Source organism: Salvelinus namaycush, chromosome 12 (genome assembly GCF_016432855.1).
Source record: "Salvelinus namaycush isolate Seneca chromosome 12, SaNama_1.0, whole genome shotgun sequence".
Taxonomy (NCBI): domain Eukaryota; kingdom Metazoa; phylum Chordata; class Actinopteri; order Salmoniformes; family Salmonidae; genus Salvelinus; species Salvelinus namaycush.
Window position 1 is genome coordinate 26705017 of NC_052318.1, and position 131218 is coordinate 26836234.

The window sequence follows — 131218 nt, forward strand, 5'->3', positions numbered from 1 at the left end:
TAATCAACACTGTTAGGCTTATATTAGTTTGTTAGCCTTAACTTTATGCTATATTGAATTGTGTTTGGTTGACAAAGCTAACTAAATATCACAATTTAAAGGATATCGAATGCTTAGATAGTTTTATCTGACTCACTGGCTTTATTCACTTTTATTTTTGTTAAAACAAAACACTTATCACAGCAACTGGTTTGATACATTCACCTCTGAAGGTAAATAATGTACTTATATTCAGTAATCTTGCTCTGATTTGTCATCCTGAGGGTCCCAGTGATAAAATGTAGCATAGTTTTGTTTGATAAAATCCATTTTTATATTCAAATGTATGAACTGGGTTCTACAGTTGAACTCCTGCTGTCTCTGGCTCCACACCCACCCCGCCCGGGCATCTAGATGTGTGAAAGTTAGTGTATAAGTTAATGATCCATCATGTATGACATTCCTGGGAGTGTGTAAACTTACATTTGTATTACCATATCATTTTTGTATGTTCTCTATAGTTATGTACTTGAAAATGTATCAATTGACCAATTCGGCACATTTGGGCAGACTTGATACAAAATATTGTCCAGTGTTGCAATGCTTCACTGGATCAATCTGAAACTTTGCACACACCCTGCTGCCATCTAGTGGCCAAAATCTAAATTGCGCCTGAACTGCAATATTATAGTATAGCCTTTCTCTTGCGTTTCAAAGATGATGGAACAAAAAAATAGAAAACGCATGTTTTTTTGTTTGTATTATCTTTTACCAGATCTAATGTGTTATATTCTCCTACATTAATTTTACATTTCCACAAACTTCAAATTGTTTCCTTTCAAATGGTATCAAGAATATGTATATCCTTGCTTCAGGTCCTGAGCTACAGGCAGTTAGATTTGGGTATGTCATTTTACAAGAAAATTGAAAAAAAGGCTTTTAACTGTAATGCAAAAGTGATATTGATTTGTGATTGGCTGTCAACGCAACCAAATATCAACATTTGAAGGATATGTACATTTTGAGCTTTGTGATGGAACTATCAAATCTCCTTCAAATGCTGATATTTGGTTGCATTGACAACAAAACACAATTCAAATTACAAATGAATGATGTATATGTTGGATCAGCCCATTATTAGCCTGAAAATATCATCCTGGCATGTTTTTGCAAAAAGATAAAAGCTGACGTTTTTCTCAATACATTGCAGTCAATGGGAAAAGACGAGTGGCACAGGGTTGACTTTTTTTCTCAGTACATTGCAGTCAATGGGAAAAGATGAGTATCACAGGGTTGACGTTTATGCCAATGCATTGCACTAAATGGGAAAAGATAAGCTTCAACCAATTCAATCTCATGTCAATAAATTGCAGTCAATGTGAAAAGATGAGTGCCACAGGTTAATGCTTATGTCAATACATTGCATTCAATGGGGGAAGATTAGCATCACAATATGGACACAGAGAAAGGCATCACAGATATGGCACCCTCCTCTCTCTTCTTTCTCTTTCCCCCTCTTCTCTCTCTCTCTCTCTCTCTCTCTCTCTCTCTTAACTCTTCACAATGAAAACTTGGTCCGACAGAGAACAAGGCCTTTCTTCCATTACCCTCACATAACAATGACGCCCCCATTGACTGCAATTGAGCTAGGTAACCATCCTTGCACACAACCAAATCGTGACCTTAATGGGATGCCCTGTGTTGAGGTTAAGCTTCCTGTAGCAACAGGAAGTGTCTTAATTAATCCTCAACATGGTCCTTCATTCTCTCCTGCAGTTACACAAAAACGGTCTTCCATCCTTTGTAGAACAATAAATTCTTAACGTAAAGCCTTGAGACTCAGGGCAACATTAAAGAGTGTCCCCCGGAGGCCATAGGTTGAATTTCATTGGGGTTCATAGGGGAGGTTTGAAAGGGTTAAAAAAAAAAATCTTCCCAAATTGTACCTATTTGTGAACAAGGGACGGTCATGATCCGGCATATGGAATTCGAAGTCAATTGACCCAAAAGCATTTTATACCTCCATTGGACACATTAATTCTTGAATGAATTCTGAAGAGGATATTGGTAAAAATATATATACACTGCTCAAAAAAATAAAGGGAACACTTAAACAACACAATGTAACTCCAAGTCAATCACACTTCTGTGAAATCAAACTGTCCACTTAGGAAGCGACACTGGTTGACAATAAATTTCACATGCTGTTGTGCAAATGGAATAGACAAAAGGTGGAAATTATAGGCAATTAGCAAGACACCCCCAATAAAGGAGTGGTTCTGCAGGTGGTGACCACAGACCACTTCTCAGTTCCTATGCTTCCTGGCTGATGTTTTGGTCACTTTTGAATGCTGGCGGTGCTTTCACTCTAGTGGTAGCATGAGCCGGAGTCTACAACCCAACAAGTGGCTCAGGTAGTGCAGCTCATCCAGGATGGCACATCAATGCGAGCTGTGGCAAGAAGGTTTGCTGTGTCTGTCAGCGTAGTGTCCAGAGCATGGAGGCGCTACCAGGAGACAGGCCAGTACATCAGGAGACGTGGAGGAGGCCGTAGGAGGGCAACAACCCAGCAGCAGGACCGCTACCTCCGCCTTTGTGCAAGGAGGAGCACTGCCAGAGCCCTGCAAAATGACCTCCAGCAGGCCACAAATGTGCATGTGTCTGCTCAAACGGTCAGAAACAGACTGCATGAGGGTGGTATGAGGGCCCGACGTCCACAGGTGGGTCGATAAGATTACGGGGATTGACAGAGTCGAAAGCCTTGGCCAGGTCGATGAAGACGGCTGCACAGTACTGTCTTTTATCGATGGCGGTTATGAGGTGCTCCCCATCCAGTAGGAGGTGCTCCCCATTCTGTTGTTTTTGTTGTTGTCTTTTTCTGATAGCATATGTAATGATAAGCATTTTCAAAGGTACAAAGTCCCCAAAAATTTATACAATATTTGTCTATGTTGAAAATTGGTTACAACGATGACAATCCTGTGGTTGAAATTTCACCCTCAAAACAACAGTTTTAAATACCTTTCTCAAATCCAATGTATTTTCCACGTAGATTCCACGTCACAATACGTTGACAAATGATTTTCAACACAACATTGATTCAACCAGTTTGTGCATAGTTGGATATATCTGGCACTGCTTCCATTATGGCCAATATGAACGTGGGATAACTTGGATACAGGCTCTCCAGTGAAAGAGGATTTATTCCGTCCATTCACTCTCCTCCGGGTAGTCTGACTTTAATGAGAGCTTTGTCTCAATGGGCTTAACCAGCCTTTGTTTTTATGCTTTTAGACCCAGACACACACACTGACACCTTGCATTATTGTCCTTTCTCAGCCCTGTAAATGACCAGTGTGCAATGATTAATGTTGCTGTCATTTTGCTTTAGAGCTGATGCCCGGGCAGAAGAGAATCAATGCTAAATCATTTGAGAAATATTATAATTTTTTCATTCATTGCGGAATAGCCACATTAAGCAATGCCAAGAGGGAACTGGTTGAAATTCAAAATCTATGATATGGGCTAATTATTTTGTTTCTGTTTACAATCAAAATCAGTATGTATTTGTTTAAGCCAATTGATCATTGTCGCAGTAATATAGGCTACTTATTTAAACATTACATTTGTTGTAATCAAAGTTTCTGAAATCCTTCACTGACCAAAGTTCTGCTAACAAGACCCTGGAGGAGACTCAGCAGAGGAGTCTAAGGTTTCTGGCCATTCAAGAAACTTTGAAACCAAAACAACAACTTCATTTAAACCCATCTCTATAGGGATCACGTGACCCCTGAACGGGATGGCCGCATGAACTAGGAGCTCCGCACAAGTAGTTTCCAATTCCTAATCTTACCTCCACTTCAAGTTTAAACTCATTTAGCTTTAGTCAAAAAGTCATGGCGGCTTCAAAAGGCGACACTACAGGTGACATTTTTACCCGGACTCGAGTACTAGCGACGGAAAAAGCCTCCAAGAAGCGGCTAGCTTCAGAAAAAGCTAGCGCCATTAGCCAGGAGAAAGAGGACCCGTTCCCCCCCGAGGCCCAACGAATGCCAACCTCGCACTCTGTCGAAGACATCTTTTCTGAGCTGAGATCCCAACGTACAGAACTCAACACTAAACTAGATGCCATTAACGCTCAGCTCAGTGCGATAGGGGGCAAGGTGACAATCCTGGAAAATGCTTTGCCTGACATAAACAACAAGATAACCATAAACGCGGGGCGCCTGGACGAGGCAGAGGGGCGAATCCTATCCACGGAAAACTTATTGACAGACGCCATGGAAACAATAGCATATGCTAAAAAAAAAATTGAGCAGCTGGAAGAGAAAACAGAGGACCTGGAAAACAGGGGGCGAAGGAATAATTGTGTTCTATTAAATCTGGGCGAAAAAGAAGAGGGAAACATGGCACTGATCCGCTACCTGCAAGACAAACTTCCCGAGTGGCTCCACCTGTCCACCGACAGGCCCATAGAACTCGAGAGAGCTCACCGAGCACTGAGGCCCCCACCAGCAGCCAGACAACCACCGCGCCCAATCACCATACGTTTCCTGAGATTCACCGACAAGGAACGAGTCCTACAGGCGGCGAAAACCAACACCATTACAGTGGGAAACGCCAAACTCACCTTACTCCAGGACCTGTCAGCTGGAATACGCCGAAAGCGCCGAGAGTTTGACGAGGTGAAGAAATGCTCCATTGACCGAGGCATCTTTAGGGGATTCAAATACCCAAACGAGCTCAGGATTCTTCACCAAGGAGCCCTGCGACACTTCAAAACTCCCGAAGAGGCAAAACGTTTTTTGAAAGACAACCCCGGTCAATGAGAAATGGACCATTGACTAAATGCGATTACTGTTATTACTAAAGGAGGTAAGACAACATATAGCCGATATCCAAAGACCCACCCGCCCTGCTAAATGTCATTATAGCCGTCCAATCTATATTTATGTTCCTTTAGCTGAGAGGGATAGGCCCCATATTATAACCTAGGCCTACTATATGTAGGCTGGGCTATTGATTTTATTTTCTCCCTTTTTTAATGTGGTCTGGACGGGGGCTACGTTGTCATTTACTCAATGCGGGGCGGAGAGGATGAGGCATTTCTTTGGTGGGGAGGGGGAGACGTTGTGCGTTGCTAACTGTTCCCGTTTTTTTTTTGTTGGAACACAGAATTGTGACTGAGCGGGGAGGTAATAGATCCAACGGGATATGTCGAGTTGTTTGGGAACTCGGCTGGGGTGTTCAGAGATTGTTATTTTATGTAAACCATTTATTTTCCTTTTATGTGAACGCAGCTGTAACTACTATCCACCTTTACCCAGAGATGACTTGCACTAAATTTCGATTACTGTTCGATGACGATGACTAGTACCTTAAATCTATTGACATGGAACTGCCACGGTCTAGGCCATGCAATAAAACGGAAAAAGATACTATGTGCTCTAAAAAAGGAAAAAGCAGACATCGCGCTATTGCAAGAGACACACCTCTGTGATGCTGAACATGCCAAACTCCGCAGAGCTTGGGTGGGACAGGTGTATTTCTCATCTTTCAAATCCAACAGTAGAGGTACAGCAATACTTATCCATAAGAATGTTCCATTCATAATTGACAAAAACATATCTGATCCGGAGGGGAGATTTATTTTGATAACTGGGTCACTGTATGGGCAACCAATTACTATCTTAAACATATACGCCCCTAACACAGATACTCCTGCTTTTATGTCGAAAATGATAACCCTGTTCAATGAGCATTGTGTTTCCTTTGGAGTGTTGGCCGGAGATTTTAATTGTACCCTGAACCCAACCCTAGACAAACCATCTCAAGTCCCCACCACAAATCCTAGATCTGCAAAGATGTTGAACTCTCTTACTAAAGAGATGGGACTGATAGATATCTGGAGAGAGACTAATAGCTCAGCTATGGACTATACATACTACTCTAATGTCCATAACACCTACTCCCGTATAGATTACATTTTTATCCCAAAGAGTTTCATAAATTCAGCCACGTGTACAATCGGACCCATAGCGCTTTCGGATCACGCCTTTGTCCACCTCCGCTTTGACCTCTGCAAAAACATCCCGAGGTCAAAGAGCTGGAAATTCAACACCTCCATGCTATCAAACGAAGCATTCCATACATTGGTAACTACATGGATAGACAACTACACACAAGACAACAAAGATTCTCCTGTTTCTCCAGCCACAATGTGGGACGCTGCTAAAGCCACACTAAGAGGTCATCTAATTGCATATGCTTCCTCTAAGAAAAAAGCAATGGAAGCACACAGGCTAGATCTGGAGAGGGAGCTGGAACGCTGTGAAAAAGTACATAAACAATCCCCAGACAGCACCTCCTGGAGTCAACTTAAAGCAGCCAAAGCCAAACTGAATTTGGACTATACTCGGGAGATTTAAAAAAAAAGTTTTCTTTACTAAACAGAAATACCATGAGTATAGCAATAGGCCTAGTAGATTGCTTGCTTATCAATTAAAAAAAGAGCAGTCAGAGCGTACAATTATGGCTATCCGAACAGCAGAGGATGAGGTCACATATGACCCAAAAAAGATCAATTTAACTTTTCATGATTTTTACTGCAAACTATATACCTCTGAGAGAAAACACACGGAGGCAGAACTCCACTCCTTCCTAGAGGGAATCTCGCTACCTAAACTATCAGAGACCGACCAAGAAGATCTCAACTCCCCCTTCACTCCTGAGGAGATCCTGGAGGCAATTACCTCCATGCCACCTAACAAGTCCCCAGGACCAGATGGATTCCCCAGAGAGTTCTACAAAGCTTTTTGGCCCCAGCTTAGCCCTATTTTCATGCCAATGCTGGAGGATTTTTGCAAAAACGGAGTTCTCCCAGACTCAATGCACACAGCTCGCATTACAGTGTTGCTCAAAAAAGACAAGGACCCCCTATCCTGCTCCTCCTTCCGGCCCATAAGCTTGTTGGATTTCGACTACAAAATAATTACCAAATTGCTCGCCAAAAGACTAAACACTCTTCTTCCCAAAATAATAAAAGCGGACCAAACGGGATTTATTAGAGACAGATACTCTTCTGATAACATTCGCCGTCTTTTTGATATTATTGATCAAGTAAACGCACAGAAGACCCCTGTCCTGCTGGCTTCACTGGATGCTGAGAAGGCGTTCGACAGGATGGAGTGGAGCTTTCTGTTCTCAGTCTTAGAAAAGTTCAATATGGGCCCAAACTTTATTAAATGGATCAAATCACTATACTCTCATCCAAATGCCATGGTGACTACTAACGGACTGAACTCTGACAGATTCCCTTTGGGACGGGGCACAAGACAAGGGTGCTCGCTGTCCCCCCTGCTCTACTTGTTGGGGGCGGAGCCTCTGGCAGAGTTGATAAGGAGCAATCCAAGTATTATGGGTGTTCCTGCAGGCGGCCTGCAGCACAAGATTTCGCTTTACGCGGATGATGTCTTGCTCTACATATCCAACCCTGAGAAATCCCTTCCTCCCATTTTAGACACAATTGCTCAGTATGGCACGTTTTCAGGTTATAAGATTAATTTTAACAAATCCACTGTCTGCCCTCTCAATATTACACTCACCAGTTCTATGAAGACACTATGCCCATTCCAATGGAAGACACAGGGGTTTCAATACCTTGGGATATTCATAACACCAGATCTGAATAGGCTTTTCAAGGAGAATTATCTTCCACTCCTGGATCGAATCAAGAACAACCTCCAAACCTGGATCTCCCTCCCAATTAGCTTAGTAGGAAGAATTAATGTAATCCGTATGAACATCCTCCCTAGACTGAACTATTTATTTCAGATGCTCCCATGCTATCTCCCAGCTTCCTTTTTCAAAACAACTAACCAAAGCATCACCAAATTTATATGGGGCAATAAAAAACCTAGGATCAAGCTCTCCACTCTATCGAAACCTGAATCTAAGGGTGGTCTTGCCCTTCCCTCCCTTCAATTGTACTACTGGTCTGCCCAAATCCGCAACATGCTAACATGGATCACAAACAGACAAGAGTCAACGTGGATCCAGATAGAAGCCCAATCCTGTGGTTCATTGTCACTAAGCTCAACTATATTCATTAATAACTTTAGTGAAGTGGGCAACATAGCCAAAACATTTGTGATTTACAGCACCCTACGAGCGTGGAGGGACTGTAAGAAATACCTGGGCATCTCCTCCCAAATATGTTCTCACTCGCCTATAGTAGGCAACCCAGACTTGCCAAAAGCCCTGAGGGATGCCAACTTTAATCTTTGGCATACTCTAGGAATCAGGACCTTTTCAGACCTATTTCATCAGAAGACCACTACACTGAAATCCTTTCAAGAGCTCTGCAATGAATTCAATGTGCCAAGATCCCATTTTTTAAAATATCTTCAAATTAGACATGTCATCTCCTCATTTACTTCCAAGAGGAGGTTTAGAACTCAGTTGAATGAAGTTGAAACCCTTCTTGTCACAGCACAATCCATTAAAGGCAAAATATCCTATATTTTATATTATATATTATAGACTCCTTTCTGAGAAAGGAGGATCCTCCTTTACTCCTTTGAAAATAATATGGGAAAAGGACCTTGGTCTGACTATCAGTGATGAGTTATGGGCGGAGGTTTGCGACAGGGTATACTGCTCCTCTACTAATGTAAAAATGAAAGAATCTAATTACAAATTTTTGTACAAATTTTATTACACTCCCCTGAGACTCCATAAAATGAAAACAGACATTTCTCCTAACTGTAAAAGATGTACCTCTGAAAGTGGAACCTATATGCATGTATTTTGGAGCTGTAGAGAGATTGCCAGATTTTGGCAATCTATACATACTGCTGCACAGAAAATACTAGATGTACAGTTTGATATGACCCCGTGTCTCTATCTTCTTAATGCCCAGCAGGACTTTGTTCTTGATCCTGACAGAGAAAATTTGCTCATGACCATTACATACTTTGCTAAGAAATGTATTCTTCTATTGTGGGCCTCTAATACTTCTCCTACATTTAAAATGTGGATTGACCAGATTGTTGACTTTCTCCCTCTTGAAAAGCTCACTTATGACCTCCACAAGAGACAGCCCAAGTTTGATAGACTCTGGTCTCCACTACTCAACTATATTTCAAATTGGACAGAGTGAATGGGGGAATCAGGGAGATGAGCAGATGCGTGTTGTGTAAGGTGCTGTAAAATCTAAAAACTAATTATTGGCTCGTCATCTCAGCTAAGGCTGGAAATAGCTAATAAGAACCTTGATAGTGCTGCTGCAAGTTCTATAATTTAAATTTTGTTATAATTATTATTTGTGTGTATGTGTGTGTATATGTATATATGTATGTATGTGTATGTGTATATATATATATATATATATATATATATATATATATATATATATATATATATATATATATATATATATATATATATAAAACAATTTTGTATTTATTATTATTATTTTTATTTTTATTTTTTTTAAGTCACATCTGTGAATGTGGAATGTGTTTGGTTGGTTGATTGAAAACTTAATAAAACTTTAAATTGAAAAAAAAAAAACATCTCTATTGTTTGGTTTACTGTTGTTGTTTATTGCCTTTTAGGATCTCATGCACAGATTGTTTGACTCACTCTTGTGTAACAGCCTTTAGTGCCCAAAGGTCAGTTGGCATCTTGCGTATAATACAGTGGATTACTAATGTTGACCTTCACTAGGGCTCCTAAATGTTCCCAATTACAACAACACCCAGCTCACTAGAGTCTTGTTGCCTGTGGCCTTATATTCAGCCGGCAACACTGTATGGATTCCCTTTTGCCATACCTTTTGTGCACTTGTCACACTGCCACCGATAGCCTACACACACTGGCAGACAAAAGTTAGTCATATTGATATGCACTCCTTTACCTGGTTTAATTAAATTCTGAGAGGGGGGGGGGGGTGAGAGGAAGTGCGAGCGAAGGAGGGCAAGATGTTTGGATTGCCATTCCCCTCTAAAATGATGCTGAGCTCGATAAGGAATCTCAATGGCCAACTTAAATGGAACATGCTGGGAATTGAATAGGCTGCTCTTTCTCTGAGGTATGGCTAAAGAGTCGAAGAGAATATTGATTGTGTGCGAATTAATTGCACATAGAACGGGACAGAAAATATATTTTTCTACAGCGCAAGAATTGCTGCAGGAGAAATCAATGTCTTAGCCTGCAACCAGCTCAAAGGAAAAACAAGTTTGAAGATGAAAAGGAATGCCAATAAAAATCTAACTTGTTGGTCCTTTGAATACTAAAACATTAATGGTGTTTGACTTTTGCATTTGTGGGTTTGAATCGACTGGGAAATATGCCAAAGATCTAATAACGTTTCCTATAATGTACCCCTCTATGTTTTACCATACTTTTCTGTTATGTTTCCCTATGTGTTGGTGTGATATGTCGAACAGTGAGAATGACATTTCATGAGCATTCTGGAAATGGGCTGAGGTGAAATGCAATATAATTTTGGCTATAAATAAATAACTGATTGCTAAAAGCCAGCTGAGTCTGCAAGGTGCCCAGGGAAACCCAGGGATTCATGTTTTGGGATAGTGTATTAAAGCAATTTAAAAAAACACAACAAGGAGTGATAAGGGAAGGAAATTAGAAAGTTCAGGGCGGCGGACATTCCCACAGAGCTTATTTATAAGAGGCACTCAATCCTTCTGACTGCTACTGATGTAAGACAGAGAGAGAGAGAGATACACAGAGAGAAAGAGAGATTGATCATGATGTCAATGACAACAACAAAAAACTGTTCAATTTGAATATGGATCCTCACACTGCAATGCAATCAGGTTAGTTTGTTGACAAATCTGTCAAACCAAATATTATTTCACTGGTCAATATCACTTTCAACTTCTCATAGGTTTCATCATCGCTCATGTGTTTCTGGCATCTCAGGACACGACCCCTTCCAAAGTCATTACCATCTCCTACAGCATATTTATACTGTATGTTTGGCTCCTCAATAGCTAGTGTGCAGTTATTTAGATATATTTCAAGTATAAAACCGAGACGAATGATGAAATACAAACAAAAGTGAAAATACGTAGAGCATATTTTCCAATGCACTGCGTTTCCAAATGGAATTCTTATCCTTTAGAAATGTCCTTTTCACTGCATGCTCTATCTCCTGATGTCTTTAGATTGCTCCCGGATGTGTGAGCATTGAATGCACATCACGCCATGGCAAGACACAGGCTTTCAAATTGGAGACAGATTGTTATTGACAACCAATTATCCACCCTGTCACACAATAGAATGGAATATTTCCACCCTAGTCATGTTTCTGACACCCTGCGAAATGTGCATGGACAAATCAACATCCCGTGTGCAGCTAGGCTCATTCCAGAGCGTGATCTGATAAGCTGGCTGTGGCTTGCCATGCTGCTTCATAACAGGGTGAGACATGGGCAGCATATAGGCAGCAACCACAACACCTCAGCTGTGAGAAGTAGAGAGGAAAAACAGGGACTTTACACTTGAGGACACACACTGCTCGCTAGCTGCTGACGGTGCTGTCAACGTCACATATTTGCCATTAATTTACACTTTAGTTCCTGACATGCACGGGATATGTCACCCCTCGCTCCTATTTATAGGGGTGTTAAGTGAATATAGCCGCGTGTGTGTGTGTGTGTGTGTGTGTGTGTGTGTGTGTGTGTGTGTGTGTGTGTGTGTGTGTGTGTGTGTGTGTGTGTGTGTGTGTGTGTGTGTGTGTGTGTGTGTGTGTGTGTGTGTGTGTGTGTGTGTGTGTGTGTGTGCATGAGCGTGTGCGTGTGTTTATCTGAGCCACAGCCACAAGTCTGAACACTCAGTAATTCTCAATCAGCCCATATTGGGGATGTTTGACATATATTTTCTAAGGCTCTAATACTTGTGGTACAGTATATTGACATGGCAAATCTCCTTATCATTAACTGTCACAAAAGAAAGAAACAGAGAACAATGAAACATGGAACTTGATGGGCTCTTCTTATGCTCTTGTAAAACTCAAAGTATGTATTTCCACAGAGCTATTGTACAAACATATAAAGGAGCATTGATTATCCTTTGAGAATGCATTCACCAAGCTCATGACAGAGCTATTATCAATACAAGAATAAGCAACGTAATTGGAGGATTACAATAAAATATTTTAATGACGAGCAATATTACACTGGTACTGAGATGTTGAAGGAATATGCTTCTCAAATTGTCTCTGTTCAGCTGAGGGAAAATTATTCTGAATGGAATTGATAGGCTTTTGTAAACTCTGCTACAGTTAATCTATATGTAATAAATGGCCATACACTTACTATAGACCAGTGGTTCCCAAACTTATTTTTTTTAGGAACTCAGTCTGGCTTTCAACTTACTCCTGAAAATTGTAGTAGTAGAATGCACAAGGTGCTATTTGAAATATATGTAGTGCATCAGCAGTTTTACTTTTGTCATGTCAGTCATTGAGAGCTATTTATAACTTATATGGCGCCCCCCCTTGGTTTGTGCTGTGGTGGAGATCTTTGTGGGCTATACTCGGCCTTGTCTCAGGATTGTAAGTTGGTGGTTGAAGATATCCCTCTAGTGGTGCGGGGGCTGTGCTTTAGCAAAGTGGGTGGGGTTATATCCTTCCTATTTGGCCGTGTCCGGGGGTATCATCGGATGGGGCCACAGTGTCTCCTGACCCCTCCTGTCTCAGCCTCCAGTATTTATGCTGCAGTAGTTTATGTGTCGGGGGCTAGGGTCAGTTGGTTATATCTGGAGTACTTCTCCTGTCTTATCCGGTGTCCTGTGTGAATTTAAGTATGCTCTCTCTAATTCTCTCCTTCTCTCTTTCTTTCTCTCTCTCGGAGGACCTGAGCCCTAGGACCATGCGTCAGGACTACCGGGCATGATGACTCCTTGCTGTCCCCAGTCCACAACTGCTGCTCCAGTTTCAACTGTTCTGCCCGCGGCTATGGAACCCTGACCTGTCCACCGGACGTGCTACCTGTCCCAGACCTGCTGTTTTCAACTCTCTAGAGACCGCAGGAGCGGTAGAGATACTCTTAATGATCGGCTATGAAAAGCCAACTGACATTTACTCCTGATTATTATTTGACCATGCTGGTCATTTATGAACATTTGAACATCTTGGCCATGTTCTGTTATAATCTCCACCCGGCACAGCCAGAAGAGGACTGGCCACCCCTCATAGCCTGGTTCCTCTCTAGGTTTCTTCCTAGGTTTTGGCCTTTCTAGGGAGTTTTTCCTAGCCACCGTGCTTCTACACCTGCATTGCTTGCTATTTGGGCTTTTAGGCTGGGTTTCTGTATAGCACTTTGAGATATTAGCTGATGTACGAAGGGCTATATAAAATAAACTTTATTTGATTTGATTTGAATAACATAAATGTCCAGATCAACTAGCCCATGTCGGCTAACGTTTTTTAGCTAGGTTTTTAGCCAATTGATTTTGTTGTAATGTTTGAGTCACTCAAATACCACATGAACACACATAAGACATGGCAAATGTAGGGGGCGCAGGATGTTCCCCAATGCTGGATGGGGGGCCTGAGTTAAAAAGTTTGGCAAACCCTGCTATAGACCGAAGTGTAATGATGCTAGGAGGTCTGGAGATAGGTGGACCACAATGGATGGTGAAACATAGTAACATACTGTAGGACAAACAAGATGAGAGCAAAGCAACATTTGTGAAAAATACCAATTGTAACTCCCTGCGGGTCCTATTTCATTACCTCAAGCCAACAATAATGACATTGAATATTTTCACTAAGATAGGAAGCAGCAATAAGTCTTATCCAAGTATTTATCCAAATAATTGATATGTTGGGATTCATGTCTCCATCTCAAACATCTAAGTTAACATCTATGTAAAATCTAAGTTAAAGAATAGGACTAAATTAAATCAAACTTTATTTAGCGTTAAAATTTTAAGTTTGATTTGATTTAGTCCTATTCTTTAACTTTGAGATGAAGACGTGAATCCAACATATCAATTATTAATTTGTAGACAAACTGGAATTAAAACCACAGTCAGTGGCTCAGATGGAACAATCAAAGCAGAAGATATATCTCTTTCAAATGTTGATAACTGGTTAGGTTGACAACCAAACACAATTCAATATAACTTTTGAATACAGTAAATAGCCTAAAGTTAAGGCTATCTTACAAACCAATGTAACATTCAACCTTAAAATGAGTAACACATCCATGGCCACATTGAGGTTACTGCTATCTTCTCATGTAATCATATAAAGCATGCATGTTCAAGATATGATGCATAGAATGTGTTTTTCATTGGAAATTAGTTGTGCTTTTAGATGGTTGAAAGCATAGTGATAACACATTGGAAATTCAACTAACTTTTGTCTGTCTTTTTGAGTGGGTGAATATACTGTAGGCTGTAATCTCATTGATCAACGTCTCAACCAAATATTACCCAATTATCCACATTAAAACGACGTCACTAATAAGTTATGCATGAGAACACCAGGAGAATACATAACGAATGTTTTATTTTTCACACTACATGAGGTACTTGGGTGATAACTCCATTCATAAAAATCTCACAAGAGCCTTTTAGTCTTTCCTGCACTGCTGGTAAGAGAATAAGAACCAAATAGTAGTGCTCTAAAACGAAGCTTTCGCACACAAAAGCATACGTAATACATCAGTCTGCATGGCCAAGTTCATCGCTTCCATTTGATCAGCCATTTCACTGTTGATAATGACTCCATTACAATACTCTCAGAGTATAAGGACAGCTTGAGGCCTTGTATGGACATTTAACTGTAGGATCTTAATTTGAGTGTTTGCTACAGAAGGAAAATAATCCTGCAGCAACAGGAAGTGTGAATTATTTTGTGGATTATAATTAATGGACATTTTTTTGTAGCTTGAATAGACTACAAGTTTGCATTTCCTGCTATGCAGGAAAACTGTCAGCAACAAAAGAGTGATCAAATTAAGATCCTACAGTGCATTCGGAAAGTATTCAGACCCCTATCCCTTTTCCACATTTTGATAAGTTACAGCCTTATCCTTAAATGTGTTCCTCATCAATCTACACACAATACCCCATAATGACAAAGCGAAAACATGTTTTTAGGAATTTCAGCAAATGTATTAAAAAGAAAAAAGAAAAATACCTTATTTTTTATTTTATTTTTTTTATTTTTTATTTATCCGTTATTTTACCAGGTAAGTTGACTGAGAACACGTTCTCATTTGCAGCAACGACCTGGGGAATAGGTACAGGGGAGAGGAGGGGGATGAATGAGCCAATTGTAAACTGGATGGATTTACATAAGTATTCAGACCCTTTGCTATGAGACTCCAAATTGAGATCAGGTGCATCCTGTTTCCATTGATCATCCTTGAGATGTTTCTACAACTTGATTGGAGTCCATCTGTGGTAAATTCAATTGATTGGACATGATTTGGAAAGGCACTCATCTGTCGATATAACGTCCCACAGTTGACAGTGCATGTCAGAGCAAAACCTAAGCCACGAGGTCGAAGGAATTGTCCGTAGAGCTCCAAGACAGGATTGTGTCGAGGCACAGATCTGTGGAAAAGAACCAAAAAAATTCTGCAGCATTGAAGGTCCCCAAGAACACAGTGGCCTCCATCATTCTTAAATGGAAGAAATTTGGAACCATCAAGACTCTTCATAGAGCTGGCTGCCCTGCCAAACTGAGCAATTGGAGAAGAGGGCCTTGGTCGGGGAGGTGACCAAAAGCCCAATGGTCACTCTGACAAAGCTGCAGAGTTCCTCTGTGGAGATGGGAAAACCTTCCAGAAGGACAACCATCTCTGCAGCACTCCACCAATCAGGCCTTTACGGTAGAGTGACCAGACGGAAGCCACTCCTCAGTAAAATGCACATGACAGCCCGCTTGGAGTTTGCCAAAAGGCACCCAGAGGACTCTTAGACCATGAGAAACAAGATTCTCTGGTTTGATGAAACCAAGATTGAACTCTTTGGGCTGAATGCCAAGTGTCACATCTGGAAAAAACCTGGCACCATCCCTATGAAGCATGGTGGTGGCAGAATTTATGCTTTGGGGATGTTTTTTAGCGGCAGGGACAGGGAGACTAGTCAGGATCGAGGAAAAGCTGAATGGAGCAAAGTACAGAGAGATCCTTGATGTAAACCTGCTCCAGAGCGCTCGGGACCTCAGACTGAGGCGAAGGTTCACCTTATAATAGGATAACAACTCTAAGCACACAGCCAAGACAACACAGGAGTGGCTTCGGGACAAGTGTCTGAATGACCTTGAGTGGCCCAGCCAGAGCAGAATGGGAGAAACTCCCCAAATACAGGTGTGCCAATACCCAAGAAGACTCAAGGCTGTAATTGCTGCCAAAGATGCTTTAACAAAGTACTGAGTGAAGGGTCTGTATATGTGATATTTCCGTTTTCTTTCATATACGTTTGCAAAAATGTTTTAAAAAATGGTCTATGCTTTGTCATTATGGGTTATTGTGTGTTGATTGATGAAGGAGAACAAAAAAGATTTAATCCATTTCAGAATATGGCTGTAACGTAACAAAATGTGGAAAAAGTCAAGGGGTCTGAATATTTTCCGAATGCGCTGTACATCTGTACCACATTAGAGAGTTTAGTAGACTAATGCTAGTGCTTATCCGTCTACCAACAACAAGGCATTGCAGTGAGGCTACAGGATGCAATTATGGCCCCTCCCCTCCTGGGATGCCTCACTCAAGTAGAACATGACATCATATTTATTTTCACATACAAACAAAACAATGAGCATCAATATTTGTGAATGCCTGTAAATAAGAGGGAGAGTGTGGTAAATTGAGCCATTTCTTACATTCAGGAAAATATATACTGAACAGAAATATAAATGCAAGATGTAAAGTGTTAGTCCCATGTTTCATTAGCTGAAATAGATCCCAGAAATGTTCCACACGCACAAAAAAGCTTATTTCTCTAAACTTTTGTGAAAAAAATTGTTTACATCCCTGTTAGTGAGCATTTCTCCTTTGCCAAGATAATCCAACCACTTGACTGACAGTTGGGCATATCAAGAAGCTGATTAAACAACATGATCATTACACAGGTGCACCTTGTGCTGGGGACAATACAAGGCCAGTCTAAAATGTGCCGTTTTGTCACACAACACAATGCCACAGATATCTCAAATTTTGAGGGAGCATGCAATTGGCATGCTGACTGCAGAAATGTCACCAGAGCTGTTGCCAGAGGATTTAATGTTTGTTTAACCGTCGTTTTAGAGAATTTGGCAGTATGTCCAATCGGCCTCACAACCGCAGACCACATGTATGGCCTCGTGGGAACGAGTGGTTTGCTGATGTCAACGTTGTGGACAGAGTGCCCCATGGTGGCGATTGGGTTATGTTATAGGCAGGCATAAGCTTCGGACAACAAACACAATTGCATTTTATCGTTGGCAATTTGAATACACAGAGATACGAGATCCTGAGGCCCATTGTTTTTTTGTGGGTTTTATTTACCCCTTTTTCTCCCAAATTTCGTGGTATCCAATTGGTAGTTATAGTCTTGTCTCATCGCTGCAACTCTCGTATGGACTCGGGAGATGCTAAGGTCGGGAGCCGTGCGTCCTCCAAAACACAACACAACCAAACACAACACACTGCTTCTTGACACAATGCCCACTTAACCCAGAAGCCAGTCACACCAACATGTCGAAGGAAACACTGTACACCTGGCGACCGTGTCAGCGTGCACTGCGACCGGCCCGCTACAGGAGTCACTAATGCGTGATGGGACAAGGACATCCCTGCCGGCCAAACCCTCCCCTAACCCAGACGACGCTGGGCCAATTGTGCGCCGCCCCATGGGTCTCCCGGTCGCGGCCGGCTGCGACAGAGCCTGGACTCGAACCCAGAATCTCTAGTGGCACAGCTAGCACTGTGATGCAGTGCCTTAGACCACTGCGCCACTCGGGAGGCCCTGAGGCCCATTGTTGTGCCATTCATCCGCCGCAATCACTTCATGTTTCAGCATGATAACGCACGGCCCCATGTCGCAAGGATCTGTACACAATTCCTGGAAGCTGAAAATGTCCCAGTTCTTCCATGGCCTGCATACTCACCAGACATGTCACCCATTGAGAATGTTTGGGATGGTCTCGATCGACGTGTGCAACAGCGTGTTCCAGATCCTGCCAATATCCAGCAACTTCGCACATCCATTGAAGAGGAGTGGGACAAGATTCCACAGGCCACAATCAACTGCCTGATCAACTCTATGAGAAGCAAATGTGTGCATAAGACAAATGATCGTCACACCATATACTGACTGGTTTTCAATTCCACGCCCCTAACATTTTTTAAAGGTATCTGTGACCAACACATGACTGTATTCCCAGTCATGTTAAATCCATAGATTAGGGCCTAATTTATTTGAAATCTTTGAAATCTTTGAATCTTTGAAATAATCTGAATTCATGTAAACATTACAGCTTTGAAAACATAGCTTGTCCCAAAAAAGTCCCACAACTTTTCCCGGGTATGGGGTAAGTTGAGCCACGGGACAGGGTAAGTTAAACTAACTACAAATTTCTGTACTGAATTAAATATTACAATGAAATAAAACTATGTCTATCTTTATTTCCCAAACACAATTCAACACAATCACAATCGCTTTTTTGACTTTTAATAATTTGAAGCATATTTTAAAACAGGCTTAATTAACACCTAACAAACACTTTTAACATAGGCCTGGCCATGTTTTTATCTCATATCTCAGCATAATGCCTTGCATTACGCCTGGGACGAAAATCTGCTTAATTTGCCATTAGCTCAACCATTGGCTCAATTTACCCCATGGTCATTGGCTCAACTTACCCCAAGGCAAACATTTTGATTACATTAGCTCACACAGCTACAAGGATGCACTTTCATGCTAGGATTAGGGCCTTACATTGATATTTATTGTTACCCCAACTGATGTAGAGAACAATCTTAAAATTAGCTACTTTGATTTAGATACAAGCATCATGAAACCTCTAACCTCTAGTCATTTGACTTTGTGAAAATCAATTTTTTGGACCTAGCTTGCTTATTACTTTTTCCATGTGGTTTCCTCCTTCACAGACTCCATGAAATTATGACCCCTTGCTAAATATTTGTTAAAATGATACATTTTGTATATGGTTTCCTAGAAACAAGGGTGGCTCAACTTTTCTCCCCTACTGTCGACCCATTGCGGTTTAAAATGCTATAAGTTTAAATGTCAGGCTAGCTAGCTTACAGTTTGCTTTTCAAAGCAAAAACTCTTTGGAAAACAGAATGTTTATGTTTTATTTTACATGTGTCACGTAATGTCATAAACTATAGACAGTTGGTTGTTTAGCAACAAAACCGCCGGGTGCACAGTTTTGGGGTAGGCTTAGACTGTTGATAACTTGTAAAATATATTTTGTCTCCAAATGTTTAATGAAAACATAAATACATTGGCACAATGAGCACATCTCTCAAATATACAGTTAGAGTTGTTGGTTAGCAAACTAGTACATTTTTGCCATATTAACACCTCATAACAAGACATGGTATCAATAATGATTCCCCAAATAGCAGCTTCTTGTCAATGGTGGAGTTCGTTTTGCATGGCCAGGTGCCCCAGGTGGGCGGAGTTTGGTCATTTTAGATCATTCCATTCAGTGATAACAACTTAGCAATTTTGTTGCTAGATTTAGCAACTTTTCAGACTACCCTGGCAACTTTGTTTTCAAACAGCACCTAGCAACAAATGTAGCTATTTTTTTAAATGTATTTTGAACTTTTAGCAACTTTTGAAAAGTGACTCAAACGCTAAAATGCATGCATTTCCCTCTAAATTACACAAAAACTATTTTCTCTGTCACACACTCAGTCACAACACACGTGACTGGTTGCAAAAGTGCATTGTGAGTGACGTCAGCAGCAGGCGCTCAGCTCGTGCACAGGCAGCAGTAGGCCAGCAGCAATTTCAGCAAATTGCAAATCATTGTTGGCTGACTGCAGCAGCAGTAGCACGGGTTTGACGAGCCAAACCCAATGAATATAGTTGGTCACGAATGTTTGATCTTGAATAGAACTTACAACATCAATCAACATGTCTCAATCAAAATTGTACAGCCAGAAGTATAGAAAAGAGTGGGAGTCTGTACCTGAACAAATGTCAAATCAGATTTTTTGCCGAGATGGCCAGTCAATTTGAGTAACGTTATAATGTATTCTATGTAATGACGTAGTTTTACGTTATCACGCAATGACATCACAACGTCATTTAGCAACTTTTAGCAACAAATCAACCTGCCTCTAGCAACTTACCCTGAAAATTAGTTGGCAACACTGATTCCATTGGTCCTTAAGTGGAACTTCACCCACCCAGGGCACCGGGCCATGCAAAACAAACTCCACCATTGTTCTATCTGATCGTTCAGAATCACAATAACACATGGCCTTCTGCCAGCTTCTGCCTAATGATGGAAATACACATTGAATAAATCCTCAAATCAATCCAAAACCAGCCAAGTGTGGCCCTCTACGCACACTACATAGCACTTGCACTTGACTGGCAGACATGTTTTGGGGGTGAGTACAGGTTAAACAAAGATTATTCACTATTTTCAAGCCATAGCATGTTTAATGTTTTCCCCGGTTTTCTATTTCTGTCAGGAAAAACATTCCACTCACATCCACCACCGCACAAGTCAGAGTTGTGACAACTCAATCTGTGTTATGTCTTATTACATGAATTATAGATGAACTCTTGAACTACGGAATATGGGGGATTTACATGGATACAGCAGCCCTCCCCCTTCCGCCCGTGTCACAAGCTCACAGTGGATTTGAGCAATGCTCTGAGAATCAAGGTAATTTGCTGAACATCAAAGCAGGGGAAATGTTAGCATCATTATCCCCAAGTGGTGGGCCATTTACATCTGATTGACTCGCGTACGCTAAAATCCATTACCAGTGTTAATTCTGTGAGGGCTAGGCATTGAGCCGCCTCTGATAACCAATTAGTCAGAACTATTCCTATCTCATAGGATAGTCCTGTGAGAGTGACCAGGGGTCATGTAAACAAACCAATGCTTTGTTGGAGACATATTCATTTGATTAACGCCCGAACACAGTCAAGGTAAATTGAACCAGCATTAGCTAAACTGACGTTGAGCGGATAAATGTGGATGTGGATGCGGATGTGGCAGGGCTTGCAAACTCTTACAGACTACAAAGAGAAGCACAGCCAAGAGCTGCCCAGTGACACGAGCCTACCAGACGAGCTAAATAACTTCTATGCTCGCTTCGAGGCAAGTAACACTGAAACATGCATGAGAGCATCAGCTGTTCCGGACGACTCACACTCTCCGCAGCTGATGTGAGTAAGACCTTCAAACAGGTCAACATTCACAAGGCCGCTGGGCCAGATGGATTACCAGTACGTGTACTCCGAGAATGCGTAAACCAACTGGCAAGTGTCTTCACTGACATTTTCAGCTTCTCCCTGTCTGAGTCTGTAATACCAACATGTTTCAAGCAGACCACCATAGTCCCTGTGCCCAAGAACACTAAGGTAACCTGTCTAAATTACTACCGACCCGTAGCACTCACGTCTGTAGCCATGACATGCTTTGAAAGGCGATTATGGCTCACATCAACACCATTATCCCAGAAACACTAGACCCACTCCAATTTGCATACCGCACCAACAGATCAACAGATGACGCAATCTCTATTGCACTCCACACTGCCCTTTCACACCTGGACAAAAGGAACACCTACGTGAGAATGCTATTCATTGACTACAGCTCAGCGTTCAACACCATAGAGCCCTCAAACCTCATCACCAAGCTAAGGACCCTGGGACTAAACACCTCCCTCTGCAACTGGATCCTGGACTTCCTGACGGGCCTCCCCAGGTGGTAAGGGTGGGTAACAACACATCCGCCACGCTGATCCTCAACACGGGGCCCCCTCAGGGGTGCGTGCTCAGTCCACTCCTGTACTCCCTGTTCCCTCATGGCCAGGCACGACTCCAACACCATCATTAAGTTTGTTGATGACACAACAGTGGTAGGCCTGATCACCGACAATGATGAGACAGCCTATAGGGAGGAGGTCAGAGACCTGACCGTGTGGTGCCAGGACACAACAACCTCTCCCTCAACTGTAGTGGAGCAGGTTGAGAGCTTCAAGCCCCCCCCCCCCCCCCCCCCCCCCCCGCGCTGCTGCTACTCTCTGTTATTATCTATGCATAGGCACTTTAATAACTCTACTTACATGTATATAATTACCTCAATTACCTCGACACTGGTGCCCCCCGCACATTGACTCTGTACCGGTACCCACTGTATATATATATATATAGCCCCACTATTGTTATTTACTGCTGCTCTTTAATTATTTGTTATTCTTATCTCTTACTTTTTGGGAGATTTTCTTAATACTGCATTGTTGGTTAAGGGCTTTTAAGTAAGCATTTCACTGTAAGGTCTACCTGTTTTATTCGGCACATGTGACAAATACAATATGATTTGATCTGATAATGTGATGCTTGGCATGGGACTGGCGTTACTGGCTCTCCTAGAGATCTCCAGATGTCTAAACAAATCACAACCCAGACGTCACGCCCTGATCTGTTTCACCTGTCCTTGTGCTTGTCTCCACCCCCCTCCAGGTGTCGCCCATCTTCCCAATTATCTTCGGTGTATTTATACCTGTGTTCCCTGTCTGTTTGTTGCCAGGTCGCCTTGTTCGTTCAAGCTTACCAGCATTTTTCCTGTCAGCTCCTATCGTTTCCCAGCCTCTCTTTTGCTAATCCTCCCGGTTTTGACCTTTGCCTGTCCTGACCCTGTACCCGCCTGCCTGACATCTCTGCCTGACCCTGAGCCTGCCTGCCTGCCACCCTGTACCTTTGCTCCACCTCTGGATTACAGAACCCTGCCTTGCCCTGACCCTGAGTCCGCCTGTCGTCCTGTACCTTTGCCTTAAAACTTCTTTGGGCTGCAAGCCCGAAGCCGGGCACAATATGACAACAGCCACTTCAAGTGCAGGGTGCGAAATTCAAAAGATATTTTTTAGAAATATTTAACTTTCACACATTAACAAGTCCAATACAGCAAATGAAAGATAAACATCTTGTGAATCCAGCCAACATGTCCGATTTTTAAAATGTTTTACAGCGAAAACACCACGTATATTTATGTTAGCTCACCACCAAATACAAAAAAGGACAGACATTTTTCACAGCACAGGTAGCATGCACAAAACCAACCTAACTAACCAAGAACCAACCAAACTAACCAAGAAACAACTTCATCAGATGACAGTCTTATAACATGTTATACAATAAATCTATGTTTTGTTCGAAAAATTTGCATATTTGAGGTATAAATCAGTTTTACATTGCAGCTACCATCACAGCTACCGTCACAAATAGCACCGAAGCAGCCAGAGTAATTACAGACACCAACGTGAAATACCTAAATACTCATCATAAAACATTTCTGAAAAATACATGGTGTACAGCAAATGAAAGACAAGCATCTTGTGAATCCAGCCAATATTTCCGATTTCTTAAGTGTTTTACAGCGAAAACACAATATAGCATTATATTAGCTTACCACAATAGCCAGAAACACAAGCCATTTACCAGCAGCAAAAGTTAGCGATCGTAACAAACCAGCAAAAGATATATAATTTTTGACTAACCTTGATAAGCTTCATCAGATGACAGTCCTATAACATCAGGTTATACATACACTTATGTTTTGTGCATATTTAGAGCTGAAATCAGTGGTTATACATTGTGCTAACGTAGCATCTTTTTCCCAGAATGTCCGGATATTTTTATGACACTCACCTATTCTGACCAAATAACTATACATAAACGTTACTAAAAAATACATGTTGTATAGGAAATGATAGATACACTAGTTCTTAATGCAATCGCCGTGTTAGAATTCTAAAAATAACTTCATTACGACATCCAGCTTACGTTATAGCGATAGAGTGCCCAAAATCTGGGCGCAAACTAATAGTACACATGTTCGACAGATATATGAAATAGCATCATAAAATGGGTCCTACTTTTGATGATCTTCCATCAGAATGTTGTACAAGGGGTCCTTTGTCGGGAACAATCGTTGTTTGGTTTTAGAATGTCCTCTTCTCCAGTCAATTAGCACGGAAAGCTAGCAAAGTGGCGCGAAGCTCTCCTTCGTGAACAAACGCAGACAACGCAACACGCCTAACGTCCCGAAAAAATTTCAATAATCTAATAAAACTATATTGAAAAAACATACTTTACGATGATATTGTCACATTTATCAAATAAAATCAAAGCCGGAGATATTAGTCATCTATAACGACAGCTTTTCAGAAGGCAATACCAGGTCCCTTCTCGCGCGTTCCAGAAAACAGGAAATTGGTGTCACGTCCTGCCAAGAGCTTTTATTCGACCTCAGATCAAGTTATACACTCCATTTCTTCTCTCACTGCCTGTTGACATCTAGTGGAAGGCGTATGAAGTGCATGTATACTAATACATATCAAGCACATTTATAGGCAGGCCCTAGAACAGAGCATCGATTTCAGATTTTCCACTTCCTGTCAGGAAGTTTGCTGCGAAATGAGTTCTGTTTTACTCACAGATATAATTCAAACGGTTTTAGAAACTAGAGAGTGTTTTCTATCCAATAGTAATAATAATATGCATATTGTACGAGCAAGAATTGAGTACGAGGCCGTTTGAAATGGGCACCTTTTATCCAGGCTACTCAATACTGCCCCTGCAGCCCAAAGAGGTTTTAACCTGGCTTTTCGACCACTGCCTGCCTTGACCTGTCTTTGCCTACCCCTGTTGCTACAAAAAACAGTGTTACTTCGACAGTCTGCATCTGGGTCTTACCTTGATTCCTTATAAATACATGACAGTCTGGTCTGTGCAGTGTACAGGGTGTTCTTGAGGTGTCCTCTAATCACTGAACCTGTCATATAATGGGTAGGATCAGGAGAAAAACATGTATTCTTTTTATTCAGGAGAGAACAAATAATCAAAAGGTGAGGGACTTACATGTTTCAGTTAGATCTTGAAGCATTACAATCACCATCTTTTGGAGAGACCATATTCTGTGTGGACAGGAAGGATGACTAATAATAATAGGTTACACTAAGCATTTTCAAATCATAGCTTGATGAAATACGCAATAGCACAACAATGATGTAATTACATGTCCTTCTCTATTCATGCTTCACATTTCATGGTTTCCATGCATGTTGCATGTTTGAGTACCATAAATTTGTAAACAAGTATGTATAAATAACCAAACAATATTGCACACTCGTGTGTCTCTTTGTCACGCCCTGACCGTAGAGATCCTTTTTATGTCTCTATTTTGGTTGGTCAGGGCGTGAGTTTGGGTGGGCATTCTATGTCTGGTGTTCTATGTTGTCTACTTCTTTGTGTTTGGCCGTGTGTGGTTCTCAATCAGAGGCAGCTGTCTATCGTTGTCTCTGATTGAGAACCATAATTAGGTAGCCTGTTTTCCCACTTTGAGTTGTGGGTGATTATTTTCTGTTTAGTTTTTTTCGTCACCTTACAGAGCTGTTCGTTTGTCGTGTTGTTAGAGTGTTCATATTTATTAAAATAACGTATTATGAATATTTACCACGCTGCACCTTGGTCCTCTTCTCCTTCTCCCGACGACGTTCGTTACAGAATCACCCACCACCAAAGGACCAAGCAGCGTGGGAAAATGGACTCCTGGACATGGGAGGAAATTTTGGATGGCAAGGGACCCTGGGCACAGCCGGGGGAGTATCGCCTCCCGAACGAGGAGCTGGAGGCAGCTAGAGCGGAGCGGCGACACTACGAGGAATTGGCTCGAGGTAACGGGCACGGGAGGCAGCCCCAGAATTTGGGGGGGGGGGGCACACGGGGGGATTGGCGGACTCAGGTAGGAGACCTGAGCCAACTCCCCATGCTTACCGTGGCGAGAGAGTGACTGGGCAGGCACCGTGTTATGCAGTGAAGCGCACGGTGTCCCCAGTGCGCACACATAGCCCGGTGCGCTACATCGCAGCTCCTCGAATCGGCCAGGCTAGAGTGGGCATCGAGCCAGGAGGGATGATGCCGGTTCAGCGCATCTGGTCTCCAGTGCGTCTCCTCGGCCCGGGGTATACTGCACCAGCCATATGCACGGTGTCCCCGTTTCACCAGCACAGCCCAGTGCGGCCTGTTCCAACTCCCTGCACTTGCCGGGCTACAGAGGGGATCCAGCCAGGACGAGTTGTGCTAGCTTTGCGCTCGAGACCGCCAGTGCACCTCCACGGTCCAGTGCATCCGGTGCCTCGGCCAAGGACAAGGCCTCCTGCATGTCTCCCCAGCCTGGTGAGTTCTGTGCCTGTGCTAAGCCCTAACCCTCCTGCATGTCTCCCCAGCCTGGTGAGTCCTGTGCCTGCTCCCAGAGCCAGGCCTCCTGTGTGTCTCTCCATTCCAGTGATGATCCATGGCACGAAGCCTCCAGTGATGATCCATGGCAAGAAGCCTCCAGTGGTGATCTATGGCACGAAGCCTCCAGTGATGATCCATGGCAAGAAGCCTCCAGTGATGATCCATGGCAAGAAGCCTCCAGTGATGATCCATGGCACAAAGCCTCCTGTGATGATCCATGGCACTAGCCTCCAGTGATGATCCATGGCAAGAAGCCTCCAGTGATGATCCATGGCACGAAGCCTCCTGTGATGATCCATGGCACGAAGCCTCCTGTGATGATCCATGGCACGAAGCCTCCTGTGAGGACCCATGGCACGAAGCCTCCAGTGAGGATCCATGGCACAAAGCCTCCAGTGATGATCCATGGCACGAAGCCTCCAGTGAGGATCCATGGCACGAAACCTCCAGTGAGGAGTTATGGCACGAGGCCTCCAACGAAGGACGCTAGTCCGGAGCCTCCAGCGTCGCCCTCCAGTCCGGAGCCTCCAGCGACGCCCTCTAGTCCGGAGCCTCCAGCGACACCCTCTAGTCCGGAGCCTCCAGCATCGCCCTCTAGTCCGGAGCCTCCAGCGACTCCCTCTAGTCCGGAGCCTCCAGCGACGGGCTTCAGTCAGGAGCAGCCAGAGTCTCCCTCCTGTCCGAAGCAGCCAGAGTCTCCCTCCTGTCCGGAGCAGCCAGAGTCTCCCTCCTGTACGGAGCAGCCAGAGTCGCCCTCCTGTCCGGGGCCCGCTGTGAGGGTCCCCGGTCCGGGGTCGGCGGTAAGGGTCCACGTCCCGCACCAGAGCCGCCACCGTGGTGAAATGCCCATCCAGACCCTCCCCTATAGGTTCAGGTTTTGCGGCCGGAGTCCGCACCTTTGGGGGGGGGGGGGTACTGTTACGCCCTGACCGTAGAGATCCTTTTTATGTCTCTATTTTGGTTGGTCAGGACGTGAGTTTGGGTGGGCATTCTATGTCTGGTGTTCTATGTTGTCTATTTCTTTGTGTTTGGCCATGTGTGGTTCTCAATCAGAGGCAGCTGTCTATCGTTGTCTCTGATTGAGAACCATATTTAGGTAGCCTGTTTTCCCACTTTGAGTTGTGGGTGATTATTTTCTGTTTAGTGTTTTTCGTCACCTTACAGAGCTGTTCATTTGTCGTGTTGTTGTTTTGTTAGAGTGTTCATATTTATTAAAATAACGTATTATGAATACTTATCACGCTGCACCTTGGTCCTCTTCTCCTTCTCCCGACGACGTTCGTTACACTCTTCCTCAATGTTTGAAGACATGTAATCAATATATGCAATCTCTTTGAACCAGCAATTGAAAATCCCCTTGAACCAACACAGGAATCTGATTACTACCCATTGGGAGCTGTCATTTCCATAATACACAATAATTTGGTGCTGCTGAAATGCTCCTAACCCGGTGAACCCATTCTATAAAAGACACAGGGCTGCATGATTCCAAAGGAAATACAAAAACAGCACAGAGCAACATATGTGCTCTTTTGTCTTCTATACTTGGGTAGTTGCCATTAAAAAATATATTTCTTCAAAAATTAAAGTAAAAAAACATATAGTTGTAATCAACTATGTCTAAACAACTCAAAATGTTATATGGCCTCCATAAATGTTGAGTTAATATCCAATTTAATGAGGCATGTCATGCATTAGTGCCTTTAATTTTCCTCTGGTGTGACATCATTATTGTTCATATAATGCAGGGATGTCAAACTCATTCCATGGTGGGCGTAGTGTCAGCAGGTTTTTGGATTTTCCTTTCAATTAAGACCTAGACAACCAGGTGTGGGGAGTTCCAATGTGGGGAGTTCCAAAGTTACAATTTTGTGACCTTAATTCATCAATCAAGTACAAAGGAGAAGCGAAAACCTGCAGCTACTCAGCCACTGTGACACCTGTGATATAAAGGTTTAATGACAAGACAATTATTTTTAACTCATTATTTAGTTACTTATGTCTTCAAATAAGTAATCATATTCTGGCATTTCAAATGAAAAACACCGAATTTCCTTGTATAATCATGATACCCAAAATGTAATAGTAAGACACTTGGTTAAGATTAACAGCAATTTCACTAAACCTAGATAAAAAGCAATTATCTTATATGTGTATTATTATTATGTTACCTACCTCATGCTTAAGACAACACTTTTTTACCTTTAATTTATTGGTGTCACCCCATGGGACGTTATGTCACCCCATGGCACATTATGTCACACTGATGGACAATACATCACAGGCAGTAAAATCTGACTTTTAAAACATAATTAATGACACTTTCAGAAGTTTCTGACCACTGTAAAAATGCTTCTAAACATCAGTTCTGAACATCAGTGATGGATCTTCATTAAAAGATTTGAAGTGTACTCATTCCAATTACAGGGCTTTGAAAGAGTCCTGTATTGTTATTTTACGTCACTACCTCCCCAACTCAAGAGTGGATTTGTGTGCCTGCTGCCTTTCTTAGATGTGCTACCCATTTCTCAGGCTCCCTCTCCAGAATTGAACCCTAATTCCCTGTTATCCGTGGTCACCATGGTTGGTATAGAAACTACCATTGAAAGTTGATAGGGCAGACAGTGCCACGAAGGGTCACTAAAAGCGTCTGGGGCACCTGAAAGCACCCCATATGGGTTTTGGGTCTGATAAATGCACGTGTCCCTGAAGGTCAGCACTTGTTGGCATATCTTAGCTCTAGCATTTCCACAGTTATCTAAGTAACATTGGAGCGATCAATGGAACCAAAACTGATTTAATGAGCCATTCACAGTTACACTGTACCGACCGTGTGTACTAAGACATGCATGGCTTAATCTTTGGGACAAGAGTATGCTACTGGCAGGATCTAGCAGGTAGCCCATCACAAAATGGAGGTTTACCTGGGCGCACAGCGAGGCGCAGGGGCACAGTCCTCCATTGATAGGGGAGACCCAAGAACAAGTGTGCGCACCTAGTGGTAGGCCCCGACCTGCCCATAGCCAAGCTGCTCGAGAAGTGTTCTCTTGGTGGATTTTTTGAGCATACAGCACGACAGAGCCAACAACAGGGTTTGAGAAACGAAGTGTGTCTCTGATGTCAGAGTGTAGTAGGATGGTGCCCGCCCCAGGCATCGTTGCCTAGGCATGCCATGCCCTCCCCCGGAACGCTATCAGAGGACCACTGAGACAGAGGGGTCGAATGGGTCTTGCTCGGAGTGAGGCCGGCCGGGCATATTGGAGAGCAGGGGGGTAACAGGCTCCAAAAGAGGCACAGCTGATGGGGGCCCTCCCAGGGTGTATCACGTATGATAGTCAGGAGGAGTGAAACTGGTAGGACAGAGAGAGAGAGGAACCAAGGGGATGGATTGTCTAATGCAGGGAGTGAGAACCAGGAATGGGAGCACCACAGACAGCCCCCATTTTCTGCCTGCACCATCTCTAGGGCCAGGTAAAAAAAAATTGACCCTCCACAGAGGGCAGAGACAGATTCAGAGGTCACCGTGGGAATGGTCACCTGCCAAGTGTGAGAAACAAGACTTGGGAGAATGAAAACATAAATATTGCACTCAGAAACACATAAAAGAATCACAATTGCAACAGGATGCAATTAGGTCTAATGCAAGTAAGTGTTATTTGATTTTTTTTTTTAACTAGTCTAAAAGGGTCAGTATAGAAGTTTATTAATGGGTTATGTCCCTCGGAGTGACATCTATTTTCTCTGGTGTGACACCATCTTCATGTCACACCAAGGGATAAAAGCTGTCAAACCGTTGGAAATCTCAGGCTGTATGGTCGATGTTGGGCCTTATTGTTAACAATAAGCCTTCCATATGATTTCACCACAACATGTTTTGATTGCTTTCTATTATTTTCATATATACTATACATTCAAAAGATGTACCCAAGGACTAAGAAATGTACCCCTTTTATGGCAATAGCAGAGAAGTGTAATATTTTGATAAATATTTCTAATAAAGCTTACAATCTGTTCAGGCCATGTACTCCTGCCATGTAGTTTGTAATTCCTTTTTGCAAGAGAACCCTCCCCAGCGCAATAGTCCCCTAGTCTACTCATGATAATACCAAATAGTTCTGATTGATTACATTTTGTCCACTTGGTGTGACACAATTCTATAAGTTAACAATAAGACCGCAGTTGGGCACCATTGTTTCTTGAAATACATTTTTGTGTTATAACTACAAAAGTATTTTTTTCTGACTGGGCATTGGACACTGCACTGCGGTCATATGAAATTGCCTGTTGTTTGGACCCTGGATTGTAATTTCACAACAGCACATTAGATCAAACTGCAGCTTTCCTTTATCAGTTGATGGCATGATGCCAAATGTGTAGAATTGTATATCATTATTACCTTTCAATAATTAATACCGTACAACAATGCATGTTGATTTGGTGATATGAGAAATATCTTAAAAATGCTGAGTAGACAAAAAGCTTTCTGACATTTACAAAGAGAAAGATAATTCTATCTCAATGGCTTGCCAGTCTAATAAATGCAGGTCAGCGCAAATTATGTAAAAAAAAAATTTCAATGTTGAATTTATATCCCTCTTTTGATTCGGCGACATCTTGTGGTCATCTTAAGGTCTTCTGCCATTCAAGACACATATGAAAGGGATGAGAGGATCATTTTAGGCTTCTCATTACAACATTTCCAGGTGTGTAAAAGGCCCACTGCAGATGTTATCTCAATATTTAATCATTTCTGGGTAACAATTAAGTACCTTACTGTGATTGTTTTCAATCAAAATTGTCAAAAAGATACAACAATAGCTTTTTTAGCAAAATACATTTCTCAAGCAAGAATTTGGCTATGACTGTCTAGGAGTGGTTTGAGTGTGGTCTGAGTGGGGAGGGGAAAACTGAAAACTAGCTGTTATTGGCAGAGAGGTTTGGAATTCTCTTTCTTGGTATCACCTCAGTGTTGCTGACTGCCCGATCACGTTGGTAATGGACCTAGCTAGCATGTAAAATATCTGCAATTGTGTGATGTACCTGACTAGGTACCTTAACAAGTGAGGCTGTTTGGCAGCAGTTCTTCCATTGTCAATTTGCTACCTAACAAGATTCTACATTACTTTTTCATGTGTTATTGCGTGTCTCACTGCTTGTCACCTCCTTTCCAATGACATCAGTCACCAGGCATGCCAAAACTCCATCCCACCAAAACAGGCTGTCAGAACTAGAAGGACAAGCATTTCGCTACACTCGCATTAACATCTGCTAACCATGTGTATGTGACCAATACATTTGATTTGATTGCTGGCGGTCTTTTAACACTAAAAGGGCAATATCATCAATGTCGCTGTATTGCATTAGTAGATAGGCCTACTCACACTGCTATCAGGTCAGGTCTGCCGGTTTTGACTAGCAGAAGTCACTTTTCATGGCAGGTTAGGAGAATTAACTTGGCAGGTTAGGAAAAAGGTTAGGGTTAGGTAAAATTGTCCCCAACGCAACTCAAACATATCTAGCTACAACCAGGCCTGCCCTAAGAACAATCTTGGTTTACACTAATGCGATGCAGCACCAATTTCACAATTTTACAGTTTTATTCCAACCTCCTAATGTGGAAATATATATAACACATGAAAACACGTTATTGACTGCACTGGGCCTTTAACACACTTTGGTTATGATACATTTGCCTAGGAAAAAACAACCACACGATTCAATACATTATTTACAATTACCAATAGAAATGCTTGAATTACAATGTTACATCTAATTTTGGAGAGTATATTTTACATTATCATTAGCCCTCTAATGTTGCCACGAATAAATTTAATTGAAGTGGCTACATAAATGCAAATGTACATTTTGTTGGTCAATCTAGCCCTCTAATGTTGCCACGAATAAATTTAATTGAAGTGGCTACATAAATGCAAATGTACATTTTGTTGGTCAATCTGAGTGACTTCCACTTTATTGTCACCAAGGGACCATGATAGTAACTTTCAACTGTTCTATAGGTATGTAGGTGATCTAATATAACATATTGTGTTGTTGCAATATAATTAGGTAAACTGGTTGGAATTCAAATATTTATTATCATTACTCACTACAAAGAATGCAAAAGTCTGTCCTTGTGCTCCCAACTACGATATTGGTTCACTCCCCCTAGCGGAAGTGCCCGCAGCTTCAACATTATATCGTTGGTTTGTTCAGATTGAAAGTTGTCCGCCTGGAAGCAGTTGGGAGTACATTGTAGACCGTTTTTCTCACATTTATTCTGGAGAGATGAGGCGAAAAGAAAAACGACTACTGCAGTTCGCAGGGTTGCTTATAGCGGCTCTTCTTTTCCTGCCGAATGTTGGTCTGTGGTCATTATACCGAGACCGAGTTTTTGAGAACTCGCCAGAAATAGTGGAGGGACCGGGTGGCATCCCTCAGATACAGGTAAGGTTGGTTCGTGCACCGTTTGCCTGGTTTGCGCTGCAACTGAACAACCTATTGGTATCATCTCGGTGTTGCTGACTGCCTGATCACGTTGGTAATGGACCTAGCTAGCACGCATGTAAAATATCTGCAATTGTGTGATGTACCTGACTAGCTAGCTTAACATTTCGCTAGCTCGACCATGTGAGGCTTTTGGCAGCAGTTATTCCGTTGTCAATTTGCTGCCTAGCAAGTTTCTACATCACCTTTTCATGCATTATTGCGTGGCTCACTGCTTGTCATCTCCTTTGCAATGACATTAGTTTGTTAGTTAGTTACGCTACATTCATTTTTTGGGGGGGAATGGGGCATGTTGTCTCTAATGTCGAACTTTCAGAAGAATGTGAGGGGGATAATGCCAGCTAGATACTGTACGCTGGTGGATGTTGAAAAGGCCACGTAGCAAAGTCTGGAACAATGCGTTATAACTTGTAACACAGCTAGACTTCAGGAAGTCTATGTGAACGACTAGGTTGTTGACCTAGCGCAAATATGCTGCGGTCTTAAAAAATGTATTTCTGCTTGGTCGGGTGTTAGAACACGCGCTAGCCTGTTGGCTATTCTTGCACTGTTATTCGGAGTTTTGTGGTGTGAAACAACAGTTTGTTTTCACCATCCAACTTGCACTTTATTGAACCGGTAGCTATAGTCAGAGCAAAACGAATTAAATGCTACACTGTCCAACTTTTCCCTGTAAACGTACAGCTTTAGGCCTATACTTACACCAGAGTTTCCAGCTTAATACTGTAATTTTGCTTTACAGCAGAGATGCTGTAATATATTTTACACTACTATGTTCCTTACTGTAAAACATATTACAGCTCTACTGCTATAAATGTACAGGGATGCTGTAATGTGTTACAGTAAGGAACATAGTACTGTGAAATATATTACAGCATATTGTGCAAAAGTGAAAGTTGTATTAATATTGTAAAACAAATGTATGGTATTTTACTGTGCATTCTACAGTGTTTTATTGTTGAAATTACAAATGTCTTAGTGTATGTTGGGAAACGAAATATTGCAACTTCCTATTTGGAAGTGATACTGTTTTGATTTGGATACTATCATCAACGATGGGACCAGACTGTACAATGCCACTTGGGTAGTTTTTACAGTCAATATTGTGTGGGGAGTGTTAAAGTCCCAATGCAGTCAATAACGTGATTTTTCTGTTTATATATATTTCTACACTGAGGTAATGCTGTGAAAATGCTGATATGATCATGCCCATTTAGTGTAAGAGCTGTTTGAAAAGACCGTCTGAAATTGTAGCCTGTTTTGGTGGGATGGAGTTTTGGCCCACCTGAATTAGTTAATAGACCAGTAAGAAAGATGAGTTCCAAACCTCTCTGCCGATTTAACAGCTAGTTTTCAGTTTTCCCCTCCCAACTCAGACCACTCCCAGACAGTTCTAGCTAAATTCTTGCTTGAGAAATTGCTCTTTGCTAAGAAGCTATTTTTGTTTATTTTGACCATTTTAATTTAAAACAATCACAGAAGGTACTGAATTATTACACAGAAATTATTTGATAATGAGATAAAAACAACTGAATTTTGCCTTTAACATTACAGGGGAAAAAATGAATATTCAAAGTCAATTACAACTAGAGGTCGACCGATTAATCGGAATGGCCGATTTAATTAGGGCCGATTTCAAGTTTTCATAACAATCAGTAATCAGCATTTTTGGACACTGATTATGGCCGATTACATTGAATTCCACGAGGAAACTGCGTGGCAGGCTGACCACCTGTTACGCGATTGCAGCAAGGAGCCAAGGTAAGTTGCTAGCTAGCATTAAATTTATCTTATAAAAAACAATCAATCTTCACAATCACGAGTTAACTACACATAGTTAATGAAATTACTAGGTTAACTAGCTTGTCCTGCGTTGCATATAATCAATGTGGTGCCAGTTAATTTATCATCGAATCACAGCCTACTTCGCCAAACAGGTGATGATTTAACAAAGGTGCATTAGTGACAAAAGCACAATCGTTGCACGAATGTACCTAAACATAAACATCTTTTGCCTTTCTTAAAATCAATACACAAAAGTATATTTAGTTAAAAGAAATTCATGTTAGCAGGTAATATTAACTAGGGAAATTGTCACTTCTCTTGCGTTCATTGCACGCAGAGTCAGGGTATATGCAACAGTTTGGGCCGCCTGGCTCGCTGCGAACTAATTTGCCAGAATTTTACATAATTATGACAACATTAAAGGTTGTGCAATGTAACAGCAATATTTAGACTTAGGGTTGCTACCCGTTTGATAAAATACGGAACGGTTCCGTATTACACTGAAAGAATAAACGTTTTGTTTTCGAAATGATAGTTTCCGGATTTGACCATATTAATGACCAAAGGCTCGTATTTCTGTGTTTATTATATTATAATTAAGTCTATTATTTGATAGAGCAGTCTGACTAAGCGGTGGTAGGCAGCAGCAGGCTTGTAAGCATTCATTCAAACTTTACTGCTGTCACGTTCCTGACCTGTTTTCCTTGTATTTATTTTAGTTGGTCAGGGCGTGAGTTGGGTGGGTTTGTCTATGGTTGATTTTCTATGTTGGGATTTTTGTGTTCGACCTGGTATGATTCTCAATCAGAGGCAGCTGTCAATCGTTGTCCCTGATTGAGAATCATACTTAGGCAGCCTGGGTTTCACGTGTGTTTTGTGGGTGTTTGTTTCCGTGTTTGTGTTTTTCACCACACGGTACTGTATCTGTTTTCTGCACTTCGTTTATTTGTTTTGTATTTTCAGTGTTCAGTTTTTCCGTTATAATAAATCATTCATCATGAACACTAACCACTCCGCGTATTGGTCCGATCCTTCTCGCCTCTCCTCGTCCGAGGAGGAGGAATATGACGACAACCGTTACAACTGCGTTTGCCAGCAGCTCTTAGCAATGCTTGATCACAGCGCCGGTTATGACTTCAACCCTATCAACTCCTGAGATTAGGCTGGCAATACTAAAGTGCCTATTAGAACATCCAATAGTCAAAGGTATATGAAATACAAATGGTATAGAGAGAAATAGTCGACGTGTCAATTCCTATAACTGCAACCTTCAATATTCCCAGTAAAGAAATATTAGAACCGGGAATATTGAAGAACTGGGAATATTGAACCACCAGCTTTCATATGTTCTGAGCAAGGAACTTCACCTTTAGCTTTTTACATGGCACATATTGCACTTTTACTTCTCCAACACTGTATTTTTGTATTATTTAGACCAAATTGAGCATGTTTCATTATTTATTTGAGACTAAATAGATTACGTTAAAATAAAAGTGTTCATTGTTCATTCAGTATTGTTGTAATTGTCATTTCAAATATATATATATATATATATATATATTTGAAATGATGACTATATATATATATATATATATATAAAATCAGCACATGAATCAGTATCAGCTTTTTTTGGTCCTCCAATAATTGGTATTGGCGTTGAAAAATCATAATCGGTCAACCTCTAATTACAACATTTACAGTATCATTTTGACCGGTGACTGAAGGGCAGTTCCACACACACAGAATTACGCTGAAACTCAGATTTTTCACTTTAAAATGAATGCCAAACAAATCCATTTGATTTCAAATTTTAATAAAAGCATAACTCAACGCACAAGGGCTACTTTTAACAATTTACACATTTTAACAATTTACACAACTCTCAGCTTAATTCTGTTATCGTGGAATTGCTTGAAGGAAACCCACAACATATTCCAAAACTTACCTTTTATGATCAGAGATGCTGTTTCCCTAAGTCACACCATGCAATATGTGTTTCTCAATTATCTGTTACTACTGGCAGGGATTGGCAAATGGACAGTTTAAAGTGAAACTGATAGCATGTTAACTACTTTGTTTGGTTCATATCTGCAATCATATCATTCAAAAATATAATATTCTCAATTTTATGCTTCAAAACCAACTTCATAAGAAGTTTTAAAATAGGTTCAATTTGAAATAGGTTCCATCACAACTCTCACCAAAGCAACTAGAATAACTACAGAGACCAATGTGAATTACCTAAATACTCATCATAAAACATTTATGAAAAATACACAGCGTACAGCAAATGAAAGACAAAGATCTTGTGAATCCAGCCAATATTTCAGATTTTTTAAGTGTTTTACAGCGAAAACACAATATAGCATTATATTAGCTTACTACAATAGCCAACCACACAACAGCATTGATTCAAGCCAACAATAGCGATAACGAATAAACCAGCAAAAGATATACATTTTTTCACTAACCTTCTCAAACTTCTTCAGATGACAGTCCTATAACATCATATTACACAATACATATAGAGTTTGTTCGAAAATGTGCATATTTAGCGGCACAAATCGTGGTTATACAATGAGAATAGTAGCCAAGCTGCCAACAAAATGTCGGGAGAAATCTTGGGAGAGGCACCTAATCTAATCATTAACTAATCATAAACTTGACTAAAAAATACAGGTTGGACAGCAAATGAAAGATACATTAGTTCTTAATGCAACCGCTGTGTTAGATTTTTAAAATTAACGTTACTACGACATACAGCGTGCGTTAAAGCGAGACCGCACCGAAATTAATGGCGGAATAGGAGTTTTACATTTTTCAACAGAACAACGAATTAACATCATAAATAGTTCTTACTTTTTGATTTTGAAGGCAAACCGTAATTCCATTATTGTGCCTAATCCTTATTGTGGCTAGCTCACAACACGGTCCGGACGAGCCTCACTAGCCAGATGAGCTAGCTAGCTGCTTATAACGTTACCTTTGGGCAACAGGGTTAAGTAGCTGGCTAACTATTTATTTTCATAAACTGAAGTTCAATTTCAATAGGCGAACAAGTGGAAACCTAGCTAATACTTACTCACAAGGATTTCTAAATCATTGCTAAGAATAATGAAAATGACTGCAGTTTTTACTGGTCATTGTTTTCAGGCTGGTTGTATTGGTGCTAGCTAGGTGTTAAGCTAGCTAGCTACCCCAGAAGTTGCGGTCAAACAAATGATGCTTTATTACCGACGCGGTATTGTTAACACATTGTTCGTGACCGGTGTTTGCTGACTTTTTTTGTACAGCTTTGACAGTGCAGACATTGTAGGCTAGTTTAGGAATGCTGTGTTGCATGTATAGCGCAAAATTTTACGTGGTGTCATTACATCATGTACCTTTTGTTATATAGGTATGCACGTCAGCTTTGACATCGGTTTTACACATCGGGCGTTAAACTAGACATTGGCCGATACCGATGTTGGCATTTTAAGCTAATATTGGCCGATTCCTATATGTTCACCGATATATTGTGCATCTCTATTTTCTAATGGTCTAAGTTGAGCTGTTGTTACTGCCTGTAAACACACAGTCCAGTTCAAAGTGAATGATGCCAGGCCCTTGTGACAAATGGTTTATTTTCATATGGGCCTACTGTAGCTCTGATTGGCTATGGCGTGTGTAGAGTCCAGTCCTGGACAAGATTGACACGTTTTATTTACTGCGGTGTCAATACAGTTTAATTGTCCAAACTCACGACCGCTTTGACTATATTGCTATAGAATTTTCACAAATGCCTTACTCTACGTCATTCCCAAACATTCTATGAAAACTGTATTTTGATTCATTATCCCATGCAGACACTGGCACAGTAAATACGACACCCTACAACCTTTAAAATTCGATTTTGTTTTGAATGTGTTAAGCCTTTGGAAGATTAGAAGATTGATGCACAGAGAGCGCAGTCACTCGTTAAAGGTGGGGAGGAAAATACCTTGGGTGTAAAAGCAGAGATGGGATAAAAGAGGTGTTTGTTTAGAGGCAGACTTTGTTGTAAAACATTTCCTCCCCTCGTTCTTCAGACAAGGCGAGCGTTGAGCGCTGCTAGCTGTGGTGGAGGCTGAGCGCGTGCTGATGAGAGGCAGGTGCAGATGGCCCCTGGATGCTGTGTAAAGACAGTTAATGTGCATCTATGGGTTATGATGATGAAGAATGTGTTCTCAGTCAACTTGCCTGGTAAAATGAAGGCAGTGAATGTTGTGGTAAGGTTGGTTCTGTATTATTGCAGAGCTACCTTTTATGCAGTGTCTGGTGTTGCTCTATCACATTTGTTTCCTGTATAGGGCAATTCCAGAGTAACACTGAGACTCCTATTTCTCACCATAAAATGTATGCAAAAAAACGAACAAAAAACAGTGATTGCAAAGTTAAACATACCATACAACGATATGCATGAGGACTAGGCTACTTTGAACAATTTCCACAGAACATTTCACAAAAACACATTTACTTGAAGAATGGTGCAGATGGTAACACTAGAAGTGCAGAGAAAATATGAAGTGAAATATTACAAGCAGCAGCAATCTCTCATGCATCTTTTGCCACTGCAGAGCTCCGCTGTGACCCCACTAGAGCAAAGGAGGTAACGTAGCTAATTAGTTTCAATGGCACTTGTTTTTTTATTGAATGACTATACAGTATCAGTAAAAAGTTTGGGTACACCTACTCATTCAAGGGTTTTTCTTTATTTTTACTGTTTTATACATCTTAGAATTGTCACGCCCTGGCCTTAGTTATCTTTGTTTTCTTTATTATTTTAGTTAGATCAGGGTGTGACATGGGGGATGTAGGTGTTTTTGTCATGTCTAGGTTTTTTTTTTATGTTTATGGGGCGTTGTCTAGTCTAGGTGTTTGTATGTCTATGGCTGCCTAGATTGGTTCTAAATTAGAGGCAGCTGTTTATCATTGTCTCTGATTGGGAACCATATTTAGGCAGCCATATTCATTGGGTATGTCGTGGGTGATTGTCTATGTGTAAGTTGCCTGTGTCTGCACTTGTCATTTTATAGCTTCACGTTCGTTTGTTGTTTTTGTAAGTCTGTTTAAGTATTCTTCGTTTCGTTATAATAAATAGAAGAATGTATTTATATCACGCTGCGCCTTGGTCCTCCTCTCTTCATCCAAACGACGAACGTGACAAGAATAATAGTGAAGACATCAAACTATGAAATAACACAAATGGAATTATGTAGTAACCAAAAAGTGTTAAACAAATAAAAATATATTTTTTATTTGAGATACTTCAAAGTAGCCACCCTTTGCCTTGATGACAGCTTTGCACATTCTTGGCATTCTCTCAACCAGCTTCACCTGGAATGCTTTTCCAACAGTCTTGAAGGAGTTCCCACATATGCTGAGCACTTAATGGTTGCTTTTCCTTCACTCTGCGGTCCAACTCATCCCAAACCATCTCAATTGGGTTGAGGTCGGGTGAGTGTGGAGGCCAGGTCATCTGATGCAGTACTCCATCACTCTCCTTCTTGGTTAAATAGTCCTTACACAGCCTGGGGGAGTGTTGGGTCATTGTCCTGTTGAAAAACAAATGATTATCCCACTAAGCGTAAACCAGATGCTATGGCATATTACTGCAGAATGCTGTGGTAGCCTAGCTGGTTAAGTGTGCCTTGAATTCAAAAGTAAATCCCAGACAGTGTCACCAGCAAAGCACAATCACACCTCCATGCTTCAGTGGGAACCACACATGTGGAGATCATCCGTTCACCTACTCTGCGTCTCACAAAGACACAGCGGTTGGAACCAAAAATCTCAAATTTGGACTCATCAAATCAAACTTGATTTGTCACATGAACTGAATACAACAAGTGTAGACCCTACCGTGAAATGCTTACTTACAAGCCCTTAACCAACAGTGCAGTTCAAGAAGAGTTAAGAAAATATTTACCAATTAAAATAAAGTAAAAAGTAACAAAATAACGAGGCTATATTCAGGGGGTAATGTGTCAATGTGCTGGGGTACAGGTTAGTCGAGGTAATGTGTACATATAGGTAGGGGGGGAAGTGACTATGCATAGATAATAAACAGTGAGTAGCAGCAATGTACAAAACAATGGAGGTGGGGGGGGTCATCAGACCAAAGGACAGATTTACACCGGTCTAATGTCCATTGCTTGTGGTTTTGGCCCAAGCAAATCTCTTCTTCTTATTGGTGTCCTTTAGTAGTGGTTTCTTTACAGCAATTTGACCATGAAGGCCTGATTCATGCAGTCTCCTCTGAACAGTTGATGTTGAGATGTGTCTGTTATTTGAATTTTGTGAAGCAGTTATTTGGGCTGCAATTTCTGAGGCTGGTCAACTCTAATGAACTTATCCTCTGCAGCAGAGGTAACTCTGGGTCTTCTTTTCCTGTGGTGGTCCTCATGAGAGCCAGTTTCATCATAGCGCTTGATGGTTTTTGCGACTGCACTTGAAGAAATGTTCAAAGTTCTTGAAATCTTCCGGGTTGACTGACCTTCATGTCTTAAAGTAATGATGGACTGTCATTTCTCTGCTTATTTGAGTTCTTGCCATAATGTGGACTTAGCCCTGTTTTGTAAAATACCATCTTCTGTATACCACCCCTACCTTGTCACCACACAACTGATTTGCTCAATTGCATTAAGAAGGAAAGAATTCCACAAATTTACTTTTAAGAAGGCACACCTGTTAATTGAAATTCAATCTAGGTGACTACCTCATGAAGCTGGTTGAGAGAATGCCAAGAGTGCAAAGTTGTCATCAAGGCAAAGGGTGGCTACTTTGAAGAATCTCCCATTATAAAATATTTTTTGATTTGTTTAACACTTTTTTTTGGTTACTACATGATTCCATATGTGTTATTTCATAGTTTTGATGTCTTCACTATTATTTTACAATGTGGAAAATAGTACAAATAAAACCCTTGAATGAGTAGGTGTGTCCAAACTTTTGACTGGTACTGTATATGTGGCAATTTTTATTTCAGTTCATATTTAATTACTTAACATGCCTTTGCATAGTCCTTTTTCTTTCTAACATAAGGTTTCTACAAGCAAGCAGACCTGCTGAGGTTACTACGTTTTTGAAGATTATGTTCCAATTTATACTACAACCAGTTGATATTAGTTTCAATAAATTAATCTTAAATGGCACTTGTTTTTTTTATTGACTGAATAATATACAGTGCATTTGGGAAAGTATTCAGACCCGTTTTACTTTTTCCACATTTTGTTACGTTACAGCCTTATTCTTAAGTGGATAAAAAATATGTCATCAATCTACGAATGTTACCCCATAATGACAAAGTGAAAGCAACAGGTTTTTAGATTTTTTTTGCCAAATAAAAAACAAATACCTTATTTACATAACTATTCAGACCTTTTGTTATTAGACTTGAACTTGAGCTCAGTTGCTTCCTGTTTCCATTGATCATCCTTCAGGTGTTTCTCCAACTTGAATGGAGTCCACCTGTGGTAAATTCAATTGATTGGACATGATTTGGAAAGGCACACAGCTGTCTATATTAGAGGTCGACCAATTATGATTTTTCAACGCCGATACCGATTATTGGAGGACCAAAAAAGCCGATACCGATTATTGGAGGACCAAAAAAGCCGATACCGATTAATCGGCCATTTAATTTTTTTTTTTTTTTTTTTTTTTTTACATTTGTAATAATGACAATTACAACAATACTGAATGAACACTTATTTTTAATTAATATAATACATCAATAAAATCAATTTATCCTCAAGTAAATAATGAAACATGTTCAATTTGGTTTAAATAATGCAAAAACAAAGTGTTGGAGAAGAAAGTAAAAGTGCAATATGTGCTATGTCAGAAAGCTAACGTTTCAGTTCCTTGATCAGAACATGAGAACATATGAAAGCTGGTGGTTCCTTTTAACATGAGTCTTCAATATTCCCAGGTAAGAAGTTTTAGGTTGTAGTTATTATAGAAATTATAGGACTATTTCCCTCTATACCATTTGTATTTCATATACCTTTGACTATTGGATGTTCTTATAGGCACTTTAGTATTGCAAGTGTAACAGTATAGCTTCCGTCCCTCTCCTCGCTCCTCCCTGGGCTCGAACCAGCAAAACAACAGCCACCATCGAAGCAGCGTTACCCATGCAAAGCAAGGGGAACAACTACTAGAAGGCTCAGAGCAAGTGCCGTTTGAAACTCTATTAGCGCGCGCTAACTAGCTAGCCATTTCACTTCGGTTACACCAGCCTCATCTCGGGAGTTGATAGGCTTGAAGTCATAAACAGCGCAATGCTTGATGTACAACGAAGAGCTGCTGGCAAAACGCACGAAAGTGCTGTTTGAATGAATGTTTACGCGCCTGCTTCTGCCTACCACCGCTCAGTCAGATACTTAGATACTTGTATGCTTGTATGCTCAGTCAGATTATATGCAACACAGGACACGTTAGATAATATCTAGTAATATCATCAACCATGTGTAGTTAACTAGTGGTTATGATTGATTGTTTTTTATAAGATAAGTTTAATGCTAGCTAGCAACTTACCTTGGCTTACTGCATTCGCGTAACAGGCAGTCTCCTTGTGGAGTGCAACGAGAGAGAGGCAGGTCATTATTGCGTTGGACTAGTTAACTGTAAGGTTGCAAGATTGGATCCCCCGAGCTGACATGGTGAAAATCTGTCGTTCTGCCCCTGAACAAGGCAGTTAACCCACCATTCCTAGGGCGTCATTGAAAATAAGAATGTGTTCTTAACTAACTTGCCTAGTTAAATAAAGGTGTAAAAATTACAGATTTCCGATTGTTATAAAAACTTGAAATCGCCCCAAATTAATCGGCCATTCCGATTAATCGGTCGACCTCTACTCCCTTCACGATACATTAAAGTTGGGATGCGGTTTTGATGTTGGTGTGCTGTTCCTTTCTAACAACTCAACTTTAGTTTCATCTGTCTACAGAATATTTTTCCAGTAGCGCTGTGGAACATCCAGATGCTCTTGCAAACTACAGACGTGCAGCAATGTTTTTTTTGGACAGCAGTGGCTTCTTCCATGGTGTCCTCCCATGAACACCATTCTTGTTTAGTGTTTTACGTATGGTAGACTCGTAAACAGAGATGTTAGCATGTTCCAGAGATTTCCTTAACCTCTCTGCGCTACGGATCCCTTTAGCGGGATCATTTTCCTAAACAACCACTGAATTGCAGGGCGCCAAATATTACAAAAAATATTTATAATCATGCAATCACAAGTGAAATATACCAAAACACAGATTAGCTTGTTGTTAATCCACCTATCGTGTCAGATTTTGAAAATATGCTTTACAGCGAAAGCAATCCAAGCTTTTGTGAGTGTATCAATCAATGCTAGAACAGCTAGCCCCAAATTAGCATGGTCACGAAAGTCAGAAAAGCAATACAATTAATCGCTTACCTTTGATAATCTTCAGATGTTTGCACTCACGAGACTCCCAGTTACACAATAAATGTTATTTTTGTTCGATAAATATTACTTTTATAACAAGAAAACGCGCAACCCAAATGGCGTTATGTTCAGAAAACCACAGCCTCGTTCCGTTCGCCGAAAATTCCAAAAAGTATCCGTAATGTTCGTAGAAACATGTCAAATGTTTTTTATAATCAATCCTCAGGTTGTTTTTAACAAACATAATCGATAATATTTCAACCGGACCGTAACCTATTCAATAAAAGAGAAAGAAAATGGAGAGCTACCCCTCTCGCGCGCAGGAACTAATCAAAGGACACCTGACTACTTTTGAAAAATCTCGCTCATTTTTCAAAATAAAAGCCTGAAACTATGTCTAAAGCCTGGTCACAGCCTGAGGAAGCCATTGGAAAAGGAATCTGGTTGATACCGCTTTAAATGGAAGAAATAAGTGCAATGAAACACAGATAAAAAATAAAAATCACTTCCGGGTTAGATTTCCTCAGGTTTTGTTATACTCAGACAATATTTTGACAGTTTTGGAAACTTTGGAGTGTTTCTATCCTAATCTGTAAATTATATGCATATTCTACGATCTGGACCTGAGAAATAGTCCGTTTACCTTGGGAACGTTATTTAAAATAAAATAAAAAAAATAAAAAAATCTGACCCCTGACCCCTAGCGTCAAGAAGTTAACCTTTCTAGGACACACGTTCCGCTAGCGGACCCCCCCCCCCACAACATTTCGCTGAAAAGGCAGCGTGGGAAATTCAAAAATATTTTTTAGAAATATGTAACTTTCACACATTAACAAGTCCAATACAGCAAATGAAAGATAAACATCTTGTTAATCTACCCATCGTATCCGATTTAAAAAATGCTTTACAGCGAAAACACAACATATGATTATGTTAGATCACCACCAAGTTCAAAAAACATACCGCCATTTTCCCAGCCAAATATAGGAGTCACAAAAACAGAAATAGAGATAAAGATAAAATTAATCACTAACCTATGACGATCTTCATCAGATGACTCTCATAGGACATCATGTTACACACTACGTGTATTTTTTGTTCGATAATGTGCATATTTATATCCAAAAATCTTAGTTTACATTGGCGCCATGTTCAGAAATGCCTCCAAAATATCCGTAGAAATTGCAGAGGGCCACGTCAAATAACAGAAATACTCATCATACACTTTGATGAAAGATACATGTTTTACATATAATTAAAGATACACTTGTTCTTAATGCAACCGCTGTGTCAGATTTAAAAAAAACTTTACGTAAAAAGCACACCATGCAATAATCTGAGGCGGCGCTCAAATATAAATAAAATTTCTCCGCCATGTTGGAGTCAACAGAAATACGAAATTACATCATAAATATTCCCTTTGAATATCTTCATCAGAATGCATTCCCAGGAATCCTAGTTCGACAATAAATTGTTGTTTTGTTCGATAATGTCAATTATTTATGTCCAAATAGCTGCTTTTGCTAGCGCTAGTACAAGTATCCAAACGCTCGTGCAAGTGACGCATAACGTCCGACGAAAACTTCAAAAAGTTATATTACAAGTCGAATAAACTGGTCAAACTTAGTAGAGAATCAATCTTCAGGATGTTGTTATCATATATATATCCAATCACGTTCCAACCGGAGAATTCCTTCGTGTCTGTAAAAGTAATGGAATGCAAGGCTATATCATGAGGAATGCGCGTGACCAGGAACTGGCAATCTGCCAGACCACAGACTGAAACACCTCCCATCCGGTCCCACATCACAGTATACACTTCATTTAATGTTCTACCGACTGTTGACATCTAGTGGAAGGCGTAGGAAGTGCAAACAAATCCATATCTTCCTGGAATTTGAATAGACGATGAGTAGAAAAAACACCAGCCTCAGAATTTCCACTTCCTGTTTGGAAGTTTGCCTGCATATATTAGCATCTGGGACAGAGTAGGAGGCAGTTCACTATGGGCACGCAATTCATCCAAAGTGAAAATGCTGCCCCCTAGCCCTAAAAAGTTAATATTGGGTCTACTGAGATCTCTTTTGTTCGAGGCATAGTTCACATCAGGCAATGCTTCTTTTGAATAGCAAACCCACATTTTGTGAGTTTTTTTATTAGGGCAGGGCAGCTCTAACCAACATCTCTAATCTCGTCTCAATTTATTTTTTAACCTTTATTTAACTAGGCAAGTCAGTTAAAAACAAATTCTTAATTTTCAATGACCGCCTAGGAACAGGGGATTAACTGCCTTGTTCAGGGGCAGAACGACAGATTTTTACCTTGTCAGCTCAGGGATTCGATCTTGCAGCCTTTCGGTTACTAGTCCAACGCTCTAACCACTAGGCTACTTGCCGCCACTCAATGATTGTACTCCAGGTTAACTGACGCCTGACTCCAATTAACTTTTGGAGAAGTCATTAGCCAAGGGATTCACATACTTTTCCCAACCTACACTGTGAATGTTTAAGTGATGTATTCAATATAGACCTGAAAAATGCTATCATTTGTATGTTATTAGTTTAAGCAGACTGTGTTTGTCTGTTGTGACTTGGATGAAGATCTAATTTAATGACAAGTTTATGCAGAAATCCAGGTAATTCCAAAAGGTTCACATACTTTTTCTTGCTACTGTACATCATCCAGGAGGATCCGCTTGATGGGGATGTCCATATCGGCAGACTGTGATATGGCCATTTCTTGGAGAGACTCCTTCGCCTCCAGGAGACTGTCAAACATGATGACAACCCCACCCCAACGGGTGTTGCTGGGCAGCTCTTATTCTTCTCACTTTGCTTGGTGATGTAGATTGCTGCTATAACTTGAGGACCCTTCACATACCTAACCATTTCCTTGGCATTCGACCACCCATCAGAGATGATTGCAATACAGTCTGCTTTCTCTATGATTTGCATGACCTTCACTTGAACGCTGTTGAACTCTGCATCCAGCAAATGAGTAGATAAAGCATGTCTGGTTGGAGGGGTGTATGCTGGGCGAAGAACATTCAGAAATCTCTTCCAATACACATTGCCTGTGAACATCAGAGGTGAACCAGTTGCATACACAGCTCGAGCAAGACATTCATCAGCATTTCTCTGACTACGTTCCTCCATCGAGTCAAAAACACTTCTGATTCCAGGAGGACCATGAGCTGTTGCTATCAATAAGGTGTCTGATTCATAATTTTCACCTCAAATAGAAGTAGAGTGACTTTTGTCACTGGTTGCTTGTTGTGAGCGACCAGGGAACTTTATGCACTTGGCCAGATGATTCTGCATCTTTGTTTCATTCTTCACATATGATTTGGCACAGTATTTGCAAATGTACACAGCTTTTCCTTCATCATTAGCTGCAGTGAAATGTCTCCACACATCAGATAGTGCCCGTGGCATTTTCCTGTAAAGATGAGAGAAACAAAGAGTAAAAAAAAAAAAAAATACAAATCCATATACAGATAAATAGTTAAGCAGTTAGATTAAACAACTCCTTTGTAAGATAAATGTTTTAAAATGAAACATGTATGGAAACAGGTGAATTAACACTCCTCAGTTAGCAGGCTCAAGCAAGCTAAAACCCACATGGTAGCAAAAACTAACTAGCAGAAATTGTTAGAAATTATTTAAACATGTTTTGCTATAGGCTACTATTTACTAGTTAACAAACAATCATGTATGTCAAATAAAATATATTCACCCCACCCAGTATTGTAATCAAAACTTACCTGAAAGCGTGTATTTCTTGGCTCAGACAGTGTAGTAGTGTGGGCTCAATAGCATCTCATTAGTTTGCAAGATCTTGAGAATCAGCTGTACATGTGATGGAAGAATGCACTGTGCATGCAGAGGGTTGCAATTCCATTGAATTGGGGAAAGTTTAACCAAAATATGCCACAAAACCTAGAATTGCCTTGTGTCCGACAAAAAAGGTTCACTGTTATAAGCTAAAAAAATATATAATTAAGCAAAATTCCCGGGCTTTACTTCCCATGGCAAATTGCGGAAAGTTTCCAAACCTTGGCAACCCTACCTTACACTGGGGCGAAGGTTCACCTTCGAACAGGACAACAACCCTAAGCACACAGCGACAAGTCTCAATGTCCTTGACTGGTGCCGCCAGAGCCCGGACCTGAACTTGATCGAACATCGCTGGAGAGACCTGAAAATAGTTGTGCAGCAACGCTCCCCGTCCAACCTGACAGAGAGGATCTACAGAGAAGAATGGGAGACACTCCCCAAATACAGGTGTGCCAAGCTTGTTGTGTCATAACCAAGAAGACTCGTGGCTGTAATTGCTGCCAAAGGTGCTTCAACAAAGTACTGAGTAAAGGGTCTGAATACTTATGTAAATGTGATATTTTTGTATTTGTTTTTAATTTTCTACTTTTGCAAACATTTCTAAACACCTGTTTTTGCTTTTTCATCATGGGGTATTATGTGTGGATTGATGAAGGAAAAACAATTGAATCCATTTTAGAATAAGGCTAACGTAACAAAGTGGACAAAGTCAATGGGTCTGAATACTTTCCGAATGCACCGTATATTATTGTCAGGCAAGGAACCACCAGCATCCCTAGTCATAATCTTGATGTCTATCTGTACAATGCACTAAGTAAATTTCTCAGCCGATGCTGTTGATACAATATATTTTCTCAACCATTTGGTATTAGGGATGTTTAGTTCTTGTTGAAGTATGCCTACTCTGAGTCACTCTTCACCAGTGAGACTTGAGCTGCATTTTTTTATACTGCAGAAATGCTTGAGTCAGACCTACTAATTTAGTCTGGCCTGATCCGCATGGTTGTTTCTGATTTGCTTTTCTACAGACCAAGATGACTGCTTGGCTACAGAAAAGTACAGATAGGCCATACCATATTGTGCTCGGGTTACTTTCATTGGCAGTTCTCCTAGAGATAGCCTAATCCTTTAGGAATCATGAGAACGGAAGACCTCTTCAAAATACACAGAAAACGGGGGAAGAGGGTTGATTTAGTCTTTCTGACTTTTCTCACGTACTTCGAGATCAGAGGCAAAATGTCTTCTTCTAGCACATCAGAGGAAGGATTTGAACAGAGGCATTCCTGTTCTTCAAGCACGTTCACAGACACTGAACCTGCAGTTCAGAACAGCTGTTTGAAGATTGAGGTGCTGTCTTTGTCAGAGTTGCTGCATTTCTTGCTCCACTAGACCACGGCTTCTCTACAAACTACTGGCGGGCGGCAAAGCTGGGTTCTGATTCTTATTTCACACATTTCTGTTTTTACATTTTATATTTCAGTCACTGGAGGCCAATTTTAGAAATGTGCAAACTCCTGACCTTTTTATTACCACAAACACACTCGGGAGCCTTAGAGGCGTCACTACAGACCCTGGTCCGATTCCAGGCTGTATCACAATCGACTGTGATTGGGAGTCCCATAGGGCGGTGGACAATTGGCCCAGCGTCTTTGGGATTTGGCCGGAGTAGGCCGTCACTGTAAATAAGAATTTGTTCTTATCTGACTTGCCTAGTTAAATAAAGGTCAATTAAAAAAAGGAGAAGAGTATCATGTCACTGGTAGTCTCTCAACTTTCTCTAATTGCAAATTAAAGAACTTTTTGGAGTTACTCAGCGCTTGGTTGTGCGATATTGTTATGGATGTTGTTATGGATGTTAATGAGGAAAATACAGTCGACGTATGATCTTGTTCACTCATGCAGTTGCTGGATGAGTTAAAAGTTGGCAAAATGTTTGAAGCACTGCTTTTGTAATCAAATAAATCAGTGCTTCAACATAAAAATTATTCAAACTCATTCATGCATTATTATGATTTACCTCTGTGGTAATTTCCTTTTCCACTTTGCTGTTTGAGACAAACACAGGCAAGTGATCCTCCCATTGATTTCCTCTTAAGCGAACTGCTCATTGATTTCTGCAGTGTGACCAGCTGTAGGATGGCCTGCCCTGCACCGCAGTGGCGGGCTTGTGATGGTCCATCAAGAGTGGGGTGTCATGAAGATTAAGCCTCAGCGAGACACTGATTTTCATGGGTGTTACGTAAGCCACATCTGTCCCTCCACATTACAGCATCGCCGATGTGGAGCCCACCATGTGAATAAAGGAGAAGAGATGGGTTACTCGAGCGCACACTGAATTCTGCTTACTGTCCCTGCCATTCAGCATGCAAGGATAGCGGCGGGAGATGCTTGTGCCTTAATGGAGGGGACTGGAGGAGAGTGGACTGAAATGGGCTTTTTAGACAGAGCCTGGTGCTGATGTGCAGGAAGGAAGCCATGAAATGACAGGGGCACAGTAGGTTCTGTGTAGGAACATACAGACTGCACTTAGAGCTAGTATTACCTTGCCGCAGCAGTTAATGTTTTACCATATTTCTCTGATTTTATTACCCTGCTGCCTCCTCCAGACATGATAATAAGGACAGAGCTTATTTGAACAGGTCTCTCCGATGGGATTGGGGTGGTGCCAGAGAATACTCTGATCATGGCGGTATCCAGCAGAGCTGTAAGTTATGGCTGTGCCCTAGACACTGACTGCATATTTCTCACATTGAAATGTAATTGGTCCTGACCTGGCAGCATGGTGGTCTGGACCAGTCATCAAGAGGATGAGTAGGCCTTCCAGTTGTCTGTGGCCTAATGATCATATGGTGATGGGAAAACATGGGCCTAATTGTGCAGCAAGAGACATCGGGAAGAGACTTTGAGTCAGCAAAGGATCAACGTTCAGAGGTTATATCTGGTCAATATGTCTTTTGACTGACAATCCTGTAAGACCATTCTCTCACCATGCTCTTGTCCCAGTCTGAAGTGCCCTCCTTGGGGCTCCCGAGGGTGCAGCGGTCTAAGGCACTGCATCTGTGCTAGAGGTGTCACTACAGACCCTAGTTCGAGTCCAGGCTGTATCACAACCGGCCGTGATTGGGAGTCCCATAGGGCGGCGCACAATTGGCCCAGCGTCGTCCACGTTAGGGTTTGGCCGGGGTAGGCCGTCATTGAAAATAAGAATTTGTTCTTAACTGACTTGCGTAGTTAAATTAAAATGAAATACAATTATAATAGAGATGGTGGAGAGGCCGGTTGACAGATATTGTAATTTCAGCATATCCTGGGGACTAGATGATAAGGGGGACAGCTGTCTGGTAGGGTTGGCTGTGTGTATATTGCCTGCAGCGTCTGCCAACCTGAACCTGTGGTTAAATTGACCTCAGAATATTACAGTACTGCAGCCTGGTAACAGTAGACTTGCTGCTTTAAAACCCACCCCTTTATTAGGGTGGCCCCAGCCCCAACCTAACAGCAAGCACCCCTGTAGCTAGCTACCCATTATTTTGAGTACATGCTTTTGTGTGTACTTACAATAAGTATTTTGGCGCAGTGTGCGGTTCACTTGTCTGTTATTGTTCTGCATGCGTGTACAGAAACAAAGCTTGTGGTCAAATGAGCATAACGGGAAAGCATTTGCACAGAACCTGAGTCCCACAGTGCTGTCTGGGATTGAGTCGGCTGGGCAGTGGAGGAGATGAGAGGAGAGAGATTCTGATCAGGGCCAGGATGGGGCGGACTGACTGCAGGCATAGCTGTCAGTGTGAAGCAGAGTAAATACTGTAGGGAGTCAAAAACAGGTAGATAAACCTGTTTGTGGTACTAGGAGTTGGAACCTGCATAAGTAAAGTGGAAATATTGTGTTTTCAAATGACTAGGGCCTTCCAAACCTTTACGACAATTCAACTCAACAGTCTTCTTTTTGAATATCATTCTTGGGATTTTCCTTGGTTGCACTGAGCAGATATTTTAGGACTAAATTGTTAATGAGGGACTCATTGCCTCAAGACTCAAACTCACACCCGCCTTATTATTTTAGTATGCCGTATGCTGTATGTTGCATGAGGGTCTTTTGATTGTAAAAAGGAATGTTATATGAATGTACACTGAAAGAATATCCATTAGTTGCCACTTGCCAGTATGATGCTTTAGTAGAAATGGTGGGAAGTTGGGGTCCCTTTCATTCCATCGCTCTTGGCCCATCTGAAACCATTTGGTGTTATATCAAGATAATCTTGATCCTCTATTGTGGTGGCTCTCTTTGCAAGGTGTGTTGTGCTAGATATGATCTACTGACCTCTGGAGCTGCTGTACTTCCTCTGTGTCAGTGTACAGCCTGGCATGCAGGACCACACCAGCTCTTTCCCTCTCACCAGCTCCCTGTGTGTGTCCAAGCATTTCAGTGTGACTTGCCTTCAGGAGTATGAAGGCCACAACCCCTCCCACCCCTATTCTCATTTCCACTTCCAACAGACTGGAACAGAGAGAGGGAGAGAGACAAACCAAGATACTGAGTGTGCCTGTGGAAGGCCTGGCTGTGGCAGTGGATCTCTGTAGACACAGCCCAGCTGGGCCTGCATGATGGCTCCTGCTGGGAGCTGGGGCTGTGTGGCGGCCTTGCTAGGATGAAAAGACCTAAAGGGGGGGTTCTGAGTGCCTCACTGTCGGTCCCTGCCTATGGAATGTAGGCTTGGAACAACCTCAGTCTCACACCAGTCACTTTCTTCTTGGCTGAGCTCGGTTGACCTCATTTTGTGTCAAAGTTCACTGTGCCACACACTGAGAGAGGACTATAGCGTAAGGCCATAGTCTGTGTCTGTGAAAATGTTGAGGGGAGGCAGCTGATTGTATCTCAGGAGGGCATGACTGTGCTGCGTCTGATCCGTCTTCATGTGGGAAAGCAGAGCTCAGCCCTCACCCAGCAGGTGCTATGGAAACAGAAAGGCAAGTATTGACCGGCGGTTCTCTGATTCCCATCCTCATAGAGAATGCATGGGCAGTCCTTATTTTATCAGGCCCCTGGTAGTAAGAGCTCTCTTCCAAATAAAGATAATCCAATAACACTTTTTCTCTCAGTCCTGGGGGATCTGGCTGCGGAACTCAATCTGTTTACTAATCCATACCTCCCAAAGACGGTTTTAATTATTTGGATGCTATACAGGTTCTTCCCCTACACAATAGTTTTGATTCCAACTCAAGGATAGGCAAGCGTTCTATACCAGATACCTGCCCATCGTCCTCGCAAGCACGGCCCCGAACTCAACAAAAGTAATTATTGCCTTGAAAACCTCTGCATAATGTTAATGATTGCATTTGCATTAGCTTTGTTTGACAGGCATTCTATGAAGAGAAATATTAAGTTGTGTCCACGTCTGTAGTCCAACTGGTGTCTTCTGCAGCTTTACACATTTTATTGAGGACTACAGTGGTCCATCTTTCAGAGCTCCATCTTAACCTCTCTGGGATATGTGGGACGCTAGCGTGAAAATGTGAAGCACCAGTGACAATGCAGAGCGCCAAATTCAAATAAATTATTATAAAAATGTAACTTTCAGGAAATCACACATGCAATACAGAAAATTAAAGCTACACCTGTTGTGAATCCAACCAACGTGTCAGATTTCAAAAAGGCTTTACGACGAAAGCACACCAAACGATTATGTTAGGTCAGTACATAGCCACAGAAAAACACAGCCATTTTTCCAGCCATTGAGAAGAGTCACAAAAAGCAGAAATAGAGATAAAATGAATCACTAACCTTTGATGATCTTCATCAGATGACACTCATAGGACTTCATGTTACACAATACATGTATGTTTTGTTCGATAAAGTTCATATTTATATCCAAAAATCTCAATTTACATTGGCGCGTTACGTTCAGTAATGTTTTGCTTCCAAAACATCCGGTGATTTTGCAGAGAGCCACATCAATTTACAGAAATACTCATCATAAATGTTGATGAAAATACATGTGTTATGCATGGAACTTTAGATAAACTTCTCCTTAATGCAACCGCTGTGTCAGATTTAAAAAAAGCTTTATCGAAAAAGCACACCATGCAATAATCTGAGTACAGCGCTCAGAGCCCAAACAAGCCAAAAAGATATCCGCCATGTTGTGGAGTCAACAAAGTCAGTAATAGCATTATAAATATTCACTTACCTTTGATGATCTTCATCAGAATGCACTCCCAGGAATCCCAGTTCCACAATAAATGTTTGATTTGTTCGATAAAGTCCATGTATGTCCAAATACCTCGTTTTGTTCGCGCGTTTAGTACACAATCCAAACTGACGACGCGCTGGCAGGTTCAGGCGAAAGTTCAGACGAAAAGTCATATTACAGTTCATAGAAACATGTCAAAATAAGTATAGAATCAATCTTTAGGATGTTTTTATCATAAATATTCAATAATGTTCCAACCGGAGAATTCCTTTGTCTTCAGAAATGCAAAGCTACCTCATGTGAATGCGCGTGACCAGCTCGTGGCACTCTGCCAGACCTCTGACTCAATCCCCTCTCATTCCACCCTCCTTTATAGTAGAAGCATCAAACAAGGTTCTAAAGACTGTTGACATCTAGTGGAAGCCTTGGGAAGTGCAATATGACCCCATTTCCACTATCTTGGATAGGCAAAGAGTTGAAAAACTACAAACCTCAGATTTCCCACTTCCTGGTTGGATTTTTTCTCAGGTTTCTGCCTGCCATATGAGTTCTGTTATACTCACAGACTTCATTCAAATAGTTTTAGAAACTTCTATCCAAATCTACTAATTATATGCATATTCTAGCTTTTAGGACTGAGTAGCAGGCAGTTTACTCTGGGCACCTTTTTATCCAAGCTACTCAATACTGCCCCCCTGTCCCAAAGTAGTTAACACAGTTCTGTATTCCTCATAGTTGAGCTAAACTGAGGGGGTAGACGAGGCTTAGTCTTCATCTTTCTGGATTGTGCGTTTGTTTAGACATCTGGAGATCTCTAGGAGAGCCAGTAATGCCAGTCCCATGCCAAGCATCACATTATCAGATCAAATTGTATTTGTCACATGTGCCGAATACAACAGGTAGACCTTACAGTGAAATGCTTACTTACAAGCCCTTAACCAACAATGCAATTTTAAGAAAAGCCCTTAAAAAAAATTAAGAGATAAAAATAACAAATAATTAAAGAGCATCAGTAAAATAACAATAGCGGGGCTATATACAGGGGGTACCGGTACAGAGTCAATGTGCGGGGGCACCGGTGTTGATGTAATAAGTACATGTAGGTAGAGTTATTAAAGTGACTATGCATAGATAATGACAGTGAGTAGCAGCAGCATAGAAGAGGGAGGGGGGGCAATGCAAATAGTCTGGGTAGCCATTTGATGACGTACCACAAGAAGCAGGACAACCAGAGAACCCAGAGCCAGAGTGTGTGCGTCTGCATGTGCGTGTATGAGACTGTCTCTTGCATCCAAAATCTGGAACTCTGAAAGATTTGAGTTCTATTGTGTGACGAGAGCCCAAGCAGAGGACGCAATATCAACCCCAGCCCTCCTCAGTGCCACTCATAATCTGGTGTTTGTGAGATTAACGATGGACCACAGCTGGATGGAAATGAGGTTCGATTGTGATTCAGAGAGGGTGGTCCATAATCTTCAAATCTCTCCATTTACAGACCTGGCTAAGGTCACTGGGACCAGCTCTCTGATGCTCATCCAGTGAGCAGCCTCTGACAGCCATGCCAAGAAGCTGTTCTGTCTGTCTGACTGGATGTCTGACCAGTCTTTTGTTTTGCTAGTTATTTGCCTGTTGCAAATTATAGGCTGCTGCTGCCTTCCCATTTACTGATTAATGACAGGATGCAGTCGACACACACTTTACTTTATACATAATATTTCCTCCCCACACACAGATACGATTTGCTAGGAACAGCCATCAGATGAGTAGACCATTAAAATGGTACATTGAAGTTAATTAATGATCACTCAGCCTGGTAAAATGGGCCAATGTTTTTTACCTCTCTCTGCTTTTAGCCAAATTTGTGCTTGATTGCAAATGCATCATGGACCGTTACTTATTAAGACTGTGAGTGCAGAACGAGAGATACGTCTGAGCGTTGCCCTATTAGTGTGTTTGTGCTGTGCTTTGAATACTGATGGAATGGAAAAGAGCCTGTGTTGAAACGAGTTTCTGCCTGCGTGGAGTCTTCTGATGGTTTTGATTATGAAGGTAGTGGACCTCACGCTGATGTTCAGCGGTGGAAAGGATGCTTGTTATGCCTTTGTATAGTAAGTCTGGGCCAGTGCACGCATAGTAGGATGAGTAATGCTAATGTGCTCTAATGTGAAAAAGGGGATCCGACTGCTGTTGGGTAATGTAATGTTTGGTTTAATTTCCCTTACTTTAGTATTCAGTAGTTACAACAGATTTTCTGGGTATGAATATACCATTGCTGGCATGTTTGTTTTCTTCTGAGGTCCACAGTGGAGCTCTGTCTTCAACTGAGTAAGAGGATATAGGAGGGCCACAAACCACCATTCTCTCTTTCTCTCATTATCTCTTTGGCCTTATCGCTCCTTCCAGCTCTGTTTATTTCCCCCCCCCCCCCTCTCTCCCTCTTTATATGTCTACCACCCCACCTCTATCGTTTCTCATCTGTCACTACACACACAGTGAAAAGTTTTCCGAAGCTCCTTGTCTTGTTTCCAAAGGTTTTGTTAGAGCAGCAAAGCCTCCGTGGAATATCATAACTCCGTGTTCTGAAATTTTTATCAAAAGGAAATGCTGAGGCACAATCTTGCTTCCGAGGAGGAGGAGGAAGCACAGATCGACTTGTCGGTCCTCGTCAGTGCAGAGGGGAAAGGCTCTCGTCGTGACATTTTGAGAGCGGCTCTCTTGAACTGAGGCTTGATCTCAGTGCCTGCCTCAGTACAGAAGTGTGACAGTGAGTCTAAGCTGGTGATTAATAAGGTTACCTGTCCGTCAGAGATTATTTTTCTCTGCTTGCTGTGTGTCTGTGAGGAGGAAGTAAATCTCAACATACAGTGGCAGTAGGGCCGTCAGATGCATACACAATGAGACATGCAAAGCTTTTGAAGAGAAAGGAAGTATTTCACTACAAATCTATTGTTTTTAATTGCGTGTTTTCAATTGGTGTTTGTGCCAGTGAACAAGTGTCTGTTCTGCATGTAGCCTAGGCCTACTGTTATCAACCTGCTTACAAAGCTGATCTGTGGTCAAACTGATACAATGCCTCTGACAAGGATAAAAGCAATCTATCATAATGTAGGCCTAACCCTGTAACATAAAGCCTGTGTAATTTGCTGTGCAGTGAAATCATGTCATGATGGATTGGATCTATATTGGTATATACTGTACATACTGGAGCTTTTCACTACAGATGTAGTATCTTAATTAAAGACAGTTTGTTACAGCAGGAAAATAATCATCACATTTCCAGCAACAGGAAATGTGGATAAGAATTCAGACATTTTTGTATTGGTTGAAATATTTTTTCTTAAGGGAAAAATCAAGTCTGATATTTCAAACTGGAAATTACAAACTTCAGTAGCCCTTTTAAAACTAAAATACACTACAAGGTTTACATTTTCTGCATTGCAGGAAAGTTATCTTGCAACATGGTGCTCAAATTAAGATCCAACATATTTAGATTTCAAAAAGTGTGTTACATTGTTGTCTTGGCCTAACTCACTCCATCCGACACCAATGTAGAGCATGCACCTTTTAATAATCTTGTTCCAGATTGTTCAATTGAAGCTTACTTTTGTCAGCGTGTCTCTACCTTTTAGCAGCTCTGGTTAAGTGTTTACTGCCATTCAATGGGTTTGAGTGGCCTTGCCTCTCATGCCTCTCCCTCTGGCCAGGGAACATGTAGAAAAGGACATTGTGGTGAAAGTGGAGGTGTGGTGACCTCAGGCCAGTGTGCAGTCCCCCAGGTGTATTGATGTCAGCTGTTTGACAAATAGATAAGTACACAGCTCTGACGTAACCTAACCAGGAGCACTACGACTCAGTACTATAGACTAATCCCCCCCCCCCCACACACACACACACACTGCCCAACAGTTTAAACTTTTATGTAGGCCTTTGATGTATAATCGGTTTGACAAATAGGCCTAGACTAGATAGTAGTAGCCTACATACATACATACATTGCAAATACGGTGTACCCTGCCCCAACCTCGAATACCAAAAAGTTGTATTTGTGTGTTTGTTTCTCATCACAGTGATATTCTTAGCAGACTGATTTGAGTAATTCATTGAGATCCATGCAATTAGGCTTTCCATTTGCATGAACAATGTTTCACTAATTGCAACCTCCCATTGAGCTAATTATTTCCCTATTGTGTTGTGATCCAAATTTGTGACGTCTGCCGTGGACGATGACTTTGATTAATGACCAAATCACTGCATGCGTTTTTCAATGGAGTAGAGAAGTGTGTGCGCTACCTACGTGAAAACGAGCATGTGCGAGCCTTGGGATTGATATTCTCACAGGGATACAAGCCTGAAATGAAATGTTATACATTCCATTGTGTGAATTTCGCAGCACTGAGTTTTTTTTGTACTTTTACTGCTATGTCTCCAAAATTCCTTGAGTTCTTCCATAGCTAAACCCAAGTGATGGATTGAATTGTACCTAGCTCATCTTTTCTGCTAGAGATCTTATGTGTAAGAAGGACCGTGTGTGTCTGTCTATTTCAGAGCGGTCCATTGACTCTAGTCTGACCCAGTGCTAACCTCACTGCTCTCTCACCTCGTGGCCGATGGACATCCTACCTGACACCAACTGTGATCCCTCCTCCCCTACCGAGATGGAATTGAGACATTGTGAAGCAGAGTGTTTCCCTTATATGCATTTAGCAGATATTTAATATTGTCTGACTGGTGTAGTTTGTTTCCCCTCGCTCATCAACTTTGATAGTCAAGAATATGTTTTGCATTATTCTAAAGGCCTACTGCAACACGTAGCATGTTTTAGTTTCCCTTACAGTAAATGTGATATAGTTATAGTAAATAAAACCGTCCTGTAACAGCTTCTTTTTACAAAGTTAAAGGTAAGAGAATGGTACCAACCTGCAAGGTGCGTGGTCAAGTTATTAACATGAACACCAACGCTAATAAATAGGCATAACACAAACTCGTCGCCCATTCATCTATCTGTGATTCATTCAGTAAGGAGAGAGAGAGAGACGCATTAGCGCCTGGCTGGGTACCAACTTCCTACACCGCATTGTCTTGGTAGGTTAAGTTGGGAATAGGTGTGCAAAAAAACTGGTTAAAAGGCTCTAAATACTTGATTTCAAAATTGTGACAAATGAGCAATGTAAAATACAAACATTTAGGAAAAGTCAGGGAAGGAGCAGGACGTTTTTTGTTGAGATTATTATTATTATTTACTAAATCAAATGTCAGTGGCCTTTGGCCTATGCCAGTTCTAGTGTTAAAGTCAAATGAGTTTTTCCATACTTGTGTTCCTTCATTCCCATTTTCCACTTCTGCTCTCATAAGAACAGTTCTCAAGCCTCTAAAAAATGCTGACCAGCATTGCAGCACGTAAGGACCAGCTCTCACATTTAATTATAACTGATGGCAAAAAAAATCCCATAATGACTATTGGTAATGGTTGTGTGTTTGCAAGGTTCTCAGCTGTTGGGTAATGGACAACTGTTTATTTCCTTGTATGGTTATGTTTATGAATATGCTCTCAATGTGATGTAGACCTACTAATATAGCTACTTGAGCATCAAGCCTCACAGGCTCCGGTATAAGGGTTGCTGGTTAGTGAGGTGTCCTGATATGTGACCCTCTGTTCCCGGTGTGTGTGCTGCATGCGTGGATGCGTTTGACCCTCTGTACTGTATGTGTGTGATTCCCTCTGTGTGTGGGTGTATGTCCTGATGTTTGACCCTCTGTTCCTGTGTGTTTTTGCAGGGAGTAAACGTCAGGCCCCAGAAGGATGCCCAGGTGGGGCGGGACGGCATGCGGAGGAAGGACTGGCACGACTACGAGGCAATCAGGAGAGATGCTGCTCGCTCTGGTAGGACAGAACTTCAGGAAATCCCTCGCACACACTCACTCCCCTTTTTAGTTTGAGGTTTGAAGCCCACAACTATACTGCAATAACAAATGATTCCACACAAGGCATTATATGTTTGTAGGAACATGAGCTTTTCAAAGGTTTTGATTCTAGCACAACGACTGTAGGCCATTAAACCTGATGTGGTCGACAGACTGCAAGCCATTTCTAATGTCCTTATGGTTCATTCAGCAGGTACTGGGATTTTAGCTGACACTAAGTCCAGGTACTTTCACTGTCTGTCAGAGAAAAGCAAATCATTACTGGCTAGAACACGACAACAGATGGATGGACCAAGGCATTTCAACCTAAGTTGACATTATCTTTGCACTCATGTCTGTTCTGTTCTCTCTGCGCGTGTGTGTGTGTAGGTAACGGGGAGCAGGGTAAGCCCTTTCCTCTGACCGACACTGACCGGGTGGACCAGGCCTACAGGGAGAATGGGTTCAACATCTATGTCAGCGATAGGATCTCCCTCAACCGCTCTGTCGCAGACATCCGGCACCCAAAGTGAGTGCGTGTTTCTATTTTAAATTTACCCAGCTTGTCAACTCCACATTCCTTCGAAAGGATAAGTATAGTTTAGTCACCGTTGTTTCTTTGGCCCGACCCGAAAAATCGGTTGACAGATATTATCGGCCGACATTAACGTTTCACATAAATATTTGTATCTGTCTTTATTCCACAGATAAAGCATTGATATTATACACATAGAATAAACAAATACGTCTGCTCATTTGCAGTCATTTTTTGAAATGTTCAATGGTTGCTTGAAGAGGGCGCTCTGAGTTGCTCATTGAACATAATTAAGCCCTAAGTAACAACGTGAGAGAGAGTTTGCATGGTGATTTGACGGTGAGTAGCTTGCCGTAGTCAGCGTATTTGAATATGTAAATAATCAAAAGTACACTTCACCAAGCAGCCAGCCCGGTCTTCATCACATTCTCACTTAGTTAACATTAGCTTAGCTATCTAGCCAGCAAGGTAGTTAGCCTAGCTAGCAATCTGTGCTACTTATATGCTAACACTGGACTGGCGCAAAAGTGAACACTGGTCCATGATACAAAAATAACACGATTACTGTCTGGGCCTATTATTTTAGACAGTGGGCTTATTTAGTTAGTTTTCCAAAATATGCTATCTGCAAAAAAGCAAGACAGTTGTCGCAGCTCTATCATTCAGGCCATGGCTTGCATTCATGATGAGTTAATATGACAGGGGGCGCTATTTACACTCTGGGGGAAAATCGTTCCCAATTTAAACGGCCTCGTACTCAATTCTTGCTCGTACAATATGCATATTATTATTACTATTGGATAGAAAACACTCTCTAGTTTCTAAAACCGTTTGAATTATTTCTCTGAGTGAAACAGAACTCCTTCTGCAGCACTTTTCCTGTCAGGGAGTGAGATTTCAGAAAATCAGGTCCCTGTTCTGAGATCAGTTTATAAGTCCCCATGCAAGCTATGAGGGTACATGCACTGCATACGCCTTCCTCTAGATGTCAGTAAGCGGTGAGACTTTGAATGGAGTCGATTGCGCAATCTGGGAACTTATATTAGACGTGGAACCGGAAGTACCGTTCTTTTCAACAGTGCGCTTGGCGCATGAAGACATCAGAATGGCGTCCTGCAAACGCTTTCGTTTTAGTATTTCTATATCTCCAGTCATGTTTGTATTCGTTATAGGTGTTAAAGACATCATAAGGTAGTTAATTTAAACCGACTTATAGCAGTTTATAGCAGTTTATTGCGATTTTCTGGGATTTCAATGCCATGCGCTTCCATTTGTTGGGCACCTCTCCAGTGGGTGGCTAACGTTTAGCGGCTAATTCGACTGGACAAGAGGACATCTTTCAGCCAAAAGACGATTGTTTTGAAGAAAGGACACCTTGCCCAAGATTCTGATTGAAGCTCAGCTAATAGTAAGCAGTCTTTATGCTTTTAATTAATTGTTCTGTTGTTAAAAGTAAAATGCATGAGAGGCCATTTCTTGCAGTATAGCATTGCGTTATCGCAGCCTGTATTGCGCAGTAACGATAATTTTAAAAATGTAATTCAGCGATTGCATTAAGAACTAATTTGTCTTTCAATTGCTGTCCAACCTGTATTTTTTAGTCAAGTTTTGGAATAGTTACTGATTAGATTAGGCGCCTCTTCAAAGATTTCTCCTGCCATTTTCCTGGCAGCTTTGCTACTTTTCTCATTGTATAACACGATTTGTGCCGCTAAATATGCACATTTTCGAACAAACTCTATATGTATGTTGTAATATGATGTTACAGGACTGTCATCTGAAGAATTCTGAGAAGGTTAGTGAAAAAATTAATATCTTTTGGTGGTTTATACGTAATGGCTATGTTTGGCTTGAATCAATGCTATTGTGAGCTATTGTGATGTTTGCTATTGTGCTAAGCTAATATAACGTTATATTGTGTTTTCGCTGTAAAACACTTAGAACATCTGAAATATTGTCTGGATTCACAAGATCTGTGTCTTTCAATTGCTGTACGCTGTGTATTTTTAAGAAATGTTTTATGATGAGTAATTAGGTAACACAGGTTGGTCTCTATAATTGCTCTGGCTGCTTCGGTGCTATTTTTGACGGTAGCTCTGATGGTAGCTGCAATGTAAAACTGATTTATACCTCAAATATGCACATTTTTCGAACAAAACATAGATTTATTGTGTAACATGTTATAAGACTGTCATCTGATGAAGTTGTTTCTTGGTTAGTTTGGTTGTTTCTTGGTTAGTTAGGTTGGCTTTGTGCATGCTACCTGTGCTGTGAAAAATGTCTGTCCTAATTTGTATTTGGTGGTGAGCTAACATAAATATACGTGCTGTTTTCGCTGTAAAACATTTTAAAAATCGGACATGTTGACTGGATTCACAAGATGTGTATCTTTCATTTGCCGTATTGGAATTTGGAATTTTTTGAATTTCGTGCTCTGCCTTTTCAGTGGAATGTGGGAGGAGTTCCGCTGGCGGAACGCAGGGGCTAGACAGGTTAAGAAGCTAACGTTACCAAAACAGCCTGCATAAACATTTTCAGTGCCATTTGCAGCTGCAATTTATAGCAAATACATGTACATTTTCTGTAAGAAAACATTGTCGTAATGAACAGCTAACCTGTGTCGTAACGTACACTCATTGTGAGGTTGCCATAAAGTGTTAGTTTACATGACCTTTGACTGTAAATAATGTAGTAAATCTACTCGAGACAAATGCTGACGATGACACCTAGTGGTGACGTTCCGAACGACATGTTACTGCTTTTCAATGCTTATTTGTGACTCGCCACCTGGATTCGGTCTTATGTAACAAAATTTGAAGTGGTGTTTTTTTACATTATATAAAAGTAGACTCCGAGCTACAAAATGGTATATCATACACTGCATTTGAGGAACAATGGGAAAGTAATTCTGCTTTGAAAGTTGATCAACTTGTAAACTCACTTTTGAGAAAATCGCCTTTTGAATGTTTTGCTATCTAGTGAAGAGTTCTCCTTTGTCTACACCCATTCGGCATCGTTCACACCCTTACCCATCTCGTTTCGCTCTCGAAGTGCACACTTCACGCTCTGGCCGATGATTTGTTTACCTCTGGATAACATGAAAACAGCCTAACCAGCTCTGCTGGCAACAATTTAATTACGCTTTTGTGCAGACGTTTACTGACACCGGCCATATTCAACGGGTGTTGTACACACGTCACATCGTAACACTAGCTAACGAGCCAGCCAGCCAACGTTAGCTAGTTAAACAATAAACAGTGCCAACAATGACACAGTGCTGGGAGCTAATCAACCATGTTCAATGTTCACTAGCTAACATTAGGCTCTAACTGGAACAACAAACGGCTCTGGGAAACGAATAATAACGTCAGGTAGGGAGCCAGCCAGCTAACGTTAGCTAAAAATGAAGCCACTTTCTGTCAAAATTAGAAAACGTGTAATGTTAGTCTAAAGTTAGCTAGCTATCTTACCTGTATACATCATCGTGCGTGGACGCGTCTCCCTGTCAGGAATGCCATACCACGGTTGCCCTTAGTTTGAAGATGAAATCCGGAGACAGGTGTTTCCTCCATCTCTTTAGCTATCATACTCTTATTCCGCTGATTTTCAGAACTTGATCCTCCAGAAAGTGGAGAGCCACACGTATGCAGCTCCACTACACAATATTTTTTTTGAAATCCACGTTTGATAGGATTACCAACACAGACTGACAAGCTTCTATGGCAGACCAATCCGAACTCCTCTCTCGGCATGTCCAGCCTGCTCATTATCTCAGCCAATCATGGCTAGTGGGAAGGTTGCCAGCTCTTTCTGTGGCTTAACCAACAAGGCTCGTAATTTAACAATTATATTTATATTTACAGATGGCATACAAGTGTGTTATTAACCTCTCTGGGATATGTGGGACGCTAACGTCCCAACTGGCCAACATCCAGTGAAAATGCAGAGCGCCAAATTCAAATAAATTACTATAAAAATTTAACTTTCATGAAATCACACATGCAATACACCAAATTAAAGCTACACTTGTTGTGAATCCAGCCAGCGTGTCAGATTTCAAAAAGGCTTTACGGCGAAAGCAAACGATGCTATTATCTGAGGACAGCACCCCAGCAAACAAACACAGACCATCATATTTCAACCCTCCAGGCGCGACACAAAACGCAGAAATAAAGATATAATTCATGCCTTACCTTTGACAATCTTCTTCTGTTGGCACTCCAATATGTCCGTTAAACATCACAAATGGTCCTTTTGTTCGATTAATTCCGTCGATGTATATCCAAAATGTCCATTTATTTGGCGCGTTTGATCCAGAAAAACACCGGTTCCAACTCGCGCAACATGACTACAAAAGTTACCTGTAAGCTTTGTCCAAACATTTCAAACTACCTCCTAATACAACTTTAGGTATTTTTTAACGTAAATAATAGATACAATTTAAGACGGGATATACTGTGTTCAATACCGGAGGAAAACAATGTGTAGCGAGCCTCTGTGTAACGCGCTTCTAACAAAGATTACACTTCCCTCTAGCCTCGTTCTGAACAGTGCTGCTTCTTCATTCTCAAAGGAAAAACCTCAACCAATTTCTAAAGACTGTTGACATCCAGTGGAAGCGATAGGAACTGCAAGAAAGTCAATAAGAAATCTGGATTCCCAATGAAAACCCATTGAAAAGAGTGACCTCAAAACAAAACAAATCAGAATGGTTTGTCCTAGGGGTTTTGCCTGCCAAATAAGTTATGTTATACTCACAGACATGATTCAAACAGTTTTAGAAACTTCAGAGTGTCTTCTATCTAAATCTACTAATAATATGCATATCTTAGCTTCTGGGCCTGAGTAGCAAGCAGTTTATTTGGGCACGCTTTTCATCCAAAATTCCGAATGCTGCCCCCTATCCTAGAGAAGTTAAGGCACATGAAAGTTCACATGTTCAAGAAGGCATTTCTGCCCAAAAATGCATTTTGATAAAAAAATATTTTTGACATTCAAGCGGCTCTCCTGTTAAGTTGTGACATTCTACATACGCCTAGTTTCCTAAATCTGGTCACATTTGTGAACTGCAGTTTCAGATTTACTTTGAGACTAAGTTTAAATCAATCTGGCCAGTGACTCTTTGTGGTGGTTTAGCATATAGAGGATCTGGTTTATTTTTGGTGGAAATCCTGTAAACCACAAATAAAATGTTCTTAAATTCAGTACATTTTTATATTTTGTTGAAAGAATCATTCAGAATATCTGTTTAATCCTTTCACACAAAAGTTGTATAAACCAAGGTCTGTTTTTTTCATTCCACCCCTAAAACAAAATATCGGCAGATATATCGGTAATCAGTGACTTTTGCCTCCCTAAAATGGGAATCGGACCCAAAAATCCCATATGGGTCGGGCTCTAGTTGTTTCACATGCTCCTGATGATGCAAAATGCATGTGAGCATTAAGTGGAAGGTGTATTTCATTCATATTTGAAGATGTAGCTACTTTCCTCATAAGCTATTAAGTATATTTATATGCACACTAATAATTTAATATTAAACTGATTGTGGCAGAAGGCCTAGTATGGCATTAGTCATCTAAACACCTTATTCTGCTTATCTTAATCGGTGTAAGGTCAAAGTCGAAGTAAGCATACGCCAATTAAAGCACCTGGTTTTATGAGCAGTCTTTCAAATGATTAGTACATGTAAACATCTTAATCAGCGTTCCAGTCGTGTATTTGATCAGTGCATGGGCCAGTACCGTTAGTGCAAGCCTCCCTCTTATGCGAGAGTGAGTTCTGGAAATTGAAATAAATTCATTAGGTCCTAATCTATGGACTTAACTGGGCAGTGGTGCAGCCATGGGTAGGCCTGCAAGGGCATAGGCCCACTCACTTGGGAGCCAGGCCAATCAGAATTTTTCCCACAAAATAGCTTTTTTATATACAGGAATACTAATCAGTTTCATCAGCTGTCCAGGTGGCTGGTCTCAGACGATCCTGCAGGTGAAGAAGCCGGATGTGGCGGTCCTGGACTGGCGTAGTTACACGTGGTCTGCGGTTGTGAGGCCGGTTGGACGTACTGCCAAATTCTTTAAAACAATGAAGGTAGCTTATGGTAGAGAAATTAACATTCAATTATCTGTCAAGAACTCTGGTTGACATTCCTGCAGTCAGCATGCCAATTGCACACTCCCTCAACTTGAGAAATCTGTGGCATTGTGTTGTGACAAAACGGCACATTTTAGAGTGGCCTTTAATTATCCCCAGCACAAGGTGCACCTGTGTAATGATCATGCTGTTTAATCAGCTTCTTGATTTGCCACACCAGTCAGGTGGATGGATTATCTTGGCAAAGGAAAAATGCTTACTAACAGGGATGTAAACAAATTTGTGCACAAAATTAGAGAGAAATAAGCATTTTGTGCATATGGAAAATCTCTGGAATATTTTATTTCAGCAAATGAAACATGGGACCAACACTTTACATGTTGCATTTATATTTTTGTTCAGCATAAATAGTTTTCACATAGAAACTTCGTCCAAACTCCGAACCAAATGGTCTTCACAAAAATAACATGGGCACTGTGGTAGAACGTTTATTTTGTTAGATTTTCTGCATCTATTAAAAGTCCCATCAGGTAGCTTGATTTCAGATGATAATCTGATTTAGGGTTGGGCGTTATCCATATTTTCATACCGTCCTCCTCTCATACTGGGATATATACGTTATTACCGGCTTAGTACACGAGGGGGCACATAAAAAAAAATTTGACGCCCAATGTATATATATCAGATTTCTAACAAAATTAGCACAGGTAATAGTGAATGTCAACAGAGGTTGCTAGCTAAATATGCTATCGAGCACAAGCGAAAATAAACTAATTGCAAAGATGGGCAATCCAGCTCATGAAGTTATACATATACAGGTAGGAGCTACCAAATGTCATTTTTGGTGAGTTTGGACATTTTACAGCGACTGTGAACAAGCAACATTGTGCAAATTAACAAAGTTTTGACGTATGCTTTTTTGAAGGAAGAACAGTACTGGCTCTGGAGCAATATGTGTAGGCTACACACTGTATGTCTGGAGTCGCTAGGGCAATGAGTCTGCCTGTTCTGCTCTGAGAGGAGAAGATGGGCTGAGAACGAAGAAGAGAAAAAACGCAAGGAAATCAAGATGGTGGCATCTATACAAATAACGAATCCAAAGGGCTTTGACTTCTCAAACACGGCAGAAAGCTGTGACAATATGATGCTCTGTCACCTTATTAATTAATCCACCTACTTAGATTAACTAGCAAATTAAAGTTAGGGGTCGCGTTAATACAGAATTCTGTGTTTTTCACACAGGAAACAAAGAATGCATAAGAAATATCTTGCAGATTTAAAATGCTTCTTATTGTAATTTATGCTCTGTTTAAGACAAATATACGGGCTTCAGTTGCACTTCTCCACTCAGATGAGAATTCACTAACAGGCATTCTATCAGCAGACAGACAGCGCTCTGACTGATGTGTATCTACAAACAAATCTGTGACTGGCTCAACTGTTCTGTGGAACTAGGGTAAGCTTCATAATGTAAAATAATAACAGATTTGATTGATTTAGGATCCCTATTAGCCGATGCCAATGGCGACAGGTAGTCTTACTGGGGTCCGACACATAACAAAAAAAACGTTACAATTTACTATATATTTAAAAATATTAACATGTGTGCATCTATCAGTTACACATGCATTTCAGTACTTGCACACAACAATTAGGTCACATGGGGAGAGGCGTTGTGCCGTGATCAATGTTCCTTCCAATTTTTGGGGGCACTGAGCAAATTTGGAAACTTGAACGTTGTGAGAATTTTGTGCAACTTCCGGTGCGCATTTACAGTGAACACTGAAGCCGTAGCCTTAGTTTTATTAGCTACTGTTTGAGCATAATGTAGGCCTACCAACAAAACCAATGGAGCAAACCCCATAACATATTAACATGGAAATAGCTTTTGATTTCTATGATAGCCTACAGTAGCCTGTATGTGGTGTTCAGTGCAGTCCTACATGGCATAACTTTTTTACTTTGTCTGTAACACCTAGGGCCAAATAGGTGACTGTACATTACATTGTGTTTATATGATGCAAGAAACCACTTTACAAAATAAAATGTATTATTATTACCATACAGAGAATTAGACAATGTAGGCTACCTGTCTGAAAATACAACACTTCCTTTTTTTTTTTTTTTTTTGACATACGCTTTTTACCTGACTGGCTTTTCAAAGACAGCTTGACATGTAGCTTACATGTTTTGTGCTCTTGTGGGAAGCAGTAACTCCCCATTGCTGACCTACAGTTGAAGTCGGAAGTTTACATACACTTAGGTTGGAGTCATTAAAACTCGTTTTTCAACCACTCCACACATTTCTTGATAACAAACTATAGCTTTGGCAAGTCGGTTAGGACATCTACTTTGTGCATGACACAAGTAATTTTTCCAACAATTGTTTACATGCAGATTATTTCACTTATAATTCACTGTATTACAATTCCAGTGGGTCCAAAGTTTACATACACTAAGTTGACTGTGCCTTTAAACAGCTTGGAAAATTCCAGAAAATTATGTTATGTCTTTAGAAGCTTCTGATACCTCAATTGGAGGTGTACTTGTGGATGTATTTCAAGGCCTACCTTCAAACTCAGTGCCTCTTTGCTTGACATCATGGAAAAATCAAAAGAAAATCAGGCAAGACTTCAGAAAAAAAATTGTAGACCTCCACAAGTCTGGTTCATCCTTGGGAGAAATTTCTGTACGCCTGAAGGTACCACGTTCATCTGTACAAACAATAGTACGCAAGTATAAACATGCAGCCGTCATACTGCTCAGGAAGGAGACGCGTTCTATCTCCTAGAGATTTCTCCTAAATCAATCCCAGAACAACAGCATAGGGCTTTGTGAAGATGCTAGAAAATTTGTGGACACGACTGAAAAAGAGTGTGCGAGCAAGGAGGCCTACAAACCTGACTCAGTTACACCAGCTCTGTCAGGAGGAATGGGCCAAAATTCACCCAATATATTGTGGGAAGCTTGTAGAAGGCTACCTGAAACGTTTGACCCAAGTTAAACAATTTAAAGGCAATGCTACCGAATACTAATTGAGTGCATGTACACTTTTGATCCACTGGGAATGTGATGAAAGAAATAAAAGCTGAAATATATCATTCTCTCTACTATTATTCTGGCTAAAATAAAGTGGTGATCCTAACTGACCTAAGACAGGGAATTTTTACTTGAAATAAATGTCAGGAATTGTGAAACTGAGTTAAAATGTATTTGGCTAAGGTGTATAACTTCCAACTTCAACTGTATGTGCTTCAGGCAGAAGTCTTCACGCTTTTTGATGTATTTCTGAACCGAAAATCATCCAAGACTTCAAAATTGTAGACCTCCACAAGTCTGGTTCATCCTTTGGAGCAATTTCCAAACACCTGAAGGTACCACGTTCATCTGTACAAACAATAGTACAGAAGTATTAACACCATGGGACCACGCAGACTGCTTAGGAAGGAGACGTGTTCTGTCTCCTAGAGATGAACGTACTTTTGTGCGAAAAGTGCAAATCAATCCCAGAACAACAGCAAAGGACCTTGTGAAGATGCTGGAGGAAACAGGTACAAAAGTATATCCATAGTAAAACGAGTCCTATATCGACATAACCTGAAAGGCTGCCCAGCAAGGAAGAAGCCACTGTCTCAAAACCGCCATAGAAAAGCCAGACTAAGGTTTGCAACTGCACATGGGGACAAAGATCGTACTTTTTGGAGAAATGTCCTCTGGTCTGATGACACAAAAATAGAACTGTTTGGCCATTATGACCATTGTTATGTTTGGAGGAAAAAGGGGGAGGCTTGCAAGCTGAAGAACATCATCCCAGCCGTGAAGCACGGGGGTGGCAGCATCATGTTGTGGGGGTGCTTTGCTGCAGGAGGGACTGGTGCACTTCATAAAATAGATGGCATCATGAGGAAGGACAATTATGTGGATATATTGAAGCAACATCTCAAGACATCAGTCAGGAAGTTAAAGCTTGGTCGCAAATGGGTCTTCCAAATAAACAATGACCCCAAGCATACTTCCAATATTGTGGCAAAATGGCTTAAGGACAACAAAGTCAAGGTATTGGAGTGGTCATCACAAAGCCTTGACCTCAATCCCATAGAAAATGTGTGGGCAGAACTGAAAAAGTGTGTGCGAGCAAGGAGACCTACAAACCTGACTCAGTTACACCAGCTCTGTCAGGAGGAATGGGTCAAAATTCACCCAACTTATTGTGGGAAGCTTGTGGAAGGCTACCCGAAATGTTTGACCCAAGTTGAACCCTTTAAAGGCAATGCTACCAAACACTCAATTAGTATATGTACACTTCTGACCCACTGGGAATGTGATGAAAGAAATACAAGCTGAAGTAGATCATTCTCTCTACTATTATTCTGACATTTCACATTCTTAAAATAAAGTGGCGATCCTAACTGACCTAAGACATGGTATTTTTACTGTGGGATCTTAAATAGACAGCTGTGTGCCTTTCCAAATCATGTCCAATCAATTGAAATTACCACAGGTGGACTCCAAGTTGTAGAAATATCTCAAGGATGATCAATAGAAACAGGATGCTCTATTTCGAGTCTCATAGCAAAGGGTCTGAATACTTATGTAAATAAGTTATTTATTTTGAATACCTTTGCAAAAGATTCTATAAACCTGTTTTCGCTTAGTCATTATGGGATATTGTTTGTGGATTGAGGGGGAAAAAACAATTTAATCATTTTTAGAATAAGGCTGAAAAGTAAGAAAGTGGAAAAAGTCTTTGTAGGGCTAAAAAGCAACAATACAAAATCAAGATCCCACAAACAACAGGTGGGAAAGGCTGCCTAAATATGATCCCCAATCAGACCATACAGACCTTATCCAGATCCTTCAGGTTTCGGGGCTGTCGCTGGGCAATACGGACTTTCAGCTCTCTCCAAAGATTTTCTAATGGGTTCAGGTCTGGAGACTGGCTAGGCCACTCCAGGACCTTGAGATGCTTCTTACTCCTTAGTTGCCCTGGCTGTGTGTTTCGGGTCGTTGTCATGCTGGAAGACCCAGCCACGACCCATCTTCAATGCTCTTACTGAGGGAAGGAGGTTGTTGGCCAAGATCTCGCGATACATGGCCCCATCCATCCTCCCCTCAATACGGTGCAGTCGTCCTGTCCCCTTTGCAGAAAAGCATCCCCAAAGAATGATGTTCCCACCTCCATGCTTCACAGTTGGGATGGTGTTCTTGGGGTTGTACTCATCCTTCTTCTTCCTCCAAACACGGCGAGTGGAGTTTAGACCAAAAAGCTCTATTTTTGTCTCATCAGACCACATGACCTTCTCCCATTCCTCCTCTGGATCATCCAGATGGTCATTGGCAAACTTCAGACGGGCCTGGACATGCGCTGGCTTGAGCAGGGGGACCTTGCGTGCGCTGCAGGATTTTAATCCATGACGGCGTAGTGTGTTACTAATGGTTTTCTTTGAGACTGTGGTCCCAGCTCTCTTCAGGTCATTGACCAGGTCCTGCCGTGTAGTTCTGGGCTGATCCCTCACCTTCCTCATGATCAGTGATGCCCCACGAGGTGAGATCTTGCATGGAGCCCCAGACCGAGGGTGATTGACCGTCATCTTGAACTTCTCCCATTTTCTAATAATTGCGCCAACAGTTGTTGCCTTCTCACCAAGCTGCTTGCCTATTGTCCTGTAGCCCATCCCAGCCTTGTGCAGGTATACAATTTTATCCCTGATGTCCTTACACAGCTCTCTAGTCTTGGCCATTGTGGAGAGGTTGGCGTCTGTTTGATTGAGTGTGTGGACAGGTGTCTTTTATACAGGTAACGAGTTCAAACAGGTGCAGTTAATACAGGTAATGAGTGGAGAACAGGAGGGCTTCTTAAAGAAACACTAACAGGTCTGTGAGAGCCGGAATTCTTACTGGTTGGTAGGTGATCAAATACTTATGTCATGCACTTATGTCATGCAATAAAATGCTAATTAATTACTTAAACATCATACAATGTAATTTTCTGGATTTTTGTTTTAGATTCCGTCTCTCACAGTTGAAGTGTACCTATGATAAAAATGACAGACCTCTACATGCTTTGTAAGTAGGAAAACCTGCTAAATCGGCAGTGTATCAAATACTTGTTCTCTCCACTGTAGGTAGGAGCTACCAAATGTCATTTTTTGGTGAGTTTAAACATTTACAAGTGAATGTGAATGAGAGACATTGTTCAAATAAACAACATTTTGAGGAATGCTTGTCTGAAGGAAGAGCAGTACTGGCTTTCCAGCAGCATGTCTACACCCTGTTTCTGTGTGGAGTCTAAAGTGGCAAGGGCAACGGGCCTGCCTATTCTGCTCAGAGAAGAGGCATCTGACTAATTTTGTACTTAAGTTGCACTTCTAAACTCGGATGATAGTTTCAGCACACAGTGCTCGGACTTAGGTAGGTATTTTTCTCTGGTAATTTTCTTGGTGTAGCCAGCCTATTTATCTCTGGTAAAATGCAAGAGTAACTTAAAGCAAAACGTTAGCAAGTGTAGCTGGCTACATTCTTTCTATGATAGGCCTGAACATTAGAAATATGATGGCCATGCATCATTTTTGCAAAAAAGAACTTGCTTTTTTTAATTGTAAGCTCATTTACTCATGTGGCTGCCAGCCAAGTAGCGTTGCACTTCTGTTTATCTGATGAAAATTAAGCTATTTTTTGCGGAATGTGTGGGGAAAGAAAACTAGTTGCACATCCCAAAAACACTGGTTTTCAGTATAGAGCACGACCTCTGTCAATACACAGCTGGACTCACCTGCTCCCCTTTTCTCCAGTTGTGCTATTTACTAACAAACACGTGACTGGCTCAACTGTTCTGGGGAACTACAGTAAGCTTCATAATGTAAAATAATGTGATAGGTGAAATGAAGAACGCGATCTGCTTCATCTCCTAACGCTTTGCACAAGTTGACTGCAGGGTTTAGAAAAACAATTGCTACAAATATTAAAATGTATTGAAAACTTCAACAACAAAAAAATTCAAACGTATTGAAAAACCATCCTGTGGCTATTTCCAAATACCCCAGTATACCGCCTTCGCATATTAGGGAGCAATTAGCTATCTCACTCTCTCGTTCTCTTTGTTCCTCTTTCTCACCCTCTCTCCTGCTTTCTGTCTCTCGCAGCACTGTCTGTGGGACCTGGTACCCTCTCCTCTTTAATGAAAAAGTGAGGGATGATGAAGAGGATGCTGAGGCAGGAGCTTGGCCTTCTGACAACTAAAGTGCCACTGTGACAATCGGCTGTCAGGCCCATCACTCTGTGTCAGTTAGACCAATGAGGTGGCCACACCTGCTCTCCCATATCTAATCGGTGGACCTGTCTGCCCTGGAGGCCCGCTCCCGCGTGGTGACAGTCATGTTGTCACCACCGGAATTGCCGAGTGGATATCTGGTCTTGATACATTCAATGTCTTTGTTTCGCTGTGACAGTATTCCAATGAAGGAAGCCACTAAATTCCATTGCTCTAGCGATACAATGCAAGGAAATGTGGGTGTGCTCGTAATTGGTCTGAGTTGTCTCAATGTTTTGCAACAAATTTGATTTGGGCTAGTGCTCTGCTCTAGCTCTCATTTTACTAATGAACCAGAAACTGCCGCTTTCATTATCTGCTATGGTTATTTCAATATAGTAATCATATTATATAGCCTAATATTGTGATATCATATCATTACTGTGTATCATTGCGTACGGTAATATTTGTGGGTCATGAATACTAGGCCTACATGATAATACTAAAGTATTGTTGATCTCTCCAGAAGATAACTTTTGTGCAACACCAGGGCCTGTCATCATAAAGAATCTCACACTATGGGGGATCTAGGATTAGTTCCCATCCGGCAATGTAATGTTATTCACTATGCTCTTAAAAGCTCAAACTGATCCTCATACTCAGACACTTTATGAAGACCAACCCTGCTCTACAGCCCCTCAGTAGTCACTCTATTTGCTTTTTGGCAATTGCTGTTTGTTTGTTGCTTATTATTTTATTTGCCTGTTTGTGTGTGTGTTTAGCTGTAAACAGAAGCTGTATGGGGAGAAGTTGCCCAACACCAGCATCATCATCCCATTCCACAACGAAGGTTGGTCGTCCCTGCTCAGGACAGTACACAGCGTACTCAACCGCTCGCCCCCGGAGCTCATCGCTGAGGTCATACTGGTGGACGACTTCAGTGACAAAGGTACGCGCGCGTGTGTGTACTACCATTCAAAAGTTTAGGGTCACTTAGAAATGTCCTTGTTTTTTTTGTTCATTTAAAATACCATCAAATTGATCAGAAAAAAGTGTAGACAATGTGAATGACTGCTTTTTTTTAATGGAATATCTACAGAGGCCCATTATCGGCAACCATCACTCCTGTGTTCCAATGGCATGTTGTGTTAGCCAATCCAAGTTTATCATTTAAAAGGCTAATTGATCATTAGAAAACCTTTTTGCAATTATGTTAGCGCAGCTGAAAACTGTTGTTCTGATTAAAGAAGCAATAAAACTGTCCTTCTTGAGTTGAGTATCTGGAGCATCAGCATTTGTGGGTTTGATTACAGGCTCAAAATGGCCAGAAACAAAGAACTTCCTTCTGAAACTTGTCAGTCTATTCCTGTTCTCAGAAATGAAGGCTATTCCATGCGAGAAATTGCCAAGAAACTGAAGATCTCGTACAACGCTATGTACTACTCCCTTCACAGAACACCGTAAACTGTCTCTAACCAGAATAGAAAGAGGAGTGGGAGGCCCCGGTGCACAACTGAGCAAGAACAAATACATTAGTGTGTCTAGTTTGAGAAACAGATGCCTCAAGTCCTCAACTGGCAGCTTCATTAAATAGTACCCACAAAACACCAGTCTCAACGTCAACAGTGAAGAGGCGACTCCGGGATGCTGGCCTTCTAGGCAGAGGTCTTCTGGCCAGTGTCTGTTCTTTTGCCCATCTAAATCTTTTATTTTTATTGTCTGAGATGTGGCTTTTTCTTTGCAACTCTTCCTAGAAGGCCATCGTCCCGGAGTCGCCTCTTCATTGTTGACCTTGAGACTGGTGTTTTGCGGGTACTATTTGATGAAGCTGCCAGTTAGCTAACACAACGTGCCATTGGAACACAGGAGTGATGGTTGGTGATAATGGGCCTCTGTACTCCTATGTAGATATTCCATTAAAAATCTGCCGTTTCCAGCTACAATAGTCATTTACAACATTAACAATGTCTACACTGTTTTTGTGATCAATTTGATGTTATTTTAATGGACAAAAAATGTGCTTTTCTTTCAAAAACAAGGACATTCTTAAGTGACCCTATACTTTTGAACGGTAGTATACATACATACATACATACATACATACATACATACATACATACATACATACATACATACATACATACAGTACCAGTTAAGTTTGGATGCACCTACTCATTCAAGGGTTTTTCTTTATTTTCAGTATTTTCTACATTGTAGAATAATAGTGAAGACATCAACACTATAAAATAACACATGGAATCATGTAGTAACCAAAAAAGTGTTAAGTAAATGAAAATATATTTTGATATTCTTCAAAGTAGCCACCCTATGCCTTGATGACAGCTTTGCACGCTGTTGGCATTCTCTCAACCAGCTTAATGAGTAGCAAGGGCCAGCCCTCGAGAGCATACAGGTCGCAATGGTGGGTAGTATATGGGGCTTTGGTGACAAAATGGATTGCACTGTGATAGACTACATCCAATTTGCTGAGTAGAGGGTTGGAGGCTATTTTGTAAATGACATCGCCAAAGTCAAGGATCGGTAGGATAGTCAGTTTTACGAGGGTATGTTTGGCAGCATGAGTGAAGGAGGCTTTGTTGTGAAATAGGAAGCCGATTTATAGATTTAATTTTGGATTGGAGATGCTTAATGTGAGTCTGGAAGGAGAGTTTACAGTCTAACCAGACACCTAGGTATTTGTAGTTGTCCACATATTCTATGTCAGAACCGTCCAGAGTAGTGATGCTAGTCGGGCGGGCAGATGCGGGCAGCGATCGGTTCAAGAGCATGCATTTAGTTTTACTAGCATTTAAGAGCAGTTGGAGGCCACGGAAGGAGTGTTGTATGGCATTGAAGCTCGTTTTGGAGGTTTGTTAACACAGTATCCAAAGAAGGGCCAGATGTATACAGAATGGTGTCGTCTGTGTGGAGGTGGATCAGAGAATCACCAGCAGCAAGAGCGACGACATTGATATATATATATACAGAGGAAAGAGTCGGCCCGAGAATTGAACCCTGTGAAACCCCCATAGAGACTGCCAGAGGTTCGGACAACAGGCCCTCCGATTTGACACACTGAACTCTATCTGAGAAGTAGTTCGTGAACCAGGCAAGGCAGTCATTTGAGAAACCAAGGCTGTTGAGTCTGCCGATAAGAATGCAGTGATTGACAGAGTCGAAAGCCTTGGCCAGGTCGATGAAGACGGCTGCACAGTACTGTCTTTTATCAATGGCGGTTATGATATCGTTTAGGATCTTGAGCATGGCTGAGATGCACCCATGACCAGCTCGGAAACCACATTGCATAGTGGAGAAGGTACGGTGGGATTCGAAATGGTCGGTGACCTGTTTGTTAACTTGGCTTTCGAAGACTTTAGAAAGGCAGGGCAGGATGGATATAGGTCTGTAACATTTTGGGTCTAGAGTGTCTCCCCCTTTGAAGAGGGGGATGACCGTGGCAGCTTGAATGAATGAGTAGGTGTGTCCAAATATATATATATATTACTCACACTGTGCTGACTCACTCGCAGGCACCGGTATGCAAGGACTGAGACACACAAACAAAACGTACCAAAATGCTTCCTCAGTGTACAAGTGACTCATTTGTTTACTAGTGTGTCGGCTGTTTGCAGAGGGCTATCCTGTGGTCATTTATTAATGAGGCTCAGACTGCCGCAGCTGAGCTCTTCTCTTCCAAGCCCCTCTCAGCCTCCACCCTGCCTTCATCACACAATGTTTAATTCATCTTTAATTAGCTCCCGCTGCCACCGCCACCCTGGCCTCATTGACGGATGTGTTGACCATCTCCACTTTAGGAATTAATTGTTCAGTGCCTTTGAGGTAGGAGCAAAGAGATGGAATGACGTGGGGTCCTCACTGGTTCACTTAATGTTTTTATGAGTTTAATTCTTCAAAACCAATATTGCATTAATTTACATTACTGTTATCTTTTTATTTGTTGTGTGTCGGTGGGGAGGGATTAATCATATGGGTTAAAATCCCTGTGTAGGGACTCCCGAGTGGTGCAGCTGTCTAAGGCACTGCATAACAGTGCTAGGGGCATCACTACAGACCCGGCTTTGATCCCGGGCTGTATCACAACTGGCCGTGATCGGGAGTCCCATAGGGCGGCGCACAATTGGCCTAGCATCGTCTGGGTTAGGGGAGGGTTTGGCCGGGGGGACTTAGCTCATCCCGCTCTAGCAACTCCTTGTGGCGGGCCGGGCGCCTGCAGGCTGACCTTGGTCAGTGCAGCTGGCTTCTGGGTTAAACAGGCGGGTGTTAAGAAGTGCGTTTTGGCGGGTCATGTTTCGGGAAACGCATAACTGGACCTTCGCCTCCCAAGCCCGTTGGAGAGTTGCAGCGAAAAGACAAGATCGAAATTGGGGAGAAACGGGGGGTAAAATACCACAAAAATATTATCCCTGTGTTGCATAATTTCTTGCCCAAACTTTCTCCTGGGATATTTCAGAATTCACTTTCTCTCTAGATAGAATATTGAGCATTACTTTGTTATAGGGGAGCGGAATATTCAAGGCTATAATGTGATTTGCAGTGTCCAGTGTCTTTGGTAAAGTACAGACTGTAAAGGCTATAGGTCACATACTATAGACTTTTAAACGTGGGGTTGCACAGAGCATACAATGCTGCTTGACCGCACACTGTACTGTATGGCTCCTTCTGGCACAGTGCTGTGGAGGAGTCATATTTGCTCAGGAAAAATGAACAAATTATTTTGCTAATGCTGTCCAGGGTCTGATTCCTATTCAGTCCCATAATCAATCCAGGTCGAGCGCCCCTTCTTCCCCTCCAGGGGAATTAGTAACTTAGACGTGGCTGCAGCAAATTGCTGTTTCCCCCACCGTCGGCCTCTTTTAGGAATCCCTGTGGGAATCCCAGCCTGCTGCATTGGGGCTTTGCAGTGTGGGAAACCCTGGTTCCAGCGTGTTGCCCTTTCACTGCCACAAAGCCTTGGCCCGTGGAGGGGTAGACCGGGTTTCCACAGTTCCCGGGTCTGCAGTGCAGAAATTCAATACTTTTGCCGCGTGGTGCAATAGCCGGCCCAAACAGTTCCTTCGGCCCGAAGGGAACGTCAATGACATCTGCTTCCTCCTTGTCCGAGAGGCTGCATAAGTTGAGCATGCAGTCGCCGTCTGTGTGCGGTCGAGGGAAAGTCTCTACAGTGCACTTAAGACTCGGGGTTAGCGAGTTCTGCCTTAGCGTGCTCAGACCCAAGCAGGCGATACACGAAGAGTGTGTGTCCTTTCCTGCTATTGTAGCCCTGCATGGACATAGGTGTACCTGTGCTGGGGCAGGAGCCCTGCTCGGTTCTCCCTGTTCAGGGGCAGCAGGCTCCATGGCTACGAGAATAGTATTCCTTGGGAATGCTGGTGTGGTTAGCTTGCTTTCCAGAGAGCTAGCCAAGTTCAGCTTGATCCTTGCAACATTGGCTAAGAAAGTCTTCAGCGTTCATTTCGTGGGCTAATAGCCTATCTAGCTAGCACAAAGCTAGCCGGAGAAAGTGTGTGCTTTCTTGGTCTTACGTCGAGAGAGGTAGCAATTCTACCTTTCCAGGTAGAAAATGTATTTAGTTCAGTGCTAGCCTAAGGAAACTGCATGGTGGCAGGGTTCGAGTTCAGGGTGGTATTCTCCCACCACCATGGAGCCGTGAGGCTAATCCGGTCGGTTTAGTTAAAGGGACAATCAGCAGTTGCTACATCAATTTTTGCACTCATAAATTCATGATATCTACCAATTTGATTCTTGAAGAATATAACTTATAAATGCCTCATGAGCTTAGTTCAACTGTCGTACCCCAGTTGTACACCAGTTTAACTACCGTAGCTAGGTAGCCTGTAGTAATTCAGATGTTGTTATATGTTATTTGGAGGAATACACATTTTGTTTAGGTTTGGTTACAATTGGCTTAGCTGGTTATAGGAAATTAAACAATGTAGTACTGTTGATGAAACACATGGTAGGTATGTGTTTGTTTGTAATCATCAACATACTGGTAGCTATGGTAATTACATCCTCGTGTACATATTATGTAATTACAGCAGTACACAACAAACTGCTGCGTCATCTAGACTGTTTTCAGCTTTTTGTATGACAAGCAATGTTTGATCATTTCTATTTGTCTTCTGACAGCTTCATTTTGCATTTTTCTACTTTTGTTGTTGGACTTCTCAGTGTAACTTCCATTCAGCGTATGTTCTCTGTATCAAACTGTTTCCCTCGCCTCATCACGAGATCTTCAATTTGAGTATAAGTGTGCAGAGTGCAAAAACTCATGAATAGAAGATACAGACAGTCCCCTCTTTGCCTGCTTCTCCCATCCTCTGTAACATTTCTTTCTCCGTCTCTCTCTGTGGCTGTTAAACCTTGCTGTCTCGCTCTCTCTCCCTCTGTCTTTTCTGCCCACGCTCACCTTGTGTTGCCAGGTCTATCTTGTGGGCAGCTCTAATTTCATGGAGCAGCTCAGGCGTGAGGTCTGAGTCACAGATAGCGTGCGAGCGACACTTGCTCTCTCTCTTTTTTCCATCCGTCTCCTCTTCCCACCCTTAGGGAGGGGCTCTGTTTTCACTCTTCATCCCCTTCCCCTCTCCTTCCTGGACACCCAGTTTGGTGGACACATGAGGAGGGGTCTGGTACTGCGGTGGAATGGCTGTCAGTCACCTCAGGAATGTGTTAAAAAACAAAAAAAACAGCCAGGTCCTTTGGTCTCTGACAACCTGCAGGGTGGCATTAGAGCCCTGTGTGCTTGAACTCCGTGCCTACTGTTTTCATGCAGCATTTGTCATTGAGCAGAAGTGATTTCACGGTGCAGCAGACAGAACAGCGCTCAGCACAGGAAGTTGTTCTGCCTGTCAGAGACTATGCAGAAAGTTGTCTAGTGGGTTGTCAGGGCCATACAGGGAGGATGCCAGACAGCACTGAGGGCTTTGTGCACAGTCATTGGTCTGTGTGAGGTTGATCAGCTGATCTTTTTCCCTGTCACATATTGCTTCATGTTCTGCTTTTGTAGGGATCAGCGAAGCCCCTCAGATCGCGCTAAGGGTTTCCATTTCTCTCACGATTTCACATGTTTTAAACTCATCCCCCGTAGCTCCTGTCAGAAAAGTGGGCCTCGCTTTTCTCCAAGTTGACATGGCAACCAGACTGCCACACTATATTGTCCCATGGGGGGATGCTGTCAGGCAGCTGTTTGACTGATGGCCCCCACTGGCCTTCTCCCACAAGCCATTTTCATGGAGATTTCCCCCTAATTGATTTAATCTGTCCAGATTGTTCCATCTCCCCCTTGTTTAAATAACATCGGATCCCTTTCCTGTCTGTGACATGGGGCTTTAGTGCCACAGCATCAAATATATGTTTATTTGTCACGTGGGGCGGCGTCTGTGTGAATAAGAATTTGTTCTTAACTGACTTGCCTAGTTAAATAAGAAAAAAGAAAAAAAAAGTGCTGAATACAAAAAGGTATTGCAACCGTAAAATGCTTACTTACAAGCCATTAACCAACAATGCAGTTTTAAGAAAATAATTTACTATATTTACAATAAAATAACAATAATGAGGCTATTAACTTCTTTATGATAGGGGGCAGCATTTTCACTTTTGGATGAATTGCGTGCCCATAGTGAACTGCCTCCTACTCTGTCCCAGATGCTAATATATGCATATTATTATTACTATTGGATATAAAACACTCTGAAGGTTCTAAAACTGTTTGAATGATGTCTGTGAGTATAACAGAACTCATATGGCAGGCAAAAACCTGAGAAAAAATCCAAACAGGAAGTGAGAATTCTGAGACTGGTCAATGTTCAACTCATCGCCGATTCAATTCCCTGTAAGATATAGATCTGTTTGCACTTCCTACGCCTTCCACTAGATGTCAACAGTCTGTAGAACGTGGAATGAAGCTTAGGCTGTGTTGTGGGGCCGGATGGGAGGGGAATGAGTCAGTGGTCTGGCAGATGACCAGGAACTGGCAACGCGCTTTCCTCATGATATCGCCTTACGTTCCATAACGTGTCTACAGACATGAAGGAATGCTCCGGTTGGAACGTTATTGGATATATATGATAACAACATCCTGAAGATTGATTCTCTACTTAGTTTGACCAGTTTATTCGACTTGTTATATAACTTTTTGAAGTTTTTGTCCGAGTTCACTCGCATTTGCGCGAGCGTTTGGACATGTGCACTAAACATGCTAGCAAAAGTAGCTACTTAGACATAAGTAATGGACATTATCAAACAAAACAATGATTTATTGTGGAACTAGGATTCCTGGGAGTGAATTCTGATGAAGATGATCAAAGGTAAGGGAATATTTATGATGTAATTTCGTATTTCTGTTGACTCCAACATGACGGAGAAATGTTGTTATGTTTGAGCGCCGTCCCAGATTATTGCATGGTGTGCTTTTTACGTAAAGTTTTTTTGAAATCTGACACAGCGGTTACATTAACTTCTTCTGGCTGCAAGCCCGAGGCCGCCCACAATATGACAACAGCCAGCTCAAGTGCAGGGCGCGAAATTCAAAATATATATTTTTTTAATATTTAACTTTCACACATTAACAAGTCCAATACAGCAAATGAAAGGTACACATCTTGTGAATCCAGCCAACATGTCCGATTTTTAAAATGTTTTACAGCAAAAACAGCACGTATATTTATGTTAGCTCACCACCAAATACAAAAAAGGACAGACATTTTTCACAGCACAGGTAGCATGCACAAAGCCAACCTAACTAACCAAGAACCAACCAAACTAACCAACAAACAACTTCATCAGATGACAGTCTTATAACATGTTATTCAATAAATCTATGTTTTGTTCGAAAAATGTGCATATTTCAGGTATAAATCATAGTTTACATTGCAGCTACAATCAGAAATTGCACCGAAAGCAGCCAGAATAATTACAGACACCAACGTCAAATACCTAATTACTCATCATAAAACATTTCTGAAAAATACATAGTGTACAGCAAATGAAAGACAGGCATCTTGTGATTCCAGCCAATATTTCCGATTTATTAAGTGTTTTACAGCGAAAACACAATATAGCGTTATATTAGCTTACCACAATAGCCAGAAACACAAGCCCTTCCCCAGCAGTAAAAGTTAGCGATCGTGACAAACCAGTAAAAGATATATAATTTTTGACTAACCTTGATATTCTTCATCAGATGACAGTCCTATAACATCAGGTTATACATACACTTATGTTTTGTTCGAAAATTTGCATATTTAGAGCTGAAATCAGTGGTTACACATTGTGCTAACGTAGCTACTATTTCCCACAACGTCCGGATATTTTTCTGACACTTTTTCTGACACACATATTCTGACCAAATAGCTATTCATAAACATAACTAAAAAATACATGTTGTATAGGAAATGATAGATCCATTAGTTCTTAATGAAATCGCAGTGTTAGAATTCTAAAAAATAACTTCATTACGACATCCAGCTTCGGTATAGTACCCAAAAGTTGGGCGCCGACGACTAGTTCACATGTTCGACAGATATATGAAATAGCATCATAAAATGTTTCTTACTTTTGCTGATCTTCCATCAGAATGTTGGACAAGGGGTCCTTTGTCAAGAACAATCGTTGTTTGGATTTAGAACGGCCACTTTCCCTCTCGATTTAGCAAGCACACTAGCCAAGTGGCACGAATCTCTCCATCGTCAACAAAGTCAGAGAACGGAACACGGCAAAACTCCCGAAAAAATTTCAATAATCTGATTAAACTATATTGAAAAAACATACTTTACGATGATATGGTCACATGTATCAAATAAAATCAAAGCCGGAGATAGTAGTCGCCTATAACGGCAGCTAAACAGAAGGCAAATCCAGGTACCTCCTCGCTCTCCAGAAAACAGGAAATGGGGGACACGTCATACAAAGAGCTTGTATTCCACTTCAGACCAAGATAAACACTCAATTTCTTCTCTCACCGCCTCTTGACATCCAGGGGAAGGTCTATGAAGTGCATGTATACTAATACGTATCATGCCCATTTATAGGCAGGAATTAGAACAGAGCCTCGATTTCAGACTTTCCACTTCCTGGTCAGGAAGTTTGTGCCAAATGAGTTCTGTTTGACTCACAGATATAATTCAAACGTTTTTAGAAACTAGAGAGTGTTTTCTATCCAATAGTAATAATAATATGCATATTGTACGAGCAAGAATTGAGTACGAGGCCGTTTGAAATGGGCACCTTTTATCTGGCTACTCAATACTGCCCCTGCAGCCCAAACAGGTTAAGAACAAGTGTATCTTTAATTATATGTAAAACATGTATCTTTCATCAAAGTTTATGATGAGTATTTCTGTTATTTGACGTGGCTCTGCAATTTCTCCGGATATTTTGGAGGCATTTCTGAACATGGCGCCAATGTAAACCGAGATTTGTGGATATAAATATGCACATTATCGAACAAAACATAAATGTATTGTGTAACATGATGTCCTATGAGTGTCATCTGATGAAGATCATCAAAGGTTAGTGATTAATTTTATCTCTATTACTGCTTTTTGTGACTACTATCTTTTGCTGGGAAAATGGCTGTGTTTTTCTGTGGCTATGTACTGAGCTAACATAATCGTTTGGTGTGCTTTCGCCGTAAATCCTTTTTGAAATCAGACATGTTGGCTGGATTCACAACATGTGTAGCTTTAATTTGGTGTCTTTCATGTGTGATTTCATGAAAGATAGATTTTTATAGTAATATATTTGAATTTGACTCGCTACATTTTTTCTGGCTTTTGGCCAAGTGGGACGCTACCGTCCCACATATCCCAGAGAAGTTAACAGGGGGTACCGGTACCGAGTCAATGTGTGCGGGTACAATTTAGTCGTGAGAATTTGTACATGTAGGTAGGGATAAAGTGACTTGGCGCTCCGGTACCGCTTACCGTGCGGTAGCAGGGAGAGCAGTCTATGACTTGGGTGTCAGGAATCTTGGAGAATTCTTTGGGCCTTCCTCTGACATCGCCTAGCATATAGGTCCTGGATGGCAGGAAGCTTGGCCCCAGTGATGTACTCACTACCCTCTGTAGCACTTTATGGTCGGTTGCCGACCAGTTGCAATACCAGCCGGTGATACCGGTCAGGATGCTCTCGATGGTGCAGCTGTAGAAGTTTTTGAAGATCTGGGGACCCATGCCAAATCTTTTCAGTCTGCTGAGAGTGAAAAAAGGTGTTGTCGTTCCCTGTTTGGACCATGATAGTTTGTTGGTGATGTGGACACCAAGGAACTTAACTCTCAACCCGCTACACTACAGCCCCGTCGATGTGAATGGGGGTGTATTCGGCCGTCCTTTTCCTGTAGTCCGCGATCATCTGCTTTGTCTTGCTCATGTTTAAGGAGAGGCTGTCCTTGCACCACATTGCCAGGTCTCTGACCACCTCCCTATAGGCTGTCTCATCGTTGTGTCGTCAGCAAACTTAATGATAGTGTTGGAGTCATGCTTGGCCACACAGTCGTGGGTCAACAGGGAGTACAGGGGGGGACTAAGCACGCACGCACCCCTGAGGGGCCCCTGTGTTGAGGATCAGCATGGCAGATGTGTTGTTACCTACCCTTACCACCTGGGGGGCGGCCCGTCAAGAAGTCCAGCATCCACTGGTGTTGAACACTGAGCTGTAGTCGATGAACAGCATTCTCACATAGGTTTTGTCCAGGTGGGAAAGGGCAGTGTGAAGTGCGATTTGAGATTGCGTCATCTCTGGATCTGTTGGGGCGGTATGCAATTTGGAGTGGGTCTAGGGTTTCCAGGTTAATGGTGTTGATGTGAGCCATGACCAGCCTTTCAAAGCACTTCATGGCTACCGACGTGAGTGCGGCAGGCGGTAGTCATTTATGCAAGTTGCATTCGCTTTCTTGGGCAGAGGGACTATGATGGTGTGCTTGAAACATGTAGGTTTTACAGACTCGGTCAGGGAGAGGTTCAAAATGTCAGTGAAGACACTTGCCAGTTGTTCCGCGCAAGCTCTGTGTACACGTCCTTAATCCACCTGGCCCCACGGCCTTGTTAATGTTGACCTGAGCGTGTAATCACACAGTCATCCAGAACAGCTGGTGCTCTCATGCATGCTTCAGTGTTGCTTGCCTCGAAGCGAGCATAAAAGGCATTTAGCCAGTCTGGTAGGCTCACGTCACTGGGCAGCTCGCGACTGGGTTTCCCTTTGTAGTCCGTAATAGTTTGCAAGCCCTGCCACATTCGACGAGCGTCAGAGCCAGTGTAGTAGGATTCAATCATAGTCCTGTATTGATGCTTTGCCTGTTTGATTGGGACTGCAGCGAGACCACTGCTCTCGCCATGCGGCGCTATGTGATGGAGGCCTGTCATTTGCAGATTGATCGTTCAATTACTTGCTCACTCGGGCCCAGTGGGATCAATTGAGTGAATGGCTCCAATGCATCAGACCCCCCACCTCTCTCTTCCTGTTGTCGTCCTTTTATTTTTACTCTTTCTCTCCCGTTCTCCACTGACACTCAATCACTTGTCATTGCTTTCTGTCAATTGAGCCAGAGCACCAGTTACCCTGGTTGTAGCTTTCTTCCTGAGAACAGCAGGATAATAAACTCAACAAAAAAAGAAACGGCCCTTTTCAGGACCCCGTCTTTCAAAGATAATTCGTAAAAATCCAAATCACTTCACAGATCTTCATTGTAAAGGGTTTAAACACTGTTTCCCATGCTTGTTCAATGAACCATAAACAATTAACTTATGGCTGCAGGGGCAGTATTGAGTAGCTTGGATGAAAGGTGCACAGAGGTGCCCAGAGTAAACGGCCTGCTCCTCAGTCATAGTTGCTAATATATGCATATTAGTATTGGATAGAAAACACTCTGAAGTTTCTAAAACTCTTTGAATTATGTCTGTGAGTATAACATAACTCATATGGCAGGCAAAAACCTGAGAAGAAATCCAACCAGCAAGTGAGAAATCTGAGGTTGGTTGATTTTCAACTCATCACCTATTGAAAACACTGTAGGATATGGATCTGGTTGCACTTCCTACGCCTTCCACTAGATGTCAACAGTCTGTAGAACGTTGAATGAAGCTTCTACTGTGATGTGGGGCCGGATGGGAGCTGTTTGAGTCAGTGGTCTGGCAGAGTGCCAGGTCCTGGTCACGCGCATTCCACATGATATCGACTTGCGTTCCATTACTTCTATAGGCACAAAGAAATTCTCCGGTTGGAACGTTATTGAATATTTATGATAACATCCTAAAGATTGATTCTATACTTAGTTTGACAAGTTTATTCGACCTGTAATATAACTTTTTGAAGTTTTCGTCCGACGTTCGCCTGGACCTGCACTAGCGTTTGGATATGTGTACTAAACGCGCTAACAAAAGTAGCTACTTGGACATAAATGATGGACATTACCGAACAAAACAAACATTTCTTGTGGGAGTCCTGGGAGTGCATTCCGATGAAGATCAGCAAAGGTAAGTGAAGATTTATAATGCTTTTTATGAGTTTTGTTTACTGCACAATTTGGCGGGTAACTGTATGGCTTACTTTTGTGGCTGAACGCTGTTCTCAGATTATTGAATATTGTGCTTTTGCCGTAAAGATTTTTGAAATCTGACACAGTGGTTGCATTAAGAACAAGTGTATCTTTAATTCTATGTAAAACATGTATCTTTCATCAAAGTTTATGATGAGTATTTATGTTATTTGACGTGGCTCTCTGCAATTTCTCTGGATATTTTGGAGGCATTTCTGAACATTGCGCCAATGTAAACTGAGGTTTTTGGATATATATATGAACTTAATCGAACAAAACATATATGTATTGTGTAAAATGAAGTCCTATGAGTGTCATCTGATGAAGATCATCAAAGGTTAGTGATTAATTTTATCTCTATTTCTGCTTTTTGTGACTCCTGTCTTTGGCTGGAAAAATAGCTGTGTTTTTCTGTGATTTTGCGGTGACCTAACATAATCGTTTGTGGTGCTTTGTCTGAAAAGCCTATTTGAAATCGGACACTTTCGTGGGATTAACAACAAGATTACCTTTAAAATGGTATAAGATACATGTATGTTTGAGGAATTTTAATTATGAGATTTCTGTTGTTTGAATTTGGCGCCCTGAACTTTCACTGGCTGTTGTCATATCATCCCGTTAACGGGATTGCAGCCATAAGAAGTTAATGAACATGCACCTGTGGAACGGTCATTAAGACACTAACAGTTTACAGACGGTAGGCAATTAAGGTCACAATTATGAAAACTTAGGACACTAAAAAGGCCTTTCTACTGACTCTGAAAAACACCAAAAGAAAGATGCCCAGGGTCCCTGCTCATCTGTGTGAACGTGCCTTAGGCATGCTGCAAGGAGGAATGCGGACTGCAAATGTGGCCAGGGCAATAAATTGCAATGTCTGTACTGTGAGACGCCTAAGACAGACCTACAGGAAGACAGCTGATCGTCCTCACAGTTGCAGACCACGTGTAACAACACCTGCACAGGATCGGTACATCTGAACATCACACCTGCGGGACAGGTACAGGATGGCAACAACAACTCCCCGAGTTACACCAGGTACGCACAATCCCTCCATCAGTGCTCAGACTGTCCGCAATAGGCTGAGAGAGGCTGGACTGAGAGCTTGTAGGCCTGTTGTAAGGCAGGTCCTCACCAGCAACAATGTCGCCTATGGGCACAAACCCGCTCTTCGCTGACGAGTCACGGTTTTCTCTCACCAGGGGTGATGGTCGGATTCGCGTTTATCGTTGAAGGAATGAGCGTTACACTGAGGCCTGTACTCTGGAGCGGGATCGATTTGGAGGTGGAGGGTCCGTCATGGTCTGGGGCGGTGTGTCACAGCATCATCGGACTGAGCTTGTTGTCATTGCAGGCAATCTCAACGCTGTGCGTTACAGGGAAGACATCCTCCTCCCTCATGTGGTACCCTTCCTGCAGACTCATCCTGACATGACCCTCCAGCATGACAATGCCACCAGCCATACTGCTCGTTCTGTGCGTGATTTCCTGCAAGACAGGAATGTCAGTGTTCGGCCATGGCCAGCGAAGAGCCCGGATATCAATCCCATTGAGCACGTCTGAGTACTGTTGGATCGGAGGGTGAGGGCTATGGCCATTCCCCCCCAGAAATGTCTGGGAACTTGCCGGTGCCTTGGTGGAAGAGTGGGGTAACATCTCACAGCAAGAACTGGCAAGTCTGGTGCAGTCCATGAGGAGGAGATGCACTGCAGTACTTAATGCAGCTGGTGGCCACACCAGATACTGACTGTTACTTTTGATTTTGACCCCACCTTTGTTCAGGGACACATTATTCCATTTCTGTTAGTCACATGTCTGTGGAACTTGTTCAGTTTGTCTCAGTTGTTGAATCTTGTTATGTTCATACAAATATTTACACGTTAAGTTTGCTGAAAGTAAACGCAGTTGACAGTGAGAGGACGTTTCTTTTTTTGCTGAGTTTATATCAACAGGTTTTCCATCCACTATTGTATTTTGATTAAACTATTTTTTTTTTAACCCAAAATATTATTTCCTAAATATTCACTTGCTGAAGGTAGAAGAAAGTATGGAGCCTAGCTAGATACAATCTTCAGTGTGAGATGTAATTCAGGACATTATCTAGCAGTAATAGCAGGGTTGTTGTGGCTGAGACGGTGCAGAACATTCCCTTCTGCGTTGTGTTATTAGTATATTACATTTAAACTCCCTATCTAATCAACAGCAGTGTACACAGTCTAGCACTGGACAAGTATTTTCCATGGAGGGCCACATTAGAATATATTTTTGCCATCGTGGTCCAGAATCATAATAGAGGTTTATACGTCATTTGTATGACTGTGTTGACAGATTTATCTACTGTAAATCACGTCCAGATATGCTACTATTTTAACTTGCACAGAAATAAACCACATCCATGTTCTCCTTTTGGTAGGTATTTTCAATATTAAACATGCAATGAACTACATGGAGGGAAAGTACACTGTGCGTTCAGCACCACGGACAGAACTCTTGTTAACTTTTTATGGCTGCAGGGGCAGTATTGAGTAGCTCTGATTAAAGGTGCCCATTTCAAACGGCCTCGTACTCAATTCTTGCTCGTACAATATGCATATTATTATTACTATTGGATAGAAAACACTCTCTAGTTTCTAAAACGGTTTGAATCATGTCTGTGACTATAACAGAACTTATTTGACAGGCAATACCTCGAGGACAAACCGTTCAGATTATTTTCTTTTTTGAGGTCACTCTTTTCAATGAGATTTCATTGGGAATCCAGATTTCTAAGGGACCTTCCTGCAGTTCCTATCGCTTCTACTGGATGTCAACAGTCTTTAGAAATTGGTTGAGGTTTTTCCTTTGAGAAATTAAGAAGTAGCCATGTTCAGAATGAGGCTCGAGTGAAGTGTACTGTTTGTTAGAGGCGCGTGACCAGAAAGCATGCTACACATTGTTTTCCTCCGGTATTGAACACAGATCATCCCATCTTCAATTGTATCAATTATTTACGTTAGAAAATACCTAAAGTTGTATTACGAAAGTAGTTTGAAATGTTTGGACAAAGCTTACAGGTAACTTTTGTAGTCATGTTGAGCGAGTTGGAACCGGTGTTTTTCTGGATATATACCCATTTCCTGCTGTTCTGCTAATGGGACCGTTTGTGATGTTTATGGGACATATTGGAGTGCCAACAGAAGAAGCTCGTCAAAGGTAAGGCGTGAATTATATCTTTATTTCTGCGTTTTGTGTCGCGCCGGGAGGGTTGAAATATGATGATCTGTGATTGTTTGCTGGGGTGCTATCCTCAGATAATAGCATTGTTTGCTTTCGCCGTAAAGCCTTTTTGAAATTTGACACGTCGGCTGGATTCACAACAAGTGTAGCTTTAATTTGGTATATTGAATGTGTGATTTCATGAAAGTTTAATTTTTATAGTAATTTATTTGAATTTGGCGCTCTGCATTTTCACTGGATGTTGGCCAGGTGGGACGCTACCGTCCCACATATCCCAGAGAGGTTTTAATTAAGGGCTTATAAGTAAGCATTTCACTGTAAGGACTACACCTGTTGTATTCCGCTTATGTGACAAAGACAATTTGATTTGATTTGAAGGAAGGCTTTTTAGCAGCACCTGGAGATGGCATTACTGTTCCTTTTGTCTGAGACTCATTTGTCATAACTTCTCTCCTTTTGTATTTTTGACGAGTTCTTCACGAGCATGGGCTGCTGTGTTTATGCATGCGCTCATGCAGGCCATCTATAGTCAATGATGTGAGAATGTTTTCATTAAGCTGTAATTTTTTTTGTCTTAATTTGAGTTTATTTTGGGGCGAGCTAGTGCTGCTCCCTGCGGCGCCCTGGCTCATTAGCATCTAATGGTATAAATAATATAAATGATAATGTGCAATTTAGCAGACGCTTACACATGCGTGCATACATTTTACATATGGGTGATCCCGGGAATCGAACCCACTATCCTGGCGCCATGTTCTACCAACTGAGCTACAGAGGACCACCATCTCAAAATAACTGTTGAGAAGTTGGATGGCTTAATGGAGTCATTGTTGTCATCCTTAAAAAAAAAATAGCCCTACCCTGGAGAGCAGAAGGCCCATTTCCTGCTGTTCTGCTAATGGGAGCAGCTCTGGGGAGAGGGAGACTCCAATCAGGTCACCAGCCGAATGGTTAAAGCAGCCCGCTGGTGACCTGAAGGATGTTGGCTTCACTGTTCACTCTTTAATGGGGAGCAGCTGTCCTACCCCTACAGCAGAGTACTTTGCCTCAATTGCCCCAGTTTAAAAAAAAAAAAAAAAAAAAAAAAAAAACTCTTCGTAATGAGTTTGTGGATGGAAACTCTTCTTTTTTATTGTGCTAAGGAGGATAAGTCGCCCTGGATGAAGGGAGGCAGATCTCTGCTAAACAAATTAATGATATAATGCACTAGAACACATATCTTCCCACTCCTCTGCTCAGAGTTTGGGCTCATGAATATTTCATTGACACATTTTTTCTCTTAGCTGGAAATAATATTTAGAAAATGAACAAACCACAGGGATTTGAGTATCTCAACTGGTTTGAACTTGGAGCGGAGCGCCACAACTTTGTTCCTTTGTGGCTTCAGAGGTTCAGAATTGTGGAATTCGCCATACGTCCTCAGACTTGTTAGTCGTTTGTGAGACTGTGTGAGAGTTTGGGAATGTGTGAATAAGAGAACAGTTGTGGCTGACTGAAAGGTAACGGGACCAGGACGTCTTCAGGTTCTTTGAGCTAACTAGCTCTGTGAGGTATTTTTACCCTTCAACACACACTGTTCCTATGCAAACGTTTGTCACTCCATTCCTGTTAGAAACGCTACTTATCACTTATCAGGCTGGTTTCTATGATTTATTGTACGCCTGTGTGTAGTCAATGCTCATCTGTAAAATCTCTTATCATATCCCCACTGCCTGTTTACTCCCTGTGTATTTCCCTCAGTACATGGGGTAATCCAAATCCCAGAATAGGGAGCCTTTCATACTCTCCCAAGCCCATCATCCTTACAGACATAACTTTTAATGGTGGCCACACAAAAAAATCCTTAGCAAATCATAGCAGCATGCCCAGGGAGAGGGGAGTGTGATGAAGTTCAGAAGGACACTTGATTATTTTGCTAGAGGAATAAATTCCGGGCCCCGCTGCAGTCTTTGGTGTGCTGCCAAGCATCTGGGAATGAATCCACCACCTCAGACAGATCCTCCCTGGGCCATATTGCCTCCACTGTAATTGGAAGCTAATTGAATTAAAAAAGTGCATTAGGAGAACATGGCTGTGGGACCATAGGTTGTCTCTGCTACTGATCATTTGTCCCCAAATGTCCCTGTCTCTCCCATTCCCAGATGTCTCCAGACCACAGCAGTTAAAATCAAAACACTCAGTTACTTCACACTGTAACTCACTGGATGGAACTAATACATTTGTTTTTGTTAGTTTATGCTTCATGGTCATGAAGTTGGTAACTTCTAAGTTACTGGGTAAGAGTGTTTACTGATTTTGGCACTTGACCTTCTTGCTATTTGTTACATAAGGAAAACAGTCATCCCCACACATTGCACGTTGCTTCTGTGTACACTGTGTGTTGTAAAGTTGTTTTGAAAAGGGTATGTTGGTTTAAATTCACAACATGAGTGCATTTGGCATATCAAGGTTGTGTGACTCTGTTGTAGCTAAAGCTGCACATGACTCAAGGGGTCCTTTTATAGACTTGACATTACCAACCTTTTGATATGCTGAAAGACACCACTAAAACCATATAGGCTTCATTAGCAATATTAATCATTGTGAATGTTTTGCCGTTTTGAGTCCCACATAATTGCTGCTGCTTGCGTGACTTGCTTCTCTCATGTTGTTGCGTTCATTCAATTAGCTGTTTGGGGAAATGTGACATGTTCCCCCAAGCAGAAATGTATATTTGAGGCGCTTGGTAGTAAACGCCTCATCTGTACCGTAAAATTATTCACGTCGATGAAGTCACAGCCCCAATCATATTCCCTGTCCCACATTTAATAAAGTCTAATGTTTTTCCGAGCAGGGTGCCGCTCATTCAACAGATGAATTTCCTTCCCAATTTGAGTAAACCGGATGAGTCTTCGGGATAATTTATGTACTTATTAACCATTCATAATTTGACCCCGTAACCTTTTCCCTTAGTCACTCCTCAATGCAAATGTTTGTTGTCTAATCACATGATGTCTGGGGGAGCATGAATTTAAGTTTGTCAGTGTGCTTCAGTCAGAATTAGCCAAAATCAATCTCATAATGGTTGATTCATAACCTGTGATTTATTGACAGTGCATATGGGGGGACCTGCCCTCATCTTCCCTCATAGTCCTTGTTCCAATGTCAAACTAGAGCTCAATCTAGAATATTCTAACAGCCTAGTACATTGCTAAACCAAATGCAAATGTAAGTGAGTATTGACTTCAAACGTTGTTGCTGTGCCCACCATATGGCGTTTTTCTTTCTCCCGGACCTTTATCTGTTGTTGTTGCAGTGTTGTTCTACCACCGCCCAGGTGTTTCACTGGCTGATCGTGGGGGTTGTGTAACAGATGGGAACTTGAGGACTTTGGTGATTCTGATATTTGATACTGCGATCCATGGAGATGGTTTTTAATTTGGTCAGTGCAGGTTCCCTAAAGAGCTGACAGCAGACAGTCTCACTACCCACAACACATCCTGCCAAAAGGAGAGTGGGGGAGGTGGGATAAAGATGGAAAGCTGGAGAAAGTGAGAGTGAAAGATTGAGAAATGGAGTGAGAAGTAAAGAGAGAGGTGGAGAAATGAGAGAGCGACAGATTGAGAAACCTGGCCCAGCTGTCACTTTGGATCAAGTCTACCCTTCCAGAGCATTGGGCAGGCAAAAAGACGAGCCCCGGACCAGTGAGAAATCAGACCGAGAGGTTTAAGCACACTTTGTGAGCCACTTTTAGTAGCCCAGCAACCGTTTTAGAAAAAGTTTTGAAAGGGTCATTGCTTTCCCCCCGATCTTTGGAATCCAATTTGTGGCTGCCAAGAAGGGGAGGCCAGTGACAGACTCCCATTTGTAATGCGTGGCCCTTGTTGCCTAGTGTCTGGGGGGAGCAGCCCAGGTGATATTTTTTTTTTTATATACCCAGTAATTTTGTGGAAGAGCCTCCTTTTTGATCCACAGGGTCCCAATATGAAATTATTCTGTTTGGCTTGTCCATTTATCAGGCAGCGTTGGAAATGGTCCCCCCGGCATTGCCTTCCCATCCTCTGCAATTCATTACATTGTATTACTTTTATAGTAGATATGATTCTGGGGCCCTTCTTCCAATTCCAGCCCTGACGGCCGACACAAATGCCTAATGTGATGCATTATCATTTTTCTCTACTGCCGCCGCTACCACCGTGTTTGAATGAATCTTGCTTTAGTGCTGACAGTTAAAATGCTGTTCACCTGATTGCGGAGAGTTTGGTGGTGGGCGGTGGATGTCTCTCTCATTCCCTCCTTTGTTAAGCTCAGCCATTGTGTCCTCCCATAAAAGGTTGTCTGTTAAAGGGGCCTCGTGCTTTGTGCTTATATTGTACAAGGCCCAGGGTAAGGCCATTTTAATGAAAGGAGGAGTGTTCTGTGTGCACAGTGAGTGGTTACAGTTCTATTCACACTCAACTGGACCCGGGAAAACCCTTTATATCAGCAGCCGCTGTGAACTTAAAAATCTATAAACTACCATTATATGGACACTTTACCAAATAAAATGACTCAAGGTCCCTCCCAGTTAAGATTGTTTGTAGCAAAACAACTTCTAAATGCAATGAACCTGCCATACATCCAGTTTTCCAATAACTAATAAAGGGTATAGATAAAAATGTGGTATGTACTCATGTAAAACACACAACTCCAGCTTTCACCCTATAAGTTTCACTGTGGTGTCAGAAGGAATAACTCAGTAATGTGTCTGGGCACTGCTGAGAGAAGGATGGTGAAAGAGAGGGGAAATGAGGGAGAGGGAACACTGGAGAGTGGGAGAATCCGACTGATTTAATTACTGGCCTGCTGGAGTATAATGAAGACAGGATATGGGGCTCTCCTCTGTGGCTGGAAGAGGGGGGTGGGGGGGCAGGAGATTTTATGGAAATTTGCCTGCAATCGCCTTAATCCATTATTTGAGAGCCTTAATGTGAATTTGATGTCATCCGTGTTGAGGTAATTCGGTTGCACATATAGATGTTGATTATGTCTCCACTCGGCACAGACAGAAGAGGACTGGCCACTCCTCAGAGCCTGGTTCCTCTCTAGGTTTATTCCTAGGTTCTTTCCTTTTCTTGTTAGTTTTTACTAGCCACCGTACTTCTACATCTGCATTGCTTGCTCTTTGGGGTTTTAGGCTCGGTTTCTGTATAAGCACTTTGACATCTGCTTTGTAAAAGGGCTTTATAAATACATTTGATTTGATTAATGTATTTCTGTTACACACTGACCTTGAACAACAAGTCCATATAAGTCATGTTATATTATCCAGTCAGAATGGCCAGTTTGTTATTGTAATAGAGAATGTTTTCTCTCAACTGAATGTAGATCTAGATTTAACTTGCCTGATATTTTTACATTTTTTATTGAAATGCATATGGGATGGGAATTGGGAAACTTGGTTTTTTCCCATAGCATTTTCTTCAGGAAGATTTGCTGTTTGACATGTCAGAGGAAGTGAATAAAGGCTGTGTCCCTGAATAATGTTTTTTTTTTTATTGACTTGTCACAACTAACTTGACGTCAGGCCTGAAGATTTATAAACTCCTATTAGAGTGGATTGATTTATTTTTGAGGCGTTGTAGCTACTGCTCTGAAGATAGATTTGAGATTGGGAGAAAAGTATTGAAAAAACACAGCTACCAATAACTTGTTTTTCTTCCTTCTATGCGAGAGTTCTTCTTGAGGCTATTTTCTCCTCTATGCATTACATCTATAAAGGAATGGTTAAATACCTTTTATCACAATTAAATATGTTCTCTTGTGCTTAAAACATTGCTAATATGTCAGCAATTGCCTTACTAAAGATACTCACTGAAGGGTGAATGCAACAAAAGAAGCTATGTGAGTTCTGTGCTGTAAAGGTCTTAAGCATTGACTGTAAAAGAATAAGGTCTCGAGGGATAAGTGTGTGCACATGTTTGTTGTAGTAGCCATCCATGTCGGTTATGCCTGTGTAGTTCCTCATAAACTACTCTCCATGCCCTGGCTATGAATTGTGCTCATGAAAAAGAATGCCCTCGGAAACATGACCGAGGCAGACACAATGCAGACACAGATAGCTAGGTTAATTACAGCCACAGCCAATCAGTGGTTGAAAGCTTGTAAAGCTAACGTCATGGCACATGCAAACTTATTCACTTGCAAAATACACTTATTGAAAAATATCTTAAGCAGGCTCCTTCTAGCTAACTACCAATTTTGTGTCTGGTGGGGACGTTTACGCCAGGGGTTTCCATCATCATGATGTGGTCGGTGACAGTTTGCTTCTTATCTTGAATATCTTGAAAACTTGACTGCTGACATTGAAAACATTTTAGGACTGTATAAACAGTGAAGTTTCCCATTTTAAATGGTTATGTTACTTTCATGACGGTCTTATCCATAACTGACAGTTATATGGTAATTATACAATGGGTGGGTCTAATCCTGAATGCTAATTGGTTAAAACTGCATTCCAGACGGTGTCTATTCCACAAGTTACCACCGCTTAAATCTATGAAGTTAAAATGCTTATTTACTCTCTTCAGTCTAACTGCGTAATCCACTGTCTCATCAGCCCAGCCAGGCAAATTATACATTTGATCTCCACTATAAAAAGCATCTACACATTATCTCACATTTCTTTTAGGCTGTCTGTCTCTGACATTTGTTTCAATATTCAAATTTCGATCTCCAGATGTTCCATAGTAATGAACGTGTCAGGATGAGGCAGGGAGAAATCATGAATCAGCATAATTTTTGGGGATATTTATTCAAAGACCTATCAATAGAAAACAGGTCAAATGAAACAAAGTGCAGCTAGCTTGTCTTTCCAGCTTCAGTTTGAAGTGACTGTGTTAGCTGTGTTGTTGGCTAGCTCCTCTGAACAAAAGTGTCCTGACGAGTGAGTATATTTTCTATGCCAGGTGAAATCGCGCCTCATTAGCTCATTGTTATGGAGGTATCCAAATAAATGTCACTAGAAAACAGTTTATGCAAATGCAGCTGCTTCGCAGTTATTCTGGCTGCACTTTTTGAAGTGACTTAAGTTAGCCGTAGTTGGCTAGCTAGCAAGCAAGGAATAAGGGCTGGCAACGGAACATTTAAAACAAACGACTGGGTCGCGTCCATAGATACAGAACAAAAAGACTGAACTAGAGGTCGACCGATTATTGGAGGACCAAAAAAAGCCGATATCGATTAATTGGCCAATTTTTATTTATATATATACCGTAATTTCCGGACTATAAGCCGCTACTTTTTTCCCACGCTATGAACCTCGCGCTTTATACAATGACGCGGCTAATTGATGTTTTTTTTTTATTTATTTTTTTTCCACAAGATTCATGCCGCCAAAAACTGAGCACCGTCACATAATGTGACGTAAATCGAGCGCGCTCAAACTTGCCATCATTCTGATTACGGTAGTCATTTTGTCACCCTCATCATGGCAAAGACACGGAGAAATGCATATGATGCAGCTTTCAAGTTGAAGGCGATCGATCTGGCTGTTGGAAAAGGAAATGGAGCTGCTGCACGGGAGCCTTAATGAGTCGATGATAAGACGTTGGAACTGTGCAGATCCGACTGAAAGCCAAAACAATCGCCACCGCAATGAAGTTTGACTTTCTTGGTAGGCTACTGTTTACTGCTATTTATTTTTTATTTTTGTTACAAGCCGTGTTTTGTTTAAAAGCCTATTTATTTTTGTTACAAGCCGTGTTTCGTTTAAAGGCTGTGTAAAGTTCATTTGTTTCAATGTACCGGTAGGCACTTGCGGCTTATAGACATGTGCGGTTTATTTATGTACAAAATACATATTTGTAAAAAATTCAGTGGGTACGGCTTATATTCAGGTGCGCTTAATAGTCCAGCAATTACGGTATGTATTTGTAATAATGACAATTACAACAATACTGAATGAACAATGAACACTTTTATTTTAACTTAATATAAAACATCAAAATCAATTTAGTCTCAAATAAATAATGAAACATGTTCAATTTGGTTTAAATAATGCAAAAACAAAGTGTTGGAGAAGAAAGTAAAAGTGCAATATGTGCCATGTAAAAAAAGCTAACGTTTAAGTTCCTTGCTCAGAACATGAGAACATATGAAAACCGGTGGTTCCTTTTAACATGAGTCTTCAATATTCCCAGGTAAGAAGTTTTAGGTGGTAGTTATTATAGGACTATTTCTCTCTATACCATTTGTATTTCATATACCTTTGACTATTGGATGTTCTAATAGGTACTTTAGTATAGCCAGTCTAATCTTGGGAGTTGATAGGGTTGAAGTCATAAGTAGCGCTGTAAAGTGCTGTTTGAATAAATGCTTACGAGCCTGCTGCTGCGTGCCACCTCTCAGTCAGACTGCTCTATCAAATCATAGACTTAATTATAATATAATAACACACACAAATACGAGCCTTAGGTCATTAATATGGTCAAATACGGAAACTATCATTTCGAAAACAAAACGTTTATTCTTTCAGTGAAATACAGAACCGTTCCGTATTTTATCTAACGGGTGGCATCCATAAGTTTAAATATTGCTGTTACATTGCACAACCTTCAATGTTATGTCATAATTAAGTACATTTCTGGCAAATTAGTTTGCAGCGAGCCAGGCGGCCCAAACTGTTGCATATACCCTGACTCTGCGTGCAATGAACGCAAGAGAAGTGACCCAATTTTCCTAGTTTAATATTGCCTGCTAACATGAATTTCTTTTAACTAAATATGCAGGTTTAAAAATATATACTTCTGTGTATTAATTTTAAGAAAGGCATTGATGTTTATGGTTAGGTACATTCGTGCAACGATTGTGCATTTTTCCGCAAATGCACTTTTGTGAAATCATCCCCCGTTTGGCGAAGTTGGCTGTCTTTGTTAGGAGGAAATGGTCTTCACATAGTTTGCAACGAGCCAGGTGGTCCAAACTGCTGCCTATACCCTGACTCTGTTGCACAGAACGCAATAGAAGTGACACAATTTCCCTAGTTAAAAGATATTCATGTTAGCAGGCAATATTAACTAAATATGCAGGTTTAAAAATATATACTTGTGTATTGATTTTAAGAAAGGCGTTTATGGTTAGGTACACATAGGTGCAACGACAGTGCTTTTTTCGCGAATGCGCTTGTTAAATTACCCGTTTGGCGAAGTAGGCTGTGATTCAATGATAAATTAACAGGCACCGCATCGATTTTTATGCAACGCAGGACAAGCTAGATAAACTGGTGATATCATCAACCATGTGTAGTTAACTAGTGATTATGTTAAGATTGATTGTTTTTTATAAGATACGTTTAATGCTAGCTAGCACCTTACCTTGGCTCCTTGCTGCACTCGCATAACAGGTAGTCAGCCTGCCACGCAGTCTCCTCATGGAGTGCAATGTAATCGGCCATGATCGGTGTCCAAAAATGCAGATTACCGATTGTTATGAAAACTTGAAATCGGCCCTAATTAATCGGTTCGACCTCTAGACTGAACGACTGGGTCGAGTCTCTGGCAACCGAACCAATCGAACAACCAGCCAGGTTGGGTAGCAACCCTAGATTTATTTTGGGACTAAACTTGAGTTGGCAAACACCCAGCGATAATTATTTTATGTAGAGGTGCTTACTAACGGCAAATAAACTATATAAGCTATAAAAATATGGAGTCACATTATATATAAACTCCCGGTAATTTATTGGGTAAATCACCAACGTTTCGGCATCACTGTGCCTTCTTCAGGGTGAAACGTTGGTGATTTACCCAATAAATTACTGGGAGTTTATATATAGAGTGTGCAACTCAATTTTTTATACCTTATGGTAACACGTTGTATAAAAGTTATAATGCCCTCGAAGCCGGTGTTTGGAGGATATATTGGAACTCAACTTCATCTTGGGCCTAACAACACCCGTGCCAATATATCCTCAACACCGGCTTCTTGGGGATTATCACTTAATTGTGCCAGACCTAGTGTGTGATCCTCTGAATTTGTGTGTGTTTGAGTGCGTGTGTGTTCATGTCTGTTCTTTTGTATTGATGGGTCTCCTTCAGTGCTCCTGGAGGCCTTACTAGAGGGATGCAGTGTGTGCATATGTGTGTCTGCATGCATGTTCGTCTGACTGTGTTGTAACCCCCCTCTCTCCTGTCTCTCTCCCTGTAGAGCACCTAAAGGGGTCTCTGGAGGAGTACATGGTGCGGCTGCCCAAGGTGAGGATCCTGCGTACCAAGAAGAGGGAGGGTCTCATCAGGACCCGTCTGCTGGGGGCGGCGGCTGCCAATGGAGAGGTCATCACCTTCCTGGACTCCCACTGTGAAGCCAACATCAACTGGCTGCCCCCACTGCTGGGTGAGTCATCCTGTTAGCAAAGCATTGCGCAGTGTGCTCTATGTAGTTTCTTTCTGGTCATTCTGTGGTAGATGAATATACTAGAATATGAATTACTCATCTGTACAATGTGCCTATTACCTTGTCCAAAGGGGGCAACATTGTAACACTGATGTTTGACTTAGGCCGTATACCGCTTTCTGTCTGGTTCTCTTTCTCCCCACTCATGCTCTATCTCTTAGACCGTATCGCCGACAACAGGAAGTCCATCGTGTGTCCGATGATCGACGTGATCGACCACGACAACTTTGGCTACGAGACGCAGGCGGGTGATGCCATGCGAGGGGCGTTTGACTGGGAGATGTACTACAAACGCATCCCCATCCCCTCGGAGCTGACAAAAGATGACTCTAGCGAACCCTTCGAGTGAGTCACGTGACCAGACAACACATCAGGACCCAACAAATCAGCACATTTAGAATGATCCCATTTCTAGTCACCAGATGCCACACAGTTTGAGTCGCTCATTTTCTGTGTGATTGACAGTGCAGTAGCATGAAATTAGAAGTGGGTTAGATGGACTGACAGAGAACATATTAGGGGGCAAACGTCCATGCTGGCCCCTGGGTGTGAAAGCCTCTAAATCCCTCCATGCCTCCTGGCCGGATGGGCAATATGCTCCCCTCCCCTTTCATTGCAAGATGACACAAGGATTCTCTCGGCTCCACACTTTTGTGAGCGCTCCCTCAGAGGTCAATAGAATGAAATTGGGAATATCGGCTTTGCAATTTGAAGCAAAACTAAATTGTGACTGAATATTCATGGTCGATTTAAATGGAATTCTAATTCTTGCAGAGCGACACAGGATAGTGTGATGAAAATTTGAGGGGAGGGCAGGAAGGAGGGAGGGGTGGAATAGAAACGACGTGGTGCCAGTGAGGGAGCAACCTCAGCTGAGCAGTCCTCTTCTGAAAAATGCTTTACATAAGACATCCCTTTGTCTCCACGGCTACCTTCCTTCCTTATCTGTGCGGCGCAGCCTCTGGGTTCATGCTGTTGAATGCCAAAGACTTCTGCCATTTGAATGCCCCCAAACAGATGTAATTCAGCATACCAGACATTAGAGCTGGGAATTTCCAGGGACCTCACGATACGATATCACGATACTTAAGTTCCGATGCGATATGTATTGCGACTATCACGATTCTATATGTATTGCAATTCGATAATGCGATTACATAGCAATTTGATGTTCCAAACATATTGCTCACTATATGTCTGCTGCAGAGAGACAAGGGAGAGCATGAGAAAATTTGTTTTGATCAGTCATAGAAATTAAAGTCTAAAACATGTTGGCTCGCTATTTAAAAAGATGGAGAACAAGCTATAGGATGAACATTACCAGAGTTTTGGCGCCGATACAGCCGACTAGCTCTAGCTAACGCTACCTAGCAGAATTATTTATTTTTTCCCCCCAATCGTTACTTGGAGTCAAAGTTTCAATATAATATCTTGCAAAATAGTATTGCGATATGTAACTATCGATTCCCCCCCCCCCCCCCCCCCATCACTTCCAGACTCAAACCACTTACCCTTGGGGGAAAAAACAGAAGAAAAAAAACAGAACTTGGCTTTTGCCGTCCTAGATACTTTTCATGAAGATTGGGAAGCACCGGAGTGCTCTGAGCTCCCAGCCTTCCACTGTCTGCCCTGTTTCCTTAATTGATCATTCTAACGGAGAAGTTTAGGACCCAGACATCTTCCTGCCCGGCTTTCTTACGAGTCACTCGAACATCTAACTTCTTTCTCCCCTCCAATATCCATCCAGAGAGGGTTCATCTCTGCCTCCAATTTAGAGTTGAAGGGGGCCGCTAGTTGCCATGACAGCCTGTAGTGTCTATGTGGAGACTGTAGCCTACCTGTTTAATAGTCTCATTGTCTCCCTCTGACAGACCTTCCAGTCAGGGACACGTCTCCAGTAATAAGGATGCCATTCAGGGTCCCCCCCAAATTCTGAACAAATCCTGCCTGCCTGGTTCGTCAATTAACACACTACGTTCATAATTACCCCTCTGCAACTGATTTATTAGAACCCCATCAGATAAGTTTGAATGTCATGAGAGTGACAGCACATCAAATCACGGAGGGGCAAATGATTACTACCATTTTGGCCCCAGTTGAATACACACATAACGAAGACTTACCAAACTATGCATCTCTGACACACGCCTGACCTCTGACACACACACACAAGTTTTGACATGAGTATGTTTTTCCTTGGGATTCTCAACAGATTTCAAATCAAATTTTATTTGTCCCATGCGCCGAATACAACAGGTGTAGACCTCACAGTAAAATGCTTACTTACAAGCCCTTAATAACCAACAATGCAGTTTTAAGAAAATACCCCCCCAAAAAAGTAAGAGATAAAAAATAACAAATAATTAAAGAGCAGCAGTAAATAACAATAGCGGGACTATATACAGGTGGTACCGGTACAGAGTCAATGTGCGGGGGCACCGGTGTTGAGGTAATATGTACATGTAGGTAGTTATTAAAGTGACTATGCATAGATAATAACAGAGTAGCAGCAGTGTGGGGGGGGGGGGGGGGGTGCAAATAGCCTGGGTAGCCATTTGATTAGCAGTTCAGGAGTCTTATGGCTTGGGGGTAGAAGCTGTTTAGAAGCCTCTTGGACCTAGACTTGGCGCTCCGGTACCACTTGCCGTCCGGTAGCAGAGAGAACAGTCTATGACTAGGGTGGCTGGAGTCTTTGGACCCATGGACCCTTGCCAAATCTTTTCAGTCTCCTGAGGGGGAATATGTTTTGTTGTGTCCTCTTCACAACTGTCTTGGTGTGGTGTGCTTGGACCATGTTACTTTGTTGGTGATGTGGACGCCAAGGAAACTCTCAACCTGCTCCACTACAGCCCCGTCGATGAGAATGGGGGCGTGCTTGGTCCTCCTTTTCCTTTAGTCCACAATCATCTCCTTTGTCTTAATCACGTTGAGGGAGAGGTTGTTATCCTGGCACCACACGGTCAGGTCTCTGACCTCCTCCCTATAGGTTGTCTCATTGTTGTCAGTGATCAGGCCTACCACTGTTGTGTCATCAGCAAACTTAATGATGGTGTTGGAGATGAGTGAGTGAACAGAGGTTACAGGAGGGGACTGAGCATTCACCCCTGAGGGGCCCCCGTGTTGAGGATCAGCATGGCGGATGTGTTGTTAACTACCCTTACCACCTGGGGGCAGCCCGTCAGGAAGTCCAGGATCTGGTTGCAGAGGGAGGTGTTTTAGTCCCAGGGTGCTTAGCTTAGTGATGAGCTTTGAAGGTACTATGGTGTTGAACGCTGAGCTGTAGTCAATGAATAGCATTCTTACATAGGTGTTCCTTTTGTCCAGGTGTGGAGTGCAATTTGAGATTGCATCATCTGTGGATCTGTTGGTGCGGTATGCAAATTGGAGTGGATCTAGGGTTTCTGGGATAATGGTGTTGTGAGCCATGACCAGCCTTTCAAAGCATTTCATGGCTACATGGCCGTGGCGTTGATGGTTTAATTGTTTCTGTGTTCAGAGAACCCCCGTGTAAGCCTGCAGTTAACTCCCAAATTGATGAGTCTGGTTGAGTAATAAAGCCTTCAACTCGCACAAACAGTCTATAAAGACGGTTATAAACCGCAGGCCTGCCATAGCAGTCACCTTTCCACACTGACTTACATGTTTTTGATTTATCCTTCATGAGAATGAATATCTTCCTGTCCTTTTGGCTGGTCTGAAGCCAGTGATTGATTGAGGGACAATGTCATCATGTTGGGGTATGAGTGTGACATGTATTGGTGTTGTCTTACACATCCCCCCCCCCCCCCCCCCCCCCCTTTTGTCCATCAGGTCTCCTGTGATGGCTGGCGGACTCTTTGCCGTGGACAGGAAGTGGTTCTGGGAGTTGGGAGGATATGACACGGGACTGGAGATCTGGGGAGGAGAGCAGTACGAAATCTCTTTCAAGGTAAAACGCCACAATGACAATGGACACTAAGATGGCAAAGTTGTTTTTGGGAAGATGCCCTTATTGACTTACAGCAGTGTTCTTTGATCTTTAGTCCTGGAGATACACAGGGGGTTCAGGCTTTTGTTCCAGCCCAGTACTACTGTAACACTTCATAATAAAGGGCCTGATAATAATTTGCCCGATAGGTGCAGTGAAATGTGTTGTTTTACAGGGTCAGCCACAGTACTACAGCACCCCTGGAGCGTATTAGGGTTAAGTGCCTTGCTCAAGGGCACATCGACACATTTTTCACCTTGTCGGCTCGGGTATTCCAATCAGTGACCTTTCAGTTGCTTGCCCAATGCTCTAACCGCTGAGTCAGGTATGTCAGTGCTGGGCTGGAACAAAGGTTTGCACACCCCGATTGAAGAACCGTCACACCATCAACAAGCTGAAGCCACCGCTGCCAAGTTTTTATCAGAAGCCTGTTAACTAACTAGCTTTAAGGCAATGGTGGAAGTTGGTATTCAGATTTCACCTCATGTTTCAATCATTCTGGTTCAAATCCGCTCTGCTGCTCGGAGAACTCCTACATTCATCATACTCAGAAACCATATTAGATTATGCTTTAGAGTTCTGCCTCACTATGAATTATTCCATAGGATATCCATTTATTATGCGGACTCTCGCTGCATGTAAAGCACTAGTCTCCACTGTCTCCCAACTCCGGCCCTCCCTTTCCTCTTTGGAGCTAAAGTTTTTTGGAAAGCTCATCAAAATAATTAAATTGTGGTTTTAAAACCATAAGGCTCTTACAAGACTCACTTATATTCAGCTCACTGATACTGCCAGTGTTCGTAAAAGTCAGCAGAAAGTTGAAGTGGCACTCCTCTGCTTGGCTAAATACTGCATTAGAACATGAAAACCTAGGTAAAGTTTGGGGAGGGTGCAGCTCAACCCATCCTCATCAAATTAGAGGTTGATTTGCAGTCTGGACCCTTGACAGGTCTCAGCCCTGGTCTGGGTATAGGAGTCCAAAATGTTAGAAGCAGCCCTTCATTTGGATAATTCTGTAGCCTTTTACCAATGTAATGCTGTCTCAACTGTTGGAATTCAGAGAGAAGCGGGTAATAAAACCATGGCAGAGACTAGAGAATATTCTCTTCATTGCTGTCAGATAATACTTTGGTAACACATCCAGTGAATGTCTTAGTAAGTTGTATTTTGAATCTTTCTAAGATACATCAGGGTTTTTGTTTGCCAGATCTTCTGAATTATGTAGAGTTGAAGTCGGAAGTTTACATACACTTAGGTTGGAGTCATTAAAACTCGTTTTTCAACGCAAAAAGTAACTCCTCATTGCCGCTCTGCCAAAATGTCCCGTTGTGGGTTAACCACAGCTCCACAGTCGTACCAGTGACCTCATTCCAGGGTCAGTCAGTAGGTGTATCCCCTCCTCAGCCTGGCCTCCAGAGCCTCACGTCTGTGTGATGTGTGTGTGCACGTGTACACTTGCATGCGTACGTGCCTCCTTCCATGCCTCTACAAGTTGTGATGTATATTTAATGCTCTGTTGGCCTTCTCCGTGAACGCCAGGGCTCACCTGCCCAGCCCCAGACGCCATTAAACATTCATGCGGCAGTAGCCCATCTAACAAGGAACCTTAGTCAGCAAAAACTAGACAAAGTATTTCCTCCCTTTCTTGCTCTTCCACTCGCTTTTACTCTGTTATGCCCTCTTCCTTTTTGTGTTTCTCTTTCTCTACCCTTGTCTTTTGTCCTCCATTTTCTTTCTTTCTTAGTTAATAAACCAATTAGGCACATTTGGGCAGTCTTGATACAACATCTTGAACAGATATGCAATGGTTCATTGGATCCATCTTAAACTTTGCACATACACTACTGCCATCTAGTGGCCAAAATCTAAATTGTGCCTGGGCTGGAATAATACATTATGGCCTTTCAAAGTTGATGGTACAAAAAAATGCATGTTTTTTTCTTTGTATTATATTTTACCAGATCTACTGTGTTATATTCTCCTACATTAATTTCACATTTCCACAAACTTTAAAGTGTTTCATTTCAAATGGTATCAATAATATGCATATCCTTGCTTCAGGTCCTGAGCTACAGGCAGTTAGATTTGGGTATGTTATTTTAGGCTAAACTTTTATTTTTTAAAGGGGCGGATCCTTGAGTTTTTTTAAGTGAGGATACTTTTGAGGCACACACAAATGGAGGATTACAAATCAGAATGAGGAGCTGCCACGTGATGGTGCCTCCGACAACATCTTGTCCCTTTCAGGCCAAAGTTCAAAGTAGACTTGTTTTGGCCCATGGCTCAAAGCTTTCACCTAACCCAGAAGAGTCAACCTGAAGTATGTCACATTCACACAGTGACATTTCAGGCCTGCCTTTAGCATCATGCTGTCTTCTACTGTCAGGTTTTCCTTCCGTCTTAGCCATATGTCTGTCCAAAGTGGCCCATGATGCATTTATAATAGTCTTGTTCTCTGTGTAGTGATGTCACTGTATAGCTATTGTGCCTCCCTGCTACCTTTATCCATCATCCCTCTTAGAGAACAAACGATAATCGTCCGAGCCGATATATCAGGCTGATATTGGACTTTTCTAGTCTATCGGCTGTCGGCCCTTCTCTATCGGCTTAGCCGATAGTCCCTCTACACAGCAAAGCTGCTACTATGCCAGCCGCCACTCACCGCCTGAGCCATGAGCACTGAACAATGCCAAGGAATGTCTAGGTGGGGAAATCAGCAGCAGCAAACTAGCTCATTCTCCAACAGACATGTGCAGTATTAAGTATTAATGGATGAATTGGCACAGTGACCAAAATCAAACTCCTGTTGCAAATATTAGTTTAGTTAATTCACTAATAAATAAAGCTTATGTCGACATGTCCGAACATGCATGCAATAAGCAAGCTAGCTAAGCAGATAGCTATGTTACCTTTTAGCAAAGATTACGATAACTAATCCTTTCATCTGCGGTGTTAGTTTGCTAGCTATATTAGCTACTATGCTATCTAGCTGGCTAGATAGACATGGTGCTAAGATATCAGATAGGAGCTAATAACCAACATAGCTAGCTAACATTAGCTGGTTATCATTTTGCACATGCACCATGTTCGGGAACGAGCAATCTGACTTGCGATGTAACGTTATCTATTTACTGGTGTGCTGATCTGACCAACTGCAATCGTATCCGTAAATTCACACTTGTAAATTGGATTAGATGATTGTCGTAATAGGGAAAGGAGAAACTGTTTTAAAATGCCTAAATAAATGTTGGCCATAAAGCTTGCCAGCTTGTAATCCTAAAAAACATAAATGAGTTAGTTACCTAGGTTTCGTTCAGCCATTCCTATGGGGAAAGAATAGGGTTTTGGGATAACCGTTGAAAATTGGGTCTAAGGTTAAAACAGGCTTAGAAGATCTTATACGTTTTGTGCTGTGACATATCAGTCAGTTTAACAAGACATTTATGAATTATAAAGCCTTTGTGCTTTTTTGGATTACATAAATGTTTTAAAATTCACAAAGTGATGTTGGCGGATGAAGATTATCTCATAGAGCAAAACATGTAAGATCTTTAAACCTGTGTTTAACACAGACCTTACCTTATTATTATTATTTTTAAACGACAAAAACAACATTTTACCATAGGCTTTGACCAACACATTTTTCCTACCCTCCTTCTCCTTGTTAGATATTATGCACATTTATGGCTTGGTAGCAAATGTCATCGCCGTTGAGCTAGCTCTCATAGTAACAGTAAACGGCACCAAGTGATATGAGCGATGAAGGGAGATGTGTAAAAGGGAGCTGAGTTACAGCCTCTCTCTATCCAATCGTAGCAGTAGGATCAAGTTACAACCCGCCCATTTCTTGGCAAATGTCTAAACTAGCCAATTGAGTTGTTTCGAATTTTGTCCTGGCACCTGAGTTGTTTAGGGATGCGTCCTGACAGCTGGAAAAATATACATTTCTACCCGATCACAAATCATGTTACGTTGGAGCTATTTGAATTGAAAATATGTTATTTTATATTCTCAAACAGCAGTGCCTATATGTCCTTCCATACAGGCGTGACATCCTGGAGTGATGCTTCTATGCAAATGTTGTTGATCAGTAGGCTAATGTAAGTCCCAAATGGAAGGAAAACAGATTGTCGTCTGTAGCACCATAGACTCCACTGATCAGCCTAAACAAGCTCAATCACTCAATCCATACACACACTCCTATTGAATATTCATTCACCTGTATTGTGTGTAGGCCTATGCCATCTTAATTTACCCAGTTTATCAAGATATTTACAATTCAAATAAAAGTATTAACATTATGTTATGTACTTAGATTGGTAAAAAAACGAAGTGAAATGTATTGTTTTTGAAATATTATGATATTGAATATCGCCCTAAAATATTGGCCATCAACCTCCTTGACCCCAAAAATCGTCATCGACCCTAAAAAATCCATATTGGTCTTTCTCTAATCCCTCCATCCCTCCCTCTGGAACCACTCTCTTTCTCCCTCCCTGCTTTCCTAGTACCTGTCAGCCTCTCATGTCCTCATACTGTTTACAGCTGCACACCACAGGCACACACTGACACAGGGTACACACACTAACACTGCAGTGATGCCCTGACCCCCACACAGCTGGCTGTGTTAAACCTCTCTCCTTCTACCTCTCCCGCCCTCTCTCGCTGTCTCTCTCCACAGGTGTGGATGTGTGGCGGGCGTATGGAGGACATCCCGTGCTCCAGGGTGGGTCACATCTACAGGAAGTACGTCCCCTACAAGGTCCCCGGCGGGGTCAGCCTGGCTAGGGTGAGTGTTGGTTCCTAGACCCATCTTTTCCTCTTTTCTCCTCTAGAAAAGGATTTACAAAGAAAAACATACTACAGTATATCATGCAGACCTGCTAACCTGTATGCATTTTGTGTACCATGCACGCAATTTGAGGTTCATGTACGCTGGTACGATATCAATCTTGCTACTTTGCTAAGTTGAGGCAAGTTTTTTATATTTTTTTATTAAGCTTACTGCCCTGCTTTTATGTGCACTTGCCCTAATATGTGCAGGATTCTGCCAGTTCTTGCATTTTTTCCCCACTCGTTAAATAGCCTGACCAACAACATCTCTGCTCCTGAACGTGTGTGTATATGTGTAGCCTATTTAGTGGTTGGCACATGCTTTGATATCTGCGAGCACATTGACTACCAAGGAAGCGTGCAGTGTTGCGGTAGTTCAGTGTGCGCTGTGCGTGGATAGAAGTGAGAGCTTTTCCGCTAATACCGTCCTTCACAGAAAGTTATGTTAGATTTAATTAATCAGTATTTGATCTGTCCTCCTTATATTACTGTATGTCAACAGTAGGCTGCTAATGATGTGATAATAGCCTAGTCAGTTCACCAATGACAGCAAGGCATATTAAATTCATTGTAGACCTAACTGAGAAGGAAGATTTGATGAACTAGATCAGGTATGGAGATCTGAAACAAGCTCATATATTTAGGCCTAATTCAGTTTTATATTCCAAATACAGTAGACTGCTACATTGCATCCAGTAATTGAATGATTCAGAATTTTTCCTCAAGCAAAATTGAGAAGCCAGTTCACATTTTCACAAGACTATCCACATAAAGACACCTATTATAATAAGCATTACCCATATTTTAACTTAGGACAATGTGAAGGAGTCATTGAGACCGTCTCAAAATTAATTCAGGCCAACTGTGTTGGCTACATTGTTTGATATAATTTAAGACTTGAGGTGTCAGGAAATGGCAGTTACAGGTTTTTCAAACATGCAAAATGCTTCAACTACCTGCCCCCTACCTGACCTTAGGCCTACATAAGCACCACCGTGTCAGAAAATCATAGGGGGAACCCTGATTTTACATTTAAACTTATTTCTAGTTAGTTACTGAAAAGCACCCATAAACGTCTATAGCAGGGATCATCAACTAGTTTCAGCCGGGGGGCCGGAACATAAATACAAAGAATTTGTAGAATGTAAATTGACCGCAAGAATCCCAAACAGATATAATATTTGACTAAAACATAATTATTTCTAACCTTGTTTACGTTTGTATATGATCACGTGTCTCTCTATTATGTGTCGGAATACTTTAACAGATTTCCTAAATTAAAATCACCTGGAGATAATTTTCTGCTGTTTTTACGGTCTTATGTCCAACAAGTGCTTTTTTTTGTCGTAAAAAATGTAATTAAAAAAATATTTTTCTCAGAGAACTTGGGGGGGTCAAATAAAACCACCCACGGGGCCGCCAGTTGGGGCACCCTGGTCTATAGCCTATTATTCCTACAGATCCAGTCTTCTGCCAAAATCATTATTGGGTCAAAAAAAATGAGCATTTGCCTATTATTTGATCGGTGTGGGTGTCACGTGCCGTCGTGTGGTCCGCGAGTGCCGCCGCAGCGCTGAAGTGGTACTCATATAGATTCTTCAAGGTTGGCAGGTTTGTATATGGAACATTTATTGCAGAATTTGTTCTCCGAGTTGTCTAGTAAGGAGAGCATTCATCTCCTCTGCTGAGTTTCTCTGCAGTAGTTGGATCCTCAATGATACACACACACACACACCTTTATATTGCAGCCCCACACCCACTCATCACACCCATCATGAATGCTGTGACTGAATCGATAGGTGTCCCGCTGTGGGAAGGTGAGGAGAGTTTGACGTGAATGTTGAGTGTGTTCCACAGTCAGCAGTGCAGTGGGTATGAACGATTTAAGAAAGTGCTCTTCTTTCTGGTGGTGAACTGATTTAACCTCCTCATGCTCATGCCTCGTCTGGCGCTGTGTTTTAACAGCTTGAGCATTCAGAAAAAAACGAGACTCGGAATAATAAACGCTCAGCTTTTCTCTTTTTCCCTGCTTTTCTCCACGAAGGTGTCTGTCGTGCTTTGTTCTTGTGATATGGCCCCCTGTCGTTTTTTGTCCCCAAAATGCACAAGGCTAGATAAGTGACCTTGATTAGGAATGCACTGTAAAGAAGCTTAAGAGGTCTGCAAGTACGGAATCTTTAGTTTTGAAAAACAAGTTCTATGATATCTTTTGATGGTTCTGCACTGAATGAGAACTACACTGAACAAAAATATAAATGCAACATGCAACAATTTTACTGAGTTACAGTTCATATAAGGAAATCGTTCAATTGAGAGAGAAAAATCATTAGGCCCTAATCTATGGACTGGGCAGGGGTGCAGCCATGGGTGGGCCTTGGAGGGCATAGGCCCACCCACTTGGCAGCCAGGCCCACTCACTTGGGAGCCAAGCCCAGCCAATCAGTAGTTTTTCCCCACAAAAGGGCTTTATTACAGACAGAAATACTCCTCAGCAGGTGACGAAACCGGATGTGGAGGTCCTGGGCTGGCGTGGTTACACGTGGTTGTGAGGCCGCTTGAATGTACTGCCAAATTCTCTAAAATTACGTTGGATGCAGTTTATGTTCGAGAAATGAACATTCAATTCTCTGGCAACAGCTCGGTGGACATTCCTCCAGTCCGCATGCCAATTGCATGCTCCCTCAAAACTTGAGACATCTGTGGCATTGTGTTGTGTGACACAACTACACATTTTAAAGTGGCCTTTTTTTATTGTCCCCAGCAAAAGGTGCACCTGCATAATGATCATGCTGTTTAATCAGCTTCTTGATATGCCACACCTGTCAGGTGGATGGATTATCTTGGCAAAGGGGAAATGTTCACTAACAGGGATGTAAACAAATTTGTGCACAAAATTTGAGCGAAATAAGCTTTTTCTGCGTACAGAAAATTTCAGGGATTTTTTTTCTCTCCAGCTGATGAAACATGGGACCAACGCTCTACATGTTGCGTTTTATATTTTTGTTCAGTATATTTTCACATTCTTCCGAAACCTTTTGGAATGCAGCTGAAACCATCCATTATGTATGCTGATCCCTGACCAAACCCTGTTTTGGCTTGGTCGGCTGTGTAAGTGAAACCTATTGGCCTGTTCGTTGGCTTACTTTTTGGCTTGTATTCATCCAGCGTGGGGGAATAGTCTCTCAGATGAAGAATGTCTGTTCTGTCTATGAGGGAGAAATGTTAATGACTGTGGATTGGGGTCAGTTGTTAATAATGTATTTCTTCAGAAAGAAGATGCACCAACAAAGACACAAGAACCTTTTCTTAGAAAAGGCCTCCAGTTCAGTCTACAATCGTTCAAATCAGGGGTTCTGATTAGTCGGTAATAGCCAGCTTTTGGTCAAAAATAATAATAATAATGAAAAGCCAATAAATACAACTGCCACCGGCTAATTGTCCAGGAGAAGAAGAAAAATCCCATTACAAAATAATGCATTTTAGCCTATTCATTTATGGACATAACAGTTGATGTCAATACATTTGACTCTCCATGTTTATCTGCCTATTTGTTAATTTGCATACTTTTTTAAAGTTAAATCACCGCCAATTTAATTCCACAACGTTATGCAAATGAACCTATAGACCAGTAAGCGTGGCCTGCCAAATGTATTTACATCGACTGGTATGTTAATCAATTAATAGGCTAAAAAGCATTATTTTGCAATGGGATTTTTTTTCTTCTACTGGACAATTAGCTGGTGCCAGTTTTTTATTTATCGGCACAGCATACAGATTATTTATTTCTCGCACAGAATGACAAGCTGACCAATAGAATAGGTAACTTTTCTACAATGGGGATATTAGATTGACATAGGCTAGTGATTTTGCTGTTCGTTACTCGTCTTGTTGGCTGAGGAAAAGTAAATGTGGACAGATACATTTTAACGTCTTCAAAGTGCGCATCGGAATTTGGTAAGAAGGACGCACGCCTGTTGCGTCCTCAAGTTGCATGTTAAGATTGATAAGAACAATCTAAATGTGATTTTCTGTCATTTATGCACCCAATGCATATGGGTCTGGTTAATATCTCAAATGTCAAATGAAAAGGCTGCCGGTCAAATGTCCTGCACCATATTTTCCTAACGGAAACCCTGGTTCAAATGCATACATAATACCTGCATTCATATTGATAGATTTTCTGTAACATGGTGCCGAAAGAATGAAAATGGTGAATATTGTACCTAAAATAGAAAGTGCCAATTAAGCACAGCTCTGTGTGTTCAGCATCATCCTGGTTTCGCTGTGTTCCTTTTTGAAGTGGAGCTCAGAGAAAAGGGTGGAATTCAGAGTCACAGAGGAGGCATGAATTATTGCTGGCCTGTGGCGCTGCTTCTTTTTTGTGCACACGTCGCCTTTTTGCTCTCGCCTCCCCCAAAACTTCCCTGCAGCTGCCTCTTCTAGACCCCGCCCCCCCCATCAGCACCACCCCAGAGGCACAGCACCCACACCCCCTCCCACACAGCTTCTCATCGCCACTGGCATTCTTCCAGGTGTGCTGATTAACCAGCTCGCCCATCCCTCCCAAACCCAGCCGCCATGCAAGCAGATGGTGCCAGTGAACTTCTCCTCACCTGGAGAGGAGTTAGCCAACAGAGTTTGGCTTAGAGCTGTGCTTTCTGTGCTGCTCGGTATATGTATGCCCTATAGCAGGAGGATGTGCTCACTAACTGTAACTCCCATCCAAACCTTAGTCTGGCTGTGACTGTCTGGATTCCTAATAGCAGTTATCATTGGCTTTACTCTCTGCTGGTCGTAAGTTTGTTTTATCCACTTCTATTAGAAGGGTAATGGTTATGTAAAACGAAACCTCTCCTCAGACTGTCCTTGTATGTATTATAAGAGACGAGGCCATCTAGCAGTCAACAAGGCCCCAAAGGACTGGTACCCTGCATCCATCCCTCCCCTATAGACATTGTGGAGCAACAGTGCTTTTTCTGTTCTCCCTTGGTCTCTGTACAGAACCTGAAGCGAGTGGCCGAGGTATGGATGGATGAATATGCAGAGTACATCTACCAGCGGAGGCCAGAGTACAGGCACCTGTCAGCAGGAGACATGACAGTGCAGAAGGACCTGAGGAACAGCCTCAACTGTAAGAGCTTCAAGTGGTTCATGACAGAGGTGGCCTGGGACCTACCCAAGCACTACCCACCTGTGGAGCCCCCTGCTGCCGCCTGGGGAGAGGTACAACACATCTATTAGTGTCTTCGGAGAGGCATGCCAACAGCTAGAAGGAGAGAAAGTTAAGAGTGAGAGACGACATATGGAGAGAAGGTTAGATTGGAAAGAGAGCAAGAAAGACAGATAGACTGTCTGGACTATGACAGCCGGGTGTCACTGTCACTTCAGCCATCAGAAGGCCATGCTGCTGCCACAGTATCCTCTTTGTCATTACTCATCATCACTCACTTTTTCACTAAAGAGGAGAGTTCTGAGAGATCCAGACAGCTCTAGACAGTGGTTAATAGTATTGACTAGTATTGAATGATGTCTGTTCATTTCTGTCTTTCTCTGTTAACCTGTTTGTCTGACCCTGTGTGTGTTCTAGCTGCGCAACACAGGCAGTGGCATGTGCATGGAGAGCAAACACTTTTCGTCTGGGTCGCCTGTCCGCCTGGAGACATGTCTGAAGGGGCGGGGTGAGGCCGGGTGGAGCCATGGACAGGTGTGGAGCTTAGTAGACACCACTGAATACAGACATCTGTCTGCCGTGAAAAGCGCTAGTTTTCCTGTAGTTTTGCATACAGAACTTCATTTTGTACTGTGTACAGACAGCGCTCTGCCTTCATAAGCACTACACGTGCACACACACACTGGCACACACACACACACACACAAGCTGGTGCATACTCTAATTTACACACACACAACTTTATAATCGCTACTGTTCTAATGGAGCCCCATTTATTCCCCTTGTTATCCAAAATATGTTTTAGCAGAGCTCATAACCAAACGTTGATGGATGACCATGTTTTCTTATTATTTTCTAGGTTGCCTGCTCTGACACTGCTTTGACAGTATAATTAAAGTCATTTAAAGAGCTGTTGTTGTTTAATCTCTGTCATGGTTGCAATTTGTATTCAAAGCTGGGATGACAAACAGCATGGCTGCAGTCCAAGTCAGGGCCTTTTGAATGTAACAGCAGAGGAGCCCCTTTACGAACAACTCTTCTGTCCCCCATGAGTGAACGTGCCTGGGGGAGACCGATGTGTGAACTCCCTTGGAAGGTTCTCTTCAACCCTGGTTCTGAAGACTCACAGGTTGTGCAGGCTTTTGTTCCAGCTTATTACTAACACACCTCGAAGTTTTGATAATTAATTAAATCAGGTGTTATTACTGGGCTAGAACAAAAGCTTGCTCTGTGGTTCTCCAGGACCAGGAATGACACTGGCTCCAAGAGGAGAGGTGGAGGCCCATCTTTGGAGGTGATCTGATCCAGGTTGTCTCTGCCCTGTCCAGGTGTTCACGTTTGGCTGGCGGGAGGACATCCGGGTGGGGGGCCCCATGCACACTAAAAAGGTCTGCTTCGATGCCATCTCCCACAACAGCCCTGTCACCCTGTATGACTGCCACGGCTTGAAGGGTAACCAGCTGTGGCGCTATAGGAAGGTAAGGTCTCTCTTTCTCACACACACACATTATTTTTTCATGTATGAAAAAGACAAGTTTGTGAGTTGGTTGTGATGCACTTCTTTGCTCCAGCCAAGCAGCAGTCTTCAAGATGTATTTTTGATCCTTTGTATTTCCTTTTCCTTGTGATAAAATGCCACAGGCTGCTTGCTAAGGCAGTTTCTTCCTAGATAAAAAAATAAAAAAAATAAAAAACATTCAGCTTTTAAAGGGATACTTTGGTATTTTGGCAATGAATGCCCTTTATCTACTTCCCTTGAGTCAGATGAACTTGTGGATACCATTTGTATGTCTTTCCGTGTAGTTTGAAGGAAGTTTGCCAACTGTCGTTTGCGCAATTGCTAACTAGAGTTGGTGCAATGACTGGAAGTCTATGGTAACAGCTAGCGTGCTAGTTGTTACCATAGACTTCCAGTCATTGAGCTAACGCAAGTTAGCATTGGCTCGCGACACTACCTCTAACGTCCTTCATACTGGAAGCATAGACATTAACATTGTATCCACGAGTTCATCTGACTCTGGGGAATAAATAAAGGGCTCATTGCCAAAATCCCAAAGTATCTCTTAAAGCTGTGTACCCAGTTAGGGGGAAAAAATCCTCGTTTTCCATGCAGGCTATTCAATATTTTGATATTAAATTACCTCTTTGGAAAATATTTTCAGTTAAATGTACTGTAACTAAATATATAATTACCATGTCTCTCCTCTTTTCTCTCCCTCCATCTCTGTAGGATAAAAGTTTATACCACCCCATCAGTAACAGCTGTATCGACAGCAACCCCACAGAGAGGAAGGTGTTCATGAACACGTGTGACCCCAGCGTCCCCAGCCAGCAGTGGGTGTTTGAGAAGACTAACACCACCATCCTGGAGACGTTCAACCGCAATAGCAACTGACACCTGTAGGGGTCAGCACTGAACCTGAATACCACTCACTCTGGAACTGTGTTCTTTCACTAAGACAGAAGTGGGATGTTGTTACTCTAAAGGGGTCAAGGGTGGAAGGAAGTGAAGGGGGGTCAGGGGCTAGCATTAGCATGGGCAAGCCAGTCTAGATGCATCAGTTATTGGGCGATGGAGAAGAGTTGGCGCCTGACAGGCTCTCTCTGTGGTTGAAAGACTGGTCTCTCGATGCGGTGATGGTGTCTTCCTGCGTCAGGGGGATTAGGTCTGTCACAGCACGGTCATTCTGGCGGTGGTCCATCTCATTTCTGCTTCTCTGTGCCTCTCCCAGACGACTCTGCCCATACGTCCGTCTCCATCACCCTGCGTGGGTGTGTCTCTTGCTCAGTCATTTTCCCTCCATTCCCCTCATGTGCCGCCCCTGCTCTGACAGCCCCCCCTGAGACTCCCGCTGAGCCAAGCCCAAACTGACACACTGTGAAGCCAGCCAGACCCAACCACTCTGAAAAGCACCTTGTGATGATTCTTGTTTTTGTTTTCTTGTTATGCTCACTTGGCTAGCGTTTTCTTTTTCTTGGTTTCCACTCTATAGCGTTGATCGAAAGTGGAGTTGCGCAACATCTGTCCAAATGAAGAGGGGTAAGAAAAGCCTCATCTTTTAGGATGTGTATTTTGTTTTAGATCTGAAGGAATAATACTTTAGTAGCAGCACTTTGTCTCAGCACTCTTATCTATTCGAAGGACTGTGATTTGATGCCATTGATTTGTCCATAGAGGGAACTGTAAGGACTACTATCATCAGTTTCTTTTTGTCCCATCACCTGAACAGAGGCTCCCGCTGCCTTCTGGGATGAACCCCAGCACTCTCTGGAATGACCTCATCATGAAACACATGGAGGTCAGCAGCACTGAGACAGTAGACAGACCATGCTGGCTTCTCAAACGCATCAGGAGTGACTCTAGACTGGTTTGCCGGGGGGGGGGGGGTTTAGATGCATTAAGCACTTGCAATGATAAACTTGAATGAAAATCGTAGTGCCTTGCTGGATGAGAGCAGAAGTAAATACGGCCTGGTCTGACTCGGTCTGGCCTGGTGCCCTATTCCAGTCGTCCTCCTCCTACACTGTCTCAGACTGACTGACAGATGTTGGAGAGAGAGAGGCAATCTGAGGTGACACTGGCTCTTAATGGATGGAGTTCTACAACGGTAATGTATTTGTAATGTTAGTTTTTTGCTAGTCTCTTCAGCTATTCACTATGTGTTCTCCTGCCTTTAAAAGTTAACAGCTTCTCTGAAAAGACCCTCTTTATGTTCATGGCATGTCACCAACATGCCAATTTGTTGTTATGATCAACAGACCCAATAGTTTGTCAAGATCTATAATGGACATTCAAGCATTGATTAGTATTGATTTCCTGTTCTTGTTGTGCGTTTAGATTTTGTAGCGTTATGACTACTTACTCAGCATTTGCTTTCTTTCAGTTTTTGTCTTGGCTTAGCCAATGAGTTGTTTGTATATCAAATGCAATTCAGTTTAGACCTGGATGTTGTTTAGAAAGACTGCTTACATTGCCTGCTGTGTAGTTATGTTCCATTCTTTGTGTGTGTGTTTTTTGTTCCCCTCTTTTTCTCTGAAATAATTCCAAGGTAGGGCGCTTGTTTAGCCTTAGGTATTTGTCTGCTACAAAAAAGTTATTAGGGCAAAACATTGTCACCTTAAGGCAAAGCGGGATATGATATGCATGATGCAATGATCACACCCTTCATCAGTCAAACTCATCCTACACCTTTCAGAAATTAATATAAATCAAATTAGCATAAAAAACTGTAGCTTTTTGTTGTTGTTTGATAGAACTAATTTGAGTACACTACTAGCCTGTAGCGTATGTGTTGTAGATTTTGACTGGCCAAGTGAATCATCAAATAGTTTAGACTCAAACAACGGCATTCTTCCATGCATTGTGGAGAAAATGTATGGAAATTCAACGAGATCCATGTGGCACATTAGTATGAGATGCTGCACAATGAGGCTTTAGTTGTGAAGCATCTTTGTTGCCCAGTCATGTAACACTGTATGTTCTTTCTCCTTATCAAACTGAAATGTAGCTAGGACTGGCTGGGGAATCCAAAGTTGGTTACTTCCATTGGTTTCCCTTTCCAAAAATGTTTAGTTTTGTCCGGGCAAGTAAGCAGCATGTATGGAAGACCAAAGCTTTTAAATATTATGATAAAAATGGCCGAATCTAAGTTGTGTAACTTTTTCCAAGACAAAATATTCATTTTCCAATTATTCCAGCTGAATACATTTCACAATTATGCTTACAGAATTATTATATCTGTACCAGAGTTGTAATTTAAGCTGATTAATTGTCTCATCTTTTGCACTAATATTGTAAGTGTAAATGGTAAAATCCTTAACACAGTTTAAATTACCATCATAGAACTAAGACTGGAATTCAATCAAACCAGGACTGCGGAAAACTGTATGGTCAATTTTACAATTTCCATTGGGTGAAAAATCAAACCCGATTTTGATTTAGTCCTGCTTTTTCTCTTGATGCATTGTTTGATATTTTCTTTCAAATGCTCCACCGGTTGGTCCATGACTCCCAATGTGCTCACTGCTCTCCCGATGCTAGAATGATGGGTCGAAACATGTTTATGTTCAAGCAATGAAGTTTATGCAGTAAAGTTATGTTTGTGTCTGAGGGAATATAAACAGGGTTGTTTGACCTGTGGACATATAATCATCTTGCAAAGGTGGTAAGAATCCCCCAAATCCATGGCATTTTATTGTTCAGTTTGGAACAAGGATATTTGCAGTACATTGACCCTGTCAATTGCACATGTAAAAGGCATTTGATTGTCATATGATTTATAACTTGGGATGGAGGTGGTGAAACCTTTTTTAAATTGTGGTTTTAAATATTTTATACAGTGCAATTTCTTTTCTTGATCTTGTTTGAATTAAATATTCAGCTGAACATGTGAAGACAATACTTTTTTATTTTATTTAATGTCTTAAGGCCCAGTGCAGTTAAATGTGATTTTCCTGTGTTTTAAATATATTTCCAGACTGAGATTGGAATAATACTGTGAAATGATCATGCCCATTTAGCGTAAGAGCTGTTTGGAAAGACTGCTTGAAATTTCAGCCTGTTTTGAAGGGATGGGTTTTTGCCCTGCCTGGCAACATCATCAGGCGGTATAAGTTAATAGATCGATAAAGAGTTTCAAACCTCTGCCAATAACAGCTAGTTTTCAGGTTACATTAGGTTAGTCCAATTGGGCCCTCACTCAGACCACTCCCAGACAGTCCTAGCAAAATTCTTGCTCGGGGAAATTGCTCTTTGCTTAGAAGATATTTTTTATTACAATTTTTCACCATTTTAATTCAGTAAGCTACTCAATTGTTACCCAGAAATTATTTGATATTGAGATTAAAAAAAATGGCTGCATTGGACCTTTTTTAAAGTTGCAATATGTAGCTTTTTGGGCAACCAGACCAAATTCACATAGATCTATAACTCACATTTCTATCATTGTACTTGAAAGCAAGTCTAAGAAGCGGTAGATCTGTTCTATGTGCGCTATTTCTATGCTTCCCGTTAAGTTTTGTTTTTCGTCTTTTACGTTTGGTTTTGTACACCATCTTCAAACAGCTGAAATGACAACATGTTTAGTTTTGGAAAATATATTTCACAGCGGTTTAGATTGTACAATGATTCTACACTATACTAGCTTATTTTGTCACACATACTGAAATTAGGCGAACTATTAGAGTTTTGGCAACCTGCATAGTGCAACTTTAAGACCATTGTTGGTCATTCACAAAATGCTGTGTACATGTTTGTGCAATTTTGATGTGTACATTTTGTCATAAATATCCAATATTTTTTTTCTACTGACAATGACTATAAAGGTATTTAACACACCGTGTACAACTAAACTGGAATTGTATATTTTTTGCTGAAAATAAAAAAATATATATTTGAATTATGGGTTGTATTGTTTTTTGGGGGGGGCTTAAACAGAGAGAATACTTTAATTAATTAAATAAGTCATTTGTATATGTAGCAATCAAATCCCATCTAGAATTATGTAACACAAGGACATGCCGATCATGAAAATATATATTTTTACTCCAATTGAGATGTAAAATAATACTGCAATAAATTCACCATATGTGGCCCATGGTTGGTATTATTTGGAACCACTAACAATAAATGCAACCATAAACAAAACTAATGCACAAGTTTAGTTGAGATTGGTTGACTATAGTTGAGACCAGTCTCTGTCCTCACTGGACCCTGTGTCTCTGCAGATTGAGTTTCCCGGGCTGCTGGCTGATTCCCATCCTAGGTCCTCTTCTGGGAGATTGAAGGCTGTGAGCTTCCTTCCATTCTGTTGCGTGTAGAATATCCACATCTCAGGAAGTCGTTGGACCTTCTTTTTTGTTAACAATACCACTGAAAATATCAAACACCCCAATAAAGAAAATGAGAATTATAAACAGGTTCAGCCCCAGGTTCGACTGTGATCTAGCAGAGTTACGCCACCTCAAGAATTCCATTTGGCGAAAGGCTCCGCACACACATTCTTCGGCTGAATGGCTTTCGTTCAGGCAAATGAGAAATAAGTGCACTCAGGCTACCCGGAAGGCTAAAGTTAGTTATTTTAAGGAGCAGTTCTCTCTCTCTGGGTCTAACCCCAAGAAGTTCTGGAAAATGGAGAATAAACCCTTCTCACAGCTGCCCATGTCCATTAATGTTGTTGATGGTGTTGTTACTGACAAGGAGCGCATGGCTGGTCTACACGGACAAGTTCTGGCCTGGTTTAGATCTTATCTGTCAGAAAGATATCAGTGTGTCCCTGTTGCACCCTCTACAACCACTGATTATTATTATCTGACCCTGCTGGTCATCAATGAACGTTTGAACATCTTGGCCATGTTCTGTTATAATCTCCACCCGGCACAGCCAGAAGAGGACTGGCCACCCCTCAGAGCCTGGTTCCTCTCTAGGTTTCTTCCTAAGTTCTGGCCTTTCTAGGGAGTTTTTCCTAGCCATTGTGCTTCTACATCTGCATTGCTTGCTGTTTGGGGTTTTAGGCTGGGTTTCTGTACAGCACTTTGTGACATAGGCTGATGTAAAAAGGGCTTTATAAATGAATTTGATTGATTGATTTAATCACCACTTCATTAAGTCAGGATTCCTATTTGACTCAGCCATGCCTCCTTGCCCGTCCAACATTTCCTCATCTCCCAGCCCTTCTAATGTGACTAGCCCCGATGCTCCTCCCTCTTTTTCTCCTGCCCCACTAAAAAGTTTCTCCCTGCAGGCAGTCACTGAGTCTGAGGTGCTAAAGGAGCTCCTTAAACTTGACCCCAAAACAATATCTGGGTCTTATGGTTTAGATCCTTTCTTTCACCGTGCTTCTACACCTGCATTGCTTGCTGTTTGGGGTTTTAGGCTGGGTTTCTGTACAGCACTTCGAGATATTAGCTGATGTACGAAGGGCTATATAAAATAAATTTGATTTGATTTGATTTAAGGTTGCAGCCCCTATCATCGTTGAGCCTATCTCTGACCTTTTTAACCTGTCTCTCCTTTCTGGGGAGATTCCCCTTACTTGGAAGGCAGCCACGGTGTGTCCTTTATTTAAAAGGGAGATCAAGCTGATCCTAATTGCTATAGGCCAATTTCTATTTTGACCTGTTTCCAACACTTTTGGTAAAAGCCAGTCAGCTGATTATTGCCAAGTTTTCTTGATGTCTATACTATTCTCTCTGGTATGCAATCTGGTTTACTCTAAGGTTATGGATGTGTCACTGCAACCTTAAATGTCCTAAATGATGTCACAATTGCCCTTGATTCTAAGCAATGTTGTGCCGCTATTTTTTCTTGGCCAATTGGACTTGGCCAAAGCTTTTGATACGGTAGACCATTCCATTCTTGTGGGCCGGCTAAGGAGTATTGGTGTCTCTGAAGGGTCTTTGGCCTGGTTAGCTAACTACCTCTCTAAGAGTGCAGTGTTTGAAGTCAGAACATCTGTTGTCTCAGGGTACTCCCTTGGTGACAGGTAGTGGCTAAGGCTCGATCCTAGGTCCCACGCTCTTCTCAATTTACATCAACAGCATAGCTCAGACAGTAGGAAGCTCTCTCATCCATTTTTATATGCAGATGATAGTCTTATACTCATCTGGCCCCTCCCAGAGGGGTGTTAAATTCTCTACAACAAAGCTTTTTAGTGTCCAACAAGCTTTCTCTGCCCTTAACCTTGTTCTGAACTCCTCCAAAACAAAGGTCATGTGGTTTGGTAAGAAGAATGCCCCTCTCCCCACCAGTGTGATTACTACCTCTGAGGGTTTAGAGCTTGAGGTAGTCACCTCATACAAGTACTTGGGAGTATGGCAAGACGGTACACTGTCCTTCTCTCAGCACATATCCAAGCTGCAGGCTAAAGTTAAATCTAGACTTGGTTTCCTCTATCGTAATCGCTCCTCTTTCACCCCAGCTGCCAAATGAACCCTGATTCAGATGACCATCCTACCCATGCTAGATTACGGAGATGTAATTTATAGATAGGCAGGTAAGGGTGCTCTCGAGCGGCTAGATATTCTTTACCATTCGGCCATCAGATTTGCCACCAATGCTCCTTATAGGACACATCACTGCACTCTATACTCCTCTGTAAACTGGTCATTTCTGTATACCAGTCGCAAGACCCACTGGTTGATGCTTATTTATAAAGACCCACTTAGGCCTCACTCCCCCCGTCTGAGATATCTACATACAACACCCGTTCTGCCAGTCACATTCTGTTAAAGATCCGCAAAGCACACATGTCCCTGGGTCACACCTCTTTTCACTTCTCTGCACCTAGCGACTGGAACGAGCTGCAAAAAACAATCCAACTGGACAATTATCTCCATCTCTTCATTCAAAGGCTCAATCATGGACATTCTTACTGACACTTGTGGCTGCTTCGTGTGATGTATTGTTGTCTATACCTTCTTGCCCTTTGTGCTGATGTCTGTGCCCAGAAATGTTGTGTTGCTAATGTGTTGTCATGTGTTGCTGCCATGCTGTGTTGTCTTAGGTCTCTCTTTATGTTGTGTTGTGGTGTTTTGTCCTATATATATATAGGCCTCGCAGGAGGCCTTTTGGTAGGCCATCATTGTAAATAAGAATTTGTTTTTAACTGACTTGCCTAGTTAAAAAAAATTAAAGTACACTTGGGAATAGCACACTGGGAATGCCACTGTTCTCATACTGTACTTCCTATTTTTCTGGCAGCAGCCTGGGCTTCTTGAGACTGGATTCCCTACTCTTACAGGTAACCCTAGAGGTGAGGAAACTGTCAGTCCTCTGATGCTCTTTTCCTCTTAAGGGGTGTGTCCTCTGGCTGAAAACCTCCTGGGCAGCTAGTAGTGGTTGATTCTGTGGCTGTCCTATGGCAGCACTTTAGCACTACAGAGATTTGTTTATCATGCAAAGATAATCATGAAGAGGTCACGACAACACCTTTTCCCTCTCAGGTGACTGAAAAGATTTGGCATGGGTTCCCCAGATCCTCAAAAAGTTCTACAGCTGCACCATCGAGAGCATCCTGACCGGTTGCATCACTGCCTGGTATGACAACTGCTCGGCTTCTGACCATAAGGCGCTACAGAGGGTAGTGCGTACAGCCCAGTACATCACTGGGGCCAAGCTTCCTGCAATCCAGGACCGATATAATAGGCTGTGTCAGAGGGAAGCCCATAAAATTGTCAGAGACTCCAGTCACCCAAGTTATAGACTGTTTTCTCTGCTACCGCACAGCAAGCGGTACCGGAGTGCCAAGTCTAGGACCAAAAGGCTCCTTAACAGCTTCTACCCCCAAGCCATGAGACTGCTGAACAATTAATCAAATGGCCACCAGACTATTACATTGATTGCCCCCCCCCTCCATTTGTTTTGTACACTGCTGCTACTCGCTGTTTATTATCTATGCATAGTCACTTCACCCCTACCTACATGTACAAATTACCTCAACTAACCTGTACCCCGCACACACCCCATGTATATAGCATTGTTATTGTGTTACTTTTTATAATTGTTTTACTTTAGTTTATTTGGTAATTATTTTCTTAACTCTTCTTGAACTGCACTGTTGGTTAAGGGCTTGTAAGTAAGCATGTCACGGTAATGTCTACACTTGTTGTGTTCAGTGCATGTGACAAATAAAGTTTGATTTGATTTGAATGACATTTAAATAAAAGTTGAATACCTCTGGCGGCAACAACACACTGAAATTCTGGAGGATGCCCTTGTGCCATGATAAAAAATATATATATATATTTTTAAGTTCTAATACCTGAATTTGAAGATCGAAAATAAATCTTTGCTCAGTGTCACTGCGGTCTCAAGTTGTTTGTGTGGGGCTTTGCATATATGTGTCTGTCTGTTTTAGGGGAGCTAAATAAGCTAACAGATTTAGCTTTTCTCCACTACTGTCCTTCATGACTACTGATCTGAAAGGATATACTGTAGGTAAATTGTGGTGTGTTGGTGTTGTACACTTTTCCAGTATTTTGAACATGCAGCACTCATGAATGTAAGGAGATTAGTTTAAGAGAGGGAGGGAAGGAAGGAGAACTCCGCTATCCCTTGTTCTGGTCAGTGGGAGAATTAAGGCTAGAGGGGTAGCAGCTAGTTGACAAAAATAGTCAATGTGGCAGAGATGGGTGTGGTGTGCCATTCTAATAACTTAAGACGATGCCAAAAAAAAGTATTTGGTGGCTTACTCCATTATAATACACACTTGTCCTGTACAGAAGCACAGTCATTCATGAAACTTTGGCACCTCTTGGTGGCAAGAAAATGCAACGTGAGTTTGACGACAGTTTACACTGTTTTGCTATACATACTTTGTGAGGATGTCATTGCCTCTGGACTGTTTTAATGGCTCTTGTTTTCCATTCATGCCATGCCGGTGTTGAGATCTCTAACCAACAATTTACAGCAGTATTGTAATTGTGGGTTTGTAGCTAGGTTTACATCCAATTGGCGACAGATTTTCATGTGAAAACTCTAGAATCCGCATAAAGAAAATATGCGCATTTTCCCATCAGTGCCCACGTTTACATGCACGGCAATATCCCGTTATTATTAGGGATGCTCAAGTATTCTGTATTTGAATTGACGGATATATACATCCTATCCCGTTTAGAATAACCCGCAAAGGCTTGTATACCGGTTATGAGAAACACGGATAAAATGCCTGGGATATGCTAATCTAAGACGGGATACTGTGACATGTAAACATTTTATCCCGTTTACTGTTGTTTTTGCAGTCTGCGCAGGTTCAGTTTCGCATATCATGGGTGTTGTGAGATTATATTTTTATCTGATTTTCAAACAAATCACTTCAAAATTAAGCTACCTGCGCAGTTCGATCCACCATTTTAATTCCTTAACTAATTGTGCCTAATTATAATAGATTTGCTATAGTTTAAATTACGTTTCTACTTATAATTTCCGACATTTGATAGGCACTATTATAATTTCCTACATTTGGTAGGCCATTTGTTTGTCAACTATAGTTTGATACATGCAGCTTCTCTTCTGTCATAACTTGTTGCCTCAGAAGACTAAATAAAATAGTGCTCACCAGAATGTCTTAAATCGATAGAATTAATGCATTAGTAATCTATACTGAACAAAAATATAAATGTAACATGCAACAATTTCAAAGATTTTACTGAGTTACACAGTTCATATAAGGAATTTAGTCAATTGAAATACATTCATTAGGCCCTAATCTATAGATTTCACATGACTGGGAATATAGATATGCCTCTGTTGGACGAAGATACCTTTAAAAAAAAATAGGGGAGTGGATTAGAAAACCAGTCCGTATCTGGTGTGACCACCATTTGCCTCATGCAGCACGACACATTTCCTTCGCATAGAGTGTATCAGGCTGTTGTTGATTGTTGCCTGTGGAATGTTGTCCCACTCCTCTTCAATGGCTGTGCGAAATTGCTGGATATTGGCGGGAACTCTGTTCACAACGTTGACATCAGCAAACCCTCACCGGGCCATGCAAGTGGTCTGCAGTTGTGAGGCCAGTTGGATTTACTGCCAAATTCTCGAATACAAAGTTAGAGGCTGCTCTGGTAGACATTCTTGCAGTCAGCATGTCAATTGCTAAATCCCTTAAAACTTGAGACATCTGTGGCATTGTGGCACAAAAATGCTAATTTTAGAGTGGCCTTGTATTGTCCCCAGCACAAGGTGCAACTATGTAATGATCATGTTTAATCAGCTTCTTGATATGCCACACCTATCAAGTGGATGTATTATCTTGGCAAAGGAGAAATGCTCACTAACGGGATGTAAACAAATTTGTGCAAAACATTTGAGCGAAATAAGCCTTTTGTGCGTATGGAAAATTTATTTTATTTCAGCTCATGAAACATGTGTTTATATTTTTGTTCGGTGTAGTTAACACCGGTTGTCACGCCCTGACCGTAGAGGTCCTTTTTATGTCTCTATTTTGGTTGGTCAGGGCGTGAGTTTGGGTGGGCATTCTATGTCTGGTGTTCTATGTTGTCTATTTCTTTGTGTTTGGCCGTGTGTGGTTCTCAATCAGAGGCAGCTGTCTATCGTTGTCTCTGATTGAGAACCATATTTAGGTAGCCTGTTTTCCCACTTTGAGTTGTGGGTGATTATTTTCTGTTTAGTGTTTGTCGTCACCTTTCAGAACTGTTCGTTTGTCGTGTTGTTGTTTTGTTAGTGTTCATATTTATTAAAGAAACGTATTTTATGAATACTTACCACGCTGCATCTTGGTCCTCTTCTCCTTCTCCCGACGACAATCGTTACACCGGTAAAATTGTCTGTTTTGTTTTAGGGACAGAGGAGAAAACGCAATAACTCCAAAACAGTGGAAAGACTGGCCAGTGCAAAATGTCCAAATGTCATCAGTTTAACCGGTTTTAAGGAAATAAAAATCTGAGAAAATGAAGAAACACATTTTTGATAAGACTTCAGTTCGTCTTAGGTGCATATCTTATGTGGTGGAAATACTGTCTGCTTGCATAACAGTTTAAAAAATAACACATTACAAGATGTTGTGTCTTTGGCTATGCCGGATTAAGTGATATGACATACTATTCTATAAAATCCTTTCTCTGTAATTAATATTACCTGATTGAGCCAATCATGTAAATGTAATTAACTAGAAAGTTGGGGCACCACGAAAGAGTGTTTATAGAGCTGTTATCTTCTGAATAAACTCTGAAAGACCTAGTAATATTTTACATCAATAGCAGTCAATATTAATCGTCACCTTATTTCAGTCTCATCTGAACATCGTAGAATTCTTGGTTATCTTCACGAACCCTGGCTAACAAGTTGAATCAGCAATACAAAATTGGGTTTAATTATTTATTTACTAAATACCTAACTAATCACACAGAATTACATATACACAGAATGAATCATACCTTGATTACAAATTTTGTCATAAAGGAAAACGTCCCTAGCGGACGGAACAGACATGACAGCTGGATACACAAAGAAAAGGGGGTTGGGTTTGAGTGAAAGAGCGGGAAGACTGAGAAACAAAGGGAGAAGCTGTGCTATCGTAAATACAGTATCTTATGCATTCTAAATTACCGCCCATTTAGAAAAGGAAAATGCAATCAATATTTACTCTGAGCTGCGCTTCGGTAGGTTGGTCGTAAATGCTGGCCGTGTTGGCCAACAGAGATCTTCCTGTCCTCGGAAGAATGTCACTGGTGGTAAACTGGATACATTGTAGTATCGTCGTTGTGTGGTAGACGGGATAGGTCGTCCGTCCTTTCCTAGCCCATGTTTACAGCTGCTGTTGCTAACTCAACAGCTAGGATGTCTCACTTCTTTAGTGAATAAGAGTTCAAAGTTTATACCATTCACAACCAAAGCTCACGCTGAGGTTGGCTTAGTTCTGTAGTTGACATGTTAGTCCTTTTCAACGTATGGACCGTCGTCCTATCGTCCTCTGGAACAGATAGTTACGTTTTCGTCAAGGGCTTATATAGTGGAGGGAGAGAAGGTTGTGTTTCATAGTTTATTACCCATGTCTCTTCACAGGGGCGGGCCACTGATTGAGCAGAGCTCTAACTTTATGAAAACCCAAATCTCTCATTTCGAAGCTAAAATTACATTTAATCTTTTCACAAATAGTGTCATATTTAAACATTTAAATTGCACAACAATTCCATGTGAATCTGATAACTAGAATGTGTAGACTTTCCCAGATACAGTTTGTTGTCCTGTCATCAGTCATAATGTCTCAGATGACAACCGAACTGACATCATATTCATTAAGTACCAACGCATATTTTCAACTGGTTCTATTACCGAAATATGGTTCCTTTCCCCCCACTTGTTTGATGTTCCCAGACTCTCTATGTTTAACAAAGGCTATTCAAGAGCCCTTCAGTAGAGTCAGAGAGAGACGGAAGGGAGAAAGGTATTTATGGGGGGGTCATAAACCTTACCCACAGGCCAACGTCATGACAAAGTGCATTTGCATTTTCTCTAAAGATGCTGAAAGAAGGAAATCATATTTCTCCACTCCTGTTCCTGAGACAAAATGTACATTTGTTTATAATTTCTCTGTAAGAAATGCATAATTCTGCAGAAGTTCAGTGCGTGATGACGTAGTGCACACAAAATGTACTTTTTCAACAAAGTTTTCATGTACCAAAATACAAATCTAAAGTTCAATATGTTTCCATCGCATTTCCAACTCTATGGATCATTTTGTCACAAACTGTTGCCTTAAATAGCAAATGTGCCTACTCTGGTCTTCGCACATGAGCTCCAGCCAACAACCGATACAGTGCTAGTACTTTGTGCGGGTATAGTCTACATCATGTGTCAAACTTATTCCATAGATGGCCGAGTGTCTGCGGGTTTTTGCTCCTCCCTTGCTTTTGGTTGATGAATTAAGGTCACTAATTAGTAAAGAACTCTCCTCACCTAGTTGTCTAGGTCTTAATTGAAAGGAAAAAACAAAAACCCGCAGACACTAGGCCCTCCATGGAATGAGTTTGACTGACACCCTTAGTCCACATGATGAGATTATTACTGATAAGAGCAAGAATATTTTTATTTGTCAAACAGCTGTCACCAGAATAAGACCCTTGATATTAATTGGAAATGGGCATCAAGATCACAATGCACTTTCACCACCCTGTGAAGTTCATAATTGATTTAAACTGTAGCCTAATAAACTGCATGGTTTCCAGAGTCATAGTGGGAGGAGGATCATCGCGTTACTCCAAGTTTATGTCGATATGATGGTTATTATATCAATATTTGCGAATTAAGGCGTTTCCACCGCCATTTCTGGCATAATTCATTTTACCGACACTAAAAGATCCCACCATGTAGAATGAACAAGTTGTCTGTCAGCATTTATAAAGTTGTACCGAAACTTCCTGTTTCCATCATAGCTGTTGTGATTTTTTTTAAATATGGTATGACTTTACTCTAATAACTGGATGGAAACGTGGTTTGTCTGTAATCCTTAATTTTTGACAAGTTTAGCCATTTGCCTCTGTCACACTCACTTAGATGTTACATTCCATTGCAACCAAGGGGAGACTAAGTTTCATCAGTGAATGACTGTGACA

General features: G+C 41.7%; 1 protein-coding gene across 1 annotated transcript; it reads left to right on the forward strand.

Moving 5' to 3' along the window:
• The first annotated feature begins 32717 nt into the window (after positions 1-32717).
• On the forward strand, positions 32718-121513 carry LOC120057045 (polypeptide N-acetylgalactosaminyltransferase 10-like). The gene is made up of 13 exons (XM_039005424.1): positions 32718-32877; positions 52541-52573; positions 60018-60099; positions 60510-60648; positions 74779-74945; positions 100929-101114; positions 101336-101519; positions 104985-105102; positions 109823-109930; positions 114976-115197; positions 115562-115678; positions 116473-116622; positions 117375-121513. Exons 1-13 carry the CDS (start codon positions 32752-32754, stop codon positions 117537-117539), a joined length of 1797 nt encoding a protein of 598 aa, XP_038861352.1. The 5' UTR covers positions 32718-32751; the 3' UTR covers positions 117540-121513.
• The last annotated feature ends 9705 nt before the right edge of the window (positions 121514-131218 follow it).

Bases quoted from the DNA above. Each gene is read 5' to 3' on its own strand.
- LOC120057045 (XM_039005424.1), top strand. From the start codon at position 32,752: ATGAGGCGAAAAGAAAAACGACTACTGCAGTTCGCAGGGTTGCTTATA. The intron at 105,103-109,822 runs GTAAAACGCCAC...CTCTCTCCACAG, and splicing joins AGTACGAAATCTCTTTCAAG to GTGTGGATGTGTGGCGGGCG. The intron at 116,623-117,374 runs GTAAGGTCTCTC...CCATCTCTGTAG, and splicing joins AGCTGTGGCGCTATAGGAAG to GATAAAAGTTTATACCACCC.